The sequence below is a fragment of the Ambystoma mexicanum genome, chromosome 4q (assembly GCF_040938575.1).
Source record: "Ambystoma mexicanum isolate Mex_15411 chromosome 4q, UKY_AmexF1_1, whole genome shotgun sequence".
Taxonomy (NCBI): domain Eukaryota; kingdom Metazoa; phylum Chordata; class Amphibia; order Caudata; family Ambystomatidae; genus Ambystoma; species Ambystoma mexicanum.
Genome location: NC_090928.1, coordinates 1,219,093,540 through 1,219,237,718, shown reverse-complemented (window position 1 = coordinate 1,219,237,718; position 144,179 = coordinate 1,219,093,540). Strand labels below are relative to the sequence as shown.

Below are 144,179 nucleotides of genomic sequence, written 5' to 3'. Positions count from 1 at the left end.
GGGTTATCAAAGATTTGCATTAATTGGCCAGGTTATGTGGAATAAGTTACCCTTGATTATTCGTAAGGTCGATACACTTTTACCTCTTAGCCGAGACATACAATCTTGGTTGTGCTTAGGGTCGCAACCCTCCTTTCCATTTCCTGGATTCTGAGGACTTCATGCTTAGATGCAGTTTAGTCTGCCCAGTGTATGCCTCATAAAAGTCTAAATCAAATGAATTAAATATATCTCAAGTAGATTTTTTTTTGTAATTGTGATTGATTATTTATGACACGCTTAATACCCAGAGGTTTATAAGTGCGGACCAGGGGATCGTAACTGTATTGCTCTGCGTCGTCTTGCTTCCAAAGTTAGCACATTGCCCCTGAGCTATCCTCCCGAGACTTACTGCAATGAACTACAAATCAATTCAAGATAGGCAACGACCAAGAGGATTAATTTGGGAACCGGGTAAGTGTACTTAATGGGTCACATGAAAAATATAATGCAATAAAAAATCTGATCCAGCGAGAAGAACAAGTTACTTACCAACTGTAACGTTCTTTCGACTGGATGTTCCTCCCACGTATTCCTCATCTTGTGATAATTCGTTATCTCCAGCTTCGCTGCTTCGGAATTCTTTTTTTCTCGGCAGAGGACGCTGTGCTCGAGGTCGTGGCGTTGATTGTCCCTCGACGGACTCCGTACTCTGTCGACATCACCAATGGTATAAATAGCTCGAGCCGCGCCCGTTGCTTCAGTTCTGTTTTTTCGATGAAACATATAGGAGGAACACCCAGGCGTGCCCCATGACCGATACATTCTTCGTGAGAGGAAAGTGTAAGAAAATGTAAACTGTACTGTGGGGTAGGATGGGAGGGTCGATGAGGAATACGTGGGAGGAACATCCAGTCGAAAGAACGTTACAGTAGGTAAGTAACTTGTTCTTCAAATGGATTGTGTCCTCCCGCCTATTCCTCATCTTGTGATAGGCTCCCATAGCAGTAGCAATTTTGGAGGCGGGAGTACTAATTTCAGAACTGCCTTGGCAAATAAACCCTCATTAGAGGAGGCAGTATCCAAACAATAATGTTTAACAAAAGTATGCATTGTTTTCCAGTTTGCAGCTGCACAAATATCTGCTGCCGTGACTCCCCTCTTTAGAGCAGCAGAAGTAGCCATTCCCCTTGTAGAATGGGCACGAAGCCCATCTGGTGGTTCTTTTCCCGCTAATCTGTAGCATTCAACTATGGCTAATATGATCCAGCGGGAAATGGTCTGTTTTGTTACAGATAAGCCTAATTTATGACCAGTATAACCCACAAATAGTTGGTCATCTTGTCTCAATTTAGCCATCCTTGACATGTAAAAACTAAGAGCCCTCTTGGGATCTAGTCTGCGTAATCCCTCCTCTTCCTTGCCCAGATGAGGAGGAGGATAAAAAGTTGGTAGTATTATTTTTTGTGACAAATGGAAGTCCGAGACTACTTTTGGTAAGAACGAAGGTTTAACTTTAAGGACTACCTTATCCTTATAAAAAATAGTATATGGTGGTTTGCATGAGAGCCTGAAGTTCACTAACCCTGCGGGCTGATGATAGGCAACAAGAAGGACAGTTTTTTAGAGGTAAAAGCCTCAATGGACATGAATGCAGAGGCTCAAAAGGTATGCAAGTCAAGAATTTTAGTACTAAATTTAAATCCTAAGTTGGTACATGAAAAGGTACTGGAGGGTATACATTAGTAAGCCCTTTTAAGAATTGAATGATTAACGGTATTTTGAAATATGAAACCTCTTCCGAGGAGCGCTTGAAAATGGACAGCGCAGCAAGGTATCCTTTGATTGTTCCTATCTGGAACCCCAGATTAGCTAGATGTAATAGAAAAGAAAGCACCATTGGGGTGCCACACTGAAAAGGGTCCACATCCTTGTCTTTGCACCAGTTACTAAACCTGTTCCAGCGACATCGGTACAAAGATTTTGTTGCTGGTCTTTTAGCCGAAAGCAAGATTTCCATTACGTCATCCGGAAGATCCCAATCCTTGTATCTCAACCTCTCAGAAACCATGCGTGAAGGTTGAGTGTCTTGACCTCTGGATGAAGAACCCGACCTTCCTCTTGCGAGAGAAGATCCTCTCTTTGCGGATAACATATTGGAGGGCAGATGAACATGTCCAGAAGGTCCAGGTACCACATCCTCCTGGCCCAATCCGGGGCAATTAGGATCATGGTTTTCCTGAACTTTCTGAACCTCCTGATTACTTGAGGAATCACGGGGACTGGGGGAAACGCGTACAGCAGTGGAAATCCCACTCCACTACGAATGCGTCTGCCAGAGCTCCTCTTTGAGGAAATTCCCTTGAGCAGTACTGATCGCACTTCCGGTTGATCGCGGTGGCAAACAGATCTACTTGAGGTGTTCCCCAAAGGGCGAAGATCTCCAGAAGGACTTCCTGAGCTATCTCCCACTCGTGAGAGACCGTGCTCTGCCTGCTCAGAGCGTCTGCCGCTGTGTTCTTCTCTCCGGCTAGGTGAATGGCCGATAGAGAGATTCCTTCTCGTATTGCCCAGAACCATAGCTGCATTGCCACTCTGCACAGTGGTAGTGACCCTACTCCTCCTCTTTTGTTGAGGTAGTACATGGCCACCGTGTTGTCCATCATTATCAGGACATTCTTTCCCTGTACAGAGGGCAGAAAGGCCTTCATAGCTAGTCTGATTGCCCTCAGCTCCAAAAGGTTGATGTGTAGTTTGGACTCTGATGGAGACCAACGACCGCTGATTGTCAGATCGTTGGTGTGTGCTCCCCACCCCGTGAGTGAGACGTCCGTCACTACTGTTATCTCCGGCCATGGTTGCCAAAAAGACTCTCCCTTGAGAATGTTGTTGTTGCAAGCCCACCATAGAAGATCCTGAGCAACTGCGCTCGGGACTTGCAGAAGATCCGACATATTCCCTGAGAACTGGGACCACTGAGTTCTGAGTGCCCATTGAAGGGATCTCATTCTCAACCTGGCCTCTGGTACTAGGAAAATGCAGGATGCCATGAGGCCAAGCAACCTGAGAAAATCGAAGGCCGGTAGACGTTGGGCATTCTGGAATTTTGTTACCATCTGCTGGATGTGGAGAGCTCTCACCTCGGGAGGCGAGGCTTTTCCTGAGGAAGTGTCCAAGACTGCTCCGATAAACTGGAGCTTCTGGGATGGTATCATGTGGGACTTCTTGAAATTGAGGGAGAAGCCCAATTTGTGGAGGAAGTGGCAGGTGATTGAAAGATGTTCCTGAGCTTGTTCTGGAGAACTTGCTCTGATCAACCAATCGTCCAGGTAGGGGTAGATGTGAATGCCCCCTTTCCTGAGACTTGCTGCCACAACCGCCAACAGTTTGGTGAAAACCCTTGGGCGGAGGTCAACCCGAGTGGCAGAACTCGAAATTGATACTGAGAATTGCCAATCGCGAACCTCAGGTACTTTCTGTGCTTTGGATGAATTGGCACATGAAAGTAAGCATCCTGAAGGTCCAATGATACCAACCAATCTTGGAGTTGCAGAGCCTGAAGGATCTGAAAAAGAGTCACCATCTTGAACTTGTCCTTCCTGAGGAACTTGTTCACGTTTCTCAAGTCCAGAATGGGTCTCAGTCCTCCGTCCTTTTTTGGGATGAGAAAATATGGGGAGTACCAACCCCTGTTCCTCTCCGCTACAGGTACCAGTTCTATGGCACCTTTCTCTAGCAGAGTTAAAATGTCCTGCAACAGGAGCGGATCCAGAATTTTGGCGGAGTTGGCTCCCGGTGGATGATTCTGAGGCCTTTTTTGGAAGGGGAGGCAGTAACCTTGGGCTACTGTTTCCAGTGCCCAAGCATCTGAGGTAATGCCCCACCATTCCTTCAGATGCTGAGAGATCCTGCCTCCCACTGGTGTTTTGTGCAACAAGGTCTCAGAGGGATTTGGAGGCGGCTGCAGGAGTGGCTGAGGGTACAGATGCCGCTCCTGAAGCTGATTTTGCACCTCTTCCTCGTGTTCCACGAGGGAAGTTTCTTTTGCCCCTTTGAGAAGCCTGTCCTCTTCCTCTACCAAAAGAGGAGTAGTATCGAAAAGAACAACCCCTCCAGGAAGATGAGCCGGAATAGGGTTTTAGAGGCTGGCGCAAAGAGGCGCTAAGTGATTTAGCTGCCGCTTTCGAGGTCTGAAGTTTTTCTAGGCTTTCATCAGCCTTTCTGCCAAAGAGCCTCGAGCCATCAAAGGGCATGTTGAGGAGTCTAGCTTGCACGTCTGATGCAAACCCCGACTTCCTCAACCACGCAAATCTGCGTAGCACAACGCTTGCAGCCATGGATCTGCTGATACTATCAGAAGTATCCAGTCCAGACTGGAGACATTCCCCCATTGCCTCCTTCCCGTCTTTAACTATATGCAGGAAGCCTTCCCTTTCCTCGCCTTCCGGAATATGATCAGCCGTCACCGAAATACAGTCCCACCGGGTATGGGTAAACCTGGCTAGGGTACAGGTGACATTTGCCGACTTAAGTGCCATACTGCCTGACGTGAAAACTTTACGTGCCCAGGCATCAACTTTTTTATCCTCTCTATCTGGAGGGATAGTTGGATAAGCAGTTTGTTTTGAAGTGGATGCTGCCTGAATTACTAAACTCTCTGGAGTCGGATGTTTATTCAAATATTCAGGATCTGTTCCAGCTGGTCTATATTTTTTGGGAAAAGTGCTATCTGCCGCAGCAATACTCTCTGTTTTCTCCCAGTTTTTCTCCACAGTCCTTTGAAGGGCCTTGTGAAAAGGGAGAACAGGATATTTCTGAGGTCCCTTGACGATTATATCTGTCATGTCATCTTGTTCAAAAATGGGTGAAGTATTACCCCAACCCATATACTCAATTACCCTGGTCATAAGACCCCTGTACCCAGCATCTGCATGCTCTGCAGGATCAGGTCTAGCGAACTCTAATTCTTGGGATGTGTCAATTCCACTGGCAGAAAGTAGAGTATCACTCAGGTCTCTCATTCTAGATTCCTGATCAGGAAGTTCCTCAGGAACTTGTCTTGTACCATAAGAAACTCCAAGAGGAGTAACTTCGTCCTCTTCTGAAGCACATTCTTCATAAATTGCTGACATAGACTTGAAAAAGTCTGATCTGGGCAATCGAGTGAATCTCCTTTCTTCCTCTACTATCCGCGTCGAAGGAATTGGTAAATCCTCCGAAATTGTTGAAGGGGTCTTCGAAGACTTCGAAGACTTCGAAGATGACTTCGATACTGGTGTCGAGGATGTTTTTGGTTTTGGAGTCAAAATTATCGACGCTGAGGACGTCGACGAAGTCGTCGAAGTCTTCGATGGATTGTGTTTTTTGCATGGCACTGGAGAAGTGCTCGACTCTCGAAGAGTCTTCGACAGATTTACATTGACTCGAGTTCTTTTAGATTCCTCGACGCTACCGGTCTTTGCCATGGTAGTCTTGGACTTCCCTTTGTCGTCCAATGGAGCGACTTTAGGGATATGGCTTTTTTGAGGGTCTTTCGAGGGGATCGGGGCATGTTCTCAAAAACCTCCATCATCTTTTTGTGTAATTCTTCCCACTTACTGGGAGAATCCGATTTATTCGGACATCGAATTTCTTCGGTCAACTCTGAAGAAGAAGATGATGATGAGGGACATCTATGTCTCCTCTTCATTTTTTTAGATGATGACGAAGAGTGTCTCGATCTAGTTCTAGATCGAGATCTCTTTGAGTGCCTATGGTGATCCGATTCCTTCAAATCAGTCGCTTTCTTATGTCTTTTTGACATAGCCTTCTTAGAGACTTCCCTCCCAACCGACAGTTTACCTCTCCTCTCACGAAGAGTTTTCTCGGTCATTGATTGACAGGACCCGCAGTCGTCGGTTCGGTGACTGGAACCGAGACACCAGAGACAAATCCGGTAGGGATCGGTGATCGACATTTTAGATCCACAATCTACACACTTCTTGAACCCTGTCTTGGGTGTCGAAGGAGTTGAAGATGATGACATTTTCTTCACAGAAAATAGAAGCGTGCCGTTCTCGATAGCGAAGCGATCGGAAAAACGGAACTGAAACAACGGGCACGGCTCGAGCTATTTATACAATTGGTGACGTCGACAGAGTACGGAGTCCGTCGAGGGACATTCGACGCCACGACCCCGAGCACAGCGCCCTCTGCCGAGAATTTGTTTTCCGAAGCAGCTAAACTGGAGATAACGAATTATCACAAGATGAGGAATACGTGGGAGGACACAATCCATTAGAAGAACAAGTTACTTCTTACCTTGTAACGTTCTTTCGACGGGATGTTCCTCCGACGTATTCCTCATCTTAGATATCTCCTTCCAGCTCTGCTGGCCTCGGAAATTTTTTTCTCTCTAGAGGGCGCTGCGCATCGACGTCCTTCGAGTCGATGTCCCTCGACAGCCGCCGTATCGACGCCGACGTCATCCTGGCTATAAAGGCCGCGCGCAGTGCCCGTTGCTCAGTTCCGTTTTGTAGCCCACAATAATGCTTTCTGGACTAAACTAATCACCCTGAAGGAGCGTAAGCTGCAACAACAAGGGAAGTAGAACTGCGGGGATGGATGGGAGGGTCAATGAGGAATACGTCGGAGTAACATCCCGTCGAAAGAACGTTACAAGGTAAGAAGTAACTTGTTCTTCGAAGGGATTGTGTCCTCCGACGTATTCCTCATCTTAGATATGCTCCCATAGCAGTATTCTATTATTGGAGGAGGGAGTACTGACTTCATGCTGTCTTCTATTGATGAATAGAATGCAGTACAGCCCTTCCAAACCTAGTCTCTTGACTGGAGGAGGAATCCAAATTGTAAAATCGTGTAAAGGTATGGACAGACGACCATGTAGCGGCCGCACAGATGTCCTTAACCGGCACACCTCTTTTGAGGGCCGATGAAGCTGCAATACCTCTGGTCGAATGAGCCCTAAGGTTTTGAGGGGGCTCTTTTCCTGCCAATTTATAACATTCCAGAATGGCTAGGATGATCCATCTGGAAATGGTCTGCTTAATTATTGGTAACCCCAGCTTGTGACCTTTGTAACCTACAAACAGCTGGTCTGCCTGTCTTACCCTGGCTAGTCTACTGATGTAAAAACTTAAAGCCCTTCTAGGGTCTAGCCTGTGTAACCTCTCTTCCTCTTTCCCCGGGTGAGGAGGAGAATAGAAAGATGGTAGGGTAATCTTCTGAGTGATATGGAATTCAGAAACCACCTTTGGGAGGAAATTAGGCTTCACTTGCAGGACAACTTTGTCTTTGTGAAAGATAGTGTGAGGGGGTTTACAAGAAAGAGCTTGTAATTCGCTCACCCTTCTAGCAGATGTAAGTGCTATTAATAAAACAGTTTTAAGGGTAAGGAATCTTAACGAACAAGAATGGAGTGGTTCGAAAGGTGTGCCCATCAGGAAAGTTAGGACTAAGTTTAAATCCCATAGGGGAACTTGGAATGGTCTTGGGGGATAAACATTGGTTAACCCCTTAAGAAGGGAGTAGTTTCTTACCTGTAACTCCATTTCTCCAGCATTGGTTTCTTAGATTGTAAAGCAGTAACATCAAGAAGGAGGTGAGAGTGCAATGTAACTTACATTCGTAGAGACACCCCCAAACACTACCGTTTACACCATGTATGTAAGCAACAACTTATTATACTGATACGAAACGGATTTCCGCCATACAGTGCTATGTCATATGACTCAGTATGCACCCCTTGCGCACATATCTACCCAACCACTTATGTTTAGGTCAATAAACTATGCACATTCATGTATACACTCTGAAAAACCAGCTGAGGCCAAATAATAATAGGCAGCATTCTTCTTGAAACTTTGGCTTACCTCATTGAAAAAGGTGGCGAAGCACTGCCCTTCCCATTTGTACCTCATCCGCGTGCTGCTTTTCCAGGCAGTAGTGGCGCGCAAACGTGTGCGGAACAGACCATGCCGCCGCCTGGCAGATGTCCGTCAGCGGAATTCCTGCCCATAGAGCCACGGAGGAAGATGTCGATCTCGTGGAATGGGCTCTGGGACGATGTAGTAGAGGTCTCCCGGCCTTGGAATGACACAGGGTAATCGCCGAGGAGACCCAGCGAGCCAGACCTTGTTTGGAGATAGCCTTACCCCTAGCCGAGGGGCCGTAGGCGACGAATAGCTGTCTGGTTGCTCTGATATCTTGCGTCTTTTGCAGGTAAAATTTTAGCGCCCTTTTGACGTCCAGAGTGTGAAGAGCCTTCTCCGCCGTCGACGAAGGAGATGCAAAGAAAGTAGGGAGTACCAGGGTCGAGTGCTTATGATAGACCGACGGTACTTTTGGGATGAATGAAGGGTTAGTTGATAAAATAACTTTGTCCTTAAAGAACCTCAGATATGGAGGGTCTATGACCAGTGCCTGTAGTTCCGACATTCTTCTAGCCGAAGTGATGGCAACTAGGAACGCGAGTTTCCAAGATAGAAATTGTAGAGATGAAGAGGACATTGGCTCAAAGGGAGGCTTCATTAAGGCAGCTAGAACCGTGTTCAGACTCCACTACGATGGGAACCGTTTTTCCGGAGGGAAGGTTCTAAACAGACCCTTCATGAAATGCTTCACTAGCCTGTCACTGAATAGTGGAGGGGACTGTCTTCTTCTGGTAAATCTCGAAACAGCCGCCAGGTGTACTTTGATTGACGATGATGACAGTCCGCTTTCCGCAAGATGAAGAAGATACGGGAGGATTTGCTCCGGAGTTACTTCCAAAGGTTGTATATTTTGTTGTGTTTGACACCATATACAGAACCTTTTCCATTTGCTTACATATGATTTGTTAGTGGACGGGGCTCTGGCCGCCTGCAGAATCCTTCGGCAATCAGTCGAGACTTTTAGGTTCCCGAACTCCGAGAAGTCAGGAGCCATGCAGTTAAGTTCAGGCTGTCCGGATTGTGGTGCCACACGGTCCCCTCGTCCCTGGACAGGAGGTTCGGTACTTTCCTGAATGGTATCGGCTGATCCAGCGACAGATGAAGGAGGTCTGAGAACCATGGTTGCCTCGGCCAGCGCGGGGCCACTAGGATACCCGGCAATTGTACCTGTGGATCCCCTGGATCGTCCTCCGTATGAGGGGAAATGGAGGGAAGGCGTAGAGGAACTTGCCTGTCCACGGAAACGAGAACGCTTCCCCCAGGGAGCCTGTTTGGGGCCATCTGCTCGCGAACTGAGCACATTTTCGGTTTCTTTCCGTGGCGAAGAGATCAATCGACGGGGTCCCCCATCTTTCGAAGATTTCCCCGAGTTGAGTGGAGTCCAGCTCCCACTCGTGTATTTGTGACATAGTCCTGCTCAGGGAATCCGCCTGTAAGTTCTTCGCTCCCGGTAGGTGGTATGCCACTAGGGAGATGTGGTGTTTTAAAGCCCAATGCCAGATCTTTTGAGCTTCCTTCGAGAGGGTCCTGGATCTGGTGCCACCCTGTTTTATCAGGTAGAACATAGCTGTCGTATTGTCCGTGAGCACTCTTACTTTTGACCCCTTGATGTGTGGGAGGAAAGATTTCAGGGCCCATCTCACCGCCCTTAACTCCAGGACGTTGATATGTAGGCGAGATTCGGTCGACGACCACCTGCCTTGGGTTTGGTGACGTGACATGTGTGCTCCCCAGCCCGACAGAGAGGCGTCTGTAATGATGGTGTTCTGAAATTCCGGCTCCTGCAGGGGGACCCCTCTGTCCAGGTTGCGCGCCACTTTCCACCATCGGATGGCTTTGATAACTCGTTCGTCGTCGACTATTAACTTGTCCGACCAGCGGCCTGTGGCCTGCTTCCATCTGTCTGATAGGAACTCCTGTAGAGGTCTCATGAACAACCGGCAGTTCGCGACTAGGTGGATGCACGATGCCATGGAGCCGAGGAGAGCCGCATATTTTCTTACTGACAACCTTCTCTGTAACCGAAGTTGGCTTGTCAGGTGTTTGATCTTCAACAACCTTTCCAGGGATGGTTTCACTAGTCCCGTGTGGGTGTCGAATTGAGCACCTAGGAACTTCAAGCTCTTCGAGGGCTTTAGTGAAGACTTTTCGTAGTTCACTGCAAATCCCAGACGCTGTAGCAGTCGCAAGGTGGTCAATAGGCTGTCGTTGGTCGACGCTGGGGAGGATCCCCTCACGAGCCAGTCGTCGAGGTACGGGTAAACGTGATGCCCTTCCTTCCGCAGCCAGGCTGCTACGGGTGCTAGGCACTTTGTAAAGGTTCTTGGGGAGGACTCCAGGCCGAAAGGGAGCACAGTAAATTGGTAGTGTGTTTGGCCGACTAGGAACCTCAGGAACCTCCTGTGGTGAGTGCGCACCGGAATGTGAAAATACGCATCTTGGAGGTCCAGAGACGCCAGGAAATCGTTCTTTTGGACCGATCTGATTACCTCCTGTAGAGTAAGCATCTTGAACTTTTGACTCAGCAGGGTTTTGTTGAGGTCCCGTAGGTCGAGGATGGGGCGCCACTTCCCGTTTGGTTTCTTTACTACGAAGCAGCGTGAGTAAACCCCTAAGCCTCTCTGTGAAGCAGGGACTAACTCGATGGCGCCTTTTTTTAGCATGAGCGCAACCTCTCGACGCAAGACGCTTAGGTGTGGTTGAGACAGGCGTATCGGTGGACGTCTTGGAGGTCTGGATTTGAATCTTAGGGAATGTCCCAGTCTCACCGTGTCCAGAACCCACCGATCTGTCGTAATTGACTCCCATTCCTCGACGCAACTTGACACTCTCCCTCCTAGAACGTCATTGTTGATCTTTTTGTTTTCCCGTCGACGACGAGTAAGTGGGACGTCTCTTAGAGGCCTGGAAATTTCTGCGTCGGGTCGAGGACTGTGAGGCGCGTCTATAGCCTTGGGACGGATATGAAGACCTCCCGAATGCTCTATCCCTGGATCCCGCAAATCGTGCGTTTCCCGTAGCTCCTCTAAAGGGGCGAAAGGAACGAAAGGGCTTACCGCTTTGGAGAGAGCCCAGCGAGCGCGCCGTCTCAGAGTCCTCCTTCATTCCTTTCAAGGCCTCATCCACCTTATCGCCAAACAGGTGGTCACCTTCGAAAGGCATGTCGACGACCTTATATTGCACCTCGGGTCTAAAGTTGGTGCACTTGAGCCAGGCCTGGCGTCGTAGAACCACTCCGTTGTTAATTTGTTTGAACCCCGAGTCTGCCAGGTCCACCGCTATATTGATAGCATGGTTCGAGGCTTCTTCTCCTTCACGAACCAGGGACATAGCTGATTTTCTGTGTTCTTCTGGGAGGTGGTCCAAAATGGGTGCCAGTCTGTGCCACATCTCCCTGTCATACCTGGCCATGATTGCCAGGGAGTTCGCTGCTTTCACTGTTGACGCTCCCACTGACAGGATCTTCTTACCGAAAGCGTCTTGGCGTCTAGCTTCGGAGTCCGGCGGGGTAGAGCACTTATGCTGGGCCTTTGCCTTTCTCGTCGCCGCCGCCGATACCACCGAGTCAGGCGTGGGTTGCGCAGAGAGGCATTTTGGCGTCGAATCTGGAACTTTAAATTTTTTCTCTACGCGGCCTTTGACCGCAGGTTCCGAGAATGGATGCCGCATGGTTTGGACGCCCTCTTTCCATACGTGGTCCAGTATCGGTATCGAAAAAACGGAACGCCTATTCTTGCCCATGTGGTCAAAGAGGAAGCAGTCCTTCTTTTCTTCTTGTTGGGTCAAACCGAACTCCTTGCAGGCTTTTTCCATCATGGAATGGAAGGCCCCTATGTCATCCGGTGGAGATGGGTGAATGGGACTTTTCGGAGGATCCACCTCCACATCCGAAACCCATGACGGGTCTCTCGACGGCGAGAGGGAGATATCAGAAGCTGACCCCTGTTCAGAGAGGGAGTCCGAGAGCTCACCTTCTTCCTGGACTGTTGGAGCAGTTGGGCCCACGACCGATCTAGTCGGGCGGTGTGAAGGTCCGGGCTCGTCGACGAGGGGAGTCGTCGGAACAGGCGGGAGCCTTTCGTCCAGGGACTTCAAGAGCGAGTGTAAGGAGGAAAGTACCTCCATGGAGAGAGTAGCCTGGGCGTTTGGAGGCTGGGTGAAAACTTGAGAGCAGGTTGCACCAGAAGGAAATCTGGGCCGTAGCCCCAGGTCTTCCGGGCTCACTATTCTGAAGCCGTCGTCTTCTTTGGAGGCGATCGAAACTGCCTGTTCTTGTAGCAGTGTGTCGGGTAGCCCCATGTCGAACGTTTCTGGCCTCCAGGCCTGGAACTCCGTCGACGAGGGAATCGTCGTCGACGATGAGCCCGTTTGAAAGGCGGGGGACTGTGACGGAGTGGGCACTTGGATCGTCGCCGTCGTCGTCGTCGACGGAGGGCCTGCAGGTGGCTTAGGCGGTCCCGCCTTCGCGGAGCTCTCCCTGCGTTTATCCGCCTCTCTACTCGTAGCTGATCTTTTCTGATCGAAGAAGAAGAGGAAGATGATTTCTTCGTCGATTCTTTCGATGAGGCCTTAGAGGAATGACTTCGAGGCACGTCCTTCTCCGTAGGTCGTGATTTTTTGGCAGGAGGTTCCGACGGATGTGAGCATCGGGAGGCTTCTGATGTTTTCGCTGAGGCGATACTGCGCACCGATCCTACCTTCGACTGAGGGTACGCTCCAGCGCCGTCGTTCAGCCACGAGACCAGTCGCCGATTCCGGTCCTTCAGGGTTTTTTGGGAAAACCCCTTGCAGATATCACATTGGTCCGCCGAGTGGTGGGGGTGAAGGCAGTAAATGCAGTCAAGATGGCCATCCCCTTCATAAACCTTCTTTAGACCGCACGTGGCACACGGGCGGAAAAGAGGCTTACCCGACATTATTGCCAGACCAACTAACAAAACTCGTAGGAGTTGGAAGCGGACCAAACAGACAAACTCGCAGGAGTTAGAAACAATCGATAAGTATTTGAAGAAAATACACGAGGAGATCCCACTATCTTTGGAGACGGTTGAAATCTGAAGGGACCCGCGGGGGCGGGGCTTATATACCATCACGTCCAACGGGGCGTACGTGGGCGGCCCCGTAGAGGACGCAGACGGGGATAGGGCAGAAGTTTTTCCTATTGGAAATGACTATATATATGTGTACCGAGGGTTCCCAGTCTGACGACGGGGAATATTCTAAGCATGTGAATCCATGAAAGATCCAATGCTGGAGAAATTGTATTACCAAGGGTAACTTGAAATAGGATGGTTCTTCCGCAGTGCGCTTAAAGATGGATAGCGCTGCGAGATAGCCCTTAATGGTGCCAACTTGAAGGCCTGAATTTGCCAAATATAGTAGGAAGGACAGAACCATTGGTGTACCACATGAAAAAGGGTCGATATTCTTTTCTCTACACCAGCTGCAAAATCTGTTCCAACGGCAGCGGTATAAAGACTTTGTTGCTGGCCTCCTTGCCGAAAGCAACACCTCCATAACATCATCAGGGAGGTCCCAATCCTTGTACCTCAGCCTTTCAGAAGCCAAGCGTGAAGGTTGAGGGTTTTGATGTCTGGATGGAGAACCTGACCTCCCTTCTGTGAGAGTAGGTTCTCTCTGAGTGGAAGTCGAATTGGAGGGCAGATGGACATGTCTAGAAGGTCCGGGTACCACGTTCTCCTGGCCCAATCCGGGGCAATTAGGATCATGGTTCTCCGGAATCTTCTCAACCTCCTGATCATTTGAGGAATGACAGGGACCGGTGGGAACGCGTACAGAAGCGGAAACTCCCAGTCCACTATGAACGCGTCTCCAGGAGCTCCTCTCGGGGGAAATTCCCTTGAGCAGAACAGGTCGCATTTCCTGTTGAGGCTGGTGGCGAACAGATCTACCTGAAGGGTTCCCCAAAGAGCGAAGATCTCTTGAAGGACTTCCTGAGCTAGCTCCCACTCGTGGGAGACTGTGCTCTGCCTGCTCAGAGCGTCCGCTGTCAAGTTCTTCTCTCCGGCTAGGTGAACTGCCGATAGAGAGATTCCTTCTTGGATTGCCCAAAACCAGAGCTGCATCGCCTCTCTGCACAGGGGTAGTGATCCTACGCCTCCTCTTTTGTTAAGGTAATGCATGGCCACCGTGTTGTCCGTCATTATCAGGACGCTTTTCCCTTGTACAGCTGGCAGGAACGCCTTCAGCGCAAGTCTGATGGCTCTCAGCTCTAACAGGTTGATATGTAGTCTGGACTCCGATGGAGACCAACGACCGCTGATGGTCAAGTCGTTGGCGTGGGCTCCCCACCCCGTGAGTGAGGCATCCGTGACTACTGTTATCTCCGGCCAGGTTTGCCAAAACCGTTCTCCTTTCAGAATGTTCTCCTGACAGGCCCACCACTGAAGGTCTTGAGCTACTCTGTCGGGAACCTGAAGAAGATCTGTCATTCTCCCTGAGAATTGTGACCACTGAGTCCTCAGTGCCCACTGGAGGGATCTCATTCTCAGGCGAGCCTCTGGCACTAGGAAAATGCAGGATGCTATGAGGCCTAGCAACCTCAAAAAGTCGAAGGCTGGGAGACGTTGGGCATGCTGGAACTTGGTAACCATCTGTAGAATATCTTGAGCCCTCACCTCTGGTGGCGAGGCTTTTCCCAGGGAAGTGTCCAGGATCGCTCCTATGGTCTGGAGTCTCTGCAATGGTATCATTTGTGACTTCTTTAAATTGAGGGAGAAGCCCAGTCTGTGAAGGAAGTGGCACACGTGATTTAGCTGGATCTGAGCTTGTTCCGAAGAAACAGCCCTGATCAACCAATCGTCCAGGTAGGGGTAGACGTGAATCCCTTCCCTCCTTAGACTTGCCGCCACTACCGACATTAACTTGGTGAAGACCCTCGGGCGGAGGTCAGCCCAAATGGCAGCACTCGAAATTGATAGTGAGAGTTGCCAATTGCGAACCTCAGGTATTTCCTGTGTTTGAGATGGATAGGCACATGGAAATAAGCGTCCTGAAGGTCCAGAGGTACCAACCAGTCCTGGAACTGAAGGGCCTGGAGGATCTGAGAAAGAGTGACCATCTTGAATTTGTCTTTCCTGAGGAATTTGTTCAATTCTCGCAAGTCCAAGATGGGTCTCAGTCCTCCGTCTTTCTTCGGAATGAGAAACTAAGGGGAGTACCAGCCCTTGTTCCTCTCCGCTACAGGTACCGGTTCTATGGCACCTTTCTCTAGCAGGTCCAAAATTTCCTGCAAGAGGAGCGGATCTGGAGTTTTCTGAGAGCTGATCCCCGGTGGATGACTCTGAGGTATACGTAGGAAAGGCAGGCAGTAACCTTGGGCAACTGTTTCCAATGCCCAAGCATCTGACGTGATAGCCTGCCATACCGCCAGATGTTGAGTCAACCTGCCTCCTACAGGTGTCCTGTGAGGGAAGTCCTCAGAGTGGTTTTGGGGTGGCTGATGCAGATGCCGATGGTAAAGAGGCACCTGCTGTTGCTGCGGCTTTTGAATATCTACCCCGTCCACCTCGGGTAGTTCTTCTTTGTCCCCTTTGAGCCGGTCGTCCTCTACCTCTTCCGAATGTGGAGTAGAAGCGAAAGGACTTGCCCCTCGCAGAGGTTCCTGTGGGACGAAAAGGAGTCTGACGGATTGCAGCTCCTAGGGATTTTGCTGCTGCTTTTGAAGTTTGCAGTTTCTCTAAACTGTCATCCGCCTTTTTCCCGTCAAAGAAGAGCCATCGAATGGCATGTTCAAGAGCCTGGCTTGCACATCTGGGGCAAAACCAGACTTTCTCAACCAAGCGAATCTCCTGGTTGATGTACTTGCCGCCATTGCTCTGCTGATACTGTCAGCCAAATCAATGCCCGTCTGGAGGGATTCGCACATAGCGTCTTTACCGTCCTGTATAATATTCAGGAACGCATCCCTTTCTTCTCCCTCTGGGATGCAGTCAGCCGCTGTAGAAGCACACTCCCAAAGTGTATGGCTGAATCTAGCAAGGGTGCAAGTAGCATTAACAGATTTTAACGCCATGCTACATGCTGAAAAGACTTTCTTTGCCATAGCATCATATTTTTTATCGTCCCTGTCCTGTGCAGGATAAGCCGTCTTGACATCGGTAGAGGAGGCTGCCTGTACCACCAGACTTTCTGGGGATGGGTGTTTAGACAAAAACTCCGGGTCTGTAGAGGATACCCTGTACTTTGTAGACAGTTTTTTATTTACTGCTGGTACGACATCTGGGGTTTCCCAGTGTGTCATGATCTTCCTCTGAAGAGCTTTATGAAAAGGCACCACAGGATCTTCCTGTGGGCCTTTGTCAAGAATATTCGTGAGGTCATCTTGTTGGAAAGATTGTGAAGGTGCAGACCACCCCATAAACTCTGTGATCCTGGCCATTAAGGCTCTATAGGGGGTTTCAGCATGTTCCCCCGAGTCTGGCCTAGCAAACTCCACCTCAGGGGAGGTGTCTAACCCACTTGCCCCATGTAAGGAATCATGAAGATCCTTTAACCTGCGTTCTTCAGAGGAAAATTCCTCTCTAATTGGGGTTACAGGTCCGTGCAGCTCAAATGTGTCTTCCTGTTCAGACAATTCACCCTCTTCCAATATTGAGGACATAGTTCTCAATTGTTCTGAACTCATAAAGGGTGTAAACCCCATTTCCAAGGCTGAGGGTGCCGAACTTGTCATAATCGGCCTCGAAAACGTTGATGTTGTCGACGCCGACGTCGAAGGCTTCGAGCGTGGCATCGAAAACAAAGGCGGAGGCCTCGAAGACCTCGACAGAATTGGGATTCTACTCGACGATCTCGAAGCCATCGTCGTCGAGGACCTGGGGATAGACACTGGGTGTGTCGTAACTGTGACTTTTCTTGGCGTCGACGCTGGCGTCGAGTCGACAGACTCGTGTGTCGAAGGTCCCTTCGACAACGGCGTCGAAGACATCGAGCTCGACGGCGACGGAACTTTCGTCGACGGCGTCGACGGAACCTTCGAGGAAGGTTTGGAGGTCATAGTCCTGCTCGAGGGTTCGTGACGCGCTCGAGAGGTTTCCTTCGCCGGGTACTGCGACTCGCGGCGTTTTTGACCTTCGGGTCTTTCGACCAGAGCATCGCTGTCGGCAGTCTTCGTCAAGGCCGCTTTCTCGAAGACGCTCATCATATTTTTGCGGAATTCCTCCCATTCAGCCCGGGAACTATGTTTCGTGGGGCACGGGATTCTCTTTGGCGAAACAGAGGAAGAGGAAGACGGAGAAGGGGATCTTGGACATCTCCTCTTCGAGTGTTTCGATCTCGAGGAGTGATGAGACCCACTCCGAGATCTGGAGCGCGAATGGTGACGAGGAGACGAATGTCTCGACTTCGTCGACGAAGAAGAAGCTTTAAAAGTCTTACCTTTCTCCAGCTTCCCCCTACGCTCCTTCAGGGCCTTAGCTGTCATGGACATACAGTCCTCGCACTCCGAACAATGGTGTTCAGCTCCCAAACACCACAGACAAACTCTGTGAGGGTCAGTCAGCAACATCTTTTTCCCACAATCTCAGCATTTTTTGAAGCCGGATCGACGAGTTGTCGGTTCCGACGAAGAAGCCATCGAGTACGGTATCGAATAACTCAAGGTAAATAGGTTTAACTGACAAGGCACTGAGTACGCGCGGAAAAACGGAACTGAGCAACGGGCGCTGCGCGCGGCCTTTATAGCCAGGATGACGTCGGCGTCGATACGGAGGCTGTCGAGGGACATAGACTCGAAGGACGTCGACGCGTAGCGCCCTCTAGAGAGAAAACATTTTCCGAGGCCAGCAGAGCTGGAAGGAGATATCTAAGATGAGGAATACGTCGGAGGACACAATCCCTTCGAAATCTAGATTTGGTTATCAAGTGGCGAGGCAGTTTTATCGAAACTCTTTGATTGAAAGGACTTTACTTGCCAAGAAAAGCCCCAATGTTCAGAAGTGCATTACCTGTATGTTTATGTTTACTTCGTGCCACTCAATGTTTCGAGATAGCTTTATAACATTTTAGCACTACAGCTCAGCCAAATCTTGCCTTGAATGTGACTCTATACAAATGCAGATTAACAAAACCCCTACCTAATTGAAGGAATATTTTGAAGATCAAGACCAATTATTTTTATGTAATTCCTTGAACCGGTCTAGTGGTGGTATGGCAATCCAGTGGTACCGGAGTGTAGGCAGGAACCTCTTCATCTTCCAACTTCAGGTTTGATGGGAAAAGAAATATGGTTGGTGCTTCCAAGAAAGTTAGTGCAGTACTCCCTACTCTGTTGCGGGATGCTGTGGGTGAGTGTATCCCACTTGAGAATACATACATTATAGGCAGACACATGATGACTCAAGCATGGGGCATAGCAGAGCAGCTGTAAGGTAGTACTGAAGGTAGTATCCACCTGCAGCAATGGATACATCTACAACACTGCAATGCAACAGTAACTAAAACAATATTTTTGTCTGAACTTGCAAGCGAATGCATGCCTGCACAAACAAACAAATCAACATTAACAACCCAACATGGCAACAGTGGCAAGACGAAAACCTCCAGTCTTCTGTCACTTGGCTGGACTCTTGGGAGTAATAATAATAATTCAGCATTTATATAGCGCTACGAACCCTCAGGTATCTGAGCGCTGAGTAGTCAGGGCTGTGGACTGGCAACACAAAAGGGTTTTGAGGCTAGCTGAGCTGACTTTCAAAGTGGCTTCGGGCAAGTGCAGTCTCTCCGGAGTACCTTGCAGCAGTTACCATTCTCAAGGAACCAGTGCACAGCTGGTGTAGACTCTTCAAACAATGGAAATCTGAAATAGTCTCACAAAATAGATCTACGAGGGGTGGCAAACTAAGCCTGAACGAAAAGCGCCAACTGTCCAATCACTTTGATCAGATGGAGTAGTCCCCTCTCCCAGAATGGATGGCCTGTACACCTGGGTGCACTAGTGTCACACTTATGTGGCACCTGATCCCCCTCTGGGGCCTCCTAAATGGGGAAAAAGAGTTTATGAAAATAATTGCCTTGCTGTTATGATAGAATCTGATCATAATCTAACAATACAGGCAGAAGTCAGTAGCAGACTGGTGAACAAGTTGGATTGAAGATGAAGTGCTTGCCCCCCACAAAGAGATCTTCAATACATTGCTGTTATCTGGAACCAAAGGGAGTTTAAGCTTGGGGGGTGGACCCAAGGCATACGAGACAACTGAGTGAACATAAGCCAACCTCCATGCTCTCCCCTCTCAGAATGGCACTAGATTAGGTCAGGGAACAACCTTGTCACTTCACCTGTTGACTCATATGGTGACTACCTACTTCGTTGAGAGGAAAAATGCCTCCAACCAAGACCAACATACCTCAGAAATTGTCCTTCCACTCAAGGATAAATACCAACATCGCCTGACACTAATAAATGATCAAGGCTCAGCAATAGTCCCATCTTTAAGCCAAGACCAATCACCTGTGATAACAATTGGCCTGGTCACGTATTCCAGCCAAAATGAAGCTGGGGCGAAATTAGTATCCATGACTGCAGGGGCTTATGGGTCCTTCCTGAAAAGATGACCACAGTACATGGGATCTATTCTGATACCAGCGGGGAAGATAGCTCAGGGACAACGCATTGTCTTCGAAGCAAGACAACGCATAGCAACACAGGTTCAAATCCTGGTCTTGCGCTTAGAAACCTGTCCAGGTATTAAGCACGTTATAAAATAACAATTATAATAAAAAATATACCTCCTCCAGCACAGCAGCTGGGGGAATCTGGTGCTGTAATACATACGGTCCTTGTCCAAATCCTTTCTTCAGGACAACAGTGTTACCCTCTTCATGCTTGAGGCACTCCGGTACAAGGCAATTTGTTTCCAATACTCCCTCCCACCTCTCAGTGCGATCAGCAGGGGGCTTGTTTAAGCTGAGCTGGCCTCTTAAACTGTCCAACCTGCCTGGGCGACTACACAATATTCCATCTATAGACTGACCTCTTTCCCGCCTTCAGGTATTTTTAAGAGATTAATTTTCTGTAGGCAACCCCCAATCTAATCCTGGAGTCAGAACTTAACAACACCTCTTCACCACAGTCTCCTCCTCCTTCTAGATGAAAGAGCCCACAAAGGTCCTAGGTAAGCACCTGTGGGATTGGCAAGTTCTGTGCAGATCTTAAAGAGTTCAGCCGTGTTAATGGTGGCCCAGTAATATGGGCTTGGACATGAGGCCTCTTCTTGGAGCAGATGGCAAGACGATATTGCCTTTGGAGCAGACGGCAGGCCAGTTTGCCAGAGGATGTACCCGAGGCCTGCCACATCCGCTCAACAGCTTTGAACTTGCGTTTCAAAGCTGCCAAGTCGGAGTCATACCAAGAGTTGAATTTGGAGGCAGGCTTCATGCGGATCCTCATGACAGTGGCAAGGATGTCCAAGGTGTTTGAGATAGAAAGATGGAGGTTAGTCAGAGCTGTTTCAGAAGGATTGTCGAAAGCAGGGGAGGAAGGATGGAGGAGGGATGAGGGAGGAAGGTAGAGGTAAATGCAGCGACTGAGACACACTTCATCGGTCGAATGATGGAGAAAGAGACTGGCAGTGCGGCAGAGGCATCATCAGGGGGAGAGGAGCTCAAGGTGGGTGGAGAGGAGTGTGGTCAGACCAGGAGAAGGGGGTAGTAGTAAGAGGTCTGGTGAGAGGGATGTCTGTTGAGATGAGAGCATCCAAGGTGTGCCCAGCAGAATGGGTTGGGCCAAAGGGAAGAATAGGGAGGGAAAGAGAGTCACAGAGGTCGCGAAAGAGTACAGTGGCCAAATCCGGAGAGTCGAGATGGATGTTAAAATCCCTATGGAAGGGAAGTATGGGGGTGGAGGCAAGGAAGAGAGGAGAGGTCCGCCCATTCCGAGAGGAAGGGGGGACAGGGAAGCCTGTCAATTGTGGCGAGAGTAAGGGAGATGGTAGGGGAGACAGACAGCCTACAGACGAGACTTAGTTTGGGTGTTGGGAGAATCCCAGACAAAATGCAACACAACTCTATCCTTTCTTCCTTTACAAAGCTACCATAGATATTATATCTGCACAAATTCTAGACTACAATGACACATACGCAATCTGGTATCACTTTCTCTTATGATCTAACCCTCTAATGAGATAATGAGAAATGGCCAACATAGTTAAATATGCAAACAAACTTTCAGTAATCCCCCTCCCCTGTGTCAATTTACTTCATTTGAATGTTTGTTCAGCCACTTGCCATGACAAAGAGGTCCCAGAGCTAAAGAAACTGTCCCGAAAAATGGTCCACAAAATGTTCCCCAACTTGCATCTAGCTATTTCAAAGGACACTATAAGGTAGTGATGCATAGAAAGACAGGGAGGATAGCTCAGCGGCAGCGTGCGTGTCTTGGAAGCAAGACGACACGAAGCAACAACAGGTTCGATCCCCGGGTCCGCGCTTAAACATCTTGGTGTTTAAGCGCGTTATAAATACGTAACTAAGACACAAAAAAACACAATTACGCAACTAAGAAAAACAAACTAATCCTATAACAGCGCCTCGATGCCTGCGGGCTGTGTGAGCGCTTTATAAATGTAAAAAAATAAATAAATAAATAAAAGGCTATTCCAATAGTATTGTAACAGAGAGCATGAACAAATCTGCTTGCAGTACTATACAAGATATCCAAATAAATATTTCAAACAGACCAATTAAAGCATGGAACTATTCTCGAATCCTTGCAGACAGTCTGATATCCTATTCGCCCACACAACAACGACATTAAAGAATTCTATGAAAATGTGCCAGTGTGGCAGTCATGCCACCCCAAGATGACTGTTGTATGCAATGCTCATTTAGAAGAAACCAATCTAAGATGGTGGATCAGCCACAGCACATATGACCTGGTTCCTTGGTTTAGTCTGACAGATATTTGTAGATGGAATCACAAGTAAAGAACACATTCTATTTCTAAACCCTTTCAAAGTGTTAAGTGCTACCCAAAAAGGGTCATGCATTTTTGCATTCTATGAAATACATTAAGTGGCAACTCACCAAATCGAACCATGTCATGCAAAAACGCTTATGGATCAGGCATTTTTGGAACCAGAGATAAATTACGGTCAGGATCTACAGTTCATTTAAGGGAGTGGGTTCACCTTCACCTCACCACAGCATGGCATTCTGTGTGTCAGGCTTCCTGCAGCGGCGCCCCAGATACTTAATTCATCCTGCCTCTTCTCACTCTGCTTTCTGCTCCAATCTCCTAGCTCTGTTCCCTGGGTCCTCTCTTACAAATGTTCCAGCACTCCTCGAATTTTCCTGGTGAAACCATTTCCTCCCAGCAATGGAAGGGTGTGTCTTGTGCATGAGAGTTTACAGACAGTGTAGGGACTGAGCAATAGGATGTTCATTCTCACCACTGCACAGGAGCAACGCTGCGACTCCTTTTTCCATTTTCTTTTTTGAAAATATGGGACACAGCAGGTTTTCCTCTAGTATCTTGACTGTTGACCCCTATCAGAGGAAAGATGTGCTATAGTTATTCAATAGACCAAATAAGTGTCAGGCTAGATGGGCCACCTCGCTGCTGAATTCTTCTTGGTGCAGAGATATCGACTACTCTAGCTCAATGCCTCTGGTACTCACAGAAGTATTCAAAGTGTCCCTGGAACAAACGTAGTGCACCAAATAAGATTTTGAATTTGGAGTATTTTACTCCCTATTTTTAAAGTTGGGACTAATATAATTTTGTTAGCGAGTACAAAAATAAATAGGTGCATTTTTCATAAGCGAGTACAAATGTTTTAACTATAAAAAAGAAATGTATTTATAATAAATATGTATTTGCACCTAGTCATTTACACATTAAATACATTTGTATCGCTTTGGATCAGGCAGAAAGAAAGATGGAGGTTAGTCAGAGCAGATTCTACTGATGTAAACCTGCCCAAGGAGCTGTGTGACTGACTGCAGGGGAGATGGGCTCCTGTGTTAGTTTCCTATTGTTTGTTGATATTTATTTTTACTCTCCTTTTCTTTTTTTGGCAGTATTTGAAATTGTTTAAGGTGTAAAAGTGGCTGAAACACCCCTTTAGTTGTAGGACTGACAAGACCCTAACTTAGGGTAAAAACAATGTGAACAAAAGGCTTTCTGTCCCTCTGGCATTTGCCATGTCCACTCCACTAAACTAGGTAAAAGCTTCTTTCTTTCATGCAAAATATTTTTCAACGGACTCCCCTTCTTCCTGTCAATGTATCCCAATTAACTTGCTTGTGGGGAACCACTTGTTGGATACGTTTTAATAGCCTGGAGACACTGAGTCTGGGGAGGCCATGAGAACAATGGTCACCGTGCAGAAGATCCCTTTTGAAGTGTACATGGTGTTTGGCACCTTAGTCGTTCACACCCCCCCAGCCCCCTTGCTTGTGCATGACCACAGGTGTGAAATGCCATTGATACTGGAGGGGGGGAGGATGGGCATGGGGCGAGCGGGAAAGGCCTGGAACACCGCAGAAGGGAGACACACTTATGTAGATTGCCGGGGCAGGGTCTTGAAGAGTGGAGCTTGGAGACACTGGGTCTGGGGAGGCCATGAGAACAATGATCACTGTTGTTGGCAAGGAGACGATCCTTGCCCCCCCACCTTTGCGTTGCTCTAGAAACAAACCATATGTAATACCCAAGGGGGGAGGCATAGCCACCCCTCCGCAGCATTCTGTTGCACCACAGCCCATAGAAAATAAACAATACTTTATAGCTCCCCAGCTCGGCCATAAGAAATCAGTTGTGAACTAGTCCCACCGCCATCTTTCTACCAGGCCCGAAAAACAATCTCTATGTAGAAATGCAGCTCTCATCCATTATCCGCAGCGCCTCGCACAGCCAGCCCACATCATTGCCTCCCCCTTGCCAGCTCTGCGCGAGCCCTGTTCCCACGGAAGCCAGCTAGGCCTTGTTAAAATCCTGTGGTATGGTTTCCGAAAGAATGTGCTCTGCGAAGAGCTTGTGACAGTGAGTAGTCGTAAGCCAAGTGCCCATTCATCTCCACTAAACTTCCTGTGCCCTCCCAACCACTGTTACCGACAGTCCAGAGCCCCCAATCTCCAACCCCCCCGCCCCAGTCCTTTGATGATGATAACATCCTACCCTCCAGCGCCCGATTACTCACGGACCCCCATCACAGCCCTAATCCTGTAATGCTGTGTGGCAATATATTTTCCCTAAGAAGAACAAATGTCTATTTTACGAGGACCCAAGCGGGCCAGATTGCAAATCAAACCTTTGGGGTCGGCAGCTGGGTGAAGAGTTTGCAGTATCAACAAGAATCCAAAAGGGTAAAGGTTAGAATGCCAATATATTAGCTCATGCGACCAGAATAGACCTATCCATGCTAGATTTTATCTGTGCCATTATTTCTGCATGATCCGCTCCTGTTGTCTGTTTTAGTTAGAAAGATGTGTGCTCCCTTGCCCTGACCTTCACACCACGGAGATGAGCCCAGCAGACCCACGTGTTCCAAGAGCAACGGAGAGAGGGCAAATTATCAGCTTGTTTCCCATATAGTATCAACTTTTCCAAAGGCCCCTCACGGATGCAATGCTAGAATGTGCCCCCAATTCATGTCAGTGATGCTGGTACATTGATACTGGAGGGCTGGATGGGCATGAGGCGAGTGCAAAAGGCCCGGAATACTGCTGAAGGGAGACACACTTATGTGGATTGCAAAGGCAGGGTTTTGCAGAGGAGTGTCTGGAGATACTGGGTCTGGGGAGGCCATGAGAACAATGGTCACCGTGCAGAAGATCGATTTTGAAGTGTACATGGTGTTTAGCACCTTGGCCGTTCCCAATCACCCAGTACTGGAGTGCTGTATAATTGTGGGGGGATGGCTTGTTGCGGGCGATGTGATCACAAAAAGGCACCAACCATTATTTCATGTCCCTCAAATGAGTTCTTGATTCACTGGAAAATTGAAACAACTATTCGTATATGCTCATTTGTATTTTATTTAGTTTGGTGATGTTGATTGCACAAACAAACTACAAATTGTATACTTGAGGTTGCAGCACAGTGTGCGAAAATCCCCTGTACTGTCTGCTGTCGCTGGGGAATTTTGTGCGAATGACTCCAACGACACAGGCAGGTATTACTCGTCGAACGCAGAATTCAAGCTTCCCATAAAGCCACCATGTAAATGAACAGTAGGCCACTAGCCTGTACCACCTGTGGAAGGGAAAAATATTTACTGTAAGTGTTCCAGCCTTACTTGAAAATGCATCCTGAATTCTATGACATAGTTGCCCTTACAAACGTCACTTTATTGATAAATTAACTTGGGCTTTGGAGTCCAGACACATTGCAAGAGTGAACACACATTCAATCCATAACGGGTTGGGCCACAGCAGGAGTGTTACGAGGTCTGGAAAAGGTCAGGGGGTAAGCTAATGTCTAGTCAGGCAGGACTTGGGGCTAGCTTGCATTTTGGTTGTAGCACCTGAGCTTCTATCCGGGGCTACAACCTAAAGACTGGGGGCTATAGCCCCCTAACTCCCCCCATCCCCCACCGGGCCACAGAGAAATATTGTTTCTTAGTTGAAAGTGAAATGCACGTAAGCGATGAACACTGCGCTTTGATAAAAGAGGGAAATATAACCATTGTGAAGACTAAATTCATTTGTCGGTGATCAATGAAAGTGATGACAATGGAGGGTACAAACATGAAATATTATTCGTCTCGGTGGTCAAAATTCACACCTAGAGTACACTTACTCGTTACTTGGATTGTGATGGCGAACTGTTGCATGAGGTTCGTGCATAAGTGGGTGGAACGGGTGAAATGGTAGAACGGATGAAGTAGGTGAATGAACGGGTGATGTGCTTGGAACCAGCGAAGTGGGCGGAACTAGTGAAGTGGATGGAACGAGTGAAATGGGTGCAATTAGTTAAGTGAATGGAACATGTGAAGATGACGTATGTGTATGGATGATGCATGGAGTAAGGATAACATGGGTAGAACGAATGAAAGCAGTAGCGCATAAAATGGTGGAGTGCATAAAATGGTTGAAGTACATTGAACGGATGGGAGTGCATGGAACGGGTGGGAGTGCATGGAACGGATGGGAGTGCATGGTGGGAGTGCATGGAATGGGTGGGAGTGCATGGAACGGGTGGGAGTGCATGGAACGGGTGGGAGTGCATGGAACGGCGTGACGTGCATGGAACGGCGTGACATGCATGGAACGGTTTTGGAGGGCATGGAACGTCTGAAAGAGCATTGAAAGGAACGGTCTGAGTGCTTGAAAGGTCGTAATGCACGAAACAGTCGGAGTACATGAAACGGACGAAGTTCATGGAACTATTGGAGTGAGCACGATCTCAAGCACCTACAGTAAACCACCATAGTCACATCTCCACGCTTATTCTCTTCTTTACACCACCACTCAAATAGAACACAGCGATACTATGACACCATTCGGTATAGCTGTTCTCATACCAACATCTGCCTCATACTCCCCATCACTCTAACTAAACACTGCTGGTTACACACCCCCCAGCCAGGCGTCCTCCTCAGGCCTAACGCTGCCACAATCGGTCTGGATAAATCCTGCCAGAACTAATACATACTCTTTATCTCTCAACCACCACACCTACCGCTAAGAAGCAGCTATTACACGAATGCCACACCAGCTGCACACATATCCGGTGCTCACACGCACCTTTGATTCTCTCTACTCTCTCTACTGACTTGAACTTCGGTTCCCAAGGGCGTTGAACCTACCAGCGGCTTCTGACCATACCAATGGTACATAAGGCGCTATATAAAAGCAAAGTAACATAACATAACATAAGGGTGTGTCCTTTGTGCCGGAAAGGGCATGGACGCTCTTATGGGTGAGGAATGACTAGGGAAATTCTTTTTTAAAAGAAAGGAGCCTGGGAACAGTATAGTAACAAATACTGGGACATCCGAAGAGAATAATGAGCAACAACATAATTATGGCCATCAATATTCAGCTGGGAATCATAATTGTTTAAAAACAATGCTTATTGGTTATACTTACTTAAACATAAGAAGGCATTTAACCATTTACATTAGTTTATTCCTTCCACAATACATTAAAATTAAAGACTAAATAAAAGAAGAAAGAAAGTTTCAAGGCTCCCTCCCCGGAATCTTTCTCCATTTAAAAACATCAACACAAACTTTACCTCAATTCTTTTTACAGATGATAGGCACATTTCTAGGTCATCATAATGTATCTGACATCTCAACATTCGTAAAATCCACCCAAAAGGGCCAAGATGCTGATTCACTCTTGCGGCTTGGCACAGTTTATCACTGCTTCTACAAGTTGTAGCACCTCTCTGCATAAGCTTGTTCGATCTCCCATTAATATCCACTCCTTCCATTGTCTATTCAGTGTTTTCAACGGATAGAACTGGAGTTCTTTCATGAGGTTCAAGCGCAGCTCACCAAGCGCAGTACAAGAGGTAACAAGGTGGCACCTCAGCCTCCCCTAACATCCCACAGTGTCGACACAAACTATTTTCCATTGGAATTTGCCTCCTAGCTAGCTCAAACTCGCCGGTTTGTCAGGATGTTCAATCCACACCTAAGTAGCAAGTCCCTGTAGTGCGGGGAGAGACATTTCAGGATATATTTGGGCGGTTGATTCAGGCCCATTCTTTCTCTTCCAAGGCAGGGTCTTAGGGTGTAAGTTCATTTGCCTTATAGTTTCAACCCAATCCCTTTCCAGAAGTTTTTATTTTTGATGGGTTTGAAATAACCTCCTCCCGTGCCACTCCCTTTTCTTCTAAGACTGCCACAATCTTCTTCCACCACCTCAAGAGACACTTGTCTGGGGATCTTTCAATCATGCTGAATATTTCGAGTCACTGGCTCTGCCAGCCTGCACTTCCTATAGTTTATGATAGATTTCCAAAGAGCTGACGATTCTAGAGACTGTAATCTACGTTCATGTCTGATTACTGCTACTGCCAGAGAGCTGGGTAGTCTCAGGATTTTGTGCCAGAACAGGCCCTCTAGTAGAGCCCAGACTTTCCAGGACATATTTAACATCCCCTCACAACCATAGGTTAAGATGGGCACCACTTTTTGCCAGTAGAATGTTAGCAGGGGTGAAAGGGAATATTTGCACTATTTACAGAGTATTTAGGTGCCCTAAGCCACAAGACCTTTTGTCTTTAAACGAAGGGAGAGGTAGTGGGTGCTGTCATCTAGGTTTTTATTAATGATTACCCCCAGGTAAACCCTTGAGTCCACTACTTCAAGGGTCTCATTTCCTACTTTCCATGAAGGGCAATTTCTTAATTTCCTACGAGCCGACGACATAGTAAGGATCTTTAATGTTTTAACATTCATTTTCATGTTGTTGGCCTCGATGTAAGACTTAAACCTCTCAATTCGCCTCTGCAGACCGACTGGGGTTAGTTCCATAAACACCAGATCGTCTGCATAGAGGATCCATGGGATCGTTCTATTGATCTTAAGTGGAAATTCTCTAACTGATGCCTGTGATCCCCCCAGATTTGAAACATACAAACTAAACAGTAGGGGGGCCAATGCATAGCCCTGCTTCAATCCGCAATGGGTCTTAGTTTTTCCGGACAATGCCCCATAGCTGATAGCCTAATTTGCATAGACGTATCTGTGTAGAGGGCGCGGATAGCCTCCAACAGGTCGGCTGGGCACTGCCAGTTCTTTAATTTAGTCCACAGCTTTTCCCTGTTCACACAATCAAAGGCCTGTTCCAACTCCATGAAGGCCATATGGATACAGGTCACCGATTCAAGCACTCCTTGTTTTAAGATACCAATTAAAAAGAGGTTGAGGGAGGTCCCCACGCCCCTCACAAATCACGTCTGTCGGGGATCCAGCCTCCCTGCCCCAATTGCCCAGCTGGTCAAATCACACAATAGGAATGAGGCAAACAGTTTCCGAAAGAAGTCAAAAAAGGTGATTAGGGAGAACTATCATTTATGGCTAATTTCCCGCACCCAGTGAGTCCATCAGCAGCTTTGCTGGATTTCTGGAGTTTATTTTTTCCACCAGGTAAGAGTGTGAGCCCATTTTCCCACTCTTACATGTGTTTTGCCATGTGTATTTCTACTGTCTGTGTGATCTTGGGCTCTGGAGCCACACCACTCCAGGAGCCCCACTTTTTGTGTGTTACACAGCACCTTCAGTGCAGTGACACAGGGTTGTCTTCGAGACTTCCCACTGACTCCATTTTTCTGGGGCTGACTACTGTCCCCCAGAAACATGTAAAGTTGCCATTAACTTTATGTAGTCTCTTTAAACAGACCCAGTGCACCCCATTTTACATGGAGTATTGGAAAGGGTTATTTCCTACCCCTTTTGTATGTGCCTTGTTTTGCTCTCTTAACATTTAGACTTGGCTGGTGGCAGTGGTAACTACCCTAACCTTCCTACCGTGATTATACTATATAAAAGTGGTACTGTTTTAGGCTATTTTATTAGCCTCGAACCTAAACTCGCTTGACCAAATACTTTTATTTTGGCTCCGGTTGGGTTTAGTCGCCATTTCTTTTTGTTAAAATCCTTCTTGTGTTTTACTTTTTGTGCCAAACCAGGTTTGCCCTCTTTGTTCGCCGACCTTTGGCAGGCTTCTGTCCAGAAGCCCTCCTTTGGCGTCTGGGTGTCTAGGTGGGCTGAATGTGAGGGAGGGGTTTAGTCACCCCCTGCACAGGGTCTTCTTGGAGACCCAAGTCGCACTTTGTGTCGGTTGGTTAAGGTGGTTGTCCGGGCCGGACAACCCCCCCTGCTGAGTGATTGACAGCCAGGCTGTGTGAATGGGGGATTTTGGCATAAAAGGCAGGACTCTTGGGCTGAAAGTCAGAATCGCCACTGGAACTACAAGAACCAAAGAGAAGCGGAGAGGAAGACGGCTGCTGCAACTCCTGAGTTCCGGTGAAGCCCTGCAGCAGTCCTGAGCTATCTACCCTTCAACAACAGAGAAGATCCAGTCTGAAGTCTTCTTCCCTTGAGCCTGGTGGGACCAACCAGCTCACCTTTAACAGCCAGAGAAGCCTCTTCTTGGTCGAAATCGCTGCACACAGCTGTAGTGGTCCGGATAGACATCTGAAGAGCCTCTCCTGTTTTAAAGGAGCACAGCTGTTATTCACTGTTGCTTCGTTGCTGCTGGCTTCATCCCTGGGTAGTGCAGATCACTCCAGACGTCCTCCTTCTTGTCCCCACGACTGAAGCTCCAGGAACCATGAGTCTGCAGGAACAACTGCCGTGGCACCAGCTTTCTTCAACGAATCAGGTACTGTGTCCGACTTTGAGGAATTGGGGAGAACCCTTCTTCCTCACCAAAGACTTGTCCTTTTCTTCCTTCCCTCTAACAACTTTTGCTTCCATTTGTGACAATATCTAAGTACTCCTGGCAATCTCGAATCGTGAACTGTTCTAACCGTGTGATCCTCGGCAACAGGACTTCTGTTACATTTGTCACTGGTGCAGGCCTATTGACTTTTATCTACCTTTTAGAAAGTGTCCTCTGATTCTATCTGCCTTGACAAAAGTATTGCCTATGATTTTTATCCCGTATTCTGTTGTGTTAATTCATGTGCTAAGTGTGTTTGACTTTGGTTACATTTCTTATCTGTACTAACTCAACAACAAAGGGGGAAAACAGAACGTGTGCATATTTTTCTTCCACATTGGGCCCAGTGGGAAAAAAAACACTTCCAATTGTTTAAGCGGTGTAGAGGCTGAAGCCATTTCTATGAAGCAAGCCAATGCTATAATATTGGGACACCCAGTTAGATTGTCTGTGCCACATGTAATTGATAGTTTATTGAATAAAACTAAAATGCAGCAATTGACAAAGGCCAGATTGACTAGATATGAGCTGACATTATTGGCTCCAAATATTGTCATACAACGTTGAAAACCATTATTGAGGCTTGTAGGATATCTCAGAATTCAGCCCAAGCAGCGGAACGTATTTCCCTTACCAGAGCTTGTGAGTTAAGCTCCGGTCTTGCAGTTAATATTTTTGCTGACAGCCAATATGCGTTTGGAGTAGCTCACAACTTTGTCCGCTTATGGGCTGAGGGAGGATTTTTAACTTCACACATGGGATATAAATACAGCATTGAACCGTGATTTTTAAATTATAGTATGCACTAACCCTGTAAAAAAAAAACAACTGTCCGTCATCAAAAACAGTGCATGCAAAACCATTATAAATGAAATAGGGAAAGGTAAACCTTTTGCTCACCAAATTGCAAAAGCAAATGCACAATCCCATGTGTCACCTATGTATATTACACACAAGATGAAACCAGAGAATATCATATTTGATAATACCCTTGAAACAGTGTGAACCATTCAGGCTGAGGCCACTGAGCAACAGCTTCAGGATTGGAAACTGCATGGGACATGTATAGATGGATGTTAGGTGGATTCATAGAATGAACATAGATGGAAGTTCCCAAATAAATGCATACCCCTAATGTGTCTCATGCCCATGGCTAATCTCATGTAGGAGCAGATGCCATGTCTAGTCGGCTAACCACAGAATGGAGCAACACTAAATTAAGGCAAGCAGCAATTGTGTATTGTAGAAACTGTTATGTTTGTGCTGTTCATAATATTAGCGAAGAAGGTGCACCAAAAGGACATTTTAGACCTCCAGAGTGCCCGTCTGAACAAATGGACTACAATGAATTGCCTCCTTGCCATGGAATGAAATATGTATTAGTAATGGTATGTATGTTCATCAAATGGGTAGAAGCATTCCCATTAAAAAATACTGCTTGGAGCAAAGCTAAAGTATTAAAGGATATTTACCCTGATTTGGGTTGCCACACACATGTTGGAGTGATAACGATGTTCATTTTGTTAATACCACAATGGATTTGATATGTAAGGCATCTGGCAGAAATGTCATGCTGTTTATCATCCCCAAGCAGCTGGATTAGTAGAGAGAATAAACTCTACTTTAAAGAAAGAATTGGCAAAAATATGCACTAGTAGCGCCCTAGGATGGGTAGATGCACTCCCACTAGCACTATTTTCAATGAGAAATATTGTGCATTCAGGTGTTGGATTGTCTCCTTATGAAGTAGTCATGGGCCGCCAAGCTAATGTGTGGGGTTTGCCAAATCCAAACCATTTTAAGTATTGTACCTTATTCTTTGTTGATAGTTTTCTGTAAGGATCTGACTAAAACATTATCTGTTCTCAGCAAAAAATTCACTGACAAATTGCCAAAACCACTGGAGTGGCCAGGACACAACATTCAACCAGGTGACTGGATTCTCGTGAAGAACTTCCAGCAAACATCTGGGTTAATGATTCGCGTTTAACAAAGATTAAGTATAATTCATCATTCTAAAATGCCAGCTTGAGCAATCATGGAGTTCATGTTTGTCTAAGCAATGCTATGGTATGATCAGGAGTGGAGTGACATAATAAAACACGCATTCAGTCTCATAAATGCAAAACAGTTCAACCTGCACATTCAAACTCATGATTTCCAGGCCTTTCTGTTCTGTATGCAAAGTGACCACAGGGACCTGCTGCTCGGACCTTCGATGGAAGGCTCTTCCTGTCCATGGCTGCTTATCAGCACAGAAGCATATTTTGACTCTGCTCCGAGCTCATCTAACACAGGAAGCTGCCACTTGTGGTTGGCTTTCTAATGTTTGAAAGGGGAAACTGTTCGCCTTTAGCTGACGCTAACCGCAAGTGTCTGTGAGTTTACAGCTAGTGTCTGATTCTGTCTTTTGAAAGTCACGCTCGCATTGTGTGTGAATGCGTGCTTTCTACCCAAAGAACATACATAGCTTATTACTATGATGGTGTCAAAACCACGTGTATTTTCAAGGCATTATATTTTCCTACTGCAAGTGCCTACATGTGTCTGTTGCCACTAACTTGTGCGTTTCCTGCCTTTGGCCTCTTATCTGATTTGCCAGGTGCGAAACTTAGCCATTGAAGACAAGAAGCTGATATTCTGTGATTAGCAAGAGGAATTAATCATGTTGAGTTCATTGCAAGGATCAAGCTATGCGTTTTGCTCTTTGCTGAACCCACGAGCGTTATTCATCAATGGCAATGTATCATCTACAGTAAATGTCTGTTGACACTAGCCCTCGCCTTATGTGCAATCGTGTACTTTGTATTCACTGCACAGTAGGTCATTTGCTGTTGCCATTACTGATCTGTACTGATCTGTATCTTAACTGTCTTAGCTTGTTCGTAACATTCATAAATCACGACACAACTTTCCACCAGGGGGAGCAGCGCCACTCCGCGTCAACTCTGGCAGACTTCCCTACGCACCCTGTGCCTGACATTACGTCGGGTGCCAGTATATATTTAGGCGTTGCACCCCATGAACTCAGTTCAACCCTCTTTCCCTAGCACTTTGACACTGAGCGACTGAAGAACTGATGATGTACTAGCGATCCCCAAAGAGGGGAAGGTAGGGAGGGCAATGAGGAATCCGTGGGACGAACATCCATCAGAAAGAACATTACTGAAAGGTAAGTAATGTGTTCTAATAGATTGCTTCCACTCATGGATTCCTCGTCTATGATAGATTCCCAAAGCAGTACGTAGATCAGGAGGAAGAAGCAGAGGAAGGACACCACTTGGAACAGGAAACTCTGAAGAGACACCCCTTTTGCTGTTTGACAGCTGTCCAGGACTGGGCCCGGTGATGGCAGCCACTCCTTTGGTAGAATGTGCCACGAGACTCTCTGGAACATCCTTCCCAGCCAGATCATAGCATTCCGAGATGAAAAGAATGATCCACCTTGACATGGTCTGTTTGGTCACAGCCCTGTCAGCATGAGCACCAGCATAGCCACGAAAAGCTGGTAATCTTTTCTGGCCTCTCTCACCAGATACACAAAGTTGATAAGGGCTCGCAACGGGTCCAGCCAATAGAATTGCTCCTCTGCCTTAGAAGGATGAGGCAAAGGATAAAACACAGGAAGATGGATCTTTTGGGGCAGATAGAAATATGAGACCACTTTTGGAAGAAAAGAGGACATCACTCTCAAAGTCACGTTGAGCTTGGAGGAAACCAAGAATGAAGATTTAACAGATAACGTCTGTAGCTCACTCACCCATCTTGCAAAAGTGATGGCAACCATGAAAATCACCTTAAGAGTGAGAAAACTAAAAGAACAGGAATGAAGGGGCTCAAACAGAGCTCCTTATAAGGAATGTCAAAACCAAATTTAAATCCCACGCCGGCACAACAAACTGGCATGATGGAAACTGGTTCAGAAATCTTGCAAGAACTGCAGGACTGTGGTGATTCTGAAGAACGAGCCCTGTTCCCGGGGACTTGAAAACCAAAATAGAGGCAAGGTATCCCTTAACAGTGCCAATCTGCATGCCCATTTAAGCCAAGGACCCGCAACCGACAAATCCCATAGGCTGATAACCTCTGCACTACCCTGTGCCACATACAGGGTAAGTTCAGTGCAGTAGCTTTCACCTTGATGTTTAAATTCCTTAGCATTATCATGTTCCCATCATGTTTTATGAAAATGGAAAATCCAGTTTACAAACTGGGGCCAACAGCATTTAGTGCATGTTCTGGAATGTGTTTAATTACACATCTGCCTTCCCTCCAAACCGCTTTTCTTTTCCTTTTGTTTTTTAGATCCCTTATAGATCTATTCGCCCTGAGGAAGGCTCTTCAATCAAGGCCAAGACTAATGGCTCTAAAGCCGAAACGTGCCGTTAACACAGCTCTAAAGTTCTAAACAGTAATTTACTGATGAACTGTGTTCATAACAATTATTTACAGGTTAAAAACTGGCACGTAGGCAGCTTCACCCAACATGATCAGACCCTGATCATGAATATGCGCAAAGGATAGTTACCTTTGCTTAACAAAAAGTTTGATTCAACAATGCAAGACATCTTAATCTAACTGTGTACTTCGTTTGCTTCAATGTGAAAATATTACCTTTTTTTCTTTTCCCTTTTTTGTATTTATTCCTTGAATCATTCTATTTTATAAATGTTAACCATTTAAGAGAAAGGTTTTTGCTTTTTGTGACTAAATTTCTCTGAACACTTTATGGGCAAATTCTGTTTGGTATTGCTCACAAGTATCATTGTATAAAATTTCTTTACTCAGAACAATGAATAAAATTATTCATTTTAACCATTTTTTTCTTTCTGTTTATATCAATTAATAAAATGTATGACTGAATATATTTTCCGTGTTTGCCCTACTTGTTCTCTTTGGTATTTTCCTATTTTCTTTCTGACTTCTTACGAAGCAGAACATTTACTGGTTGGGAAAAGTGAACCTGAACCGAGACCATAATTGCTTGGTCAACTAATAGTGAGAGTTAAAACCTTGTGTTTTCTTTGTACTTTGCCCCGAACTCCCACTGAACATGCAGGGGGCACCCCCCTTTTTTATTGTAAAACATTTAAGCCAAGGACAGCAACAAATCTAAAACCGGGGATAATTGCAGGATCAAGCATCCAGATCTTTTTCCTGACACCAAGCAGAAACTTTACGCCATCTGCAGGCCTGAATAGACTTTGTGGCTCGTGTCCGAGGTGAAAGGATTACATCAAGGACATAATCTGACAAGTCCCATTCCATGTATCTCAGCCACTCATTAGCCAAGCTTGAAGGTGCAAGGTGCTGAGGTTCGGGTGGAGGACCCTGCTCTCCGATTAGGAGAGTAAGTCGACTCCTTGAAAAGTGCCATCTAGAGGATATGAAAATGCCCAGCAACCCCAAATACCACGTCCTCCGGGCCCAGTCCAAAGCAAACAGGATCAATGTGATTCAGAACAGGCACAATCTCCTGAGAACTAGCGGACTGACGGGGATCGTCGGGAATGCATAAAGGAGGCTGAATGTCCACTCAGCCGCCGTTCATCCCCTAGATCTCCCTGATGAAATTCCCTGGAGCAGAACCACTCGCACTTCTTGTTCACACTGAAAGCGAAGAGGTCCACTTGAGGAGTTCCCCATAAAGAGAACATCTCCTACAGATCCTTCTGGTAGAGCTGCCATTCGTGGGAGGCTAAAGAACTTGTTACTGGGATTGGAGGACATTGATAATCCGAAAGAAGTTCGCCACTCAGTCCTCCGGCAGGAATGCCCTGCCCCAGGGAGTGTCCAAGACTGCTCCGATAAATATGAGAGACCGGGACGGCAAAACCTGAGACTTTTAAATGTTCAGGATAAAGCCAAAGCTGTGAAACAGAGTTCATGTGTGGAGTGCATGCTCCGTCACTAGATCTGAGGAGTGAGCTCAGTCTTTCCCCAGGTAGGGAAAGACATGAATGCCCTTCCTCCCGAGTCAAGGCACCACCAGTGCTAGCACTTTGGTGAAAACCCTGGGAGCCGAAGAAAGACCAAACAGCAGGACTTCAAACTGGTAGTGATGCTGGTCCACCGCAAATCTCAGGTACTTCCTGTGTTTCCGCACGTGGAAGTAGGTATCTAGAAGGTCCAGTGATACCAACCAGTCCCGCAGATTGAAGGCTAGGAAAGCTGTCTTTCCATCATAAAATGTTTAATCGAATTAAAATCCAACGAAAATTATCCATTGAAATGCATTTCCATCGAAATGCATATCCATTGAATATATTTCGATGAATTTCAAATTGATATTTCTTGACATTTCTTAATGATGACTAAAAAGTTAATATTTGTTATGTTTATTCAAAAGTATATTGTGTAAACTGTCATGAACTTGTATTTTAAATAGAATTCTTTTTAAAACTCTGTTATAAATAGCTGTACTTATTAACTTTCAAATATTAATTAAATTACTCCACCTTAACTGTTATATAGTAAATACATAATTGTTCTCGTATGTAAAATAGTAAAATTGTCAAAGAACAGATATATTTTTCGGACACTGGATGTTGCTGTTTTCCTTCGTTTCTTCATTGGATTCAATGTGTTTCCATCTATTTCTATGGTATGTATGACGTACGTATGATGTGATAGCCATTTTGTAAGTTAATTTGCTTGCGTTGGATGTTTCTCCTGGAGTTCATGTTTTCTTTGGATTTTTTTTAAACTGTACTTGTTTTTTTTTCTTCTTCAGATTGCTCTTTTTTATGGATTCTTTGTGGTTCTGGAATATGCTTATTGTGGATTTGTTTTCTTTTTTAAATGTTTTTTTTTGGACTAACGATGCTTACTGAGTTTGCTTCTGTTATATTTTCGATCCTCTCACCAGAAAATCGGTAAACAGAAAGTAACGTTACAATCAACTGTCACTTTCCATCACGTGTTCACAGTGGGTGTTTTACTCTTAGGCTATGTGTTTCCATCGAACCTCTCGACATTGTCGATGCATAGGTTTCGATGGATAAGCTATTTTAACTACTTACATGTTGTTTCGATTAATCATTTTTTCGTTGGTTATATTTCGATATATTTTATTTTCAATGGTAAATCTTCGATGGAAAGACTAGTAACCGGAATGCTAACAGGAATTGGGCCAGTGTAATGATCTTGAATTTGTCCTTGTGCAAATCCGGAATGGGACATAAGCCTTCTTTGGCACCAGAAAATAGGCTTAGTACCAATCCTTGCTACATTCCAAGTGCAGTACCAGTTCTATCGCACTCTTAGAGAAAGCTGATGGAGGTCATCCAAGAGGATGGAATCCAGAGGCATTGGGTGGTGTAAGGGCTATGGTCCGGAGTACGCGGCATGTAAGGAATGACCTGTAAAGCCCACACATCGGATGTGGTCTTGAACCATTCCTTGTTAAACAGGGGAAGTCTCCTCTCCACAGAGGTTTTGCTCCATGCAGTGCTGATGGGATGGGGGCTGCAGCTGCTCCCCAGCTGGGGACAACTCTACCCCTCTGGAAGCACCAGCCCAGCAGTCTTCACAGGGCGGCCTGGCCTCAACACCGCGGGGCATAGGAGTATGGGGAGGGAAAACACTGGCCTCTATCAGAAGCAGCAGAGGGCTGTTGCACAGCTAGGCTCATCAACTTCTCGGTGGTCTTTGATGCCTGAAAATTCAGTAGGTCATCAGCTTTCGTCCCGAAATTGGTTTTGCCCATTAAAGGGCATGTCCAGAGGTTTAGACTGGGCATGAGGCATGAAGCCGGGTGTTCTCATACAAGAGTTATGCCTTAGCACTACCCTTGTGGCCATGGACCTGCCCACATAGTCAGTTGTGTCTAATCCGGGCTGCAGAATCTGGCAACAAGCTACCCTGCCGTCTGTCACCATAGACAGGACGCTGTCTCGCATAGCCCCCTCAGAGATATGTTCAGCTGCATTTGCCATAGCAGACCACAGGCTGAAAGAATTCTGCCAGGGTTCTAGAAGAGTTTCGTGCGCAAAGAGCGAGGATGCCATCCTACAGAAACACCTTCCCTCAAACGGCTTGCTTACCCAGTCAGGTGTAAGAGAAGAAACTGTGGAAGACTTCACATTAACAGTTGCAGCCTGCACCGCCAAACTCTCTGTGGAGGCATGAGTAGAGAGGAAAGCTGAGGCAGATGGGGCAGGGTGATGCCTCTTTGCCAGGTCTGGGTTGGAAACGGTACCTTATCCAGCTCTGAAGAATCTCTGGATCAGTGGCTCTTCATTTTAGAAGAGGAGGAAGAAGGCTTGTGATAGGATCAACTTGGGGACTGGGATCACTTGCAGTGCTTTGTTCCCTTATGCAGAGGGGTCCTTTCCTTGGACCGATGCTCCACACTCTGTAACCTCAACTGAGACTCCAAGACATTACCCATCGTCTTGTGAACTGAGGTTAAAAGGTTTTGTTGCACATTCCCGGAGGGCCTTCCGATGCATGCACTGACACGACCCTGGATATTGAGCTCCTCGCCCAAGCAGTATAAACAAATCTGGTGCAGATCCAAAGCAGACATCTGCCGACTGCAATCCATGCAAGTTTTGAACCCTGAGGCCTTTGCAGGGTTGGACATGGGGTAGACGAATTTGAAGATTCTGAGGGCGTGTTTCTAAAGCGAACAGAGGTCGGGGAAAGCAGTAACTGGGGTGTGGAACCTCAATATATACTGCCCCAACATCATGTCCGGCATGGGGCGCATATCGGCATTGGGCAGAGCCTGGATACTCTGGCGGCGGAAACATTTCTGGAGAACAGCTGCCCTGTGGATAAAATATCATAGTTAAGAAATGTGTGGGAGGAGGGACTCCACTAGAAACCTTAGGAGAGGTACAAACGGCAATAGCCTTAAATAAGAGCACAGGGCCAAGTACTATACCAGTGGACCTCTGGAGCATGCCTGGACCTTTGGACCCTCCTATTAGTAAATATTCTCATTGCTGCCTTGAGGTCTGAAGATTTCTCAGCCACTTGGAGGGATAGGGCACATCTAAACTATTATCACCTGTGGGATTTAATGGCAGCCCCAGGATCAAATGAACTGAAAGGTCATGTTAGGCCCAAATATGCAGAAATACATTCTGGTCATGGGAAGGCACATTGGCAGATGGAAAGGACAGCCTCAAAACCTCAGCACTGCTAAGGTCCCTATTAAACTCAAACGTATGAACTTCTGCAGTTCAGGCAAGGAATATGTAAAAATGTAACTGGGCTGCAGAAGGGAATTATAAAGGCATAGTGGTTGCAAAGTGAAGACAAGCAGTCTGCAGGCAGCTGGAGAATTTAATCTATACTTATTTGAACCGCCACCTACAGTAACTTCCTTTTTTGCCGCGGGTGGCTACTCTGCCACAAACAGTCATCAGCTGCCATTGTGTTTCTACGGTGCAGCTCAACCTCATGTATTGATTTTTACTTTTCTAAATCACAACATCGGGTTCAGACTGGGACCAGACTAGCAGGGTCTGGGCTTGGCTTGGCTCACAATCAATGCTAGCCCCCAGCTGAGGACCCAATGAGATTGGAGTACAAGAGTTTGAGCGTTCAAGGAGGCGCATAAGGAATAAAGCGAGAATTGTAAACCATTGTTCGCTATCTGCTGCTAATACAACTATGTCTGTGTGCTCAAGCGACTAAGCACGTAAAGGTACAAAGAGGAGCGACTTGCTCCCAGACACTGCTCGTGCAGACTGTGGTGCTAGGCCCTTTGATCCACGTAGCCAGATATTGCAGTTTTGCCTTTGACTTATTAGGCATAGCGTCTAGCACTTGAATACAATAAAGATCAAAGGAACGGGAATCTCAGTTTCAAAACATTAGGGACTAGTGTTCTAGCGCAAAATCGGAAACCCATACAAAATCCACACGAAGGATATGGCAGTGCTCTCACACAGTTCCATAGACGTAAGGGTTGAAATTGCTACAAAAACAGATTCACCGCATAATATTTTGGAAATTGTAAACAAGTCCATTCCAAATGACACGCTTCTCGCTGAAGACCGGTTGGGCCATCTTGAAGATACACAGCCCACAAGTACAACTGAATAAACGGCACAAGTGCCAGAGGGGGCATGATTCCCCCAATCAGTCTTGGGGGTCAAAATGGGGGTGCTTAAGGTGGCGACCCTAGAATGAGAGCCTAGTGTAGAAGTCCATCAAATATAGACCTTTGGCGCAAAGGCTCCAGGAAAAAATACTAAGAATAGGTATTCAACAAGGGAACAGACCACTTGGGAGCCTAGGGGTTTGACTCCTCTTACTCTGCTAGCAAAACAATGTTTCTTTCTTATACACGTGCATCTATTCCATCAGAGAACCAACAATGTGGAACAAGGCCATAAGCTAAAAGATAACATGCCAATAGATAAACAGCTACTTGTACCCGGAACGGATATGGAGGAGGAGAGTGGATTACTCCAGTAAGTGAGATAGAGTGTTCCTCACAAGCTCTGGGTGGCTCCCTAGACCGTAATGAAGGGACGACCAAAGGGGGCTCCATGCATACGCAAAAAGGTTGTCAGCTGCTGTCTTTGGAAGTGGCGGGGGAAAGGATTCAACATCTGAAGAAAAATCTATAACAGCAGGGGTTAGGACTCAGAGAGTCTGTGCTGCGGGAACAGAGCGCAAAAGACTAAACCTAGAGGAACACAATTTAATTAAACAGAACATTTCAAACAAAGGAGAAATTGGGGGTACGTTTAGACCCTTAACCCATCCAGACTCTATATGCAAACGGATGAAGATCTACATAATCTGAAGCAAGTAACTATGTCAGATGAAGATCTGCTACTAGATCTTGCAGCCTCACAAACAGAAGAACAGGCAGCATCCCAAAAGGAAGGAATCCTTCCGCCCCAAACTGGAGTGGATTCTAATATGATAGCTATGCTTTTGATTTCTATGGCTCCTTTTATGAAGCTATATGAAAGTATAGCGGAACAGCTAAAAGACCAAACAACAGTAATTGCCATGTTACATTCAAAAATGGTTTTCGTGGAGGGGTTCATCTCAACTTTGCACAGGAACATGGATAAGAACACGAGCAAATTACAAATATTATTAAACCAGCAGAAAGTCCTAACCCCGGAAGGGGAGACGGGGTCATTGTGCAAGAAAGGGGTGAAGATGAGCCTGAAACAAAAGACAGCTCTACTGTGCAGGATGGAGTAGCTGAAAATAATAGTGGAAGTACGGAAGCCAGGGTGAAATCGCCAACTATAGCCATCCAGATAGGCGACAACGTTGATGGGGTTATGCACACACAAAATCAAGATTGTGGGTTTATAACACAGATGAAGAGGAGCGAAAGGAGAGCCATCTCAACTCTATAATATGTTGTGCCAAATCCCACGGCATTATCTCCACCGAAATTTAAGAAGAACTATGAGATTTTTTCAAATGACCTAAAACACCAGAAATATAGGGGAAACGGAAGGTTATCCGCAGAGTAAAAGGGTGGCTCTAAAATCATTAATGCTGGAAAATACCCTGAAGCGAACAAGGCTTAAGTGGATTCCAGCAGAGGGTGAAATTTAAAGATCAGGAACCTCAAAGTGATCAATTCCAGATTAACTGAGATGGCAATTAGCAAGGGTGAGTGGCCGTGAGGAAATAACTAACCAAGACAATTTAAAAAATAAAAATAATTGTCGAAAAGAATAGTCACTTCTGATGAAGATGACAATCCTACAAGAAGTACAATACAACAGACCAAAGCCTTCAAAAGGGACGCAATTCCGGTAAGGTAACGGAGAGAAGAAGAGGAGATAGAGGAATTAATAAATCTTTCCACGTATACCTACAACTTGGAGGAGGATGTAACAAACGTAGTCACGCCAACAAAAAAAAAAATTATATCTATTTCAGAAAGACAGGTCTGTATGGACAATTATGATCAATCAAGTGAAGTGACAACTGAAGATGAAGTGGAGGATGTAGCTTGGCAGACGGAGACCGATTCTAATTATCCTACAAAAAAGCCTGTGGCTAATGATTGGAGCCCTGCGAATAAAGGAAAAGACAGCCACCATGTACAGCAAGGCAAGTCCATCCCAATCAAGCAACGAGGATCCCCTCAAGGGCATGTAAGGTACGCATTTCACACCCTGGAACAAAAGCGGTGAGATTAACCAGGAGGGACGGGACCAGAGCACTTTGTAAAGCATGAAAAAATTGTTGCAAAAATGTGTTGTCCTTCCTCTCTTTCTACGCGGGGTACTGCACGCGGCCGTAACTCCGCCCATCTCAGCTGCGCCCTGCGCATCGCCCATCAGTCCCTTTCTATCGCCAGGTCAGTGACCTTTAAGCAATAACAGAGGAACCTTATTAGAGGGGACGGCGGGTGGGCGTATGGAGGAAAGGGGACTATGGACTAGGAGTAAGGTGGTCACTACGGTGAGTAACCTGGTCATACTCCTACGTCCCGTCCCCTTTCCTCCATACTTATGGGAGATTACCAAGCACTCCTTACAGGAACTATGGGTGGATGGAAAACCCCTTACTGAAAAAGGTTCTACAACACAACCTGATCTCCAGCATCAGATCTGGAGCTCAGGTCGAAACAATAATGTTTACAAAAGGCAGCTGGGGAGGTCCATGGAGCTGCTTTTGCAATGGTCTCACAGGGGACATATTTCTGAAAGGCAACAGCAGCTGCCTTGCTCCGCACCAGGTGTGCATGAATACCTTTGGGAGGCTGCAACCCTTGGACAGTGTAAGACTCTGTAATTCAAGCCGCAATCCATCTGGAGATAGTCGCCTTAGAGGCCTGTCTACTGTGTGGATTACCAAAGGTCACCAACAGTTGAGAAGAGCTACTAAATTCTGATGTTCTGTCTAAATAGAACTTAAGAGCCCTTCTAACATCCAAACAATGCAGAACCCTTTCCGCGTCTGAGGCAGGGTTCGAAAAGAAGACCGGCAAGGAGATTGACTGATTCAGATGGAAATCAGAGACCACCTTCGGCAGGAAGGAAGGATTTGTCCGTAGGACCACCTTATCCTTGTGGAAAACCAAAAAGGGATGTTCCAGTGACAAAGCCTGGAGCTCACTCACGCGCCTCGCTGAACTAACGGCAACCAAAAAAGACACCTTCCACGAAAGGTGCTTAAGGTCCGCCGTGGCCATTGGTTCGAAGGGTTTATGGCACAACGCCGTAAGGACCACGTTCAGATCCCACGTCGGGTGCGGTTTGCGAACCGGGGGTAAAGGCACATCAAACCTGTGAAATGTCTCCTAATCACTGGATTAGACAGAGAATAAGAGCATTGGTGGAAAGGTAGGCGGATATCGCCGAAAGATATGTTCTGCATGACAAAACGTGAATGCCCGACTCTGCTAGGTGGGATATGAAGGACAGCACAGTGTCAATCGTAGCCGCCCTTGGGTCTAGCTGTTTGTCTAAGCACCAATGACAGTACCTAAGCCATTTGCTCCTATACTGAAAGCTGAGTTTCCTGGCTGCCTGAATAATGCGCATGTTATCAGCAGACAGGTTGAGATTTTCTAAGGACCTGAACTCAGGCACCATGCCGCCAAGCTGAACGATTGTGGGGAGGGGCGCCACAGCTGCTGATGAAGCAGATCGGGAGTCACTGGTAGCCTGATCGGTGCACACAGCGACAGGTGTTGAAGTTCTGAGAACCAGAACCTGGCCGGCCACCACGGGCCTTTGAGCAGAAGCAAACAGTTCACCATGTTCTTTAGCTTGCAAATCGTCCGATGAATTAGAGGCGGAGGCGGAAAAGCATAGGCCCTCATGATGTGCCAAGGAATCTCGAGAGCATCGCCCAGAGAGGAGGCTCCCAGGCCATTCCTGGAGGCATACAGAGGAAGTTTCTTGTTTGCCGACGTCGCAAAGAGGTCCACCTCCGGCATGCCCCAACGCAGGAAAATCCATTAGAGGATCTCTGCCTTCAGATCCCATTCGTAGCTGACCATTGTCCACCGACTGAGGGCGTCTGCCGTAACGTTCAGCTGGCCCGGGATGTGTATTGGTGCCAGCCAGACACCATGACAAACCGCCCACTCCCAAATCTGGATGGACAGGTCCACGAGCGGGGGAGACTTAGTGCTCCCTTGCTTGTTGATGTAATACATTGACACCACATTGTCTGTGCGGATACGGACCACTTTGTTGGCAATGACCGGTCTAAACGCTTTGAGCGCTAGGAAAATCGCCAGGAGCTCCAGATGATTTATATGAAAGAACTTGTCCTGGGGCGACCAAAGGTCCGAGACCTGAAGAAGATCCAACGTCGCACCCCACCCCAGTAGGGAGGAGTCCGTCGTGACCGTCACCATCGGGGTTGGGTCCTGAAAGCCCGCACCCACCGACAGGTTGTTGAGAGACGACACCACTCCAGGTCCGCTCACATGGAAGCTGGGATCAACATCAACTTGAAGTCCGGATCCACTGCTTGACGCAAAGAACTCCGAAGAGCCATCTGAGTCCGCCTCATCTTGAGACGAGCAAGAGGTAAGGCCAAGACACAGGAAGCCATGAGTCCCAGAAGCCTCTGGAACCGCCAGGCCGACATGCTCTCCGACTGCGCAAAAATCTGACACGTGGCCAACAGATCCGCCATTCTGTCCCCGGACAGTTAAACTCTGCAATCGATCTTGCTCCAGTGAAAACCCAGGAAAATCAAGTCCTGAGAGACCGTCATGGAAGATTTCCGCCAGTTCACCGACAGCCCGAGATGGAACAGGAGCTGGAGGAGAGACTGCAGATTGCACGCGGCCTTCACCCGGCAAGGGCAACGTAAGAGCCAATCGTACAAATACGGATACACATGGGTACCCTGCAGACGAAGATAAGCTGCAATCACCAACATCATCTTCGTGAAGACACGCAGCGCCGAGCTGAGGCCAAAAGGAAGCACTCGAAACTGGAAATGCTCTTCTCCCACAGAGAAACTGAGGTATCTCCTGTGTGGATTCCAGATGAGTATATGCATGTACGCATCCTGAAGGTCCACCACACTGAGCCAATCGCCCATCTGTAAAGAGGACCGTATCTGGCCGGGCGTGATCATCTTGAATTTCTCTTGGGGTAGGAAAAGATTGAACTGGGAAAGGTCTAGGATGCTGCTCAGGCCAGCCTGGTTGGGTTTGGGCACCGTAAACAGTCGGGAGTAGAAGCCCTCTCCTTCACTCCCCTAGGGGAACGGGTTCCACTGCTCTGAGGTCCAGCAACTTCTGAAACTCGGCTTTGTGGGAGGGCGACCCTGACTGCTGGAAAGGAGGGTTGAAGGGTGGGGTAGGGGGTAGAGGTAAGCGGAAGCCCACACGAGCGGCTGACAAGACCCACCGGTCTTCGGTAATGGTCTGCCACGCCTCCCAATGAGACGCAATGCGTCCTCCTACCGGGGTCTCGTGCAAGCGCAGAGAACCCTGATTTGGCAGGCTTTTCGGTGGTGTTACCACCTGAACCTGAGGGGGAGGCTGAGGAATGGGAGAAAAACAAAGTCCGCTGCTGCCTCTGGCGGGAATTTCCTGAAGGGGTATCCACTCTGCGGGATTTCCGATCTAGAAACCCCCTAAAACCAGAGGTGGGCCGGCTTTGTGACAACCGTCTCTGCGTCCTAAAAGGGGTTTTAACCAGGATGGACAAGGTCTAGGCTGTCTGGGTGGTGTCCTTCGTTTTGGTCAGCTCCAGATCCGTTGAGGAATGAAAAAGCTCCTTACCGTCAAATGGCAGGTCCAACACTTTGTCCTGCACCACCTTTGAGAACTTGGTGGCGTGCAACCAAGCCTGCTGAGAGGTATCAACTCCAAGCATAAGGCCCCGAGCCGAAGTGTCAGCGTGATGAGCCGTGGCCTCCAGCAGATCCTGGGCCAAGACCCTGGCATCCGACAATCCTGCCTTAAAGTCCTCCAGCTTCTCGACCGGAATGAACTCCTCGAACTCCGACAGACCTTTCCACATCTTCATTTTCGCCCCCGCTAACACCAGTCCTGCATTGGCCTGCCGTAGCTGCAGGGCTGAATTAGCGAAAATCTTCCTCCCAAGGGAGTCGAGGAGCTTGTCCTCTTTCCCCAGAGCCTGAGTAGCCATCGTAGAAGAGGATGCTGCAGGCCTGTAGTGTAAATTGGCTGCAGCCACCACCGTGGAGGAGGAGGCGGACAAGATGCTAGGGCCACCTCTTCCGAAGAATGCAGCCTGTAGCACACGTCAATTTTGTAATTGACGAAAAGTCCAGAGTGTGGTTTCTCCCAGACTCTACGGACCTCAGCCAAAACGTCCTTCTGCAAGAACAGGCCGATACGCTCCGAAGGAGACAAGGTGAACACCTCCGTAAGCACACCATCCTGCGGAGCGGATGACTCGGGCACTGGGACATCCAATAGACACATCACGTCCAGCCTGGTTGGGTTTGGGCACCGTAAACAGTCGGGAGTAGAAGCCCTCTCCTTCACTCCCCTAGGGGAACGGGTTCCACTGCTCTGAGGTCCAGCAACTTCTGAAACTCGGCTTTGAGGGAGGGCGACCCTGACTGCTGGAAAGGAGGGTTGAAGGGTGGGGTAGGGGGTAGAGGTAAGCAGAAGCCCACCCGAGCGGCTGACAAGACCCACCGGTCTTCGGTGATGGTCTGCCACGCCTCCCAATGAGACGCAATGCGTCCTCCTACCGGGGTCTCGTGCAAGCGCAGAGAACCCTGATTTGGCAGGCTTTTCGGTGGTGTTACCAACTGAACCTGAGGAGGAGACTGAGGAATGGGAGAAAAACAAAGTCCGCTGCTGCCTCTGGCGGGAATTTCCTGAAGGGGTATCCACTCTGCGGGATTTCCGATCTAGAAACCCCCTAAAACCAGAGGAGGGCCGGCTTTGTGACAACGGTCTCTGTGTCCTAAAAGGGGTTTTAACCAGGACAGACAAGGTCTTGGCTGTCTGGGTGCTGTCCTTCGTTTTGGTCAGCTCCACATCCGTTGAGGAATGAAAAAGCTCCTTACGGTCAAATGGCAGTCCAACACTTTGTCCTGCACCACCTTTGAGAACTTGGTGGCGTGCAACCAAGCCTGCTGAGAGGTATCAACTCCAAGCATAAGGCCCCGAGCCGAAGTGTCAGCGTGATGAGCCGTGGCTTCCAGCAGATCCTGGGCCAAGACCCTGGCATCCGACAATCCTGCCTTAAAGTCCTCCAGCTTCTCGACCGGAATGAACTCCTCGAACTCCTACAGACCTTTCCACATCTTCATTTTCGCCCCCGCTAACACCAGTTCTGCATTGGCCTGCCGTAGCTGCAGGGCTGAATTAGCGAAAATCTTCCTCCCAAGGGAGTCGAGGAGCTTGTCCTCTTTCCCCAGAGCCTGAGTAGCCTGAGTAGAAGAGGATGCTGCAGGCCTGTAGTGTAAATTGGCTGCAGCCACCACCGTGGAGGAGGAGGCGGACAAGATGCTAGGGCCACCTCTTCCGAAGAATGCAGCCTGTAGCACACGTCAATTTTGTAATTGACGAAAAGTCCCGAGTGTGGTTTCTCCCAGACTCTACGGACCTCAGCCAAAACATCCTTCGGCAAGAACAGGCCGGTACACTCCGAAGGAGACAAGGTGAACACCTCCGAAAGCACACCCTCCTGCGGAGCGGATGACTCGGGCACTGGGACATCCAATAGACACATCACGTCCAGCACCCGGCCGTGAAAGGCTCTAATAGAGCGCGGCTGATCTTCGCTATCCTGATCGCCCTGCGCATCATCCGACAGGTCAGGATCCTGCTGAACCACGTCGGGCACCGGACAACCGAGGCAAGGGGGAGGCTTCGCAGGCAAAGGCGGCGCCGGCGGAACCACGTTAGGCGCGGGTGGAACCGGTGGCGCAGGAGGGCATATCTCCCTAAAAAGACCCTTGAAATACTTTCTCATGGGGTCAGTATGCATGAGTACCTGAAATTTGCTGAAAAAAGCGTCCTCCGGAGAAAGCTTTGGAGCTGCCGGAGAAGGCCTCTCATGAGGGAGCTAATTCCAGGGACGCAGAGGGGAGGGTTGCCAAGCAGGCCCATTCCCAGAGGTGTCCACATAAATCAAGGGTGCCGAACCCACAGGCAGCAAAATGTTGTGCGGAAGGGGCATCCGAGCGTTCCAGTCGTAAACCGGACGAAACGGATGCACACAAGGAACCTTATGTTCGCCAACAGAACGATTCCCTACACCTGAGGCCGATAGCGTAGTTGTAGGGGAAGCGCCCAAAATGGCCGCTGTGGTCTTGGCGGGAACAGCCACCATTTTGTTGCCACCGGAGGGGAGCTGTGGCACGTGTGGAAGTGAGGCAGGGGTCCCCATCGGTGGATCAGGGGTCTTCATTTTAGCCTTTACACAAGGAACCTCGGCCAAGCCGGTACTATGCGGCCTGGGATGTTTCTGTGACATACCAATAGCCAAACTAGTCTTCACAGGAAGGACCTCGGCACTGCCGGTAAAGGAGGAACTACGGTTTGAAAACTCACCCTTTGCCCCCTCAACGGTTCTGGCGTTGCCACAAGAGCGGATACGGTGAGAAACACCTTTCACCGATAAGGCCTTCTCGGGCCTCTCAGAACTGTTGATTGCCTTAGCCTCTGTACGAGGGGTCTCGGACCAGGGTCCGGTAGAAGCCTCTTCACGGCGGGCCTTGAACATACGTTTGGTATCACCAAGCCCAGCCGAGGCCTCGGGGCACACCCTGGTACTTTTGAGGGAAGCCAATAAGGAGGCCTCGGAGCGAGCTCCGGTACCTCACGATTCAGTAGAACTAGGTCTACAAGCATGCCCTCACAGGAGGGACCTCGGATTGCACTCCGGTGTCCACAGGCCCCTTACGGAGACCCTTGGAGAAAACTCTGGTACACCTTCTAGGCCCAGAAGGCACCTCACAGCAAGCCTCGGTGATAGAGTGGTTGACGCTCCTCCCAGACCGGCAAGACCCCGGGAAGGATTCCCCCGGCCGGGGTGCCCTAAAAAGTAAAGAACTCACTGGGTGTTTCTTCTTTTCTTTGATGAACGTAAGAAAATGCAATGGGGGAGCGCGTTGGAACACCTCTTCCCACCGCTCCAATCGACGTTGAAGTGCCCGGACCGAAAGGGAATCGCAATAGAAACAGGAGTCCCAACGGTGATCGGAACCCAAACACTCTAAACAAAGAGGATGGGGATCTGCCCTCGCAAAGCGCAGCTAACACGAAGAACAATTAGGGAAGTCTCGCTTAAACGGCATAGACAGACTACTACGCGATCGCTAGTGAGAGCCAGAGAGGAGGAAAAAAGGAAGCAATTCTTCCGCAGATGCAAGTGCGTCCAGTCCCGAACGAGCAGAGAAAAGGACTGATGGGCGATGCACAAGGCGGAGCTGAGATGGGTGGGGTTACGGCCGCGTGCAGTAACCCGCGTAGAAAGAGAGGAAGGACAAAACATTTTTGCAGAGATTTTTTGATGCTTTACAAAGTGCTCCGGTCCCGTCCCACAGGACGGAGGAATGTCCCGTAAGTATGGAGGAAGGGGGACGGGACGTAGGAGTAATAAATTCCTCAACAAATAGGAAACGTATAGTCCTTGAAACAGAGGCAGTCTTGCATAAAAAGGGCGCCAACAAAGAAATTAGGTCAGAGCCAGCCTTTCCCTGGACAAAACAAAACGGTGGAGACAAACAGAATACAACCGGAAATAATTTTACGAGTAAAGGAAGATCTTACTCTTAATAGAGCAAATGTCCTGCGCCTTTTTCACAGTTTGCCATCTTTAAGTGTTATTAGATCTACAGATTTAAAACTAATAGAATTCCTGCAGGAAATAAGGAAAGATGAAGTGACGATTTATCTCTCATCATCCAAGTACACGCAGCTCCTCCTAAAGGAAAGGACCAAATTAACAGCAATGGGTTTTCTACTTAAAGAGCTGGGGGCAGATGATGTGTGTCTTATACCGATGGTAAAAGAAACTAGGCACGCTGCTTTAAGAAAGAAAGTTCTAAAGAAACTGTCATTCACTAGTGCATCTGGCACCACTAGACACCAGAAAGTTTCCTTTTCCACAACTGATGATATTACGGAGGAAAACAGGGCATCTTGTCTCTGGATCGTAGTGGAAAATAAAAGCTCTACGAGGGAAGACCAGAGATACAAAGTAAACTCGTCACATGGCCGAAGAAGAAGACAAATGGGGATGGATAGCGGGGGGGGCTTTGGTGTCTAAATCGTAATACCATAAGCCCAGGAGAGAACAGGAACCTTCCCATCCTGTCCTCGGAAGCTAGAACACCAGGGGGCATAAACACCTGTTCTGCAAAAGTGAAATTACGTTTGGGAACTTTGATGTAATTTGTTTCCAGGTGACCTGGTTAAAAGAGGCGATCCTAGAAGGCTTCATAGTCTACAAAAGCCCAGCGACAAAAGGCCAGACAGGTCATCCCATAGAGGAATTGTTAACGGTAATAAACGATGCAAGTGGATTAAAAGTCATTTCAGCAAAAAACGACACTCCATTAATTCAGTCCATACTACTGCACAAACCAGGTCAAAGGAATCGGATAGAGAGAATTATACTGGTATGCAACCTGTACTGCAATGACAAGTCCAGAGATAGATGAAACCAGAGTGAAATTGTATGTGGTGATCTTAATATTCACTGCTTCGGTCTAAATAAGGCTTCGATAAAAGATCATGAGCCACATGCTTGAGAGCGTGTCTTATGGGGCTTAAAATGGAGGAAAGAACTACGCCAGAGTAATATTCAAATCACTAATGGCTCTGCAATCAGGGATATACCACCTAAAATAACTTGGAAAAGGGGAAAGGACATGCAGATCCTGGATTACGTATTTCTCTCAGATAACATCCACACCCATACCAAAATACAAATCAGATTGAATAACCAGGGTGACCTGACAGATCCAATTTCTACAACTATTGGTCTGAAGCAAGGCTGTCGCCTAACAACGGTAATCTTCAATCTATATATTTCAGACATGGAAAACGCCTTTAAAGATATAAGATGCTTCCCACCCAGATTGTCAGTAACTCCAGTTAATAAACTCTTGCATGCAGACGATCTAGTAATCGTGGTTCAAACAGAGACCGGGCTGCAGCATCAACTGGATGCTTTATCAACTTATGTAAAAACAAATGGGTTGCGGAAAAATGCTCCGAAATCAAAAATTCTGATTTTTGGTAAGACGTCAGGCAGAAGGCTGAAGCACAAATGGTGGATAATGGAAGGAGAGAAGATCTTGGAAGTAAAAGCCTTGACATACATGAGCATGTCGATAAATGACAGCTCAACGGATTCCCATAGAATCCTGAGCTTAAGAAGCAAATAAAGACCATGGCAGCTCAAGCTAAAATAATTAGATTTCGCTACTGCAAGTTCTCCATCATCCCATGGGCAAGATGAAAATCTTGCCCATTTTGACTTATGGGGCAGAAGCTCCCCTTTCCTTGTCCTGGAAGGTGTGGTCAATTCTTGAAGGACAATTTTGGAGATATGTTCTAACTTTGCCAAACTGCATCCCAACTGCCATAATACAAAGAGAGCTTGGTTTGAATTCCATGTATGTGACAACAGTATAGCAAAGTCTTACCATGTTACTCACCGTCAATGTTCCCACTAATTATTTTTCTCTATGTGCGGAACTGGTTTGCTGTTGTGCGCACATTATTTTCCATATGTGCAACTAATGAGGTAATCCACTTTGTGAGCATGCGTATTTAGTGAACTAACTACCGTTGCAGAAGAGAATTTGGAAAGGAATTTCCTCTTCCCAGCCACCCCAGTTCTTGACAAATCTTACAAAACACATAGGCTAAAATAGAATATGTCATATGTGATTAAACAGAAAACTCATTAACCAGTCCAAGACTTCAGAATCTGCCATAGTACCTTGAAAACGTTTTATGCCACTGGAAAATAACTCATGGGTACTACAAACCACAATTATCTCTTGTCATAAACTGATGTGGCTCTCAAGAAATTCATACAGAATACAACATTTGCTGATGGATTAATGGCAATTAAAAGCAATGTGCCAAAAAACATGCTGATAGGAGTTCAAGTGCGACTTGAATGAAGTAATTCAAGGACCAGGAGAACATCATTTGTGTAAGGATGATAATTGCAACAGAATAACTGCACCTCAGAATATGATGATCAAATATTCCTGTGCCTCTGCTTACTATCCACATTACGTTGTCCTTTGAGTAGTGATAACACCAGCCTTACAGCTAAGAGACATATACACCATCCAATGAACATTTTGTTGCTTCAACCCACAAAGCCCCACTGATATTTTTTCGAATAAGTGACCAGTAGAGCAGTGGCATAGGAAGTAACTCTAATAATATTAATGCCTTTTCTCAACAGGAATTTTAAGCGGAAGAACATCTGTTAATAAGCAGAAAGTATCCCTATTAGCAAAGCTAATAACTGTTTTACTCCCATAAAAATCATTTTACTCCAGTAGGGAACAAAATCTGATTAGAGCCTTGCTTGTTACCCTGACATAGCAAGTGAAATAACAGGGAACATAATTAAGCAATATGACCCGAGCGGCGGGGGCATTACCTGAGTCGGTAATGCCCCTGCCGCGAGGTTCATATTGCTATTAGTATCCCGGCCTGCATTATGTGCGTGACCGGGGCACTAAAAGCATTTTTTTCTGTCCCCAAACGCTGCGGCGTTTCGGGACAGAAAAAATTAAATAAACTGATGGAAGCTTCCAGCCGTGTGGAGGCACGGAGCGGGGATGGCCCCACTCTGAGCCTCCACACTGCTGGAGGCCACTATCATCCCCCATTGGGGACGCAGGAGCAAGCAGGTAATTGGGGTGGGGAGGGCAGGGAGGAGGGAGGGAAGTGAAGAAAAAAAAAATAATCTTACCTGAGTCCCCTGCGGGGGACGAAGGCAGCCTCTGAACCGTGTGGAGGCTCAGAGCAGGGATGGCCCCGCTTCGAGCCTCCTCATTGGCTGAGGGGCTGCCACGCCCCCCGCCGAGGACAAGGCAGCTGGAATTCCGGCCGAGAATCAAAGGATTCTCGGCCGGGTAAGGACCCGGCGAGAGCCAATCGGAATGCGTGTTGCATTCTGCTTCGCTCTCGCCGGGTACTCATTTAGTTTATAGTTTTGTCCACCCTTCTCCACTAGAGCCTAGACAAATTAAAGTAGAGCTTTATTGAGGTTTATTATGGATCCATGTGTAAGAAGATCACATACATATGCATTTTAAGTTAATGGCATAAAATCTGAAGAGATACAACAGATTGAGTCCCTTCTTCTGTAACTATTGATCCCTCTTCTGTAATTCTTTGTTATAAGTTAAATAAGATGCAGGGAGATGCTAGAGACGATACAGAGCACATGGTTATATTGAAAAGCCCTCAGCAGCTGAGCACAGAAATAAAAAGAAGATGCTGTTATTTAGACGGATACTAGAATTTCATATCCTTTAGCAAACAAGCAACACATTTCCTTCAGTATACTGTCGCAAAAAATATCTGACTTGGTTTTTTAAATTTGCTGCTTTGTTCATCACCCGTAAGGAGTGAAGACCTGTGCTCTTCCACCCATACACTTCCCTGGCCCCTGTGCTAGCCTCCAATACTAGTTGATAGAGACTGTAAAAAATGAGGGATTGCAGCAGTAAACACTGTCTGGGATATTTGCAGACCCACAATACTTTGCAAGCAAGGCATATTTAATACCATTATGTGCATTTTAAGAATGTCATGACTCTGCATGTACGCAATTCTTTTGTAGTGCATACAAGATTGTTTGCAACATAACCAACCCTTATATCATTGTGTAGGATTACACAGGGCTCAGTGAAAGTTTTTGCATAGCAGCAAGTTACCATATAATATGTGAGGGTCTATGCCCAAAGGAACTTTGACACTTGGAAACGAGGCAGATTATGTGAAAAGCATTCTCTTGTCTGAATATCCAGTGCCCTGATACTATGGACGAGTAATCCCAGGCATAGTCCATATCCATTATCCCTTGTAGTTAAAGTAAATGATATTGCAATGTTGCTCTCCACTTATGGGGTAATGTTAGTAATGCTAATTAAATTTGTCTTCTCAAAATCCTTACAGGGCAAATTAATATTTAGTTTTATAATGTGTTAACTTGCAAGGGGGCTGCTTCAAAGCACTTGCATAACATATGTACAAAGAAGAGGAAGTATGGGATAAGGTTACACATCCAGGTAGCCTACTTACTTACAGTCATTATCCGATATTTGGATTGTATCGCGTGGGAGACGTTTTTGGTGAGGCACAATGAGCAACAGAAATTCTGGCATGTGAACGTTATTCATATTATTTATATTACAACAAACATAAAACAGGTGGATGTAGTTATACGTCTGCTAACCTTTCGCAAAGCCAAGAGTGTTGGAGTCAAGGTTGTCCGTTACTATCTTAATGTGCTCTGGGGCAGAAGTTAGAGTCATAAGGTCAAAGTGTGGTAGACTCAAGCTTAAGAATCATGGGTGGGGAGGGGACATTATTTGGTTAATGTGTGCAGGCACGTCTTGGTTAGAGTCTTCTGTTCATGGAGCCAGTTTTTTATATTAGTTTTTAACCTCTTATGTGCTGTTAGGGTTTTTAGGTGTTTACGGTGACCTGTGCATATTAGCAGAATATCAAGACTAGCTTATTTTAAGAGAAATCAAATTTCAATTAATTGCTAAGGCTTGTGCCTTATTAAATATTTTTGAATAGGTGAGAATTGTCTGTGTGCGCTGCTAAAAATCTTCTGAGCGGCACCCAGAAGGAAGCTGGGCAAGCGCACATGAGCACAGCTTAGAGGGAACATTGATGGGGAGGCCCAAGTAGCCGCTTTAGCAATGGACTCCCAGGGAACATACTTCTGAAAAGCACCCGCGGCTGCCTTGCCTCGCACCTGGTGTGCATGGATACCTTTAGGAGGTTTCAGCTTTTGGACGGTGAAAGATTCTGTGATACAGGCGGCAATCCATCTGGAAATGGATGCCTTAGACGCCGGCCTGCCCTGAGGTTTACCGAAGGTCACAAACAGTTGGGAAGAGCTCCGAAGCTTGGAAGCCTTGTCCAGGTAGAATTTAAGAGCTCTTCGGACATCCAGGCAGTGTAGAACCCTTTCTGCCTCCGAGGCAGGGTTCGGAAAAAAGACCGGAAGGGAAATTGACTGATTCAGATGGAATTCGGTCACTACCTTTGGTAGGAAAGCTGGATTCGTCCGAAGGACTACCTTGTCCTTGTGAAGGACCAAGAAAGGATGCTCCACCGACAATGCCTGGAGCTCACTCACTCTCCTCGCTGACGTAATGGCTACCAGAAAGGACACTTTCCAGGACACGTACTTGAGGTCAACCGTAGCCATTGGCTCAAAAGGTTTATGGCACAGCGCCGTCAGGACTACATTTAGGTCCCATGGCGGATGCAGACTACGAACCGGAGGGTAGAGACGTGTCAAGCCATCAAAATGCCTCTTCACCACAGGGTTAGTTAGAGAATAAGAACACAGGTCTGTAGAAAGGTAAGCAGAAACCGCTGAGAAATAAGTCCTGCATGACAGGACATGAACCCCTGACTCTGCTAGGGTGGACACGGAGGACAGCACCGTGTCAATCTTGGCCACCCTCGGATCCAACTTCTTCTCCAAACACCAATGACAGAACCTGAGCCATTTACTCTTGTATTGGGATCTGGTCGAGGGTTTCCTGGCTGCCTGGATAATGCGCATGTTATCCGCAGACAAACTGAGATGCTCTAAACACTTGAACTCAGGCACCATGCCGTCAAGTTGAGCGATTGTGGGGAGGGGTGCCATATCTGCTGTTCCCCTTGGTGAAGAAGATCGGGAGTTACTGGTAACCTGATCGGCAGACACACCGACAGGTGTTGAAGTTCTGAGAACCAAAACCTGGCCGGCCACCACAGAGCTATCAGTAGAAGAGAACAGTTGACAGAGCTCTTCAGCTTCCAAATTGCTCGATGAACTAGGGGAAGAGGCGGGAAGGCGTAAGCTCTCATGTTGTGCCATGGGATCTCGAGTGCGTCCCCCAGAGAGGAGGCTCCCAGCCCCCATTGGAGGCGTACTGAGGAAGCTTCTTGTTTACCGCTGTGCGAAGAGGTCCACCTCCGGTGTGCCCCAACGCGAGAAAATCCATGAGAGGATCTCCGCCTTCAACTCCCACTCGTAGCTGACCACTGTCCGCCGGCTGAGGGCATCCGCGGTGACCTTCAGCTGGCCCGGGATGTGCACTGCAAGCAGCCAGATCCCATGAAGCACGGCCCACTCCCAAATCTGGATGGACAGGTTCACGAGAGGGGGAGATTTCGTTCACCCTTGCTTGTTTATGTAATACATTGACACCGCATTGTCAGTTCTTATGCGGACCACCTTGTTGACAATGAGAGGTCTGAACGCCTTGAGCGCCAGAAAAATCGCCAGAAGCTCCAAATGATTTATGTGCAGGAGCTTGTCCTGAGGTGACCAGAGGTCCGAGATCTGAAGAAGATCTAACGTCGCACCCCACCCGAAAAGGGAGGAGTCTGTCGTGATTGTCACCATAGGGGCTGGGTCCTGGAACCCCGCGCCCACTCATAGATTGCTGAGAGATGACCACCAGTCCAGGTCCACTCTCATGGAATCCGGAATCATTATCCGCTTGGAATCCGAGTCCACAGCTTGACGCCAGGAACTCCGAAGGGCCATCTGGGTCCGTCTCATTTTGAGACGAGCAAGAGGAAGAGCCAGTACACACGAAGCCATGAGGCACAGAAGCCTCTGGACCCACCAGGCCGACATGCTCTCCGACAGCGCAAACATTTGACACGTGGCCAACAGATCTGCCATTCTGTCCCCGGTCAGATACACTCGGCAGTCTATTGTGTTCCAACGAAAACCCAGGAAAGTCAGGTCCTGTGAGACCGTCATGGAGGATTTCCGCCAGTTCACTGACAGCCCAAGATGGAACAGGAGCTGAAGGAGAGACTGGAGGTTGCCCGCTGCTGCCAACGGACAAGGGCTGCGTAGAAGCCAGTCGTCCAAATAGGGATACACATGGATACCCTGGAGACGAAGATAGGCCGCAATCACCGACATCATCTTCGTGAAGACACGCGGCGCCAAACTGAGGCCAAAAAGAAGCACCAGAAACTGGAAGTGCTCCTCTCCCAAAGAGAAATTGAGGTATCTCCTGTGTGGATTCCAAATCAGGATATGCATGTACGCATCCTGAAGATCCACCACGCTGAGCCAATCGCTCGTCTGCAAAGAGGAGCGAATCTGGCCAGGCGTGATCATCTTGAATTTCTCTTGGGGTAGGAAAAGATTGAACTGGGAATGGTCTAGGATTGTGCGCAGGCCAGCCTGGTTGGGTTTGGGCACCGTAAACAGCCGGGAGTAGAAGCCCTCCCCTCGCTCCCCAAGGGGAATGGGTTCCACAGCTCTGAGGAGCTGACGTTTCTGAACCTCGGCCTTGAGGGAGCTGAAAAGGAGGGTTGAGGGGTGGGGTAGGGGGTAAAGGTAAGCGGAAGCCTGCTCGAGCGACTGACAAGACCCATCTGTCTTCTGTGATGGTCTGCCACGCCTCCCAATGAGACGCAATGCGTCCTCCCACCAGGGTCTCGTGCGAGCGCGGAAAACCCTCATTTGGCAGGATATTCGGTGGCGGTGCCACCTGAACCTGATGAGGCTGAGGAGCGTGAGAAATACTGCGTACGCTGTTGTCTACAGCGGTTATTTCCCGCAGGAGTATCCACTCTGCGAGATTTGCGGTCGAGGAAGCCCCTAAAACAAGAGGAAGGTCACCCTTGCGACAACGGCCTTTGAGCCTTGAAGAGAGCTTTAACCAGAACAGACAATAATTTAGCCGTCTGGGTGCTGTCTTTGGTTTTGGTGAGCTCTACATCAGTAGAAGAGTGAAAAAGCTCCTTACCATCAAATGGAAGGTCCAGAACCTTGTCTTGCACCTCCATGGAGAACTTAGTGGCATGCAGCCACGCTTGCCGCGAGGTATCAACCCCAAGCATCAGACCCCGAGCCAAGGTGTCTACGTGATGAGCCGCAGCCTCCAGGAGATCCTGGGCCAAGACCCTGGCATCGGAAAGGCCTCCTCTGAAATCCTCCCAACTTCTCGACCGGAATGTGCTCCTCAAACTCCGACAGAACTCTCCACATCCGCATGTTAGCTCCCGCCAAAATCAATTCTGCATTGGCCTGTCTGAGCTGTAAGGCCGAATTGGCAAAGATTTTCCTCCCTAGGGAGTCCAGGAGCTTGTCCTCCTTTCCCAAGACCTGAGTAGCCGTCGTGGAGGAGGATGCTGCAGGCCTGGATTGCAACGTAGCCGCAGCCACCACTGTGGAGGAGGGAGGCGTACAAGACGACAAGGCCACTTCTTCCGAAGAATGCAGCCTGTACCTCGTGTCAATCTTTTTATTGACAAAAAGTCCAGAGTGTGGCTTTTCCCAAACTCTACGGACCTCGGCCAAAACGTCCTTCTGCAAGAACAGGCTTGTACGCTCCAAAGGAGACAAGGTGTACGCCCCAGAAAGCACACCCTCCTGCGTAGCAGGTGCCTTGGGCACCAGAACATCTAAGGGACTCATCATGTCCAGCACCCGGTCATGGAATGCTCTGATAGAGCGGGGAAGGTCCTCGTTGTCCTGATCGCCTTGAGGGTCATCTGACAGGTCAGGATCCTGCTGAGCCATGTCAGGCACTGCCTTGTCCACTGGGGACAACGGTGGCACAGGCGAAAGCGCAGGGGGAGGCAATACGGGCAAGGGAGGCGCCGGCGGAACCACCGTCGGAACAGGTGGAGCCGGAGGGGCGGGTGGACATATGTCCTCGAAAAGCCCTTTCAAATATGCCCTCATGGGGTCGGTGCGCATACGCGCTTGAAATTTAGTGAAAACGGTGTCCTCAGGAGATTGTTTCGGAACCTGAGGAGGCCTCTCATGAGGTGGACAAATCCAGGGACGTAACGGAGAAGGGTGCCACACCGGCCCCTCCACCGACGAATCCACATAAATCAAGGGAGCCGCCCGCATGGGCAACGAAACATTGTGCGTAAGAGGCATCCGGGCGTTCCAATCATAAACCGGCCGGTAAGGATGCGCACAAGGGACCTTAGGTTCACCCGAAGGACCGAACCCTACACCAGGGGCCGATGGCGTAGTTGTAGGGGTAGTACCTAAAATGGCCACGGTGGTCGTGGCGGGAACGGCCGCCATTTTGTCCTCATCTGAGGGGAACTGCGGCACGTGAGGAAGTGAGGCAGGGGTCCCCGTCGATGGGTCAGGGGTCTTAATTTTAGCCTTAACGTAAGGAACCTCAGCAGAGCCGGTACTATGAGGCCTGGAATGTTTCTGCGACATACCATCCGCCAACTGAGCCTTCGAAGGTAGGGCCTCAGCACTGCCGGTAAAAGAAGAAACTTTCTTCTTTGCCCCCTCAACAGGTCTGGTGTCACCACAAGAGCGGGAACAGTACGCTGTCACCGACAGGGCTTTGCCCCGCCCCTCAGAACTGTTGGTATCCTTAGCCTCTGTACGAGGGACCTCGGACCTAGGCCCGGTAGAAGCCTTATCGGCACGGGTCTCGAACATCCGTTCGGTAACCTCAAGCCCAGCCAAGACCTCAGGGCGCACCCCGGTTTTGTTTTTGAGGGAAGCCGAAAGAGCGGCCTCAGAGCAAGCTCTGGTACCCCACCACTCAGTAGAACTGGGTCTACAAACAGCCCCCACAGGAGGGGCCTCGGAGCATACTCCGGTGTTCACAGGCCCCATACGGAGACCCTCAGAGAAAACTCTGGTAGAATTATTAGGCCCGACAGGCACGTCAGGGCGAATCCCGGTAATAGAGCGATCAACGCCCCTCCCGGCTCGAGAGGAACTCGGAAAGGTATCCCCCGGTGGGGTGCTCTGAAAAGTAAAGAACTTACCGGGCGTTTTTTCTTCTCGTCGATAAACGCCTGAAAATGCAAAGGAGGAGTCCGTCCGAACACCTCCTCCCACCGCTCTAACCGACGTTGAAGTGCCTGGACCGAAAGGGAGTAACAGTAAAAACAGGAGTCCCAACGGTGTTCCGGACCCAAACACTCTAAACAAAGAGGATGGGGATCCGCCCTCGCGAAGCGACGGTGACACAATGAACAGTCTGGAAAATCTAGTTTAAAAGACATAGACAGACTAGTAAACGAACGCTAGCGAGAGCCAGAGAGGGAAAAACGGAGGAAAAACTTTTGAGGATGCAAGTGCGTCCGGCCCCGATCGTGCGGAGAAAAGGACTGATGGGCGATGCGTGGGGCGGAGCCAAGGTGGGCGGGGTTACAGCCGCGTGCCGGGTGCCACACAGGAAAGAGAGGAGGGACAAATTTTAGAAAAAAAATTGGATGCTTTTTACAAAGTGCTCTGGTCCCGTCCCACAGGACGGAGAGATGTCCCATAAGTATGGAGGAAAGGGGACGGGACGTAGGAGCATCTTCTTTTACCGCAAGTGCCTTTTCACCTCCGGTTAAAGGTGGATTCTCTACCCTTAAATTCTCATTGGAAAAGACAAAGCAAATAATACTCAAAGAATGGAGTGAAATGGGCAAAGGAATACTGGAACAGTTATGCCCCACAGAAAAAACACTCCTTGAGAATCCGGATTGGGTAAAGCGTAAACTTTACAACCAAGATTGGATAGATACACTTGAATTGACTTCTCAAAATAAGATCTATGGAAAAGGCCAAATTGAATTTAGGAGAGGCACACTGCCCCCCTACCTGGAAAAATTCCCTTTGGACAAAAGTCGCCAACAATTCCTAAGACTACGCCTTAATTTGTTTGCTACAAAGGAAGTTCTTGAGATTAGGAAAAAATCAGTAATTAGAGGCTACAGTTGCAGACTATGCAAGTGTAAAAAAGAGACTATTCTATATCGCCTTATAATTAATTGTTCAGGAGAAAAACATGTAAGGATTAATTTGATGGGAACATTTTTCTGCAATTATCAAACTGTGAGCAGAAGGACAAATGGGCCTTTATGATGCGGGGCACAAGTGTTTCGCTTACTTTTGCCCTGTTGGAACTAGTGTCCGAAATTTTAAAGAAAATTGATGGAACAAATTCACATTAATGGCTTTTGTGGATTTATAATAAGTGACTAAAAGAAACTGAAAATGTAAATTGTTTTATGATGATAAAGTTATGTTGTTGCTTGTTGGTATGAAAGATTTAGCTTTCAAGCCATATGCTAACAATAAAAGAAAAAAAGAAAGGCACGTAGTTGACAAACAAAAAGGCGTACTCATCATTTCCTGATGAAGACAAATGAAAGTAAGTATTTCAATTTCAGCTGCCACATTAATAAGGCTGTTTCAAATAAAGGGAAATCCACATAATAATTGAACTTTGATAAAGCCAGAACAAATCATAGGCTTATTCGACATGGAAAGCAACACATTTGCAAACACAGAAATTGCAATGTCTAAAAGTGTGTGCAGCTTCAAATGAATACAGGGAAATGTTCCCTTGCCACACCTCGTGAGCATATCACGAGGAGTGATAGTGAGATGTGATTTATTCAAAATAAATAACAAGGCCTCATGTGTGGTATGAATGTAACATTCAAAGTGTGAGTGTTGTGCATGGAGGACACCTCTGTGTGTAGCACAGAATGACACTTCTCAATAGATTCAAAGGCCAAGGAACCCCATTATATGTATGCTTTGCTATCTATTGAAAGACAATTTCTTTGACATTTTGGGCAATTCATGCATGACACAGCCAATTATTGGTGTGCTGGGTCAACAGAAAGTCCACTGTTAATTGGCTGAACTTCCCCTGGGCTGACAGGGGATGGCCTGCAATCAAGATTGTTACATGATGCCAGTGGCCCATCAGGCTAGAGAGATAAGATTTCTTCAGCATCCTTTGACTTAACAAGAATGATTAAGTACTTTACTCCATGCTAAATTCAACAATGGGACAGATGACTGGAACACATGCCTTAAACAAGAACAGAAACTTAAGTTGGGAAATGAAAGTCATTATCATATGTATGTAATTATATGTCCATAGGTTTATATCAGGAAACACGAGTTCACCCATTCATCTTGGAACCATGATACTTACAGAAATGGGACATCCTTATCCACATTTTTGGAAACCCAGCTACAACCTAAAATGTGTTTCTCGTTACCCAGAAAATATGTCACAAGACAGAAAGTTGGGGAGGTGGTCGCATGTAACTGTCTGTTTGGTGATAATACATTTTATTATTTGTGAGAAAACAAACGACAAGTTGGTCCTGGAATGTCTCGCAGAAACAGGGGTAATTTTAATAAGCCTGCCATGATTAGAGGAACCCAAAAATAGAGATGTTGTTATGTTTCTTTGTAAAATGCCAGTTTTTGTCATGTAGTGACTTTTTAGGTGAACAATTTAAAAGTGTACAATGAAAACTCGAGGGGGGAGGGGTTCATCCTTCCCATCAATTCCACTTCACCACTCCGAAGGCCTATCCACAGAGAGGGTCTGGGCCTTGGGGAGAAGTGAACCGTAGGGGTTGAATGAAAATTCAAGGCTAATAAGTTAACACCTCCTGATTCTACTATTTCGGAGGTGTGGCTTAGAGGATAAAAAGGCCTCACACAGTGGGAAAGGAGAGAATTAGCTCAAAATCATCTGGGTGAATACTGAAAAAAGGAGGCAGAATTTAACCTTACCAGGACAGCTGCCTGAACATCATCTGGGTGCAACTATTGAAAGCTGGATACAGATGTAACACTGCCGGGCTAACCGCAACTGGTAAAGGTTTAAGAGGCTTGGATGTTTGCAAAAGAGAGCAGAACAAAAGGATGAATGCTGGTGGCTATCCTTACTGTGCTTCCCCAAGAGAAGGTCCTGAAACGCTGTATTTTCCTGAGCGGCAAACCCAGATATTTCCAATGTAAGTACCTTGTCCAACAGAGCCAAGTGTGGAAATTTGTTTTATTTAATACATTCCCCTTAGTTAATGGGTGGGGGTACGGAAGTAGATCCATAGTATATTTGATAAATAATAATTCAATTAATTCCCCGATAGCCAAATGCCACAGGGTGACTTTGTTAACATTCGAAATTAACAATATTAATTCCCAGTGCACTTTAAAAACTATAGTCTTTTAATGTAATTGGGTACACCTATCTGTCTTGTTAACCACAGACTTCCCTAAAGGAAAGGTGTGTCCTTGTCTAAAAATGAAATTCCTAACCATCACCATTCCTCAGACCTGGCCTATAAGCAGAGGGGTGCTGAAGGTAACTGAAGTCTGGGTTTTGTTGCTAAGTAGAGAAGTGCCTTGCTAAATTAAACCAAGTGTAATTACTAATTGAAAGATGCCCACTCTCTCGCGAGAGTGGGAAAGGGACTCTAGAAGAGAGGTTTTGCATTGCTTCAAGGTGACGAAGGAAGAAGGGTTCTATCAGTCCAAAGTATTATCAAAAGTCTGCTGTGATTTCAAAACTGCTAGCATCAAGTGCGCAGGGACATTTTATATACAAAGCGCAGCATGTGTGAAATTGCTTTTTAAGACAGAGAAATGTTGCATTTGATTTAAATCTAAACCGTACACAGAAAGAATTGGTGTTCTTATGTTAGGACTCCCCTGTACCCTGGACACCTTTTTGCTGTATAAACAGCCGACAGTTAGATAACAATATCCAGATGACAGTTAAATAAATTCAAGTTTGAATAATTCACACTAGAGTCTTCAGAATTTGTGTAAGCTTCTTGTGTAGACATGAGCTCAACGCGTTTCGGGGGAATCCCACTTCTTCAGGAGCAAAACTGTAAACATAATAATTAGTAATTCCATTAATAAAGATCAAGTAAATATATTGCAAAGGAATAGTGCGCTCAAAATATTATTGCTCCGAGCATTCGGGCATGTGGTTTTAAGCAAACTGTAATCAATCGTAAAAACATTTCCTATACACTGTACCTTAGTTTTCCTCACTTTAACACATGCGAAATCAGGCAGAGGGGAGCAGCCATATTGTGCTAATCTTATCCGTTGCTGCAACGCCCTAAGTTGAACTGCCCTTGTAGAACTAAATCATATCCCCACCCCTTAAGCTGACATCACTAGACGCGTACGGCCCATTTCACAATGCGAATGCATGTCTCGTGTCAACGTTCTATGTGCGCCAGCTATTGATGTGTCTCCATGGAAATGGCAGGACGCCTCTCCTGAATAAGTATAAACAGATTGCTTCTCATCAGACAACATAAGAGTGTCTTTTTCAATCGTTTCACTGTCTTTTTTTGTATATCCTGTGACTCGTTACTGCTCTGTTCAGCTATCTTCATTGCTCGTAGCCTGTGCGAACAGATACTAGTACTAGCATTACTATCAATTTTAATTTTGTCGTATAATGGCAACAATACAGCCCTACCAGTACGAGCCAGAGTATTCCGAGGCTGAATTAGTTGAAAGATAAAGATGCGGAAACGAAGGGGCATCGGATGACAGTTGGGAGGAGGAATCACCGGATCCTGAGCCAGAGCCTAGTCGCATGGAAGACGTCTCCACCTGGTGTATCTGAAATCGGTGCGAGGTCATGCTAACCGAGGAGGGGAACTGCTGCTGCAAAGAAAACTCTGGATGCTTGGCCTACATATCGGAAGACGAGACACGGCCGTTATGCGTTCACGAACTGCATGACTTCAGGGCAGCCTGCCTCACAAGGTCCGTGTTGAGGATTATGATGGTGCTTATGAACGCAACAGTTTGCCCTTGCAATCCAAGTAACGGGTAAGTGTACTCTAGATGTGATGTTACTTAGGCCACTAACATTTCATGTTTGTCTCTATATTGTTGTAACTTTGATCTATCACTGCCAAATGAATGTAGTCTGGCAATTCAAAATATCTCTCATGATTTGGGGAAATCATAGTGGTCATCTTATGTGTCTTTCTGTCATGCCTGCGCCATGGGCGCATACATTGGCGATCAATATGGACAAATTGTTATTCATTTATCTACAGAAAACTCCTGGATAAACCGTTATTCACTATTTGGACTTTATTTCCCATTTGCAAGACTTTGGTGCTTTTTTATTTTTCCCAGAAAACTACACTTACCATAATGCACTTGGCTATAACCATCCATTCCTGGCTATTCCTATTTTTCTTCATCAGAACTACAATCCCCAGAAGCCCTAGGGATTTGCTCTGCTTCCACCAGCTCAGGAACAGAGAGGGAGGTGGCCGATTGTCTGCAGGTGTGCTGAGCCAGGTGCAACCAATTAGCCTGCCTCTGTCCTGGGCTGGGCAGTATAAAGGCTGCGAGAGCTCAGTCTCTTGCATTGAGAGTCCTTCCGGCACCTTTTTGCTTCTAGCTACAATCTTTGTATGCTGTTTCCTGATTTCACCTGCTCTTTGTTCCAGTGCCCTGGTGGGCTCCTGCCTTGCAGCCTGCTACACCCTGCTGCCTACAGCCCTAGCCTTTTGGGCTCCCTGCCTCAGCCCTGCTCTTCCAGGCTCCTGCCTTGCAGCTGATCACGCTCTGCTGCCTTCCAGCCTCCGCCCTTGCCCTGCCGGGCTCTCCACATTGCAACCGATCACGCTCTGCTGCCTTCCAGCCTCCGCCCTTGCCCTGCCGGGCTCCCTACATTGCAGCCGATCACGCTCTGCTGCCTTCCAGCCTCCGCCCTTTCCCTGCCGGGCTCTCCACATTGCAGCCGATCACGCTCTGCTGCCTTCCAGCCTCCGCCCTTGCCCTGCCGGGCTCTCCACATTGCAGCCGATCACGCTCTGCTGCCTTCCAGCCTCCGCCCTTTCCCTGCCGGGCTCTCCACATTGCAGCCGATCACGCTCTGCTGCCTTCCAGCCTCCGCCCTTGCCCTGCCGGGCTCTCCACATTGCAGCCGATCACGCTCTGCTGCTTTCCAGCCTCAGCCCTTGTCCTCTGGGCTCCCTGCTCTGCAGCCTGCCTCACTCCGGCTGCCTACAGCCCTTGTCCTCTGGGCTTCCTACTTTGCAGCTTATCACGCTCCGCTGCCTACTACCTACCTTTTTCCGCTGGGTTCTCGGCCTAGCAGCCCTCTACAGTCCTCTGCAAACCTTCTACGGTCAGCGGCCCTGCCCCTCAGGGCTCACTCCTTGCTGCCCGGCCCTTCTGGGTTTCTTGCCGTGCAGCTTGCTTTACTCTGCTGCCCTAAGCCCTTTCCCTCTGGGCTCTCTACCTTACAGAACCTGCTCCTGTGGGCGAGCTCATTGCTTTCCTGCTCCTCTGAGCTCTCAACCTTGTTCCTTACTGTCCTCTGCTATCCAATCCTGTTACACGACTTTCCCTTCATTTCCTTCTGCTAGTTTGCTATCAACCTCCTTTTCCTGGATTTGTCTGTAAGTATCTTCTCTTGTACTGTTTGTAGACCCTTTTGTACAGAGCTTGTCTGTTGGTTCCCATCAGTCAACCCTTGCCCTTTCCTTGTCTCGTTTCTACATTACAGACACCCATAGCTGCTGTTCCAAGCCATGAGCAAACAGCGTGGGCCTCTGTTATAGCAAACTGTGCAGAAGGCTACAGTATTTCCTAAGGTTCGTGGAATACTCTTTTCCTATATCTGCATACACCCCAAGAGGGAATTAATTCTGTACCTTTTTCCTTGCTACTCTTGCCTACTCTTCGTTCTCTTTCCTTTCTGCTGTGTGTGTACTTATCTGTCCACTTTATTTTGGCACAACCACCCAAACCCTTTCTGGGTGTCCTGTGCCACTCTTAGTAGAGTGCCATCCCTGACAGAATGCAAGAGCCAAAAATGTCTTGTTCCATAGGCAGGAAAAGCACACACAGACCAAGGATGCTTTCCTTTCGGGTTAAGAAACCTTTGCAAAAATCTATACTTTCCTTACAGACAGCAAACAAGAACCTTAGTCTAAAGAACAGTCTTGCCTTAGTAAACAAAGATTTACAAGCACTGTACTACACCCACTGGCTAGCTGACCCTTCTTCCATGTATAATTATTATGACATTTGCGCCTATGATCCGCAGTCCTTATCTGTTGAAGAGCTACAGCAAGACAATGAATTCTAACAGATCTTGTTAGCCCAAACAGGGAATAACACTCCTGTATCTTCTGACAATTCTTCTAACACAGCTACAGCCAAGGATATAGCACTCATTGCGGGAAACTCTAAACCAGAGTACACTGTTGCTAGTGTGTTATGCTCAAGATCAGCTTGGCAAGCTCCCCAGACTGCTGGAAACCCTCATTTGACAGTACAAGGTACTAGGTATCCTGAGGATAGTCCACCTGGTCCTGGGTACAAAAGACCAATACTGACTATCGGTTGTCTTAATACTTCCCCAGTATCTACCAACCATAATAACCTTAAGGTCAGTCTTCCTATTGTTACAACCGAATTTTCTGCCACACCAGATTCTGAAGCTTTAGATCAGGATAATGATACATACCTGCTACAAGAAAGACTCCTACGCCTTAAAAGAAAGACCGAAGATCTCTATGATGACTTTGTTTATTTACATAGTAAAAATTCTATGAAGGGACACAATATTCCAGACTTTTTGACACAATGTCCTACACCCGAAATACTGTCTTTAGAGATCGACATGGTAAGGCCTGGAATTGCCACGCAGAAAAGGATACAGATTTATACCAAGCAGATGGAAGACCTAAATTTAGCATATGCATCCCTTCTAAAGTCTGACACAGCTCTTTCACTTTCCAACCACAGTAACTCAGGTTCCGGTACTCTAGACCATGATTCCAATCCTGAACAATACCTGGTACCTGCCTGGATTCCAGCCTTTCCATCAGTCTATACCCCAGACCCACCAAGTAATTTGAACACACCAGACTTTGAAGATCAGCCTTCAGAACGCCTACCCAATCATGACCCCACATCTGTCTTATTACCTGTTACTGTATCTGCTAGCCCAATCTCTGCTGCTCCTCCTGCTAATACTTATAAATCTGCTACTGTTGCAGCATCTCACATCACTCTTTTCGCAGCAGAAACACCCCCTTCCTCTCTGCCTGCAAGGACTGAACCTGTTGCTAAGTCAGATAACAACTTTTCCTTTGGGACTACAGCTCCGGTTGTTCTTGCTGGCGCCTCTGCAGCACTAAGACTACCAGACTCTACTCTATCAGTCTCAGGTGCGTCACTGTCCGCTGGTTCTTCTATGGCACCCACTCTCCCAGTTGCTACAGCATCGGAACTATCCACAGCCATTCATGATCTCTCTGCTGCGGTGGCTTCTGAAACTCCTACAAATCATGGAGAACCCGCCACTGTGACTCTTGACGTTTCTGCGGCTAATCTTGACTCTGCCATTGCTGTGTCTGATGCCTTGGAAAACCTTCCTAAAGCAACCAACTCTGCTGTGCCTCTGGCTCCACCTTTCACCACCTTACTGTTGCCTTACAAAGCAAGCTTTGCCATGGAACCTGCAACAGACATTCACAGTTCCTCTATTCATGAACACTCTGTTGGGTTTTGTGCTGTGGTTCAGTCAATAAGCAGACTCGAGATGCTTATGTCCAATGGCCAGAGAATGAATTGAATGTGACCAGCGAAGCCAGCAAAGTGTTGTTGGACCATTGCTACAATGTGAGAACTCGACAAGATGAAACTGAATATAATGAAGATGCTTTTGAATTCCTCGCTGACCACCTGACACAATATACACCTGCAAAAAAAGGTTCACCCAATAAACAATCGACGTTGATGGTTTCTCCAATTCGTGTGCAAATAACACAAGCTGAACTAACAGAGACTGAAGCTTCTACGCAATTGACAGAGGAACTTGCCAAAGATCTTGACTACAGTTTGTCTAGTTTGGCCGATTTGACTACCACAGTTGAGTCACAAACCACAACCATGCAGGATGACTGGCTAATAAAGGAGCAGAAATACATTGTATTCGACAGAGGCCTTGTAGAGATTATACTGATGCTGAAATGTGTGCATACGGTGAGGGGGAAAATATGCGGGGAGCCATTGGCGATTGTGACTTGTGTATTACAAGGCACTAACCCAAAAATCCAAGACACCTGTGGGCTTTCATTGTCGGCTCAACCGATGCTGGGCAAAGTGCCAGCTGGAAATTTACTGTGTTCAGCAGCTCTACTTTTCAGTGGAGCAATTTTTAGTAAGTTGTCCAGTTTCTGTCAATTTGTGGGACTTCAGTTGCTTGCTAAAACGCAGTACTACAAATATCAAAGAGAATTTTAATTTCCCACTATTAGTCAACCCTGGAAAATTTAACAAATGTCAATTGAAAGGACATTCTCTGGCAAACGGTTCAGGCTAGCTGGCGATAGACAGTGCGACAGCCCCGGATATTCAGCAAAGTACTGCACATACCACTTTCAGGACATGGAAACCAAAAATATTGTGAGTTTGGAGGTCGTGCAAGTGTCCGAATGTAAATCCTCAGTGGCCATGGAGAAACAGGGTTTCATAAAATCCATTGAACATCTTCAATCGAGGGGAATGCAAATAGACCTCATAGCCACTGAAAGACATGTCTCAATAGTCAATGCCATGCGAGAGCAGTTTCCAAACATTCACCATCAATTTGATGTATGGAACGTTGCCAAATCAATCAAAAAAATAGCTGTAGGTAAAAAAAAGAGTTCCGAAAATATTTTACAGTGGTCTCAGTCTTTCAGCAACCATCTTTGGTTGAGCTCCAAACTTGTGATGGGTCTGTGAAAATTCTACTTCAAAAATGGCACTCATTGATGCACCACTGTTCCAACGTTCACTCATGGACAGAAAACCAACATTTTCACCAATGTGCATATGGACCTTTATCCGAGGAACAGGAGCGTAAGAAGAAGTGGTTGGTTCAATCTTCACCTCCACACAATGCTCTTGAGAAGAACGTGTTTGATAAAAACTCTTTCAAGAGACCTGAAAGGACTCACAGAATTCAGTCACACCGGAGATTTGGAGGTGTTCCACAATATGTGCCTAAAGTACAGGTCCAAGAGGTTGCATTTTGGCATAGACGGTATTCAATATCGAACATTACTAGCCGTGTTAGCACATAACAAGAATCTAGACAGAGAACAATCGAGAAGTGCAGGAATCTTTGGAATGCTTCGTTACACAATGCCTTTGCAAAACGAAGCAAAGAATGGGTTGCCAAGCCGGTATACCAGGAAATTGAATTGATTTTGGTAAAGATCTCATTTTGACTGTGTTGGCCATGCATACTCATGGAATCGTTCCTGATTTTGTTCCTAGGACACATACATTGCTGTTAAGACGGATTTCTGAACTCTGTCCTGGTGGCGCAGAAGTTCAGAAGGCCAACCTAATTACTTGGAACAGGGTAACCTCTGGACAAGCCAGACCAATCAAGGTAGCGATCGCGGCGGTCAAGACTAGGTCTCAAGAGGGGTGAGGGTGACTGAAAGCCCGCAATGAGCACACAAAGCAAGAGCGCTTACAAACTACTCCAAACAGTTGTTATATCAAAAATAGATACACATTTATTTTAAGGCCTTTAAAATAATGACCGTAGCGAGAAAATCACAATATCACAATATTAAACCAACACATACCATATCAACACAATATATATACAAATACACAGTCGCAAGCGTTTAAAGCACGAAATATGTAGTCCACCTGAAAGGAAAGGAAAACAGGCAGTGCGATAATGCTTTCGGATCAGTTCGCCTTCAGAGGCACCTAACTAGATGGAAGTCCGAGCCCTGCGAAGAGTGGAGCCTTGTGCTCAAAGTACCTGCCACGCCGGTGCCAACGGGCAAAAGGGGAAGCTCTTCGGAGGAAGTCAGGCAGTTCGGGTTAGTGCACAGCAGAAGGAGAACAGGTTCCGCAACTCAAGCGTAGCCTCCACAGCGGGCAGAAGCAGAGCGCGAGCGCGGCAAAAGGGTGCTGTTTTTACACAGCAGGGAAAAGCAATGGGATACTGCAGGAGGGCGACCAGATCCTAGATATACTACTCACCGGTCCCCGAAGCAAGCAGACCCAGGCTTCTCCACGATAGTTTCAGCAGCTGGCAGGTTCAGAAGAGCAGGAGACGCTTTGTAGTCGTGTAGAGCAAAAAGACGTCCCAATCGACGAAACCAGCACAGTTTTGTTGCCGCACAGGACAACGGAGCGGCCGTGTGTATTCGAGCCAAATGAACCCTCCTCCCTTCAGACCTGGGAACGCCAAGCGTACGAAGCGTGGGAGAGGGTCAAGGACTCGCAATACAACACAACCTGGCGGCGGTTGCAGAGCCAAACTCCTTGGTAAGCTGGTCAGTCAACTGGATGGCCCAGAGACGCTTCCGAAGGCTTACTTGGCAGGAGATGGTTGAAGATGCCGGGAATAGCTGTTCCTGCTATTCCAAAGGTCGAAGCACCAGTACAGGCCTTCTGGTTCGATCAAAGGAGGACAGGGGCTCTCCGGACGACAGCAGTGCAAAGGAGGATTCCTTCAGCGGGTCACCAGCGATTCCTCGGTCCAGCCTCGTAGTTGCAGGATACTTGGCTCCTGTATTCCTTCGTTCGTGAGAACTCAGGAGATCGACATGGTAGTGGTGTTTCCAGCCCCCTCTTATCCACGGTTCCCTTCGCGCCAAAACGGAGGGGAGCCAATGGGAGATCTGCTCATCAAAACACATACCATACGTGGACCAATCACGGACCACGGTGGTCCCAGGCATTCACACCACCCTAGACTCTCTGGCACCCAGGATGTGTATTGGGACCAGACATCCCAGCCCACACCCTGGAGGCACACAAACGACATGTAGAAGCCCGCGAAAGCAACCACGTTTCGCGGGAAAGTACATGCCCAAATAAGGAAGGCCCCGGGTCGCCGGACCTGGGGAAGGTGAAGGGAGCAAGACGGTCAGTGGACAAGACAAAGGAGCCTCGCGGCCTGGCCATTTTGGGAGCCAGGCCACCATTTTGGGTTCAGTGCAAAATCGTGCTCAGAACGCCAAAAGGAGCTCAAAATAAACAATACGATCGCTGCCACCATTCGAGTCCCTGAATGACTTGCACCGATCAAATACATTCCTAAAAGAGTATCTAGGGCCTGTAGAAGGCTAGAGACCCAAGAGAGCTGTAACTTAGCTTACAGTGCCCTCTTGTGTCGTGTTGCACTAAAGCTGCGACACGATAGAAGAAACTACGGGAAACCACGTTCCCCGGTACTGACTGTCTTAAGGGCATGTCAGTTTCCCCGTAAGAAAGGAGCGAAAGCCCAGAGAAGTGCGGCAGAAGGCTGTACTTCTCTGGCAAAGTCAAGAACAAGGTTAAAAACAATAGCAAAAAGTTTAGGGGTTGCCACATGGAAGGAAAATTCCCTACAATAACGAAATCTTTCCTAACAATTGCCACAAAACATTGCAAACAAGCCCTGTCCACCAAAAGAGAACCTTGTTGAGCAGTTGACTTCCCGGTATAAATGATTAGGAGCGGTGTGTATGTTCCAGAATGTTTGTACATGACCAATGGAAATCTTCTTAACTTGAATTTCAAAGCTATTAAAAGTATTAAGAAGTATTATGCGTCCAAATTGTCTTTTCCAATGTATCCTCTTTGTCAATTTTGCTTTTGCACGAAATGCCTGTTGGAGGATGCCATACAGTGTAACTATGTGTTTTCCCCCTTCCCGCTTTCGGCCAGCTCTTGTTGGTCCTTCACTAATCAGGGCACGGGAGGGTCAGATGGATATCAGCATGAAAGCAACTGCAGGGTCTGCAGTTGCCTTAGCATGAACGTGTCCAAATAGACAGAATAAATACACTAAGGAATGAGACCTAAGCTAAAAAACAAACTTGGCATGCAAGAACTAATCATTGTAAGCAAAACAACGCATGAAAGGGGGCTGTTGGTGTGAAATAGGTGCATTTGGACCTATTTTTATGGGGCATGTGCTAGGGGTCGTTGTTTTCGCATGCCTTATCAGAAGGGCTGATCTTTGATTTGCGGCCTTTGGAGTCTTACGATTTCAAACACAGTGGAAATAGGTATTAGTGGTACCAAAATATATGACTACTCTAGATTATGTATATGGTAGGTGAATTGGAGATGGTGCAGGGGTAGGGTCTGGTGACCAGATGCATTCAAAAGGAATAGGGGGCATGGGTTCAGGGGACCGCGGCCTGGCAGTGAGGCGTTGGAGATGGCATGAGTCAGTCAGCAGCGATCGATGGGGCTCTAAGGTTGGAGCAGGGCTTGGTCTCACATTCTTGGATGAGCACATTTTGTCAGGGCTCGATACTCGCTACTTGCAATAATGAATAGCTGCATTTCCGTGAGAACAGCAAATGTGCTGAACTAACAGAGGACAGAGGTGGTGGGGGCTGGCTGTGCGCGACACTGGGAGAGTGAACATTTCGCCAGAGGGCCTCGAAAAAGAAGGCGTTTGGATGGACACAAAATGGAGTTCAAAGTATACATATTAGCACAGCGTTAATACACTTATATGAAACATGTGTGATGCAAATAGGTACAGGAGGGGTGGAGATGTCTCCCACCTTAGCTTATACATCATTTGCCCGAAACGAGAATGGTGCAGGGGGGCGGGATATACCGCCTCTCCTCCAACATTTGTTAGTGCACGGGACGTTCAGTGGAGATGGAAGGGCACTTGGATTTATGACTTGTCAGTGTCTCACGTTATCCGCAGAGCACATTAATCTGCGAAAACAGGGTGCACACAGACATGACAATGGTGCAGACTCTAACTGGAACTGTTGCCCTAAAATAACTAAATCACTATCCATATAGATGAGTAAAAAAGTATTAACGATAGCACGACATTGGTGGATGCGTGCAAATGATTTGTTTATTTTTCAAACATATTTTGAATGCAACGTTGAACGGCCAGGCTAATCGCTCCCATGGAGTGAAGGTCACTGTGTTTGATGGTGCTTGTGGGCTGTTCACACCGCCGCATCCTGTACAGTATGTTTTTGATTTGTGGCTTTCCTTCACTAAAAGGAAACTTAGTATACACGCTCCTAAGAGGGTTTGATTGTTGATCGTCCTTGGAAGAAAGGGAGGATTTTGATAGATAGACGAGTAAAAAAGTATTAACGATACCGCGACATTGGTGGATGCCTGCAAATTATTTGTTCATTTTTCAAACATATTTTGAATGCTATGTTGAACGGCTGGGCTAATCGCTCCCATGGAGTGAAGGTCACTGCGTTTCATGTTGCTTGTGGGCTGTTCACACCGACGGATCCCATAAAGTACATTTTTGATTTGTGGCTTTCCTTCACCAAAAGGAAACTTAGCATATGCGCTCCTAAGAAGGTTTAATTGTTGTTCGTTCTTGGAAAAAGGGAGGATTCGCTATGGATTGAATGACAGGAGGTGTGTAATAGCCGCAAAAATGATAAGGTTAACCATTTCAAAACTGGACAAAGGAACATGTAATTTCATTTGATGAAAACCGTTGCTCTGAGCGGACACTCTGCGTTACTGTAACGCTTACCTGAACTCCACAGAAGAGTAATGACTTCAGACCCCCTTTTGGTCGGCTAACAGGAGCTTTGGAAATTCCTTTTCTGTCAGGAAAGAAATAATACAAGAAAGGAGCTGCTATAAAATGAATGCATACTATGACTGTAAGGATTTTGTCTATCTTCTCCCTAAAACTGAGGCCCAAAATATCCTCACCTGTGGTTTATGTTTTGATAACTCTCCATCCTGCTATCATACAGGGGTGCGTAGATATAAATGGCTCTGAAGTCTGGAAGGCATAGACGCAAGAAGACTCTGAGGTAAACGTTCTTTAAAAGTTCTTAAGTAGTCCACAATGTTCAATGTCTAGATTACTGCTTCTGTTTTGTCTCTGACCACTCGGGCGGCCATCTTCTGGGTATTGGGAAATTATAGCATTCCTATGGGGGTCCATGATTATTCATTGCTGTGTATTGTGTGTCAAGCTGACACCCACCTCAGACCTATTGATCTCTGTAATGAACCCCTCCTGGCCTGGATTTGTGACTCAGGACTATGAATCTGGGATGTAATCATGACAGTTACGCCAAGAGAATGGAAATACCAAATGTAATGTAAATTTTACTGTAGACAAGTTTATAGACGAACGAGTCAAGGTTTCATTTTCTGACCGGTATTGCTGGCTTACATTGTAATGTGTTGTTGGTTGGGGCATATTGTGACAACACGCAAACGCAAACTGTATGTATTTCTCTTTGTCCCAGGCACATGGGCAGTCCAGCACCGAAATGCATGGAGTCCACGTCTGGGTTCCCCCAGGTTGCACCAACGCCAAGTTCGTTGCTAATATTCTGTTATAATGCCGTCTATGTGTTGTTCGAATTCTTCCGTCAGCTTCCGCATCCGCATCCCATTGCGAGCTAAACATACTCCACAGCACTAACCTCTCAAGTACATCGTAGACTCCAACTTTCTACAATGTTTTCTCAGTGTTTGCATTGTTTCTGGTTTGTGTTCATTATTAGGTTTCATCCGGTGCAGAATTAAAGGATAAATGGATAAATTAGAATAAAGAACGGCTACTGAGATATATTTTTGTTATGTTTTCTACACAGCTACATCCTTCCGTTATGCAAATGTCATCGTTTCCAGATACCCAGAGACGGGTTCTTCAGCAGGTAGTGGCAGATACACCTAAATGGCTGGCTAACAATTACGCTGATGTGGGACGATCGCCCCGGACCGGTATGCCCTTTGGTGGTATCAGCGACAAGGAGCAACCTGACATAGTTTACGGTGGTCTTGCAAGAAGCTGATGCCGAAGTCTTGCCAATTCAAGGTGCGTCCAATGCGCTTCTTCTACCAAGAGGAACACTGTGTGCCTCATGATAAAGATTTGATGTTCGAAAACAACGAAATAAAAAATTTGGTTGGATATGGAAATTGACGGATGTTCTTTGAGCGTTTATTGTGAAATAAAAGCACATTATAAATTGCAGAGTATTGGTGTTTCCTTTAAAAATAGTGTTTTCTATTCCGATTTGGGACGTGCTGTGAGAGGAGGTGTGTGTTGATATTCCGTGTTCTGCATCAACTAAAGTTAAGACGTAGGTGATGACTGGGCGCATTTGGCTACGCTGCACACTAACGTCATGAAAATAGGTGGAGAATATCGCTAGGAATAGTGATGTCAGTTTCAGGGGCGGGGTATATGCTTTAGTGCCGCAAGGGCAGTTTAACTTAGGGCGATGCGGCAACGGATAAGATTAGCACAAGATGGCCACGCCTGCTGCCTGATTTCGCAAGTGTAAAAGTGAGGAAAACTAAGGTACGGTGTATAGGAAATGTTTTTACGATCAATCACAGTTTCCTTAAAACCACATGACCGAACACTTGGGCCAATAATATTTTTGAGCACACTATTCCTATAAGAACAAGATTAAATATGTAAAAAGACTTACTTGGTAATTCATAGAATTTCGCACAAAAGTGGCGCACGCGGCTGGCGCACAGTGTGCGCGTGCGAATGTCTGCGCCAGCCGCGTGCGCTAAAATCGATTTCCGCGCACAGTGTATTCATGGATTTTAGCCTCCAAAACCAGCCGTGGCGCAGAGTGGTGGAGCGACCCTGCAACAGTGCCAGTTACGCCCCCAAGAACGCCCTTGCGCAAGGAAAAGCCATCAAAATCCCCAATCCAGCGCAAAGGGCTGCGCTAACCCTGGACCAGTTTTACAGGGCTGCCAAACAGCAAAGCCAAGCGGGGAACGTGTGTTACTGGGGTTCGCGTGAAGTTTCACATGCGAAAGGGCCTGTGCGAGTGAGGTACGTGTATAACTGGGGTTCGCGGGAAGTTTCACACGCGATTGGAGCAGGGTATGTGTATTACGGGGTTCGCGGGAAGTTTCACACGCGAAAGGGCCTGTGCGAGTGGGGTACGTGTATAACTGAGGTTTGTGGGAAGTTTCACACGTGATTTCAGCAGGGTACGTGTATTACGGGGGTGCGCGGGAAGTCTCACACGCGAAAGGGCCTGTGCGAGTGGGGTACGTGTATAACTGGGGTTCGCGGGAAGTTTCACACGCGATTTCAGCAGGGTACGTGTATTACGGGGGTTTGCGGGAAGTCACACACGCGATTGGATCCGGGTACGTGTATTTCGGGGGTGCGCGGGAAGTTTCACACGCGAAAGGGCCTGTGCGAGTGGGGTACGTGTATTCCTGGGGTTCGCGTGAAGTTTTACACGCAAAAGGGCCCTGTGCGAGTGGGGTACGTGTATTCCTGGGGTTCGCGTGAAGGTTTACACGCGAAAGGGCAACGCCGTGCGCGATACGTCACAGATGCGCTTACGCGCTAAGGGCCTTTGGTCCAATGAATGCGCTGACGTGCAATTTTTTCACATGCCAAATCACTCCGTATCAAGCTGGCCACGCATACACACACATGCCCTGAAGGCCATTTTCCTGCCCCCCCAGAACCCCGAGCACGCTCCCACCTGCCATCTGCTGCTGCCTGACTGTCTGCTGCCCACGTGCCCTGCTATTTGGTGCCTGCACATCAGCCATCTGCAGGGGTCCAGTTGCTGTGTCCACCCCTGCTGGAACAGAAGACTCCCGACTGGGATACCATCGCTCCACAGCCCAGCCCCAGGACCCAGTTGCCCACCCACTCCTGCCTCTGGGTTTGCCATGTTGGGCACATCTCCATCTGGCACCACTGGCAACCCCCAGCCAGAGAGGCAGAGGGCCACCAGCTTCACTACCACCGAAGTTGGTGTCCTGGTGGAGCATGTCATGGGGCATTTTGATTTGATTTGATTTGATTTGATTTATAAAGCGCAAAAAACCAGGCCCAGGGGCAACCGGGCGCATACTCTTAAACATGTTACAAAAAGCAGTAGTTACAGAAGTTACAAAAATATACAGCATATATACATGTACATACTATTAAACATGTTACAAAAAGCAGTAGTTACAGTGAGTTACAAAAATATACAGCATATATACATGTACCGAAGGGTACCATTAACAGTGTATAATACAGGGACAGAGCAGAGAGAGAATGTAAATTCAGTTCTGTACCCCACATGGAGTCTGGACTGTGTCAAGGTCTCATGAGTCTTGGGAGAGCAGCCATGTTTTAGCATTGTTCTTGAAGGAGTGGAATGATGGTTCAATTTTGATAGGTGTGGGCAAGGTGTTCCAGAGTTTGGAGGCCAGGACGGGGAAGCTCACCCCACCAGCTTTTTGGAGTTTGCATCTAGGCACGATGAGGCTGTGAGTTTGGGCTGCTCTGGTAGGTCGAGTGGAGGTGTGGCGTGAGAAGCGAGTGGACAGGTAAGGTGGGGCGTTGTTGTTCAGACATTTGTGAGTCAAAGCTAGGGTTTTCAGGGCAATTCTCTGTTTTACCGGGAGCCAGCGTAAATCCAATCTGACGGAGGAGATATGAGAGAGTCTCGGGATGTTTAAGGCTGCCCTTAAGGCATTATTTTGTAAAGTTTGCAATTTATTAAGGTTAGACTGACTGGTCCCTAGGTAGAGAGCACTACAGTAGTCGATTTTGGCCATAACAAGAGTTATGATACAGTGTGATACTGGCGAGTGTGATACAGTTGGTGGAGTTTAGGAAGGGTCTACAGGCAGTGATAAGTTTGCAGGTATAGGCCGAAGCTGACCTAACTGCATTTATTTGTCTGTTCAGAGAAAGCGAGGAGTCAAGATGGACCCCTAGTGTCTTAGTATCTTTGGAGACTTTAATGTCATTGCCGTCAATAATGAAGGACTTGTAGGTTTGGTCTAGTTTGTTGAGCCGATGATTTGATCCTAAAAGTAAGAGCTCAGTCTTATCATCGTTAAGGCAAAGTTCTTGCTGTGCCATCCAGGCCTGGATGACCGAGTAAACATCGTTAAGGGCTTTGAGTATCTGGGTGTCGTCCGCGTAGTTAGTGTAGGAGACACCCAGATAGTCAAGCACATCGAAGAGGGGCTTGGTGAATACGTTATACAACGTAGGGGATACACACGAGCCTTGAGGAACGCCACAGTGAATGGGGGAGGGATCCACTGATGCCAGCGGTGAGAAGACCCTCATGGATCTATTGCTCAGGAATGAGTGGATCCAGGCATTGGCAGAGTCCGAGAAGTGGGCTGCGGATTTGAGATGCTGGCAGAGTATTTGGTGGTTGACCAGATCAAAAGTCGCGGAGAGATCGAGGAGAAGGAGAAGAGCTAGCTTCCCATTGTCCTTCAGTGACTCCATCTGAGTTTTCAAGTCGATCAGAGCTGACTCCGTGCCATGTTTAGGGCGGAACCCTGATTGTCTTAAGCCCAGGAGATTGTTTAGTTCGAGGTAATCCTGAATCTGCAGGTAGGCTGCGCGGTCCAGTATCTTGAGCAGGAATGGGACCGTAGTGATAGGTCTGAAGTTAGTTGGGATATTAGGGTCAAGGGAGGGTTTTTTGAGGAGTGGCATAACCCATGCATCCTTTAGGTTGTCGGGGACAATACCTGTCTTGAAAGAAGCATTTATGAATGCTGTAATGAACGGGGCTAGCTCATGAGATGCTTCCTTGATAATAGGTGCTGGGCAGGGGTCGCCTTGGCAATTGGAAGGTTTTGAATTGTTTATGATGTTTTCTACTTCGAGAGTAGTGAGTGGGGAGAAGGAGAAAGGCATTATGATGCCCTCTTCGGAACACCACGCGCCAACAAGGAAGGACAGGAGAGGATTTGGGACGACGTAGTGGTTGCCATCAACGCGGAGGGGGTGGCAACCCGCAACATCAAGCACGTCAAGAAGCGCTGGGAGGACTTCAGGTCCAGGACCCTCCACAAGGCCCGGCGCCTTGCGGAGGGGTGCCGGGCACGCAGGAGTAACATCCAGATGAGGGTCCTGGAATGCGTAGGCCCAGCGCTCCACGGCCAGATCCTTCGGAGGCAGACCCGTCTGGAGTTGAGCGGTAAGTGGCCAAGCATTGCTGTGTGAGACAGGGCATGTTGCAGTGTGCTGGTAGTCTGATGCTTGCCTATATGTGTGACATAGGCCATGTATGGATGTGTGTGTGCAGGGACAGCATGGTCATGCATGTGAAACCAGTTATGTGTGAACCACATGGTTGGTGCATGTGTTTTAGTGCAAAATGGGGAGCTCTATGCGGAATGCACACATGAAAGCATAACTGTCTCTGTTCCTGGACATGAAGGGGGGGTGAGGAATGGGTGCTGATGTCATGTACATGTATGGTGCCCATTTGTGTGTGTGTGCCTGAGAAGTGTGTGTGTGACTTTGAAACGCCATGGATGCATGTGACTTTGAAGGCAACATCTTGGTTTACAGGGGCCCTTCTACATGGATGTTGATGTTGATTGCAGGCACCAGGACTGTTTCTGCATGTGTGTTGTGTGCATTCACCCATGTGTTGTGGAATGACAGGATGGAAGTGACATTTGACAGTGCCACTCATGTGTTATTGCATCCTGTCTAGGGTATTTTGTACTGTACCCTGCTGCTTGTGTTCTATGTCTCCCTCTACGCAGTGTCAAGTGAAGAAGAGGGTGGAGACGGCGCTGTGGAGCCAAGCGGCGGGGATGCCTCCACTGGGCGGCGACGCAAGACCCAGCCTCCCTCCCAGGAATTACCATCATCCGGGAGCGAGGGGGCTGGTTCTGCGCCTGCCACAACGGCTGTGGCAGAAGGGCCGGGTGAGCCCCCACATGGGCTTCCAATGGCGGAAGACGATGTGGAGACATCCAGGTTGGTGGTCTCCACAGAGGAGGAGGAGCCCGCTACTGAGCCGCACATGGAGCCTGGTGGGGGTAGTACCACTGGTGCAAGTGGTGCAGTCCAGGGCCAGGAGGCAGCACAGGTCACCGCGGAGGGGCCTGTGCATGTCGCTGTCCCTGACCCTGTGACTGCACCACCATGCACCAGCAGGGAGGCCCCGTCCCAGGCCCGTCGGCAGGTTGGGGAGAGTGCCATGTCATCTGCCTCTCCACTACCTGCGGACGAGGGCTCCCACGAACGTATGGGCTCCGTCCTGGTAGGTATCGCGATACGCACACGTGTCATTCGTGATGACGTGCGTTCTTCCTGGGTGGAGAACGCACGCCATCACAGAGAGCAGCGTCGTGACGTGGCACTGCTGGGAGGGACCCTGGTTGGTGGGTTCCTACATGTGTCACGCACTCTGGCGGACCTCTCCTCCTCTGTGGAGACTATGCGCCAGTCGTTCTCCACACCGTCTTCCGGCCCAGATTCCACCAGGGCCCCCTGTGGACCAGGGCCGACCAACACAGCCAGCTTGGTAGAGCTCACATCCCTGCCACAGTCGGGAGTCGGCGGCCCAGCAGGGGTGGACACCACAATTGGAGACCACTTGATGGAGGATGTGTAGGCACCATCAGACACGACAGCAGCAGCAGGAGCAGGCTCTAGGTGGGAGCAATGATGGCTCGGGGACATCAACATCGGAGGGGCAGGCATCGGCCAGAGGGCAGGAGGACCCAGGAATGGGAGTGTCTTCCGTGTGGCACCGGTTGGGCCAGCAGATAGGTGCGGAGCGGCGGCGGGAGGAAGAGTTGCGGCTCGCCATGGTCAGGGCGGAGTTCTCCATGCGTCGGGCTTTGAGGCGGGCAGAGTGCCTCGAGGCAACTCGCAGGGAGTTGGAACAGGCCATGAGTGTCTCCCTGCGATACCTCGGGGCCAGGACAGAGGCCCGCCTCCGGCAAATAGATATGGAGTTCGATGATGCCCTGGCCTGGGACACCACAGAGTGAGCTGCTGGACTTGCCCACCGCCATTGTATATAATTAGATAGTGTTAGGTTTCCTTTCGTTTTTTCTTTATTTTGGTTGCGCTTGGACAATGCACCACGTTTTTTTATATAGTTCTATATTAGGTAGTATTTTTGATAGGTTTCATTTCATCAGTTGGGCTCATGGACCCTGGATTGTTCATCTGTACATAGTTCACCATTGGATTGTTCTCTTCTTTTTTTATGTTCATCATGGAGCAATGGTTTTCACTTTCTTTTTTCCCTTGGATTTGCTTTGTTGGACTGTGACTTTGGACACCATTTCTTTTGGATTTCTTTGGATTATGATTTTTTTTTTATTCTTTTACGGACATGCAGCTTTTCTTTTATCATTCCCATTGTTGTGTGTTGGATTTTAATTACATTCATGTTGTGTTTAATACATTTTTTTCTTCATACTTCGATGTGTGTTATTATCTCATTGGTTTCATCCATGTCATGATATGGGTTTTCACATTCACTTGCACCCATTGTGTGTGTGTGTGACGGACATGTGTTCATTTACATACTTGCCATTGGGGTTGTATCATGTAATTGCCTTTTCTATGTGGGTGGATGCAATACTTGGTTGGGTCTTTGGGCTGGGGAGGCTGACCATAAGGGCCACGATTGAGGATCATCATGACCTGGGGGCAGGGGGACATGAGTGGGACAAGAGTGGGGGCATGCTGCCAGGTTCCCTGCACTGCTGGGGGGTGGGCGTGCAAGGGGACATGAGTGGGGGCCTGCTGCCAGGTGCCCTGCACTGCTGGAGGGTGGGGGTGCAGGGGACATGAGTGGGCCATGAGTGGGGGCCTGCTGCCAGGTGCCCTGCACTGCTGGGGGGTGGGGGTGCAGAGGGACATGAGTGGGGGCCTGCTACCAGGTGCCCTGCACTGCTGGGGGAGAGGGTGCAGGGGGACATGAGTGGGACATGAGTGGGGGCCTGCTGGCAGGTGCCCTGCACTGCTGGGGGGTGGGGGTACAGGGGGACACGAGTGGGGGCCTGCTGGTAGGTGCCCTGCACTGCTGGGGGGTGGGGGTGCAGGGGGACATGGGTGGGACATGAGTGGGGGCCTGCTGCCAGGTGCCCTGCACTGCTGGGGGGTGGGGGTGCAGGGGACATGAGTGGGGGCCTGCTGCCAGGTGCCCTGCACTGCTGGGGGTGGGGGTGCAGGGGGACATGAGTGGGGGCCTGCTGGCAGGTGCCCTGCACTGCTGGGGGTAGGGGTGCAGGGGGACATGAGTGGGGGCCTGCTGGCAGGTGCCCTGCACTGCTGGGGGGTGGGGGTGCAAGAGGACATGAGTTGGTGATCAGTAGTGCAAGGTGACATGTGGCTTGGCTGTGGGGCATGCCCTTGGTGGATGGGCTGCCTGCGGGACATGACCAGGGGTGCATGGTAGTCCCCTATGGTGTGGGTTGCCTGCAGGGGCCGTGGAGGGTGTAGAGGGAACACCTGGGAGGACCCACACTGCCAATTCACGTGTAGGACTCCCCTGCACCCCCGAAATACACGTACCCTGCTGTAATCGCGTGTGAGACTTCCCGCAAACCCCAGCAATACACGTACCCCGCTCGCACAGGGCCCTTTCGCGTGTGAGACTTCCCGCGAACCCCGTATTTTTCACGTTCTTTTTCCAGGCAGACGGTGAGTTCCGCACGTACTTAGCAACTGTGCTTGCCCCGTGTGTCGCGTTCCCCTTCAGAGGTCATTGTAGGCTGCGTGTATTACGCGTATGCTTAGTTTTGTGTTTCTGGGTGCCACAGCGTAGTGCGGGTTCATTTTTTCACGCACCTGGTCTACGAGGGGTTGCGTGCACGTTAATTTTTGATTTTGGGCTGCCTGTGCGTTGCGTGACCCGTCATCTTCCCCCAGGGGTCACAGACAGCCTTGTTAGAGCACTAGGGTACGAATTCCATCTGGTATCCTACCCCTTTGACCCCCAATTGCCCAGGACAATAGTTTACTGCAACTCCCATATGCACAACAACATCAGTGCCATGGTTGGGAGGCGACCAAGCGGTAAGGGAGGCAAAGGTGGCCGACCTTCAAAAGGTGGGTGTGGTGGGCGCGGTAGGGGACGTGGCCGGGATTTGCAGGGTGCCCCTATTCCCTCATGTGTGGAGGAACAATCAGGGACACCCATGCCCCACCGTGGTTGAGGGAAACGTGGCTGACACCATCCCAGCTCAGCCCCTGTTGGACCAGCCCATTGTGGCACCTGACCTGGCACAGGATGACTCCCTGGCTGACTTCCAGGTCAGCAAGTCTAAGCCACATGTGGCGGTGCAAGTTGTCACCAAGCCACGTGGATCTGGGGCAGCTATGTCATCTGCTGCCCCAAGTATGCAGGGTGGGGAGGCTGCAGGGGCAGCTGCAGCTCCATCCGCCCCAGCTCTGACTCTCCCAGCCAGGACAGTGTCAGTCCCGGTCCATCAAACTGACGTTCCCCCTGCCAACATTACCCTGCAAACAATGCCTGCATCAAGACCTATGGTCATTGTGCATTCCCACACTCCTACTACCCAGTCCACTGGTGATTCTGCCCCTACTGACCAGAGCGGCGTAAGCCACTCTGGCTCTGCTCCACCTTTAAAGAAGAGGAAGAAGGGTGCTCTGGCACGACAGGCTGAGACCCCATACACGGCTACACACTCCGGTACCTCAAGGAAGCCTTGCTTTAATGATCCGGAACTTGATGCACTTGTGGCCTATGTGTCGGCACATAGCCACGAAATGCTGGTGACTGCAGGGTGCAAGACCACACCTGGTCAACGTAAGGCACACTGGCAGACCATCGCCGACCGCATAAGTGCCCTTGGATTTGTGAGGCGCACAGCTGATGATTGCTACAAGCGGTGGAATGACCTGAAACGCAGAGCAAAGAACAAGCTGGCCTCAAATCATGACGCTACTCTGGTGACTGGCGGTGGGTCTCCACAAGAGGACAACAAACTCACTGAACATGAGTCTGTTGCTGGGGCCTTTGTCACAGAGGAACAGATCCAAGGTGTGGGAGGACTACCTGATTATGATGCATTGTCCGGTGAGTGCCCATGCATGTGTGTGTAATGCATGTGTATGTTGTTTGGGTGACGGGTTCTGATTGAGTGCCAGGTGAGGGTGCGTGTGCCTAAACGGTATGGGTCACCCATGTGCTTCATCCAAAACATTCAGCGGCCTTGGATTTGGGTGTGTCAGTATCCCTTCTGCCCACAGTATTAATTTAGCGCAACATTACGACAGTTGCCCTTGAAGTGGCATCTTGCAACAACATTGTTTGTATTTTTCAGTGTTCGTTCAGGCTGATTGTTTCAATTCTCCCACTTTTGCTACGCATTCCTCAGCCTTATTGTCACATTTGTGACATGCTTCTGTCATTGATGAACCCCACATTGGCCCACATGTGTTACCTTGTTAGGTGAATGATTTGACCATTCAGGTTGATTGAGTATTGGCCTGATCACATACATTTTTTGGGGCCTGTTTGAATGTGGAACATGATAGTTGTTTCCTGTCATGTTGAAGTGCACAACCATTGATGTGTACATCGGCCTGCAATCACTGTATTTTTGTACACTGGATGTGTTGCAGTGTGTGGCACATGCCTATTTTGTCACACTATGTAGCATTTTTCATCTCATCATGTCCATCTCACATGGATGGCTGACAGTATTCATTCACTGACATATGGATGTACTTGTGGAATGTACCATGGCTATGGTACATGCCATCTGTGTGATGGCATGTGTCATGTATGTGTATTGGACATGCCACTCACAGGCCAATGTGTGATGGCAGTGCTACCCAGCATGCAGCAAATGTGTTGCTCTTTCATCTTGGTGTCATCAGTGTCTGCCTTTTGCCTCCCCTTCCAACTCAGTGACAGTGCATGCGTGGGAGGGTTATAGTCATGTGGGACATGTGTAAATCATGTACTGGTTCTGTAGCTTATCAGCCCTATTTGTGTGCTATGGTGCTAATGCCTGTTTCCATTTTTTGTCTTTCATGTTTTTGCAGGGGATGACGCACTTGATGCTGTTGAGGTTGAGGAGATGGTGCAGACCCAGGAGGGATCTCAGGCACGACCGGGCACCAGTGGGGGACGTGGTGTGGTGGTGGGTGAGAACCCAATCTTGCTGCAGACCATTCTGTCCAGGGGTGCCTCTGGGTGCACCTCCCCAGACCTCTATTCAGGTGCTGATTCGGATGATGAGACCAATGTGCCGTCGCAGTTAAGGGTTTCTGGCAGGGATTCTGTTCTGTCCAACCCACCTGCACCAGGGGTAGAACTCTCTCTGGGGATGTCAGTGTTGGTTAGTCAGCCTTTGGCGGTTACGGGTGCAGGGTCACACTCCACAACATCTGATCCTGTTCCTGGGCCAGCAGATCAGAGGAGGAATGCAGTCCTGCAGCCTCAGGCAGTGCCGGCACAGCAAGGCGCAGATCGCCTTGCCCCAAACAGGTGTGGTGCCCGCCGACGCGGTGGCCGTACGCCACCAGGCAATACCGCATGGGAACAATCCATGTACGGCATGGCAACCCAACAGGCAGCATCAGTTCGAGATGATGGCTCAAGCAATGGAGAGGGTGGCCACTTCCATTGTCCCCCCTGAAAGGCAGATGGAGCAACTACAGCAGGCAACAGACTCCATTTGCCAATCACACAGGGAGGGCATGTTGGCGTACAACAGGGACAGACGGGCGGCACTGGAGACTCTACGCCAATCGATATCAATAGAGTCCCAGGGCCACAGGGAAGCCCTGAGGGTAGAACTCCATCACCTCAGGGAGACTCTTGGTGCCCTTGAGGCTTCCACTAACTTGAGGACAGAACAGCAGCTGGAGCGGCTCACACGTTCGCTCTCAGCTGAGATGCAGGCAACTCGGGAGGAGATCCGGGCATCATGTCAGGTGCAGCATGGGGATCTCCGCACTATAATCCTCCAGAACGAGACCTTCCACACCCGCATGCTTGCTGCTATGGAGGACCATACCAGGGCTTTGCGTGGGCTGCCTCCCATAGCACTACCACCTCCTGTGGCAGCAGCAGAGGGTGATGAGAGCGACAGCAGCAGTTCTCCCACATTAGCATAGCCGTGCAGGCCATGAGCCCATGGAGGTGGTTTTTTTTTCCCCAACATCCACACAGGTGGCTGTTGGTGCGCACCTCCTGCGTGGCCTCCCCCCGCAACCCCCACATGGCCATCTTTTATTTTTTTTTACAATGTGTTGCCTTGTGTGGCTCCCGTGGGCATCCACTGTATTCCGGCTGGGCACATGCAGGCTTGTCCTGAGTTTGGGTTAGATGCTTGGGTTCGTGAGACACACACCCCTCCTCCTTCCCGTTTCCATGGGCTTGCAAGTGACAGTGACTTACACAGTGACGTTGGACTCCCATGAGCTGTGTGGGCAGTCTGTAGTCAATACTGTGTATACATTCCAGGTGGATATTGTTGTTGTATTGTACACTGCATGGTGTATTGATATGGGCTTGTGCATCCATGTCTTCCTCCTAATTTGCAGGTTCATTCCTCATGTCTTCACAAGGCCGTCTACTTTGGAGATGGAGTTCATGTTGTAAGCAGTGCACTTACACATTTGCGTGGTAGCAGCACTGTACAGTTGGAAGTGGTCGATGTGCTGGCATAATCAGGCTGTAAGACTACCACTACTTTAACTTAGTACTGTCATGTTTATGCTATGTTTGAGGTTGTGTAGCTACATTGTATTGTTGGTAAGTATTTGGTCATGTGTGTTGTTAGTTCTACATTACTGGGAGCATTTTGTGTGTGGGCAGTTTCCATTAGGGACACTGTACTTTGACACTTGTGTCATGTTTTGGGGATTGCTTTGTTTGCTCTCACATAGCATGACATGCCATGGTGTGTTGGGTGGCGGTGCTGGGGAGGGGTTGGGTGACATGGCACTGTTGTCATGTTGTATTTTGCAAGGGGGTAATGAATTTAGCATTATAGAAGTGTGTCTTTTGATGACACAGCATTGGTGGTGTTTGTGTAGGTAGGGATGCACACAATGTAACACTTCCAGGTGACCAATCTCAGGCTGGTATGGTTGTGACAGTTGACTGTCCCTTATGTCATCATCATTGATTGTCAGCTGGTATGTGCCAGGGCTGTGTGCACTCGACAGGGGTGTGATTTTAGGTGAAGTAATTAGCCACCAGCTGCGTACGGGCTGCCTCACCCTGTGCCCTTTCCCCTCCCATGCGCAGCGGCCGTGCATGTGGTTGGGGATGTGGGGGCACCACCATGTCCACGGGCAGGCCCCGGCGTGTTGCAACATTGTGCAGGACACATGCTGCCACTATGATCCTGCACACTACTGGGGGAGCGTATAACAGCTGCCCGCCAGAACGGTCAAGGGAGCGAAAGCGTGACTTGAGCACTCCGAATGTGCGCTCCACTATGCCCCGGGTTGCAATGTGGCTATAACAAGGGGGTTGTCCTCCCCTCTATGAATCTAGGAGGTGTACAGGGAAAATTCAGTGTACACTGGTTATTTGGACCCTAGTGGGAACATATATTATTCTGAGCAACCACTAAGAAAAACAACATGCTTGCTGATGCTGAACACATGACTCAAAAAATAAATGTAAAATGAATTTTAATTTATCATTTGACTTTCTATTATGAGCTTTTTAAATAAACTTTATATTTGCAAGAAATTTCAGTTGTTTCATTTCATAACAGCCCACGATATCCATTCATGGAAAAACATACATAGATAAAAATTCACTGTATAAAGGAAGCTGTACACGGTGACATAAGAAGTAGGTTCATAATTTTTGTGTCTAACCAACAACTTGAAAATCAAAATGTCCTATGTCGTTGAGAATGGAGAACACACTGTGAGAATGTAAAATGGGGAGACGATTGAATATATGTCTCCTATGCCCGGCTAAAGTCTGACCTACGTCTGGATATGATGTTAGGAATTTTAAAGTGCAGCACAATCTAAAAAAAGGCCCAATAGAGTTTTGGGTGGGGGTGCTGCTGACGTTTCGGCAGGATAGATTGATAGCCTTCTTCTTGGGCCAAGAATAGTCAGGAGACTCTGTGTGAGAAAAAAGAGAAAGCAAGGAAAAGGTCATGAGGGAAAGGAATCAATGTAAGAATGCAGCAGCAGAGTGTTAAAATGGGTCGATACATAGTATTTAATACTAGAACACAGGTCCTGGGACAGATTCCAAAAGAGGGAGTCCACTCACCACTGGTCGTGCTTCCAGTGAGTGTAGATGGACGCCATGTCTTTCCACAAATGGGGCAGGTGAAGATGCAGATTGAGGCTGCGTGAGTATAAGGGCTGGCCTGGTTGGTGGGAGGCGATCCTTATGCGTGGCTGATGCGGGATCCCTGATGTGATAGGCAGGGACTGAGGAGGGTCCACAGGGTGTGGCACCTCATTGAAACTGCGAAAAAATGGAACAAAAATAAAACAAACCGCAGTTAGAGGCACTGCTGTGCAGTGGGTGATGTGGTACTGTCACAAAAGTGGATAAAGTGGGGGGCACTCGTACAGGGGAGGAAATTTACCTGTCTCAGGTTGTGAGAGCGCGTGGTTCGTAAGCGTGGGGAGCCCGACTGGGGGAAACCAAGAGAAAAATCTTCGAGGCTGGCAAGCTCATGGGTAGAAATCGTTTCGTGAGCCCTGTGAGCAAACAATGAAAAGTAGAGATGAATATAAAGAAAAAGCAGTATGAGGGAGTAAACAGTCTGAATTGGGGCACACAGACTAAAGGTAGTACAAAATGGCAGGAAACCTATTGTCAAGGTCTGCCTGGCTGGGCGAAGGAAGCAGGGGACAAGTACCTGAAGCAGTTGCCGACGAACAGCAACGAGGTGCAGGCGTCTCGAAATGGTGCCTGTACTGGCTCTGGAATCGAGAGCTCAGTATATGCGCTGTGAGGCGGAGCGCCACTGCGCATGCGCTGGAGACTAGTGTCTCATAGCGTTGGGAACGACAAGGCGGGGAGACACGCAGGGATAGGCTGGCTTGTCAGGAGGCTCAGCCCTACTGAAAAAAAGCGATCTAATGAGGAGCGAGCCAAAATGCAAAAGACCTCTGGAGAGGCGCCCGTGCTAGGGCTGGGACCCCCATGAGCCCAATTCTCCGCGGCCGAATAAGGGGGCGGAGTCGTGTGAGTAGAACACACGGGGAATGTGGTGGTGATAGCAGTGGGGGCGGGGGGTGGGTGGAGGGGAGAAGGAGAGGTAGAGGGGAGTGGGTTAAGGCGGGACGTCTGGAGGACGAAGTGTTGACTCTAAAATGAATGAGTCTACTGATTGGGTGCTGGGGACATGGACTGCTGCACAAAGTATATGCGTGATGCAGCCTAGTCTTATGTGATTGCCCGAGACAATCCATTGGGCAAGGAGCATCATGATGGAGAAAAAACGCTTGAATATATAGGGGTTACAGACTGGATCCCTGCATAGTTGGAGTGGGCATTAGTGTTGGTCTGTCAGTGGAAGAGAAAGTGTGAAGCAATTGTAACCTGACATCTATCTAGTGTTCTAATGTGAACAGATCTTGTATAATAATAAATGCATCAACACATGATGATGGATAGCAAATGCAGACACATATGATGATGGATGGCAAGTACATCTGTTTTCGACATTTGCTTTCCGAGACAGTGCATTTAGGAACGGAAGATGTGTGTCTACTGAAGAAAATACATTAGGCATGGGACATTGTGGTGAAAAAATGATGGAAAAATGGTACAAATGCACATATTATTACAGATTACAAACAAATGCCCTGCACAGTTTGAGTGGGCATTAATATTAGTCTGCCCGTGGTACAAAGTGTAAAACAACATCTGTCTAACACTCTGATTAAAACAAGTTTTGTACAATAATAAGTGCAGTAACGTATGATAATGGATGACAAAAAATATATATATATAGTCCTGCCACCAAGCTAACAACACCACTTGTTATAGCAGGATAAGGGAAATGGCGAAGCTACAGAAAAACTGCTCAGAGCAGAAAACTGTTCCATAATCGACTGAACAATTTGTTTGATTGTTGAGAGAGGACTGACCACGTAATCCGGCTGTTTCTTGTAGTTTAATATAGTGAGAGGCCTGTATTAAAAGAGAAGCCTGTATTAAAAGAGAAAACTGCAGGGCTGGGCGGAGAAAATCAGGGGCTCCGCCTTTGGTAGGGTGTAATGATTAAGGGTGATGTTAGTAGTAGAAGGGTCCTGGCAAAGCTTCATTGAGGCCAGAAGTGGTGGATTTAAGTTTGTGCATCCACCATGCTTCTTTAAAGTTCAAGGAATTGGCAGTGTTGTTTCTGTTGTGAACTTTGTCTACTACCCACCAGGTAAATGAATCTGGGCTGTGGTGGAATTCCATAAAAATGCTGAACCAGAGGGGCAGAAAGGGTTTTACAGCGTATCCTCGATCTGTGTTCACTGATCCGTTTGTGCACAGGTCTAGATGTTTGACCTACGTATCTGAGGCCGCAAGGGCACTGGATCACGTAGATCACGTTGGTGGATTTGCAATTAGAAACATGCCTAAATTTCCACTCTTTTCCATCAATCATGAAAGAGTTGAGTTTCTTGGTTTGCTTGCATCCTGTGCATTGGCCACATGGATGGTGTCCAGTGATTTCTCTCATGGCCAACATCGTTGATCGGCCCGTGTTTTTCTTGGGTTTGGCACTAGTGAGAAATTCTTTAAGGTTTTTGGACCTTTTGAGTGCCATCCGTGGTTTCGGTTCATCTGGAAGATTGAGTTGCACCAGAGGCCAGAATTTCTTGATAAGGGTCTTAAGTTTGGAGGTGGTGGGACTGAACGTTGTGACGCAGGTAAGGATGTTCTCAGACGAAGTGGTTTTGTCTTTCGGTGTGAGAAGGGCTTCTCTTGGTGTGAATCTTGCTCTTTTCTGGGTATTCCTTACAAGTCTTTTGGGGTATCCTCTTGCTGTCAATTTCAGCTGTAGGTCGCTGGAGTGTTTCTGGAAGTCCCCCATTTGAGTACAGTTGCGCCGAATCCTCAGAAATTGGCCGTATGGGAGATTATCTCGTAAGCTCTTGGGGTGGTGGCTGCTGTAATGAAGGGCCGTGTTGCGGTCAGTGCTTTTTTTAAAAATAGAGCATTCAAGTTTGTTGTTTCTGGGTATGATAGTGAGATCCAGGAAATTCATTTTCTGGTTGCTCTTATTTATGGTGAATTGAATTTCTGTGGAGCACAAGTTAAGCCACAGAAAAAAATCCATTAAAGTGTTTTCTTCTCCTTTCCAGAGGAAGATGATATCATCAATGTACCGATACCATGAGGTAACAGAGTTGAGGAATGGGTTGGATGTGTTGAGGACGTGTGTCAGTTCGAATTCGGACATGAAGATGATCGCCATACTTGGGGCAAAAACGGCACCCATGGCAGTGCCACAGGTCTGTAGGTAAAAGGTATTATTGTACTCAAAGAAATTATTGGTGAGTGCTATTTCCAAAAGTTCAATAATGAAGTTGATGGGAACCCGTCTCTGTGTCATGTGGTGGGTCAAATGATGTCTAATACATTCCAATGCTTGTTGTTGTGGAATGGAGGTGTAGAGGCTTTTGATGTCCAGTGATACCAAGAGGTCTTCAGAGGGGTGGAATGGTTGATTTTCAAATTTGTAATGGTGTCCATAGTGTCCCTTAGGTAAGTGGGGGTCTTCTGGCTCAAGGGTTTTAGGAAGTAATCAATAAAGGTGCCAACGGGCTCCAAAATGGAGCCACATCCTGATACAATGGGTCTACCAGGTGGTGTCTGGCTGTCTTTGTGGATTTTGGGGAGAGCATAGAGGACAGGGGTCCTTCCTTCTGATGTATTGAGAAAGGTCTCCTCGTTGTCTGTGATCCAGTTGTGTTCCAGAGCATATGTTGTAGCTTCTTGGATCTTCATTTTTATTTCTGTTGTGGGGTCCTTTTTCAATTTCTTGTAGTTGCCCTTCTCTTCAAGCAAAGACATAACCATGCTGTTGTTTTGTATCACGATTCCTCCTCCCTTGTCGGCCGGTTTGATCACGAGTGATGAATTGGAGCCGAGTATGGTCAGGGCTTTCCTTTCTCCGGAGGTTAGGTTCTGTCTGTGGTGATCTGGGGTGGAGTGTAATTTGCCAATTTCTTGCCGAAGACATTTTTCGAAAGACAGGATCGAGGCGGGTGTCTCAGAATCTTTTGGTTGAAACTCTGATCTAGGTCTCAGACCTGTGTCCTCAGGTCCTGTAGGGATGTCTTTGTCAAGGAAATAAACTTTCCTTCTGATACTTTGAAAAAAGTTCGATAGTTCAAGATCAAGTTTGAACCAGTCGGTGTGATTAGTAGGCACAAAAGATAGTCCCTTGGCTAATAATGAGTTTTCTTCTTTGGATAGTGGAGTGCCGGAAAGGTTGAAGATTGGAGTGATCATTGGCGGCTCCGGTTGCTCCTGTGGGCTGTGTTGTATCTTACCTCGGGTGGCGTGGTGGGGTTCCGAATTGGTGTCATCATGTGGGTGCTCAGAGGGAAGGCACTGTCCCCTGGAGAGGTGGTGATGGGTATCATTAGTGGGGCTGTGACATCTGACATGCATGCATGTGCTGTGGCATTTATACTCACCGAGCAGCCATGTATCGCCATGCCGACCAGCTTCTAGGTCCCAGTTTAGGGTTGACATTCTGTAAATGAAACTGTCGTGGGTGGACCCTGGATAGTTGGCATATAATGAAGTGATGATTCCCTTGGCATCATATACGACCTGCACGTTGATGGAATGCCAGTGCTTGCGGTTTCTGTAGATGTGCTCAGATGCACGGGGGGGACGTAGAGCCACATGGGTGCAATCAATGGCACATAGCATTTTGGGGAATTGTGCCACCCCGTAAAAATCCTGGATGGCAGCCTGCCTTTCTGCAGGTGTTCTGGGCAGGTATATGTGCCTGCGGACTGATGGGCGTGCAGTCATGATGGCTAAGACCTGGTGTAGGCAGCGTGACTGCGTGGCCTGTGACACCCCACCCACTATAGCAGTTGTCCGCTGAAATGATCCAGTGGCCAAGAAGTGCAGTACATTGAGGACCTTATGCAGGGGGCTGAGTGCTTGGGAGCACAGGGTGGGTGATGTGAGGTCATCCTCCCACTCACTGACCAGGTCGAGTATTATGTGAGGTGGAAACCTGTACCTCCCATACACCTGGTCATCAGGCATCCCAAAAAGACTGGTTCTGGGTGTAAAAATTCTGGGCCTGACTATCCTCCTCCTCCTCCTGCGGTATCCCACGACCACTGCTGCTAGGAACGGTATATTCATCCTGGCGTCTGAGCTTGTTTGTTGTTTGCATGCAATTTTATGCTGCGCGGGTCCACGTACGCCTGCTTTCTGCTGGCGTACGTGTTTCCGGATTAGAAATGTCTTTTTTGGCGCACGCGTTAGCCCCGTTCGATTCCATTAATACGTGTTTTGAACGTGCGTGTGGGCGTTCCGTGCATTTGCCTCCTGTACTTCCCCCGCGACGCCCACTTTTTCACGAGTTGTTCCCCATTCCGCGTGTCACGCCCCCTGTTCCTCCTACTTTTGTTGTGTGCGCCGCGCTATGCGCGATTTCGCTGTGCACGTAGCGCACGCTGTTTGTAGACGTGTGCGCCAGCGCGCGCCACGCAGAATTTTGGCGCACATCCTGGGATTTCCACGCGCACAGACTTCCATGAATCGCTGTGCGCGGGTTTCGCTGTGATTTTCGCACTTGCACTGCGATTCGCACGCTTGCGCCGAAAATTTCAGCGCACATTAATTCCATGAATCGGCCTCATAGATGCCTACCAACAACTCTATCCTCATGTTACCAGGTTAGCCAATGTAAAAATTGTGAAAGAGTAGATCACCCATCACTTTTAGTGAGAAAATATCTCACCATTGGATTTCTCACGCACACAACCTCAGAAAGCCGGGCCAACTCCAGAACCCTTTCATAGAAAGAAGTATCACTAGTGTGTTAATTCAGGGCCTAAACCCTTATGGTAAGTAACAGTAAACCATAGTCAAGAATCAAAGAGTGAAGAGAGAAATGTCCAGAGACCACATTGATTCCCAAAAAGGGTCACATATCAAATGGATAAAAAGGGAATGAATCCGTGACGATACGCCCACATGCAGAAATTAATGGCAAGGCTCCAGCTGGCCCAACAACTATGGAAAACAAGGATAAAAATATACTGTATTAAAGAGATATTTACCTAGTGAATGTCAACTATGGAAATAGTAAGTTTAGCAATGCTTACCCTTTACAAAAGTATCACAAGCTAACCAGTCCCGTCTACCTGAATGGTCAATCGGATGTTCAAATGTATGCACAAGAATAATCGACACCATTTCCACAAACAGGTCAGTGTAGGTAGATCAATCAAAACTCTAGATAATAGAAATAAAGGAGGTGTCTTACACTGCGTTCTCAGTGAAACATAAAGACTTAGAGGTGGGCGAACGAGGCGCCCTGCAGTGAGAAATATCTACAACTACTCACCCACTTTAAACCGATTCCAGAACACCTACAATCTAAACTAGTGGTGAAACCTGTGTGCTCTGGATGTGCCTCTTAAAAGTTAAACTGAGGCCAGCCCCGAGCCCCGATCACGCATAGAGTCCATCCTATTGCATGTCCTTTGTGGGTGAACATAAACAAAGGACTATGTATTTATATAAGCCTCAACTGGAAAAACATATTCCTATGGAAAGGGAACATTGAGACATATTATGTATGCAAGAAACATAATTATACTCAACTATAGTGACCGAGTGGATAGAGTGTATCTCTAACCCTTGTCGCCACGGGTGGAATAAAGTAACTCACTAATGCATTACCCAGGAGGCTAGAGGATAATCTCATCTATTGTCTCAACCTAGACAGTACCAAAGACAAACATAGGGACAGAGAGAGAGAGAATAAAGGAGAGAAAAGTTCAAGACTAGGGAAATAGACCGGAATCGCAAGGCAATAATGTGCCACTTGTACTAAAGAATCACTGCTATTTATAGAGCATAGAGGTCAGCAGAGTTCGAGTGAGGAAACAAGAAAAACAATTAAAGGCATTCCAAATCCCTAAAAAAGGGACTCTAAATAATATTGATTGCGACATTGGAAAAAATATCAAGTAATAGAGAGGTAAGATAAGAGAAAGGAACTCTCTGGTCTTATAATCTTAACGGTATGTGTTTGATAACCAGATATTACACAATCATAATATTTTTTAACTAAAATACTCAATCTATGTCTTCAAAGGTTTGTGACCCTCAGACTCAATTGGAGTCATTCATTGCTGTCTATATGGAATGTTCTGATGTACATGGACAGTACAATGGTATCACATAAACCACCAGTTTACCCATGGTTTACATGGGATTAAACAGTACTCTGACCCAAAAGGGTCGTCCATCCATTGCCTATAAACCTTAACCTATATATGTCCTCTGAAGGTTATGGTAATCCAACATTGCTTGAAGTCTTTCATTGCATGACTGCACAGATTGTTAAGATGTACATGAGTAATGTACATTGCACAATGTCCGATTCGTAAAGTTCTTCTTACAATTGGTTATACATTGTAACCTACACAGATTGCTAACAGTCTATATAGGTCATATTTACTAAATTGTCAAATATGACCATTTTATCACAGATAAATATATTGTGAAACATAGAGCACATATTACCTGAAGGGTATATCTAATCTGAATGTAGCAATGACCTCTACATTCATACATCAAAAACATAGAATAATATTCTGGGATATGAGAATGGATTTCAAACACCTTATTCAGAAGATACTGCCCATAAACTGATCTCAAGTCATGATCAAAGTCCATCATCCAATTGTTAGCTATCTATAAGACAGTATGGATATCTAAACGATAGGCCAAGGATATTTTAAGAAAACAGCAAAGATGAGACCCTTATGTTCCTCCTTATGCGCCTCTCAATTACAAGAAAAAGGGCAGGCTAAAGTTTTCATTCATACCTTTGGGATGTAATGTATCTAGAAGATGTATGCAATACATTTCTCATTGAAGTAGACAGGTGGACTTGTTTCCCCCCATTTGAAATTCTGACTTCTTGAACGTTCATGAATCTGATTTGGGAAATGTGGTGATGTTTCTCCTGAAAATGTCTTGCCACTGGTGACCTAAAGTTCGTGTCCATTAGTGGTTTCTCTAAACCATATCAAGGAATGCTTATTCTCATTATCTGGTAATTTTCCAAGGTAGTACTTAATTTTGACCAAAAGAGGTGTGTGAGACAGAATGCTTAAACTATTTATTTTGCCTGTGTTCTATGGACATGTAAAACGCTACACAAATGACCAGGATAGATTAACATGAGTATTTAAGTAGTACTATTCAGCAGGGTTCTCGCATTTCAACCAAGTATGTGAAGTGAAGGAAATACACAAACTGTTTGTCTTCTATGGACTGCCCATCTGTACCATACTATGTTAACTGACCAAGAGGGTCGCTCGAGATGAGATGGGTCTAAAGAATCCATCCTGACCATATTGTAAGAAATTCATGATCAAATGGCAGCGGTTGTTAAATATGGTCTATTTATGAGACATCATTTCCGTGTAAAAAGGGGTGTATGGTTGTAGGTCACAGATTTGTAATGGCTAACCGTCTGATTAACATCTACAGTAATTCCTTAAACCATATACAACCATAAACGCGAAGATGCTAAAAATATGTCTGCATGGGATTCCAAGATGGTGAAGAGTAGAGAGCAGATGTGACATGCTCAGCTCTGCTCAATGGGCTATATCGAAGCTTGGAGGTCCAGCAACCTCTCTGGCATGAAGAATTAAAAAGCTGCAACAGGCTGGCTCCTGCCCCACCCAAACCCCCCCACCACGTTAGAAAGGATCTGTCCTCTGCCTAGGTGAGAACCGGTGGTGGTGCCCCAAACCAAATGTTAGCCGGCGAATGTGTGCGGACCCTTACTTTGACACCATCTGAGGATGCTGCCTTGCATGGCCGACTTCGGCAGGCTTGGCAGTTCTGAGGCGGAGAGGCAGCTGGAACGCCTACCCTCTGAGTGTTTCCAGGTGAGCGAGGAGTGGGACGGCAAAGAAGATACACTTCCGCTACATAGCTGCAAACACATAGGAGTGCACCAACAGTGCAGCTGTGCGGATGGCAGTCCTCTTGAAAAGGGATGCATAAAAGCGTGTAGATCCTGCAACCTCTCTGGCATGAGGAATTAAACCATTGCAGCAGGCTGACTTCTACTTCCACATACCGACTGTCGTAAGCAGCCCCTGACATCGGCTCCAGGTGAGAACGCTGCCTAGTGTTCTTTACCATGGTGGGCTGAGCAGCACAGAGGCGGAGAAGCTGCCACAACAACTACCTTGTGAGGGCCTTCAGGTACATGAAGAGGAGGGCGGCAAGGAAGACACCCGCGATGCATAGCTGCGGATACAGAGAAGTGTAATACCAGCACGGCAGAGTGGGTGGTGGCCTGTTTGATAAAGGCAAGATCCCCTAAGCACACTGGGGTGCCAAATATGGGATGCTAACAGCCACAGGGAGAAGCACCCGGCAGTAAAGCAGACACCTCCCTGTGAGGATCCCTCTACAGGGAGCGACCGCTGCACCAAGTCAGACAGATCCCTCATACATCGAAGTGAAAATACAGCTCAAGAAGAGGTAGTCCGGCACATTTGAGGGCATCAATTCAATTGCACACATCAGAGAATATCAGTTGAACAGGAGAACTTACCAGATGACAAGCCCAAACATATAGATGCAACACTGCACCCAGAGTCACAAAACACATCAGGCAAAGGAAGTCTACAGTGCTGCTGGGGCCACAAAGAAGACACAGTGAGCCCCTCTCAAGAAGCAGTCACGGTAGCAAGTGACTACTCTGGCACCAACTCTGGGGATAACACCTTCTCAAATGGTGAGCCCCAGAAGTGTCTGTCAACCGTTCAAGAGACGCGTATGGCCTCTTTTGAAGAGTAATTTCAATCATTGAAGCCGGATCGTATGCAGTCGATATCTGACATTAGGGGGGACCGGACACAACACGGTGAGGGAACTGATACAAATGAATGGGCCATACAAGATCTGGCAAAGGATGTCTGCGACAACAGCAAGCTCCGAGAGCACCTGAACATGCTATCTCGCAACTTTTGGAGAACAGGTTGAGACAGTCAACCATTTGCATAAGCAACTCACCGGTGGAAATTGAGGATAAAGAGCAAAAATAATGTGTTCAGCGTTTGTTTGGCAAGCTCCTCCACATCATACTCGCACACACTTTCTTGATTGACAGGTTGCATCGCACTGCCCTGTAAAGAAATGGGACAATTTTATTTCCGAGGGATGTCCTGGCTGCTATGTCCTCATATTCCCGGAAGGAAACTATCCTTGCAGCGGCTAGATCAAAGGGGCATTTATAATTGGGGAAACAAAGATCTTGCTTTTTCAAGACTTGGCACTCACCATTATTTTTCAAGTCTTGCCACTTATTATTATTAGTATTATTATTATTTATTATTACTACCACCCTCCAAAAACGTAAAGAGATGGACCCAATAGCAAACAAGCTTTCCAGGAAGCTTTCCCAGGTAAATAGGAACCATTTGGTCTCCCATATTTACCTTTCAAGGGATGCAATAACGCATCACCATCCTACAAGAGGGCTTGTAACGTCCTTCAGCTAGAGTAGGAAGGCACTGGCAGACACACTAGGAAGGAAGTCCAAAAGAGAAAACCCTGAGAATGGTCTTCAGTGACCTCCCTCTCTCGGATGCGAGACCCAAAAGGCACATCTGGTATGGCTGTATGGCTGAACACATACACACCACAACCTTGGGCATCCCCAAACATCCAAATTAGAATAAATATGGCATAGGTGAAAAACGATTATATATACATCATTTTTATACATGAGTGCCGAGGAAACCACTAAGGCCTGGATCAATACAGGCAAATCAAGAGGTAGAAATTGAGATTCGAGGAGCAGGAGTTAAAAGCTGCTCCTGGGTATTGTGCATCATCCAGTAGGCAGGAGCTAATTCGCTAGAACCAGGTAATAGTACACAGCGCACCGCAAATCTAACTTGTCCATGGGATGTAAACACTGCATTTCTGTCCATGATGTATGTTCCAGTCTGCTTTAAATGTCCCTTGGATGTGTCCTGTGGTCCCCTTTATTCATATTAACAAACATACAGAGTTATTATCACATATGTATGTTTGTATGCCGCTGGTTATCCTGGGGAAGATCAAAAGTAGCTGCTGGTAACTTATGGTTTCAAGCTGAGGCGCTCCTCAGCTAGAAGCATGAGCTAAATAGCTCCCAGCAATTTTCGAACCCTGCACAACTATTCTGCTGTCCAGAGACTGATACCGACACATGATGAGGACAAAACGATTACACTAGTACTTAATGGAGGCCCATGCAGGGCTGAGAACAAGCGCTAAACCAAGGAATCTAAGTTACGGTGCCTTTGGGTGCCCTCATAATTGCTGTTCTTCAGGGTCACAACCGTCTATATTGTTCTGCGGAAGGGGTTGTGTGCGGGAATGTGACGTTTCTATAGATCAGGTGTAGAGACGGGAACATATTGGACAGCATGTCAAGGCGCATGGAATGTGTTAAAGGCATCGCCTAATCGAGAATACATTCTTGCTCTTCACACAAAACTCCAGGGGCCTTAACTCCTCTGTGAAAAGGAAGAAAGTTGAACATTACCTCTGGAGCAGCTGGGCAGATGTTATAGCCCTCCAAGAAATACATCTTCAAAAGCAGGATAAAAGCTCTGATTCAAAGACTACCCCTGAATGTTTCACGCATCCTCTTCAAGCAAAACCTGAGGGGTACTGATAGCTTCCAAGGATAGGGTAGACTTTAGGATATGAGATATTCGAGCGGACAAAACTGCCTGCTTCCTATTTGGCCACCACAGAGAGGTTCTTCTAACTATCGCCACACTTTATGCACCAAAATCAAGCCAAGATGGCTTTCTCTCGATCAATCCTGGGAGAGTGGGGGGAGTTCGCAGAAGGTGAGATAATCCTAATGGGGGACTTTAAGTCAAGGAAACTCCAGAGACAGTGGGTAGGCATCCAAACTACTAAAGAAAGGAATGGAAAAATTCCAACTAAGGGACGCTTGGAGAGAACTAAAGACACAGGACAGAGCTTCTTTTCTAGCGTCCATATGACCTATTTAGAGTGGAGAGCGCTGACATATGCAGTATTTATATCTCGGATTATGTGCCGGAACAGGCGAAACGCAACCTTTCTCACACTCGTTGAAGATTATAGAAATGGTAATTTCCGCATGATTTATTTTAAAACGTTTTGATGGAGAAAACATTTGAGACGAAATAAACATATTTTTGATGGGAAAATCCAATCTCCGTCACATCGGTGGGGTATGACCTGGGTCTCATTTAATGTAGTTAAACAGGGTGAAATTATATCCTTAAAATCCCAAAGAGAGAAACAGCTAAAAAGCTAAAGGCCTTTGAAATGAACCTCGAAAAGGAGCTACTAGAGCAGAAAATTATAATGGGGAAGAAATCTTCTAGATCAAATCTCAGAATGTGTAGAGGATTGGTGGTTCAACTGGAGATGATCAGAACTACGAAGGCTGAGGTTCATGCAAGGCAACTCTACTATCAGTGGGCAAACCAAGCAGATATGCTCCTGGCCAAAATCTGCCGAGAGGAGATAAAATAATTCAGGAAGTGTCCAAGCATAATGAAACTAGAACCATAAAAAACCAAGGAAATAAGAGCCAAACACTATAAAATGTTCTACGCCACCGAATCACCTGTTGAAGCCCTCCAAAGCGTCTACTTACGAGATCTGCCCATTTTCACAAATCACCCACCTAGAATGAGATAGCCTGAAAGCGGAAATAACGGAAGAGGAAGTGCTATTGTTAATTAAGAACTGCCCCTCAAATTAATCCCAGGACTCAACTAGTTCTCAGTGAGGTTCTATAAAATGTTCAGTAATGTACTGGTCTCTAAGCTCTTCAATTCTTTCTGTACTGAGGGACAAATCACTCTCCATCAATGGAATCACTCCATCAATAGAAGAAGCCAAAACCAAACAAGGACCCAAACAAACATAGTTCATACTGCCCAATACCCTTAATAAACATTGATGTGAAAATCTATCCAAAGATCTTGACCAAAAGACTAGACCACATTCTCCCCACTCTTATTGCAGAAGACCAAACTGAGTTTGTAAGGAACTGGCAAACATTTGAAAACACCAGAAGAGTAGACCATCTTATTGAAAAGGTGACGACTAATACCCCTGCTTTCCTTGCTGTAGACACGGAAAAGATGTTTGATCGAGTAGAATGGTCCTTTTTTCCAATACTCTACATGGTATAGGATTTAGTAAAACATTTGTGCAAATGGTGCGCGCCAGCTGCATAAACCCCTCACCAAGACTAGTTATTAATGAGGCACTCTCAGACACCATTGCTCCACAGGGAGGTACTAAGCATGGTTGTCCTCTCTCCTAGCAAGCTCCTTTTTGCGATCTTTCCAGAACATCCCTGATATGAATAAGAGAATCCAAAGACCTCAAGTGCATCCAATTCAGGAAAGACATAAAAAATCATGTTATTTGCTAATGTCATTCTAGCCTTAACGATGCATCCAGAGAGAACACCCCTTGGCAGTACAAAGAGAGCTAACATAATTTAGGAAGATAGCTAATGTAAAAGTTAACCTAGACAAACCAGAGATTCTCAACCTAACCTTGCAGGGGTAGCACCTACAAAGAGCCAAAATAAGTTCACCCTTTACATGGGCTACCAAGGGCATAAAATAGTTGGGGGTAACATTCACAAACACAGTCACAAATCTATACAAAGCTAACTTCCCTGCCCAGTTGCGGAATATCAAAGAGGATAATGACAATGATGTGTTATTTATATAGCGCTTTCACCAAAAAATGCTTTACAGAGAACATATTTACATACAATATCACCCAACAGAAGTTGGTACTCATTCATCGACCTCGGAAGTATGAAATGCTGAGTTGGCCTTGCTGGGATTCGAACCTGCAGATCACACACAGATTGCAGTATCAAGTGCTTAACCCACTGAGCTAGCTTACCTGCGTGGAATAGTAGGCCCTTTGTTCATTTAATGGCAGGGGAGAACAGTGACTGTTAAAATGATGGTCCATCCCAAGGTCCTCTACTTTTTTCAGGCTTTAGCGATCACCATCCCCAACTCCATCCTTAAAACTCTGACCAGTACAGCCCTTGCATTTGTATGGAAAGGTAAAAGACTCCGGGTATCTCGTAAACTTCTATCGGCCCCTATTCGCTCCCAGAAAAAAGGGTTGTCTATCCTTTCCTGATTTCCATATGTACTACGAGGTGACCCAAATACAGATTATTATACAGTCGTTCTCTAACGATCCGTGGGAAATACGGACCAGAATGGATAGAGTAGTGGGGCACCCTCTGGATGAGGTCCTCTGGTTCCCCAAAGTAGATAGACCCAGAAACATGTACCTAAGTAAGATCATGCTCTTGGCGAGAGACACTTGGGATTCACTGGTACAGAAATGCTAAATATCCACTTTTCTCTCCTCATTTACGCCCCTATTTGGGAACTGATAATTCACTGCAGGGAGGGAATACCCAGCATTCGAGAAGTGATGGGAAGCAGGTTGCAGTCAGCTTAGAGACCTATATGATAACCTAATGATCAGATCCCTCCAAGATTGTAAAGGAGCCTTTCAACTCACAGAGAAGGACCGCGGGCAGTATTTCCAGCTGCAACACTGGGTTGCACACCAAGACTTTAGGAAAGCAGCCACCAGAGCGCTCACGTGCCTAGAAAGGTTTCTGATAACCCAAACCGGAGGTAAAAAAGATGATCTCGCCCCTATATAAAAAACATGAAAAGATGGGCAATAACCCTGAATCAGGAAATCACATAGGAAACCAATGGGAGTGGATTTGGAGAAATATTCCTAAGCAACAGTGAGCAATTCAAATAAAAGAGATATGATATAAAATAATGATCCAATGGCATTACACACCAGAAAGACTGCGCAGAATGTTCCCACACTCTTGGCCCAAGTGCTGGAGGGGTTGCGATGAATCAAGGGCCTGGAATCACATATGGTGGTTACGCTTGAAGATTCAAAACCTCTGTGGGGAAATAAGGTACACATTAGCTAACATCTTTCACTTACCGCCCACCAAATGCCATCAGTCTACCCTTTAGGGCTTGGAGGCACCGAAGAAACTCGTTGGAGCAAAAGGGACTGGAAAGCTCTAACTATGGTTGCTCATTGCCCAAAGGTGGAAGAGTGGCGAAGTCCAACGGCTGGATCAGCAAGGTTTGGGAATTCATGGCGGTAGAATCTGTCACATATACACTCCAACAAGAGTATGGCAAGTTTCGCTCAGACTTGGATTGAATAGTTACCTTTTTAAAATCTGACTTTAATCTCCCACTTTGCCTACAAAGACTAAAGTTGCTGAACATTGGTTAAGTACGTATTTTTTTCCTCATCTTTTTTGCACATCCCCACTATTATTCCGATGACCGCATCCTGATCTCTATGGGAAGAGAGGTGGGAGGGAATTGGCATTTCTAATGCTTTTCTTAATATTAATCTGTATTAAAACCACAAATAAAAATAATTTGAGCAAAAAAAAAGGTTGGCATACAATCCCTTGTTAACATATACAGAAGACGCAATACTGATTTCAAGAACCCTTAGTCCTTACTGATACTGCCAAGTGCATACTTTGTTCATATGAGAAAGATTTACAAGTAATTGCAAGGCATTTAAATAGTATGTGGACGGATAACCAGACGTTAGAATGGATTAATGTGATTAAGGGTCACATAAACGATTTATTCAGAGGTTATATAACTGGAAACTGTTCATCATGGACCTATTTAGGCATGAGATTCTTCAAAAAATGAAGCTGGATTGAACAAATTGTTAAATATACTTTTGCTTTTGAGGGCAATAATATTTTAAGCACGAAACTGCTTTAGACTATTATTATTATTGGAGTTTTTTATACTGCGCCACCATAGTAGTTTCAAAGCATGTCAACTCTGTCCGAGTTGAATTTCATTGCGACCCGCCCAGGGACAGCAGGCCGTAGTCTGTTTAGGATGAAATGTCCGGAAAATAGCATGATGTAAAAAGAATAAAAGGAACAGTTTTTGAGTAAAACATGTTGCAGCACATGAGAAAGTGGCAAGCAGGCAATAGTGGAGAGTAACCAGATTACTCACCGTAGTGACCACCTTACTCCTAGTCCATAGTCCCCTTTCCTCCATACTTATGGGACATATCTCCGTCCTGTGGGACGGGACCGGAGCACTTTGTAAAAAGCATTCAACATTTTTTCCAAAAATGTGTCCTTCCTCTCTTCCTTGCGTGGGGCCCGGCACGCGGCCGTAATCCCCCCACCATGGCTCCGCCCTGCGCATCGCCCATTAGTCCTTTTCTATCGCCAGGTTAGAGACCTATTAGCAATAACAGAGGAACCTTATTAGAGGGGACGGCGGGCGGGCATATGGAGGAAATGGGACTATGGACTAGGAGTAAGGTGGTCACTACGGTGAGTAACCTGGTTATACTCCTACGTCCTGTCCCCTTTCCTCCATACTTATGGGAGATTCCAAAGCACTCCTAAGAGGAACTATGGGTGGATGGAAATACCCCTTACTGAAAAAGGTTCTTCAGCACAACCTGACCAAACTGAGCATCAGCTCTTGAGCTCATGTCAAGACAATAATACTTACAAAAAGCAGATGGGGAGGCCCAAGTAGCTGCCCTAGCGATGGACTCCCAGGGGACATATTTCTGAAAAGCAACCGCGGCTGCTTTGCCCCGCACCAGGTGTGCATGAATACCCTTAGGAGGTTTCAGCCCTTGGACGGTGAAACACTCCGTGATGCAGGCGGCGATCCACCGAGAAATAGTCGCCTTAGACTAGACGGCTGCTTTACCCTGAGGGTTACCGAAGGTCACAAAAAGTTGAGAAGAACTCCTACGCTCGGAAGTCCTGTCATGGTAGAACTTAAGAGCCCTTCTGACATCAAGACAGTGCAGAACCCTTTCAGCCTCTGAGGCAGGGTTCGTAAAAAAGACCGGTAGGGAGATCGACTGATTCAGATGGAATTCAGTTACCACCTTCGGTAGAAAGGCCGGGTTTGTCCGTAGGACTACCTTGTCCTTGTGAAAGACAAAGAAAGGATGCTCCACTGACAAGGCCTGGAGCTCACTCACTCTCCTCGCTGACGTAACGGCAACCAGAAAGGACACTTTCCAGGATAGGTACTTGAGGTCCACCGTGGCCATTGGTTCAAAAGGTTTATGGCACAGCGCCGTCGGGACTACATTTAGGTCCCACGGCGGGTGCGGACTACGAACCGGAGGGTAGAGGCGTGTCAAGCCTGCAAAATGCCTCTTAACCACTGGGTTACTCAGAGAATAAGAGCATTGGTCTGTAGAAAGATAAGCGGAAACCGCTGAAAGATAAGTTCTGCATGACAGAACGTGAACACCTGACTCTGCTAGGGAGGACACGAAGGACAGCACCGTGTCAATTGTAGCCACCCTTGGATCCAACTGCTTTTCCAACCACCTGAGCCATTTACTCCTGTATTGAGATCTGGTCGAGGGTTTCCTGGCTGCCTGGATAATACGCATGTTATCCGTAGACAAGTTAAGATGCTCTAAAGACTTGAACTCAGGCACCATGCCGCCAAGCTGAGCGATTGTGGTGACGGGTGCCACATCTGCTGTTCCCCTTGGTGAAGGAGATCAGGGGTCACTGGTAACCTGATCGGCGGATACACCGACAGGTGTTGAAGTTCTGAGAACTGTGGGATGTTTTTACCCATGCATCCAAGCCCTACAATAAAACTGTGCAGTACTGGCATGGAAAACATCATGATGGCCAGAACTCCCCAGAGAGTGCACAGGGAAAACATGAAGAATAGGCTGCCACCCATTTTTGCCTATGTTGTGAGCACAGGAGGGTACTGCCTAAAACCACCAGTGGGCTACACACACAGTAGCCTGAAAACATTGGGAATGGCAATGCTGATTGCCAAAAAAAGCAACTCAGAACTGTGGGGAATTCATTTTCTTAATCCCAAAAATGGTTGCATTACCAGTACTCACCACTATCAGAAAGCCGGCGTTTTAAAACCACCAGACTTTTGTGTAAAACTGAACAAATGGAACAAAACCAGACCAAGGAAAGACTTGCTAAGAGGTGGATACAATGTAAAACTATATTCTGAAATGACTTAAAGGAAGTAATTATTTAATGTATATGTAAAAATTGTCAGCTTGATTTGAATGTAGAAAACTGGGAACAAAAAGTGACATTTAGCTGAAACCTGGCTTAATGAAACTGGATTCTGCCTGACAACTACCCCCGACAGGAGTTGAAACCTGCTCAGCCACTCCCCTTGCCAAAAGGAGTTGTCACCTCTCTGATTAGATTAGGGGTGGAGCAGCTGGGGACTACAGGGAGATGAACAAAGGCCTGTCCTGGACTCAGGCAAATGTTATATTGGGGGGCCGTAAAGTGGCTTCCTCTTAGGGGAAACTGGGAGGGGCAGTGCCTCTGCTAGCAGCTGAGCTTGGGGGAAGTGGATAAACCAGTTATTCCACCCTGTGATGTGGGAAGCCACACCCCTTTTTGACCAGGGCATAATATCATTATTTTTGTGATTTTTCTGTGAACATTTTGAGAGGCGTTAGGACCCTGTGGTGTATTCTGGGGGGTTGCTAGCGGAAAATAGGGTCTCACTCCAAATGTCTGCATGTTAAAAATCTGACACTTCATCAATTAATGTCCATACTCCTTGCGCACATGTGTGTAATTTTGGGTGAATGTCCGATATTGCAAAACCAGTTAAAAAGCGCAAAATGTTGTCATTTTTGAATGCAAGCCCCCAGGAAGATCAGAGGCGGACAAGCATGGACCATAAGGAATATATAATGTGCACATGTAATTTCAACAAATTGTATATCTGGGAAGGATGTATTTGAATCAAATATAGATTTGTGGGCAAACTGACTAGGGGAGGATCCTCTGACCCATAAACAGACTTCATCATGCTGACAATCCATTTCCTTCCCCCAATCATGGGAGAAGGGAGAATTGGGCCAATGACAAGTAGAGAGGGGCTGGCTTAGCTAGGCCCATGCACACACCCATTTTCAAAACACATAAAAAGAGACTGCTGGGACAGGTAGAGATATTCAATTCCATTTGCTGCGGAGCATGCTGACTGACGACTTCACATCCAGAGATCCAGACTTCAAATCCATCAATCTCCAAAGACCAGAACTTTACTTCAGAACTTAAAGCAAGGGCCTAAACCCACAAACTGAGAACTCTTCTCAGCAGGCCTCAGCATCCTTAAAATCATTTGCGAACTATTCCACAGCCGGGCAAGCTGTTTGAGTTCTTTGCCAAGAACAATTGCCAGAGACCAGACCAGAGATCCAGAGTGACCCAGACCGCTGTGAGCAGAACCAGAGAGCTGACCCAGATCACTGTGAAGTGCCGAGACCAGAACCGGAGTCCAGTCCAAAACCTGACCAGATCCGTGGCAAGGCCTATTTCAAATTTATATTGTGAGTACATAGCAGAACTGTGCAGAACCAATCTCTTAGTTAAAATAATCTAATCCAAACTATTTTAACCTAAGTAGAACTGCCTCCTAGAAATCATATCATCTGTCATTTTTAAAGCTGCACAACTGTCGCCTGTCAATTCTGCAGCTGCAAGCTGTCACCTGTCATTTTGAGTTTATTTTAAATCCGAAAAACTACCTTTATTTAATTGTCCGTATCTCTGGAACCGTAATCGCAATTCCCGCACTCGCAAATTCTGCCGCGATTTGCGATTTGGCCCGATTTATTTACCTGTAAAAAGATAGCAGCTTTTTGCTTTCCTTTGCTAAAAATTTGCTTGCCTCTCAATAACCATCCCTGAATCATTGCTAAAGTGAGCCTGAGCTCATCCCAAGTATCTCTCACTCACCCTGAATCTCTAGAGGGAATTAAAATCAGTTGACACATTTTCCCATCCATTGCCATCACATTTAAAAGCATTTTGGGCCTGTGTTTCAAACTCCTACCTGTTTCCTCTAAGCTTGCTGGGGGGGGGAACTGAATTTCGTATTGTCTTTGATTGCATTCCTGAGAACTGTGTGCTCCTCTTTCCATCTGCTTCCATTTCTTACATTACATAGGGGAGGGGGTGAATTGCCAGAGAAAAAGTGATTATCTTATCTTTTGCTAAAATCATATCAAGTATTTCTGTACTGCATTTTATTCCTCATTGCTTTTCCCTTGAAATCATAAAAGTATTTTTGCTACTTTATCCATCCTATACTAACTCCTCATTGATTGTAAAGAAGTGTGCTTGTGCCAGATTACCCATTGTTGATCAACATCATATGTCTAAGTGTACTATCAGATATTAATTTATTATAAAGTGTGATATATATATATTGTTTAAATTCTCAAATAAACCTTTTAATTTGCAAAACAAACCTACTTCTTGGCTCAGTGGGGTCAGGGGGATTCTAAGAGGGGGGTGTTATACAAGGGTGGTCATCCAGAGTACTGAACTGGACATAAAGATATATCAATAAGGGTTTCCATTCAGTATCCCAGACTAGGCATTGACTTAGCTGTAGTGTTGAATTGAATCCTCTTACAAAGTGGGGGCTCGTAGCCGGAGATTCTGGGTTAGATCTATCACTTTTGCAGATTAATACAGTGTGCTAACTGACAGGAGACATACATCCGGTCGGATCACCACGCTGTGTTACGCTGTAAAGCACTCCTCAAAGGAACGCTCTAAGGAAACGGTCTGTTTTGCAAAAATAAAATACAAACTTTTGTCAGTCAGGAAGGAACTCAAATTCCAGAATGACGACACTGGTAGACATCAAAATAGCCAGAGAGCACTTCTTACATAAGCTATTTGTGAGAGGTGAGTGGACTCATCAGGACCAAACGGTCTGGTTGCAGGCAATCGCGCAACAGGTCACTGAAACAGGGTCAGATATATGGAGAGATCAGGGTCCCCTACATGTGGCCCTGAGTGAGCGGGTGGCCCTGCGGAGCGGGTGCCTCAGGCACTGGAATATCTAAGAAGTTCATCATGTCCAGTACCCGGTCATGAAAAGCTCTGATAGAACAGGGAAGGTCCTCGCTGTCCAGATCGCCTTGTGCGTCATCCGACAGATCAGGATCCTGCTGAACCGTGTCAGGCGCTGCCTTGTCCACAGGCGACAATGGGGGCAAAGGCGGAAGAGTCGGGGAGGCACCGTAGGCAAGGGAGGTGCCAGCGGAACCACCGGAGGAACAGTTGGAGCCGGAGGCGCGGGAGGACATATCTCCCTAAAAAGCCCTTTGAAATACTCCCTCATGGGGTCGGTACGCATAAGCGTTTGAAATGTACCGAAAAAAGCTTCCTCCGGAGACTGCTTCGGAACTTGAGGAGGCCTCTCATGAGGTGGACAAATCCAGGGAGGTAACGGGGACAGGTGTCACACTGGCCCCTCCACCGACGTATCCACATAATTCAACAGTGCCGACCCTACAGGCAGCAAAACATTGTGCGGAAGAGGCATCCGAGCGTTCCAGTCATAGACTGGCCGATAAGGATGCACACAAGGGACTCTATGTTCACCCAAGGGGCCGCGCCCTACACCTGAGGCCGATGGCGTAGTTGTAGGGGTAGCACCCAAAATGGACGCCGCGGTCATGGCGGGAACGGGCGCCATTTTGTCCTCACCAGAGGGGAACTGTGGCACGTGAGGAAGTGAGGCAAGGGTCCCCGTCGATGGATCAGGGGTCTTAACTTTAGCCTTAACATAAGGGACCTCGGCAGAGCCGGTACTGTGAGGCCTGGAATGTTTTTGTGACATACCAACCGCCAAATTAGCCTTCAAAGGAAAGAACTCGGCACTGCCGATAAAAGAAGAACTTTGCTTCTTTGCCCCCTCAACAGGTCTGGTGTCACCGCAAGAGCGGGAACGATGAGAAACAGCTTTCACAGACCAAGCCTTGTCAGGCCTCTCAGAACTGTTCGTAGCTTTAGCCTCTGGACGAGGGACCTCGGACCCAGGTCCGGTAACAGCCTTATCTGCGCGGGCTCGAACATCCGTTCGGTAACAGCAAGCCAGCCCAAGGCCTCAGGGCGCACCCCGGTCTTATTTTTTAGGGAAGCCGACAGAGGCTTGGGTCCACAAACAGCCCGCACAGGAGGGGCCTCGGAGCGTACTCCGGTATCCACAGGCCCCTTACGGAGACCCTCGGAGAAACCTACAGTACAATTATTAGGCCCAACGGGCACCTCAGGGTGAACCCGGTGGCAGAGCGATCAACGCCCCTCTCGGCCGAGAGGAACCCGGAAAGGTATCCCCCGGCCGGGGTGCTCTGAAAAGTAAAGAACTTACCGGGCGTTTCTTCTTCTAGTCGATGAATGCCTGAAAATGCGAAGGAGGAGTTCGTCGGAACACCTCCTCCCACCGATCCAACCGACTTTGAAGTGCCCGGACCGAAAGGGAGTCGCAGTAAAAACAGGAGTCCCAAGGGTGATCCAGACCCAAGCACTCTAAACAAAGAGGATGGGGATCCGCCCTCGCGAAACGACAGTGACACGATGAACAATCTGGAAAGTCTAGTTTGAACGACATAGACAGACTAGTACACGATCGCTAGCGAGAGCCAGAGAGGAAAAAAGGGAAGAAAATCTTCCGAGGAGGCAAGTGCGTCCAGTCCCGAACGAGCAGAGAAAAGGACTGATGGGCGATGCGCCAGGCGGAGCCAAGGTGGGTGGGGTTACGGCCGCGTGCCGGGCCCCGCGCAAGAAAGAGAGAAAGGACACATTTTTGGAAACATTTTTGGATGCTTTTCACAAAGTGCTCCGGTCCCGTCCCACAGGACGGAGAGATGTCCGGTCCCGTCCCACAGGACAGAGAGATGTCCCATAAGTATGGAGGAAAGGGGACGGGACGTAGGAGTATGCTGTATTGCAAAGTAGTTATTTAAAGTCTGGCCATTTGTGGGGCTCGAGATGTGCTCCTAAGTATAATGTTGGCATGGTTGACCAAACTCATCTCACTGAATGGATGCTCCATGGTCTATGAGTTTTAAAAGGTCTAGATAGGAGGCTGCTCAAAGGTAATGATTTTGGACCTCCCTCTCCATGTGTTGTATCCCCCAGGGCTCTAACCTCTCCTTTTTAATTTTATTTATTTATTTACTGTGGTATAGTTTAATACAAACTTTTCACACACCACAGCAGCACTCATCCAATTCAAGCTCAAAAGAGGAAAGAAAGGGAAGAGTTCATACAGTCATAAAATGATTATATAGCAGTACAAGTTGGTATTTCATGTCCCAAAGGTAGCAGTCAGTTCATCTGTGAATGTCTAGTGTGATTGAGATCTTCCTCCACAGGAGTGTGAAGTGAACAATGCACTCTTCACTCGTCCCACTTAAGTACAGATCCCATCCTCCATGTACCATTTCCGCGACCGCCATACCTATGGCAAAAGTAGTTATTTGTCGCAGTGTCCCCAAGGCATCGCACTCAAACAAAAGATGTTTTACTGTTTCAAGATCTCCTGCCCCACACAGTCGACACAACGTGGCGAAGGGAATCCAACTACTCAATCGTCTTGACATATTATATCTTGAAAACTTGTCTTTCTGTATACACCATTGTCCCACACCCTTTTTAAATTTAGAAGTAAGGACTGGCAATTGGTTTATTAGTATAGGCCCTTTCATTTGACAGAGACTTGACTAGGACTCCGTTATTATTTGATGGTCCTAGCTTGCTCCAAACCTTAGATAGGTGTTCATCCAAACCTTTGAAGTTCAATAAACACCCTTGAACTAACTGTGATCACTTGTGTCTGTCTTCACTGTTTGATACCATGCCTTCCCTTACACTTACACTACTAGTATAATGCAGAATATAGCCATCTTAAACAACTAGGCTAAATGCAGAATATGGCTACTTTACACTATTAGGCTAAATGCGAAATACGGCTACTATACTATATTAGGCAAAATGCAGAATATAGCTACCTTACAATATAGAGCTAAATGCAGAATATGGCTGCCTAACACAATTAGGAGGCTAAATGCATGCACGCATATATTTTGTAGTAAGAGTGGAGGAGGTTTACTGGATTAAAGTAATGGCTGTACTCTTCACCCATGCCACACTTACCTTATCAGTTTCTGTAGGTAGTCTGCGTCCGGCGTCCCAGGTGAACACGGGCAAACACGGAGTGGAGCTGCTCAGTAAGCCCATAGCCGAGGGCTGGCTGTGCAAGGCTGTCCTTGTTCCTTCTTTTAAAAGGGCAGCAGCAAATTCGGCCAGGTGGAGGAGGGGGGAAGGGCTGAGGGCTGGAAAGCATACAAGAGAAGTGGGTTGGGGGAAGCAGGGGACAACAAAGGCAGGAAAAGTGGAGAAAAAGCTGTAAGAAGCAAAGAAGGGAAAGAAGAAGGAAAAAGCAAAAGTATGAAAAAAGGAGGGGGGTCTGGGGCAGTACTTACCTGAATCTGGGCCAGTAACAGTGGCAGCAGGATCTGTTCACACAGGCCTGCTGTAGATCTAAACACCAGCCTGGATCCCGCAAACAGGTAAGGTGGGCCGCCAAAGAGGCAAGCCAATCACGGGGGGGCAGACAGAGGGTGGGAAAACACACAACAGAAATGCTGTGCTGTATGTCTGTGTAAAATTGTGGTGTCACTTCTATGGCTGGCTAGTAGCTTGCAACTTTGTACCCCTGTCAACAGCCACAAGGAGCTACGTTTGGCTCCCCAGGCCAAATTACATCATACAAATATACCCATGTGACAATACCTTTGCATGTTTGGGAATGTGTACACAGTAACATAGAACATGTGAGTAATATTGAGCCTACTTCATGGAAGTTCCGTCCATGCGGAAGTGTTAGGAGTTATGGTTGCCTGCCGGCGAGGAATGAGTGTGCGACTGCGGCACCCGTCGGCTTCATCTTAGAAAGTGGTGACAACCAGCTTTTTGACGTCCAGTGGGCGTCCTCCGGCTCACAATAGAACACAGTGATCGTTTTCCTTGTGACATCGAGGTCAATGTTAAGGACATGTATTTTTGAGAATTGAACAACCTTAGATACCTTTCAGCTTACCTGATGACATCCGTTGGCGGATGTTTCTAGGACCCCTACTGCACAACATTGGAAGAATTTTAATTGAAATAAGATGTGTTTTTTCCCATGAAGAAAGTTCAGCCACATAAAGGCATCAAGAACTGAAACATGTTACATGTCGGGAATATATGTATTGTCTGTGACACATTTGTTTTATGATGGTGTGATATGCTGCTATTTCTGTGACGATGTATTTGTTGAAATTTGGATTTTTTATTAAAACTGAATAACACAATTGTATTTTATACGATTATTTGTTGTGCTAAGTTAAGTCCGTCTGATTTTTTCATTTTTTCATTTTTTATGTACAATAAATGATATATATTTTTTGAATCTTTTTGTACACCATCTATTTTTTCAAGATAGGAGTACGGAGACACCACTTAGAGAGGTGTTTTGTTTCCCAGTGTGACACTTTCAATTGTTTATTTTGTTGTCCCATCTCTTTGTTTATGAATATATAGTAATATTGAGCCTTACATAATTCGCACACGGTTCTAGTTTGCATAGGTTGTGGAAGTTAATAATCTGCATTGCTTTATTTAACCTTTCATTATTAAGCCAATTATTAACGTATTCCACATCCACCACATTGGACAATAATTGAGATTGTATGTTTAACATCAAAGTCAAACAAACCATGATATTTTTTTTAAGTTTACAAATTATACAATTGCACATTAAAATGTTATGTTGTTAACTGTTTCAACTGATAGTTTTAAAGTGCACTCTTGAGCATATTCCTCCGGAGCCAATGCTCTATGTACGAACTTTACTCTATGTATGAACTTTACTATAGCCACAATTACCATTTAATGACTAACACTACATCAATGCCTCAGTTGACGTTCGTAATCCATATTCTGTAAACATTGGCTTCAAATATGCTAATCAATATGCAGACTAGACAGAGCAAAATAGACGGAAATTGAGTTTCCTTCATGTAATTAAAATAAAGGAGCATAGATAAAAATCCAAGTGTTCATCAGGGAAGACAGTGGAGGCATGTCCAACCTAAACCTAAGGTAACGTGCATGGCGTACAGGGGATTGATAAATCAAGCTAGAGCTCAAAACCAAATACGAATTTACTAGCCCAGTATGCATGAGTCAAAACAGAGGTCACTTTACTATTAGACACTCCTGTTCCATTTGAGTATGCAACCCTTATACCACAACTTTTTGTCCTACTATTTATAGTAGTCTGTATAAACCATAAAATCAAAAAGCCTTTCAGAATTACGAACTTTACGTTTACACGATGGAAGGTCTCACCATCATGTGCAAGCACATCGTTAGCTCTGCTCTGTACTGGAAGCCCACAATCAAATCCTGTAAAATAATGCTTTCAATTCCAATTTTACAAAGTTGAGATTGAAGCAAACCCACCCCAACACTGCATGCCCACAGCAACGGTGCAACCAAGGCACTGACACACCGTGCACCAAAACCAGAAGAAAAAGCTCCAGAGGCACCCACATGCATAAATGATATCAATAACCTGCAATGCCCACATAGTAATCAGCAATTCTTATCAACCGCTTCCTTAAACTGCATTTCAATCGAATGTCTATATTTGTGAAACTTTTCCATTGATACACACATGACTGATCCCTAAGTCTTAGGTACCCTTTTTGCAAGTCTGTATTTCTGTAATTCATCTGTTTTTGTACTATCCTGTAGTTTTGAACTTCCTTATGATGCTGTTTCTATACACAGACCGACTGGCTTTCTTACTGTTCCACACAGTCCTTTGATTATTATTACCTGTGTTCGCCTTTTTGTCCAAATTCGTGTTCACCCCCCCACCATTTTAAACCTCTACCTTTTTAGTCACTACATTAGTGACCTTATGTTTGGACACATTCTTAGGACTTATTTTTCATTTTCCCATCGGATACGTTTCCCACCCACTTTATTTACAATATACTCCATAACGTCATCACATGCCTAATTAGTGCATAACAAAAACCACATACTCAAAAATGGAGCACAAACCGGGCAAGAAGCAATTCTGTTTATTACAGAAGAGTGAGCACAAATCACACAGAACAGTGGAGTAGCGCTCATCGCAAGGCTGACATCTGAATGGAATATGAACAGTAGTTTTATAACAAGAAATACAATAGTCGGAGGTCAGGAGAAACACTTGTAAGTTGGAGGATTTGTTTTTTCTGTGTTTCTCAGGTATTTGATTGGTTTGCAATCTGCTCCTCCTAGATAGTTAATTAACTAGTGAAAGCATCATTGGTGCAAACAGTTCAATAGTTTCCCATCACCTCACCTACCCACGTGGTGCTGCATTGTATTCACAACCCACACTGGAACATCTTGTTATTAATGAGGCAATATTTGTGCTGACCGCCACAGCTCTAATACACTGCCATTGCTCAGCACCATTGAGAATGGGACACAAGACACCCTGCAGCTGGTGGGAAAGGGACATTCACACGTTAGCGGTTAGATGATGACTGCTGCGGACTCTGTGGTAGATACTTTGAGGGCCGGCCACCTCGTCAGAGTTTAGGAACGTACTGTCTGATTGGTCCTGCTAGGAACGCCACTCCGTCCAGTGTACCCTTCCGACTGCCGCCTGCTGATGGGCATCGGCGATCAAGGGATCGGCATACTGGTACAGAGCCACCCTCCTCGCTACCGTGCAGGGTGGCTTTGTTGGCTAACCACCCTCAGTTACTTCACCCAGTTCCAGTTGTCTTAATTTCCATATGACGAGTAAATTGAGCCTCTCCACCCCCTTTGCACATCCCTGTCGTTGTGGTCACGTGTTTTAAATTGAAAAGTTCCCAGATTCAGCCCACTAAGCGTATTCGTGATTGTGCTATTTTTGTCCCTCCCCTTCTTTATCTAATCGTAGAGCAATGTTCTGGACCAAGATTACATCCAATGTATCGGTACCCCTTACCATTCCAAGTGAAGTCATTTATACAGTGTGCCTGTGGCTCAGAGTATTTGTGTTATTCCCCATGTGGCCACCCCGACCGTGCATCTTCTTTATTCCCGCAGTTGGTAGGTGAGTCCCCTTATCTAGCGCTGAATTAGTACCTTTAACACAACATAATCAAATGCTTTTGTAATGCTTCATGAGCATTTGCTACCATTCTTTTCAGATATGACCACAGACCTCCTGTCTATCGGTCTACCCAGTTCCTTTCTTGGAAACAACTTTGGTGAGTCTTCTGGTTATTGTTTTGCCTACACTTTCATTTTTTTAACAATCTTGTGATCTCACTTTTTTGGTCTTCTTTCCACACAGACTTTTACTGACCTACCAGGTGCCTTTACTAATGTATTTCCTATTAACTGATGTGCTGGCTGTGTCCATTTAGTATTTTGTTTGAAGATCCTTCCTTTTCTATATTCATTTTTTCTTACAATGACTGACATTCTGTAGCCTAAGAGACGGGTACATAGTCATCTTTTCTGTTTTCACGCTTGAGACCCGTGTTTCTCTAGGTTACGTTCTCACATGATTTTGATTAATCATTCTACGTTGTCTATTCTCTCACAGAAGTTGATGTTGCACCGTATGAGAGACAGGTATTAATTACTCTGTCGTGTACTATACATTGGAACTTTGTATTTCTATTAGTGGCATACGCCAAACCTTATTGATAATTTATTTCCTTGTTTTTCTTTTGTTTATTTCGATACATTTCTCTTCTAGATGCGCCCTCATAAAGGATATCTTGTTAGCCAAAATGCATTGGTCATGACATCAGCTCTCCTGTTTTCTATTGCACTATTGCATTTGTGATTATAAATCCGTTCCATACATGAATGTCTAACAAGCCCCTCCCTCCGACATCCAGCACAACAGAGCTCCTGCCACACCACCGCTGCAAGCATGAAACACCGAAGTTAAGCGTCTCCAATTTCAACTTAATGTTTATGTATACCCAGTTGTGCCCATTCTGGTACTGCAGTGCTCATTATACATTTAGTATTAATTTGAATTGTCAGATTATATGTTCTCACCATTAAGGTGGTTCCCACTCCCACCTCCTTTTTTCAATTCCCATTTTGTCTTAGTAAAATTAATTTCCATACCTTTCTTCTTACAAAAGTCATGGGATACAAAGTTGTTTTCTTCGACCAACTGGAGTCTGAGATGAGTATAGCATCATACAGAAAAAGGAGAAGTCACTCCTTAGAGCTCATCCGTCAGTAACTGAATACATTCTATGTCAAGGGATTAATAAATAAAGAGTAGGAGAAAGGTCACAGCACTGACAAACACCTTCTGCACATAAACAAATGTGGATGTAATATCACTTGCAAGATTCCAATTCACAGCCGCTTCATTGTTGGTATATCGAGTGAAGACCTTTATAAAATGGCAAGGTGATAACTAAGTCTCTCCTGGCTTCCCATCATTTCAGACGTGGTACTCCCATCGAATGCGGTCTTTCAATCAGCAAAAATTCCATACATTCCATACACCCATGTCACATTTTTGCAACATTAAGAAAAGTCTAAACTACCTTTGCTCAATTGTGCTCACGCCACATTGGAACCCCGCCTAAAGAAGACTTGTGGCATTTTCCCCCAATCCAAATCCAAATATTCATGCAAATGAGCAAAGCCGTAGCACACATTTTCCCTGCAGCATGAAGAAACCAAATTGATCAGTAATTTGAGAAGTCCCCTAGTCCTCTTTTTTGAATATGGGTACAATGTTTGCTTTTGCCCAAGATTCCGGCACAACAGATGAGGCTGTCATAGTTACATAAATGAAAGGAAAATAAACGAAAGAAAATGGCACCCAAACACCTAATTCAGCCTTAAATATATCAACCAGAATCTTGTCTGGTCCTGTAACCACAGCATGTTCCTCCTCCAATGGGAATTGTAAGTATTGGGGGGAATCATGATCGGCATCAACTAATCGGTACCATTAATGTACATATGCGACCATGTTTCCATATACAATGTTGTAAAATATTCAAACCATGACTATTAATACTACAATGTCAGACCCCATTGTGATTAGCTTCCAAAATCTGGAGCCATTTTTCTTTGTGTAGAACCTCCATAAGGGAACCCCATTTGTGAACGGCGGATAGCACAGGGGAAACACGCTGGTCTCGGAAGCAAGACCACGCAGAGCAACAGAGGTTCGATTCCCAGATCCACGCATAGAAACCAAACTCAGGTATGGTATTAGGCGCTTTATTAAAACAACAATTAAATATATAAAATGTACCATACACAAATTACTTTCTTACTTACAATAAGGTTTTTATAGAAACATCTTATCATGGAAAGGTTACTCCTAACAACATCCATATTCTTTAAACACTTTAATTCTTGATATGCTCTAAGGCTCTCGGTGTTAAACCATTGCGTGTTCTTAATAGTAAATTTTCACTATGCCGATAGGCTTGGTTACCAAAGGAAAAATGGACGCTACAACATATGTTCTCAGAATTTCTAGATTAAAGAAGAATCTAAGACTTTTTTTCAAGCAAGGGATGGATGCTCCAGTTTATCACAGGTGCAACTGTACTGAGATCGAATGTTACCACCTGATTGCAGGCTTCTAGTGGCCTTGGATACTCAATATTTTTCTTCCGTAATCCACATTTTTCAGGGTACCACCGATTTTAACAGTTCCAAACTAAGGGGACAGTGATCGTTCAAATACATAAAATATATTAACTAATCACCAGTCCCTTGCGAATACGGCTTTTGGCTAATCATATGGTCCTTATGCCTTTGGCATTATTGGGCATGTTGTACACATTTCAAGGCATATAATAAGCAGTGTTGCATAGCCACTTGATATAAAATTATGTAGGTTTGCCAATTAAACTGACACTTTTGTAGCAGAGGTGGCGATTTAAATTACCTCATTCAATGAAAACCCAGTGTACCTTGCATTCTTCTTGCCCTCAAGGCTCTTCCTACCATCTTTCTTCTATCTAATGAGGTTCAGAACGGCGAAGGGAGATGAAGAAGGAATAATGATCTCTGCCACTCTTAAAAGTGCTAAAGACCTTTGTGGGAGTGCTAGTCAAGAAATGTTGTTTTAAATAGCTTCATACCAGAAGTCAATCGGGATGATACTTTTAATGAGCCAACTACATTAGGTTTGGCAAAAACCGGTACGTATTATTGTTTTTTGTTTTTTTAAGAATCCTGCAATTCCATTCATAAACATTTCAGTTGTTAAATAATGCATAATTACTGTATTTCTTCTGTAAAAGACTGCATTGTCTCCATGTTTATCAGTAAAGGTGAATGTATCTAAATCTTATAGTGTCAACTAGATTTCATTTTGATGGGGAAAGTGCATCCTTTTGACGTGTGAACACTTGAAAATAGATCAGAGGTGATCAGACAACTAAATGCTAGATGGGAAACCTAGTTCGGGATCTGCTGGTTAGATATATTTGTGCAACTGATGCTCAACTCATGAGCTAATCCCAAACTCTTTGGTATTCTATCTCCCACCCCCTTGCTTTATACCAGCTACCTTTAAAGTGAGATACCTGCAAACTACAATACTCAACCTAGTGTGCTCAGAAACCTAACTAGGTGTTTACGCAAAGTAGCAATCAATATTTCCACACAATGTGTACATCTAGAGACTTACTACAATACCATACTTTGTAGTTAGTCTCCAGAGCTTGCTTTGATCTCCGATTATGATTGCATTATATATTACCACCTGGGGGAGAGAGCTGGCAAATCAAGAGGCCGGGAACGCAAGCAGAATCTGAAAGTAGCTGCCTGAATTTCATGCCGGTAATATGTCTCTGCCCCAGCCTTTACATGATCATTGGAGACTGTGCCACAGTCAGTCTTCCAAATGATTGCCTCATGCAAACCCCTCCTGCCCCACCAGTCAACCCACAGCTCACTTACCTGCGCACCTCCAGGTCCTGGAAATAGATATTTGCAATTGTGGACACGTGTAATTTCTTTTTAAGGGAAGCATGAATTGTGCAACGCCTGGTTCCCTTAAAAACAAAACAGTATCAGCACCCCAGATGGTAGTTCTGAATACTAAAAGCGATGAATACTGATTCTTGTGGGAGCGCAAGGCTGGGATACTGAACTTGGGAAGACCAGGCTTGGGCTAGAGTGCCATTACCGGTCCAGTCCTCCACCAAAAGTTGTATTTCAATCTATACTGAAAACAGTTGATATCAATGGCAGACAGGGGCCATCTTGTACACCTGACGTCTGTCATTACCCTGAATGCAGCAACACCATACTATGAACTTAGTCTCCAGCTAGATCTTTCCTTTAACATTGTGAACATTTCTTGATGGATGAAACTTCTGAACTTATTCTTACACAGCAAATGATGGGGCAAGCATTCAGTATACCGGATGCTGCCCTGTGCAACACTAACTTTAGGCAGCTGCACAGAGCCTTGCACTGAAAATGGTTTTCAGAGACTTTTTATCACATCTATGTGTCTACATTCATGTAGTTAACCTTTACATTTTACACTCTCCTCACTAGTGTCTTCATTCATTGGTACACAAAATGTTGCATTGTTGCTTATGTTATGTCTGGTGTATAAATAACTTCTGATGACATTAAACATATCAATACAAAAGTTCTAATCAAATAAGTTTGTTAATAAAGAATAAATTGTCAATCAATTTTTAAAAACTAAATTTAGATCCTGTATTGAAAAGGGGTATGTTGGGCCTCAATGTTCAAATTGAGGGATGAATCAACCCAAACCAGCAGACCTCCAACAGGCCTAGGCCTCCCTCTGGTTCCTTCCATAGCTTGAATATCAAAATTGCTGAATATATCCAGGGTTCAGTACAAGTCATCTAAGTGTCTTGAAAGCAAAGTATGTGATAATCCTATTACAGTTATACCAGTAAGACATCTCATGTTCTTTGCAAGGCCAGCAATATTCCACAATACTGTACGCAATTCCCTCTTCACATTGTACAGGGGGTGCTCAGATATGTATATACACTGGGGCTACAAACAAATGAATTACTTGTCAATATACACCCTCCAATCCCCGAACTCAGCCATTCACCAGATAAACCCATAAGCCATGATTCCACAACCCCTCCAACCCACCCGGATTTTGTACCCTAGAGATACAGGCCCTATTAACCAATATGTAAACCTATCTGCTGGCATGAGATGAGAAGATGTTTCTATAGTTCCCTTTGACATTTCCTTACTCCCTATGGGTAATGCTCTTATTCCATTCTTGACCCCATACACTAAGGAGGCTATGTTTTAAATTTGCTAGAAAACAATCCCTGTGTAAGGGTTTCATTTCTCAGTTCAACACAGATGTAATCACCAGAATGATCACGTGGCATTGAAAATAGAGTGCAGGCCTAGCAAATTCTTGAAAATTCCACTAGACCTTAGTTTCCACACTCTACCCAAGACAAATGCACTCACCCAAAAAAGATAGGTGACAACATATTTACCACTGCCTTCTGTAAAATGCCTGTCACCATAAGCACACTTCATATCTGGTGCAATGCTGGCACCCAAAGGCCAGCACAGTGAAACTTGTATTTCCTAGTACTGCAAACTGTTTGCTGTAATTTCAAATAAAAGTATCAAACATCCCTATTCTCGCCAGCTAGGTAGAGTCCAATGCAAATGGAACTCCCTTCATAAAATGTCCTCGCCAATGTGAGTGCCTAGCAGATTTTTAGACCATGTTTCTTTCTGCAAATCCTTTGCTAAGACCCTCGAAATTCCCTATGGTATTGAATAATAGTAATGGAAAGAACCATAGTGATGACACTATAATTCAGCCTACAGCCTTTGTTTAATGTTGTGGGAGGGGTGTCTAAAGACAGGATTTTGAATTGCTTGCATAACTGTCACAAACGACAGATCGATTTGGAGTCTGCTACAAATCGGAGAAGACAGACATCATGGGCTCTACCACTACAAAATCACCACTACTTGGCAGGTTTAGAGCGACCATATCAGCAGTGTTGCCAAGAAAACGATTACCAGCAATGCTCAAACAACACATTTAAGTTATTGCACCTATTGTCAGTATAATTAAAACACAAACCTCTTTCTTTAATTCGTCACTTCCCCACAGATCATAAGTTCAATGCTCTAAACACTGCAATACTGGTTCTACCAAACTGTAGCCAAAATAATAACTTACATGGAAATTCTATCCAATTTAAATGTAATTGTAAAAACATATCTCATTAAAAACAAGACCTGTATTCAACATTCTTGTTTGTATACCATTAACTTGTTCCTCTACAATCATATATAGCCTGCCACCAACATAATGTGTTTTGAAGTCAAAGAGTTCTACAAGAAAAAGATAACACAAAACCAGACCCTTTCACACCACACCTGACTACAATTTAATCTGTCTAACTGCCTGTGAGGCAACTTGAGTCATAGATTCATTTGAGCTGCTGGTGTTGGTAGGATACCATAGCAACCAGTTGGGCATGCATTCATTCAAAAGGCTAGGCCGTCCTGCCAGCGCAGAAAGCAGAGCCCCTCTCCATTCCTCATGCATGATGCACTGAAGAAAAACTATACCAGCTTCTTCATGTAATCCATATCAAGCTGGGATTGTCTGCAAGAAACACAGGTACAACAACAGGGAGAGAAGGAGGGCAGAGGCAAGACAAAGTCAGTCTACCTACTAGACAGTTTCATTTTAGGCAGTACTGAAAGTCCGACCCAAAATGGGCAAGTGATAGGGTTTTCCCGGCAGCCTGTCACCTGTGCTGTGGTGGATTCACAGACAAAATGTTGCTTGGACTCTATGTCAGGGCTCAAGATACCATTGGCCTCAACAGGGGCAGATAACAGCACTGTACCCATACCAAGAGACTGGGAAGCCAAGCAGAACCTGCAAGAGGCCTTGACAGTTGCAAACCTGAGATTGGGGAATTGTCAGACCCCATACACATAATAGCAACAACATACATGGGACAAAGAGTGACCGCAATCCTATTATCCCCTACTCACTGTGACCCCAAGACTCTGTGGAGGAGGGGCGTCTGCAATCCATATATCTCCATTTAGCGCTCCTTCCTTTCATTTGTTGAGAGCAGGAGGAGATAGGGTTTCCCAGCAGCCTGTCCACTGTGTTGTGGGAGGATTCAGAGCCCAAAACATCATGGTCAGTACTCAAGTTGCCACGGTCGCAATAAATGGCAGCACCCAGCCCTTTAGCCAAGAGACTGGGAAGCCCAGCCAACCCTGTAAGAGGCCTTATTGGATGCTGATCTGAGAGTGGAGAACCACAAGACTCCATAATAGGGACAACATACTGCAATACTATTCTCTACTTCCTCACTGTGACCTCCCGCCAGGCACCTTAGAGGAGCATCAGCAATCCACAAATCACCATGCAGAGCGATTAAGTGATGGCGAAAGCGAGGGCCACAGTGATCGCCGGTGCTAGTGACTTCTGTTGCTCAATCCCAGTGCCTTGACCTTTGCAGCACCCATGGCACTCTCCTCAAAAACTCAAGTGGTGCCCCATAATCGCCAAGCATTGGGTCGCCCTCCCCTCCTGAAATCCAAGCTGAGCAGGGATTGACTATGGGGAATAACAAACAGTTTTCTTAGACGCACCAACAGCGCAGTCAAAATCAACCCCCCCACTTCCCCCTCCCAAACCCCCAGAGGAAGTCCCACTGCACAGGGAGGCCTCCAGCAAAGAAATAGAACGCCTTTCAGCTGTGATAATCCAACCAGTGGAATCTTGGAGAGGCCTAGTGAGGAAAGGAAATCCAACTGAGCATGCAGAGTAGCACCAACCTTAAGGTGGATTTTCAGGTTACCAAAAAAAAGAGAGCTAACGCCAGTAGGGAGTTGTGTGGGCGAGGATATAGTTGTTTGATTAGATAGCCTGATGTAAGCTGGGTAAGAGAGCTGGTTTACCAGCTGAGTGGTTGACTCCCAATGCAAACTGAGTGGCTATCTAAGGCTGTAGGAGTGATAGTGGAGCGAATGAGCACAAATGTCGCAGTGGCCACCATGTTAACAAGTGATTTGGCCTGGTGTGTGGTGTTAGTGCAATATCAATGGGAGGCGGCAGAGCTCTTTCCCTGTCCACAGCAGAGTGTAAAACGATGACTTAAAGAGCAGAAACGAGCATGCGCGTAAGTGATGTGCAACCTCGCAGAACAGATGCCATTGGAACTATAGCAGATGCAGAGTGGTTGACCGCCTAGAAATCCTTAAGGGACAGAAGATATGCAGGGGTTTCAGCCTGGCCCTGCATACCAACAAGGGGCATCTTGATGAGCGCAAACCGAGGAACTGATGCCAAGTGTACAGAGGATGAAATAACAAGAGGAGAGTATGGTAGGGGGCAACTGAATCAGAAAGTACATCAGCAACATATTTCCAGGATCGACACAAGTGAAACTGGAAAATTGAGTGACCGTTACACCCTGTACAGAGGCCTGGATGAATTTTCACCCGACCTGTTAAAGCTCTTGGCCCAATGAAATTCGAGTGTCCAAATTAAATGTCAATTGTGTGTGCCGCTCTATTCCTATAAGCGCACTAAATTAGCCATAGTTTTAAGAGTCTTAATGACTGATTTTTCTTGTGATAATAGTTGATGAGTGAGCATCCCTTATAAAGCGAGATACGGTTTTGATGTTGGGATGTTTGAATTCGTGCTCAGACGGCTTAAGGCTGATAGCCCCTGCACAACCACATGGCAGGCATGTTTATAAATTGTGGTGTGCTTAATTGCATCTATACAATATAACTGTGGTTTTAGATGGCTGAATTAAGACATCTAATGAATATGTTGTTCCTGTTGTCTCCAAGTTTCTGTCTAATGTGGATGTTACTGGGCATTTCAAGCAGCATTACAAAATAATTGAACACATTCTCTCAGTGTCTGTGAATGTTGTGCAAAAAAAGGGAAAAAGCAACTGCAGCATTATACTAGTTGCAATTGGCATAGTTAGGCTACTAGGTTAATACATTTTCCAACTCTGAGAATGCTTGAACCCGTATACCAACGAGGCGTTGTATAATGTGTTCAGTCCAACTAGGTATTGCAGATGAGATAATGGTAGTAAGTGTGTTGCTATTATAGTGAGCAATTTAGTAATTGATATCCCTCAATTTAATGGGCTTCCCAGGCTGGTGTATCGTATGTCAGCGGCTACCTCAGACTCAGTTGAAAAAAGTGAACGTGTGTAAACTGAGTCCCTGTAATACTATGAATAATTTGGTGAAGTCTAAATCCACTTTAAAGGGTCCAGTGTTAGAAGTTGAACGGCTAACTCAGATATAGTTGTAAACTGTGAATGTATGATATGATATGGCATTTGTAATGCGCCTATACACAAATGTTTCAAGGCGCGATGAGGTGGGGGGGACAAGGGGAGACAGACAACGATCCTATTAGGCCAGGTGTCATTCAGATCGCGCAAGTACAAGGGTAGAGGGGAAAGGGAAAAGTGCAAGGGGGAAGGGAGAAAGGGAAAGTACAGGGTTAATACAGGATAAATAAAAGGGCCAGCTTGTGGCAAGTGCGCGGTAAGTGCAGACAAGTGCTGGGAAGGAGGGCTGTAGGGATACAGATACAGTCCCGCAGTGCAAGGGATGCCAGGGAGGCAGTGCAGGGGAGAGTGGCTGGGCCAAGGACCGAGAACGGTGAGTGGCCTAGTTGCATATTCGGTGTAGTTTCAGTAAATTTTAGCAGGGGAGAGGGGGAGAGAAGGCGGAGGCAAAGAGGAAGGTTTTGAGGTGCTTCCGGAACCGGAGATGGTTCTCCTCAAGTTTCAGGGAGGCAGGAAGGCTGTTCCAGAGGGAGGCCCCTGCAGCGGAGAGAGATCTTCCCCCAACTCGTTGTTTGGAGAAGCGGCTGCGTACACGAAGTCCACACAAGTCTGTGAAAAATTGGGTGATTGCTATCACCATTTAATGGAGCAGTGTGGTGTACTTATAATTGAACCCCTACAATACTGTGAAGGATTGACTGTTGGGTAATCTCAATTTTAATGTGGCGACTGTAGTGGAGTAGATTTTCAAGCTAAACATGTCTTTTGTAACAGTGCATGTGGCTGTGCTTAGTTGGCACGTGAACATGCTTTGGACTGTGCTTAGTTGGCACGTGGCGTGCCTTATAGGTGGAAGCAAAGCAGGCCAGGTGGAGGATGCCTTTTACTTTGGTGTGCCCCTGCAGTTTGCAGTAGTTGTCTAGAATTCTTGCATTTCCGTGTGTGAGCGTGTGTGGCATGTGGCCTCCCCTTTTCAATCTCTGTATGCCTGTCTGTACGACGTCAGTGTGAGTGATGTCATATATGGACTGTGTGTGGCAGTAGGTCCCTACCCCTGTGTTCCACCAGTGTCTCCTACTTCATGTACTTCAATACTAAATAATATAGCTGAATAAAGGGACAACTGAACATACCTGAGTCTCCAGCATCTTCGTCATAACTTCACCAGGCATAAAATCTTAACACTAAAATACAAACAAAACTTCATTATATACACATTCCACATTTAAACTATAAAACATCGCACCATATCAGCTTTTTAGATGTGTGTTCAAAATGGCGCACTTGCGCGTATGACAGTTTTCAGAATTTGTTTAATTGCCTATGTAATAAAGGTCCAAACAAAACATCGGTGCATTTTGTCATATGCCACCATTATGTAGAAATGAGTGGGTCACTGCCACCTATCTTAAGAGCAGTAGTAAATAGAGAGTCATTTCGCTGCTCCTATTCCTTAACTTGAAATGTGCATACATCGATACACATGTGGTTCTGTGACGTTGCATTTTATTCCTAAGTACATCCCTCTTCCTTCTACCCTTCTCTTTGTTCTTTAGCTTCCCCTTCTAGTCTAAATCGCCCTTCTTCCTACTATTCACTACTCTCTCTCCCCCTTCTTTCTCCACCCCGCCCTCCTCTCCTCTTCTTTCTCATATGTAAATTGTTCTACATGCTAATTTTCTGATTTGATTCACGTTTACCATTATAGTTTCTACTGTTCCATGTTTAATGTATATTTTGTTGTTCATTGTAAAGCGCCTTGAATTAAGGCGCTATATAAAACAATAAATACAAATTCCATAACTCACACATTGCAGACTTTTAAAATGATTTCATATATATTTCACGGAGAACAGAACACGAAACAAGTGAATGGAAGAATGTCTGCTGTGTGTTTCTACACTTATTGGGTGGTAGTGTGCTGAAAAAAATCAATGCTTGTCAAGATGCAGGCTGCAGTTCCTACGCCCTTCCCTTGTGGGAGCCATGGACATCCTGGCCCTGTGGGATCTCTGCCGACAAGGATGTGGAGAAGAGGTCCAGGACCCTGGAGAGAGATGAAGACGTGGGCAAATAATAAAAACGCCTCCCGGTAGCAGAGAAAGAAGGGAATCCGTTTACTGTTGAACTTAAGCAACTCGCAGGCCCAAGTCCTCCACCTTAACAAGGGCCCTAGTCAAAATACTTCTACGTGAAACAAGAGGTGTTCCCACGAGCACCTTAGTCGCTGCCTCGTGTTTAATGTGCTCGCGCTAATCACTATTTCCCCAAAATCATCACCTTGCCAGTGCTGCGCCAGGTGTGACGACGACGACGTTCCCGCGCCGCCAGTGATTCAAAGCCAACGGCCGCCCACGTGCGCCAACGGCAGCGGTTTAACTGCCGGTGGCGGGGGTGCCTCAGGAAACAAGATGGCCGCGAAATCTCGCGGGATCTTCAGATCTCGCGAGAGTTCCTCTACACCCCAGCAAGTGTTTTTATTCTGAACCGGTGGTTCATTTGGGTAACAAAAATGATTGCCTCGCCAAAGGACAAATCAGTGAATCCTTTTACTCCCCGTTTTACTCGCAGTGTGTCAAAAGGACAACACATCTGTTCACCCGACACCTCCCCGAACCCTACAGCCATACAAGGTGCCTCAAGAAGCTGACAGGCAGGTGAGCATATGAGTTGTTCAATGCCTGAACACGTGTGACATTTCTGTCAGAGTAGATTATCATTTTTTTCCAGTTTAATACATTGTGCATATGTTTTTAAAAGTAAACCTTACAGAAAGTCAATACGAACAAACAGTATTAAAATAACATTCGAACAATCAAATATTATAATACAGATTTGTAGAATTATGCTAGTGCAATCATTAATAAAATCTGATTGCACGATAACAAATGTGTCCAAAAAGTATCACTTTCAATGGCTGCTGAGCCGTGCACAAATTTACCAAAATAGCGGATTCTCTAAGAGGTGATAACGTTACAATAATGTTTTAAAGTTTCTATTTGCCCAAGCCTTTTGCAAAAGCGACATGTTCGCTCGTCCTCGGCGAGTGCCACAACGGGCCCCACGGTGTCAAGAGTAAATTTAAGCAGAAGTACATGTAAGCTTCTGTAACTGGGCGAGACGGAAAACTTTCATTGTAAGGTTCCGACTAGAGCATAGCTCTCAACTCACATGCTTTTGGCGGGTGTCACCAATGGCGGCTGGTGAGTTTGAAAGCTGGTGGGGCGTACATTTCCCAGGGCGAATTTAGTAGCGAGCGCGCGCAGCGCGCGAGCCCATCCCCCCTATGGAGCTGCGGGGGGGTTCTCCCCCCGCGAAATTTTTGGAAAAATGGCCTCCAAAATGTGCAATTTACTGTCCAACAAACCCACCGAAATATGAAACATATTAATGGTGGTACACTATTCTTAGTGTGCAAGTGTGATGGTGTATTTTACAGCAGCTTGTATTGAGAATAGCTGGTACTATCGTGTATGCATAAAGAAATTCATTATATAGTCAGTAATGATGGAAACATGTTTGTCATGCTGTTACTGGCATTCACATGCGTTCATCCTCTGGATTTTAGGCATTTTCTGAAAGGGGGAAACTAAGCTAAGATATTACTTTAGTTTTTAACCACTTAATTAATGCAACATATTTGTCCTATCTCTAATGGCTGTCTGCCTCGCTGAGTTGCCATTGCTTCAGTTGCTCAAAGTTGCAACACGTGGAATACACAGGTCTCAGAAATAGCACATACATATTGCATGGAGAAAAATGCAACAGAAATAGTTTACTAAGTTTATTATGTTGAGTGCTTTATTATCAACCAACAACCATAACATCAAAACATACTTCACATTTCTCACTGTTCTGTCAAATAGATCACTGCAACCTTACACAAAATCCTAACATATATAAGGCCATTGAAACAAAGAATTCAAGGTAACCCACAAAATAACTGCAAATAGCTTGTTTGTAACAGAACATTCACTGGTCAATCATTTTGAAAGTTTGTACACAAATTGTGCACGTCTATTTTTCAGAGAGGCAAATTTATCAATAGTCCGTGTATTGAAGTCAGGGATCTCTTGAATTAGTTGTTTTTCCATGGACAGCATGGCCAAAGCATTCAGACGATCCATTGACAGGCCACATTTCGAGCCTCACCCTAGGATCCCAATGTCACTGCTGCAGTGCTGCATACATACTACAAGGGACGGGCGTGTCCACGCACAGCACACACACAGACAGACATACAGGACTGAATCTGGTGCAAAGGAGGTCAGGCATTCGAAGGGAATGAGGGGATATATGGTGACTTTTTTGTAGGCCCTAAATCAAGAGTTCGTCTGATTAACTCCTTTGGGTAGTTGCTCAACATTGAGGTTTGGATCAGTGGAAGGTGAGACGGGACAGACATTGCGCACGATGAGTAGCGGGAGGTGGCTTCATTGTTGGCATTAGTCATGATTGTGGAGAGGCACATCTCGCTGTCCAGCTGGACCCCAAGGATGGAGGATTGCGGCGGCAGGTGAAATGATGCCCAACGGGAATGAGATGTGAGAAGAGGTGGCATGTGGCACTATGGATGTGAGCACTTTAAACAGCTTTGATTTGGACGGATTGAGCATCAGTCAGCGATGCCCTTCCCGCAGTGCCAGAGGGAGTACTTTTATCATGAGGAAAGGGGGAGCAGATGTGCACTGCCACGCTCTCCTGGATGATAATGGGATTTTGCTTGTAGAATGAAGTCTGCAGAGCCAACTCAGCTATGCAGAGGGGTATCTGACCACACCTCGAGTCATTATTGACGATAAACCCGAATGAAACACATGCCTACAGAGTCTCTGGCAGTGTGCCCCTTCCCCGTGTGTTATCCTGCTTGTTCTCTTGCTTACATTCTTTTGCTTCCAATCGCTTAACACCGTTTTGAAAAGGTGAACTTGTGCTCAAGTTGTGGTTTATTTCTACCAAAATCAGTTGACACCAGTTGTGCACAACATGGCACTTTCTCGAAGTTGTTATGAGGGTTGACCATTTGTCGGTAAGATAGCTCAGTGGGTTGAGCGCTTGCTGCTGCAATCTATGTGTGATCGGCAGGTCGCAGGTACGAATCCCGGCAAGGCCAACTCAGCCTTTCATCCTTCCGAGGTCGATAAATGAGCACCAACTTCGGTTGGGATGATAAATGTATGTACATATGTTCTCTGTAAAGCCCTTTGGCTTAAGGCGCTATATAAATAACAAATCATTATTATTATCTAGCTTAAGGTTGGATGGCAGGTGCCATTGTGTGCCCATTAGGGGAGAGGTAATTGGCAATGGACAGGCATCGCCACTCCACTACTAAATCGCTCCCCTTAAATCTCCCTTTCATGGGAGCTGACAGTAAAAGCACAGTGGCTTGCACCGCGTCAGGCATCTGGCTGTCCATCGCCTGGTAATGTGAGGCACACTGTATACATTGGCCCTCGGAGCCTGTAGAGCCCACACCGTTTCCGTTAGTGGGGCCATAGAGGTGGCGGTGGGCCAGTGTTTCTCCCACCCACCCATGCTGCTTCAGGGGTGCCAGGCAGGCTGGGCAGCAGTACACACTTGGAAATGGGGTGCTTTGGTTCAGATGGAGAGTCCCGCTATTGAAAGAGATAGAGCAGAATGCCTTGTTCAGATGTAAAAAGAGGACACATATGGCACCACGTGATTACAGGCCCGTGGCATCCAGCTTTTGCGAGGGCTTCTAGATACCCAGCTGCCTGACATGGCACGCAGCATCATACCTCACGGAAGATCTTCTGTCATCTGCATTTACTGGGGAGAACTAGCAACTTGTTTCCAACACAGCCAGAGGTTCCCTGGAGGAAGAGACGAGGTGGCAGTGTCGTCCCATCGGGCAGCTGCCGGCATGGAGAGATCAAATCCCCAGTCTTTCGTTTGCCATTCTAATTTTAGATAACGTAAAGCTCCGGCTGAGGATGGTACCACGTGCCAATAACACGTCAACAGCCCGGGAAAATGAACACTGCGCGTTATTTTATTTTATATGCGATACTTACGTTGTAACAACTAACATCTTCATGCTTCTAGTAGTTAAACGTTTCACAAAGAAAATAGTTTGCATTCCGTTGCTTATGGCTGGCATAAGTTAAATAGTATTTTACTGTGTCTAAAATACATGCACTTCAATGTATTGTGTTTTCAATACATCACAGACGCATTTGTGGTTGTATGCAGCCGCGGCCCACGACCACTCCCGGCGCATCGGCTAAATGTGCCGTTTTATATTTTCGGCATTTTTCGACAAAAAATGCCGAAAATATAAAACGGCAAAAGTCACCAGGGAGAGCCTGGCTGGCAGGGAGAGGCCCTCTCCCTGCCAGGGCTCTCCCTGGTGACTTGTGCCGTTTCCTGGCCGTTTTACACAAAAAATGCCGAAAATATAAAACGGCACTATTAGCAGATGCGGGAGTGGTCGCGGCTGCCCGCGGCTGCAGTATGGGCAGCAGCAGTGCACGCCTGCCTGCGGCCTTGCGTACCGGTCCGGCGTGGTCCAAGGCAAGGCCCTTGGGCCACGCACGGACCGGGGGTAAACAAAACAAGGCTAGGCCCAGGCAGCCCCCGCCGAGCTGACTGCCGTCAACTTGGGGTGAGCCTTGGTGGTACCACCACCCCAAGTTGACGGCAGTCAGCACGGCAGCAACACTGGCCTACACGTCGTTCAGTGTTGACTCGGCCCTGTCCCTGGGCCGTGTGGCGGACCACATAGTTTGGGCTCGGGGAGGGGAGTGTAAGTAACACTCCCAGTCCCCGGGCCCAGAGAAGAAATGGGGGTACTTACCGCGGCACCTGGTCACTGGGCAGCAGCACAACTTGTTGATGTTGACTCGTCGTACCGCGGCTGGAAAGAGAAACAGTCAACAGGGTGTGAAGGCGGCGCAGGCGCACGCACACACCCTGCGCCGCCAGTAGTCTGACTCATAGATACAGTAATATCATTGGCTGTTTGCCAGCCAATGATGTTACTGTATCCATGGCAGGGGAGGGAATAAGTGCGCTGTTTGCGCAAATTTCAGACTGGCGGGGCCACCCCAGAAGCGCCACGGCCACCCCAGAAGCGCCCCGCCAGGCTTCTAATGAAAGGGGCTACGTAGGGTGCGTGGAGCTACGAGCTTCACGCACCCTACTATAGAAAAAATATATACTAAATTGGGACGCGCCCCAGCGCTGGGCCGACCTAACACACTATTGTTTCCTTGCCACAGTGCCCCCGCGCTGTTGGCAAAGGAAATGCAGCAGTACTAAAGCTAAAAAAGATTCAATCAGAGTTCTCTGACTGAATCTCTTTTAGCTTCTCTCTTTTTTTGGGGGGGCGGCGCCCGGCCGCCCTATCATAGCAGCCGCCACTGGGTGTCACCCACATTGTAAAGAGCTGACTCACTCGCCAGGCCTTCTGCACGCCCATTCATTTCAATGGGTTCTCACCCACCAAAAACAAAATCGGCGGTTTTCACCCGCCTTGCTACAGAAATGGTTGAGAGCTATGCTAGAGAAAACAGGAAAAGTGATTGACAAACGGAACATAAATATTCTTAGTTTCAAGATAAGCAAAATTAGAAGCCTAATCCCAAGAAACAAGTTTCTAATTAATTAATGTAAAAGAAAAGTTATAAAGATCAATTACAGAGTGATCAATATTGATACTGGGGAACAGCTTTCCCAAAATTCCAAAAGCTAATGATTTTAAGTTGCGCCTCGAAGCAGATTGTTTATAGATAGATGCATTATAAATACTCAATAAATAAGTTAGATTAAATGAAAAATTAAATAGAGACATAATAGAATTAGATGCCGCAGAACGGATGCTTGCCAAAAAGTGTGTCCTTCGTAACATTTACATAGAAACAAATAAACTCACCCTAACTCAGCCCATACCGCCTTAGGGCCTGATTCATGGATGTGTTTTATAATGGCGCAATCCCATAGGAAAATGTCCCATTAATCAGGCCCTCAATCGGCACAGATACTGGATTTAAGATTTAATAGAGATTTCCACATTTTACCCTCTAATAGATTAAGATGCATTTTAGTGATATTTAACGACAATTCAGAGCCATAGAAAATAGTAGGCACTATTTTTTGCCTTTAAAACTTTTATCAGTGGTAGGCAGGAAAGCACTTCATGTTGAGAATAGACTCTTATTATACATAACACACGTGATAAAGCTTTAAATCTATCAGAAATGTGTGATGTCCTAATATAAACACTATCTGATAACCTAAAAACTTTTATTGTTTCACTTAGAATCGTTCACCATGTAAAAACCAAGCACGTGGCTTTGATATGCAATTATACTTTGGAAATTCCATAGTAAAAGTTGTAGTTATATTGATTTTGGAAATTGCATAACAAGAGTTGTAGCTACATTGATTTTTAAGTCAGTGGGCCTCATTACGAGTCCGGCGTTAACCGAGGCGGTAAAACCGCCTGGTTAACGCCGGACTCGTATTACCATTCCGCCTCCGTGATTCCTGGAATTACTGGGGCATTACAACCCCGGTTTTCCGGGAATCACGGAGGCGGAATGGTGTAAATACCCATTCCCATTGAGTCCTATGGGACTCGATGGAAATGGGGATCATGGAAACACTGGCAGCATCTCGTAATGCTGCCGGTGTCTCCTCCTCCGCCTGCATGCGGGAGGTGTTAAACCCGCCAGGTCAGACCTGGCGGGAACATCACCTCCCGCCTGCAGGGGTCGGACTCAGGTGGTCCGGAAACAACGGTGGCGGCGGGTTTACCGCCACCGTTATTTCCGGACCGCCTGGGTCGTAATGAGGCCCATTGTCTGAAAAAAAGGCAATACTGAAGTCAAGCAGATGTTGAAGACTTATCTTGGTTTGATCCATAGATTCAGGTCATTCTAGACAATTCCTTGAAACAGATACAGCCGAATTTCACCAGATCATTTTTGCGAATTTAGAAAATAAGGTTCAACATCGGCCAAGTATAGATTGAAAAAACACAGGCCAAAACACAACCTTGCTTCAAACCCAGTGTTGTCGATATTGTGCCTACTAATGTTCACTAAGGGCCCGATTCATGGAATAATCTAGGCTGAAAATAGGGCACTTGTGCACGATTTCGCACGCAAGTCCCTGTTCGTCGATTCATGGAACACAATGCGCAGGGCTTACCTGGGGCTTGAGAGGAATCTGCGCCAGCCCACTACGTCAATGCGAGCCGACGAACACCTTGCGCGAGATTCCAAGAGAAGGGGTGTGCTACTTAGAAAGGGGCGGAATACGTGGTATGAGGGAGAACAAGCGAAAAATGGGGGCATTACGAGGGACGTACCACCGTCAAACAATCGCACCAGCCATGCACGCGCAAAACAAATGTATTCATGGAATTGAACAGAGAAAACAGGCGCGCAAAATACCACGCGCAAATCCAGAAACACCTACGCCACACATCAACAAACACGCGGATACAGCCAGGATGAATGCACCATTTGTTTCAGCAGTCATCCTGGGACACTGCAGGAGGAGGAGGATGGCCAGGGCCCGGACCTTCCACCAAAGGACCAGCCTTTTTAGGGATGCCTAATGACCAGGTCTATGGCAGGTATAGGTTCCCTCCCATATCATCCTCGACCTGGTCACGGAGTGGGAAGATGACCTCACATCACCCACCATGTGCTCCCAAGCACTGAGCCCCTTGCAAAAGGTGCTCACCGCTCTGCTTTTTTGGCCACAGGCTCATTCCAGCATACCACCGCCATAGTAGGTGGCATCTCCCAGGCCATGCAGTCACGCTGCTTACACCAGGTGTTGGCAATCATAACTGCACATCCTTCTGTCTGCCGGAATATCTATATGCCCAGAACACCGGCAGAAAGGCATACAGTGATCCAGGATTTTTATGGGGTGGCGCACTTCCCAAAAGTGCTAGGTGCTATTGATTCCACACAGGTTCCTCTACGCCCAACTCGAGCAACAGAGCACATCTACCGCAACCGGAAACATTGGCACTCCATCAATGTTCCGGTTTTGTGTGATGCCAAGGGCATCATTACTGAAGTGTATGCCAAATATGCTGGCAGCACACATCATAGTTACATCTTCAGGATGTCTCCGCTACACCGGGCTCTGGAAGCTGGGAAGCATGGGAACACATGGCTTATTGGTGAGTATGAATGGACATGAACATGCATGCATGTTGCAAACAGACCAATAGAGACTGTCAACAAATACAATGACAAACATTCTCACCTCTACAGGGGACAGTGCCTACCCTCCAAGCATATACATGATGATACCCATACGCAACCCCAACACACCTGCGGAGGTAAGGTACAACACTGCCCATATTTCAACTCAGGGCAGGGTGGAGCACACATTCGGAGGGCTCACGTCACATTTCCGTTCCCTTGACCACTCTGGTGGTGTGTTGCTATATGCACCACCAGTAGTCTGCAGGATCACTGTGGCATTATGGGTCCTGCACAATGTTGCAACACTTTGTGGCGTCCCGGTGGACATGGTGGTGGCACCCGATGCACACCCATAGGCACACTGCTTGCGTATGGCTGGGCAAAGGGCACTTGGAGAGGATGCACGTACCCAGCTTGTGCATTCATATTTCACCTTAAATCCCTCCCCTGTGGAGTTCACACGGACCTGTAAAATCCCAGTTGCCATTCAATGATGACAATGGGCCAATCCACCGTGCCCACAAAACCACTCTCAGAAAGTGCCCTTGGAAGTATAAATTTGTGTGCTTCCTTTAGAACTAAAAGACATTTCATCTTGTGTTTCCAAAACAAGCACTTTGAAAGGGGACACACCACTACCACCATACCAACCATTTAATTAAATCACCTCTTTGACACCAAAACCATCCCATAGGTAATGTTAAAGGATATTTATACTGTACACTATCCCCACCATAGTGGTCCCCTGGCGCTCTGGCCGATCTGACTAACTAAGATACCAGTCAAATGTGTAAACAGCGATAAATCCTGAAACATCATGTCTGAGCTGCAAGCCATACATGGCCTCATCAATTTACATGGGCTCAAAATACCAGGGACGTCATTTGGGGTTCGTCAGGGGTTGCAAATGTGACCCCTGTGGTCTCCCTTGCTACCCCTAAAAAATGCAAAAACACATTTGTTTTCTTTTTTTTTAAATCGAAGCCCCTTGGCTATGGCCAGCGCCATATGGCTCTTTGTTGCTGGAGTGGCTGGCTTTCTTGTTCAGGCCTCTTAAAAAAATTTAAAAAAACACGGGGTTCCACAAGTGTAACACTTTGAGCGGTGACCCTAAATAGAAAGGACAGAAATAATAAATAATTTTTCTGGAATTCTATACAATAATTGCTAGGCTCATTAAAGGTGTATTTCATGCACAATTCAGGGGGCGAGTCACTGATTTAGTCTGTTCTTAAACACCTCAAATTCACAATGCAGACAAAAACGATATGTATTTTACTTTTCTCTAGTTGTAGTTATAGCATGTTTTTTTCTGCCGTTATCTCTGTTACTGTCATCACAAGACATTCCATCCCTGTGTCCTCGGTCACTTGACAAAATCCTTGGGCCTAAAAGCTTGTGTAGTGTAGAAATGTTTGACCATAGCACATCAAGTGGCCCTTGATTTAATTGTGCCACAATTTAATGCCTTGTTGTAATGTGTCTATCTTTCCTATCTCCCTGGCATGCTGTTCATGATGTTTGTTTGCATGTATGAGGTAACGGGTGCCCAGAATATGGGATGCTGTGTGGGTGCGCTGCTTTACCTGCGCTACTGTAAATTCTTCAATACTCTGTTATGAACCCTCCCAATGGTATGTATTTTGCCAACCTCTGAATCCTGAAAAGTAGATCCATTCAGGCATGCCATGTGGCAGACTTTGCACCAGACCTGCAGATGAACTGGCCTGCTGTTCACAGTTCCCAGTTTAATGGTATACACTACATTTGCTTTCTGACTATGTGAACATACAGACATGTAATTGCTCATTTTACTATAGCCGGTAAGATAGCTATAGCTGGTAAAATAGCTGAGTGGGTTGAGCACTTACTGCTGTAATGTGTGTGTGATCTGCAGGTTGCAGGTTCGAAACCCAGCAGGGCCAACTGAGCCTTTCATCCTTTAGAGGTCTATAAATGAGAACCAACACAGGTTGGGTGATATTGTATGAATATTTGTTCTATTAAAATTGCTTAAGAATTAGTCCTATATAATAACACATCGTTATCATTTGGCCTTGGATGTCTGCTTGCATTCACAGTCATTTGGTAATATGGGCCAATACACACTGATATTAACATACATATGGTGATTCATTCTTGTATGAAATGTATATCACATTACAGTGGTATCGTAACCATATTTATCGTAGTGTACTTAGGAACTATGTGATGCCCTGTTTTGTCAAGCCTTGAAAGGTTGTGTTCCATTGCTTCCCATGATGTCACTTCGGGTTGGAGTCACATGACATCACTTCCTATGATGTCATCAGAGGTTGAGGGTCGTGTGATGTCACTTCCGCTAACCCTGGCATTTTGGAAAATGATGTCCCTGCAAAATACAACAAACACAATTGCATATGCCTGCACAAATGTCCTAGAATGTGCATGATGTGCACAAACATGTCCCTATTGTGGGGTGTAGAAAAGCAGTGCAGTATCGACCCACGTGTTACACAACATGGCAACATGACCACAATAAACCCCATCCCTAACACAACTATTAACAAGAGGTAATAGACAATTGTGACAAAGTGTACGATTCACCAGAATTACCACATCCAGACATGCAGCAACTAAAGTAGTCATTCCATTACAATCAAGAAAAATGCTCATCTTACCTGTCCCCTTGGCAAGCAGTTGACAGTCAAATTCCATCCCATGAAATAGCCATCATTCCCTGGTGGAAGGATCTGCAGACAATGAGCAAAATGAAACAGAGTGCAGCAAACACATCCATGAACCAAAAACTGAAGACCCACCGACACGCCCCTCATTGCCATACAACACATGCAAACAACAACTCACAAGACAACCGTCAACATGGGTCCCAGCACACACACAGCAACACCTCCACACAGCATGCAAATCAAACACACACACAGTGACAAACAACACCATCGCCCATACTGCCTGTCCCCCTCAAAGACATGCAGCAATTGTGCATGTCACATATCCCCATTCACTAGGTGATGGCACATACACAACGCACCCATCATTCAACATGCTGCATGAAAAGGAGAAGACATCACATATACAGAGAATTGAGCCCACAAAAAAGCAGCAATACCCCTGGAAGACTACCAATGACATGACAAGGCATGCCATCACCTGCATAGTATTGGGGCAGTGCACTGAACACAGTCATGGGAGCACATTTATTTATTTATTTATTTGTTTGTTTATTTATTTATTTATTGGTCACTTGTTAGGCACTTATACAATTAGAAAAACTGTTTCAAAGCGCCCATAGGGCAACAGGGTGGGGTCAGGGGAAGGTAGACAATGAATAACAACAGAGAGAAATAATTGAAGAATACTACAAACAAATCATGAGAATAACTGGCAGGGGAGATGAACATACTATGCCTTGTGAGAGCTCAGAATGTGCAAGTGTAGAGTGTCGGGGGTAAGGGAAAAGGTGCTGAGGTGCACATGGAGAAGTGCTTGTGGTGAAGTACTAAGAAAAGAAAAGAAAAACTTAAGGGCAACCTCCTGTGGTGATGCTGAGCCTGAGCAAGTGTAGTATATAGACAGCGGCTTGGATGAGAGAGGTGGGGGTTCAGTGCCCCGAAGATACATAAGGGCCCTGGACATCAATCAAGCTACTGTATGACTAGCAGGGAAGAGGGAAGGAGAAGGAAGAAGAGAAGAGAAAGGTCTTGAGGCTTTTCTGGAACTTAAGGAGGTCCTGCTCAAGACGCAGAGGGAAAGGGAGGATATTACACAGAAGGCAGCACGCCGAGGAAACTGATAGACCACCAGCTTCAGCAAACCGCTTCACACGCAGGAAGTTGGTGCCAGAGGAACACAGGAATCTAGAAGGGGAGTATTTGGTCAGGAAGCATTGTTGATAGAGTAGTCCGTGGCTCCAGATAGCCTTGTGGATGATACAGTGGGATTTGAATTTTATTAGTGCTGAGACCGTGAGCCAGTGAAGGCTTTGTAGGGCAGCGGAGATGTGATCCCTGGGTTTGATGCCAAGGATAATTCTTGCTGCCCTATTCTTGGTAAGCTGGAGGTGTTGCAGGGTGAGCGAAGGAAGATTAAGGAGGAGGCTGTTGCAGTAGTCTAGCCTGGAGAGAACCAGAGCACGGGTAACATTGAGTCTCTGGGAGAAGGTGAGGAAGGGTAGAGTTCCTTGGAGAAGGAAGAGCTGAAAGTGAAACTTCTTGACAATGTCCTGAATATGAGGGATGAAGGAAAGTGAGGAGTCGAAGATGACTCCAAGATTCCTGGCTTCAGAGGAGGGGGCCAGGGGAGAGCCCATGGAGGAAGGCCAGAGTGAAGGGAAGAAGTAGGGAGCAGGGGATCCAATAGGGAGAATCTCAGTTTTGCTGGCGTTGAGGCAGAGGTCATTAGCAGTGCATTGGGCCTGAATGGCAGAGAAGGAGGCAATGAGGCGTTCCAGCAGGGAAAGTTATTTGTTAAAGAGGCAGGGGAAAATAATGGAGCCCTGGGGGATGCCACAGGTGGAGGAAGTAGTAGTGGTGGAGAAAGGGCCTAGAATCGTTTTGGAGGAAAGGTCGGTTAGGAACGAGATAAGCCAATACAGTGCCCGCTCCGAGATACAAAGGGTATAATGGAGCCTTTTTATGAGGATGGAATGGTTCATTGTGTCAAATGTAGAAGAAAGACCAATGAGGATGAGGACAGCATGGGATCTGGAATTGAGGGATGCAAGCAGTTTTTCATGGGTGCGTGAGCAGTGTGCGTGGCTCTGGAAGCTTTGACTCCAGACAGGTGGTCATGTAGACTGCCAATAAGTTCGGTATGGGTTTTGAGTTGGGGGACGGCCAACTTCTCAAGCAGTTTTCCCAGGAAGAGGTGATGGAAATGGTGCGCTAGTTGGCTGGGCAGGAAGGGTCTGCAGATGGTATTTTAAGGATGGGGTGCACAAAGGAGTGCTTGAGGGAGATTGGAAAAGAACCAGTAGAAAAGGCGTGGTTGCAGAGATCAGCAAGAGCAGGTGTGAGAGAGGAGATGTTGTCATTGATGGTTCTGGGGGTGCATGGCCCAACCTGTTTTGAAGAAACCTTCATGGGTTTGACAACTCTGGTGATTTCTTCAGGGGAGACAGGAGCGAAGGAGGAGAATGAGGAAGGTGAGTGGTGGGTGGGAGAGTTGTGTTGGAAGAGTGCGTGACAAGGATGTTCAGTATTTCAAGGTTTTAGAAAAGAAGTGAGAGGCGAGTGCATTACAAAGGGCCTGGGAAGGAGTAGGAGCAGATGATACTGCAGACAGGTTGTCAATTTCCCTGCAGATTTTGTAGAGTTCAGCAGTGATGCAAAGCACAAGAATGGAAGTACTTTCATACTCACCTCTTGCACTCCAGGCAGAATCATGTTTAACTTTTCAATTCACACAGGCCGATGTCAGACTGTAAGGCTAGCCATAGAGGCAACTGCCATGGAAGACATAAGCAGACAACACAGAACAATGTGATAATGCAAGCAAGGATAAATGCAGGCCAAATGTAGGATGCAAACAAAAAATGCATGGTCAATGCAGACTTCATTGTGACAGCGTACAATTGAATGCAGCAATACCATGCACTCAGCTGCGGTCAACTTGAAGCTGCAAACACCATGGTGCAGCATGCATGGGACATGCATGTGAAAACATCAAGCCAGCTAAATGCAGTGTGCTGGTTCACAACATAGAATCCCCAAAATGTCCATCAATGTCGCCATGATTGTGGCTTGTAACTGGTGCTGCACACCATAATTGGGGAATCCTAAGCAAGAGAGGCCAAATGTGCTGTCGAACCATTACCCCACAAACATTGCAAGGGAGGTGAAGTGTCACTCGGTACACATGGTCAAAGTGTAATGAGATAAACACCAGCACAACCATCGAAACCTGTCACAAGCCACAAATAGCCGGCCCTGCCACCCACTATCAAACACCCAAGACAGGCCCACACAGTTGAATATGAACCCAGTGGCCCCACCAATGCATACAAACAACACCATGCCCAGACCTATCACCAGAACCACACCCTTTGAAACTTGCATCCATGAAGAAGTACTGGTGCCTCACAAGACAAGTCAATCCCAAGTGATCACACACAGTGCAATACTCCCAGTCAAACAACACACAGGCGCCTGCAAATGCCTCTCACTTACCTGCACAGGGTACCCACCTGCCTTGCATACAATGCACCCCATCGGGAGACGCATACCCTAAATACTAATACATGCATAGTAACAACAGAAAGCACATGCACATCCATTACAACACATGAATAGATCCTGAATAGATCCTGAAAATATTCAGAGAGCATCCACTGCAGAAGCACCACAGGGTGCAAGAGTGTGACAAGACATAGATTGTGATCTGCCCATGAGTGCAGCGTACCACAACAGAGAGAGGGAGAGGGAAGGCCAAGTAAAACACACATCAAGGAGTACAGTGCCTGGATTGGAGATGAGTACACTGCCTGGATTGGAGATGGCCAATCACATGCATTACACCACAGTAGATGTGGCCATAAATGATTTGACCGAGGGAGGTAACACAGTGACCTGAGTACCACTTAAATAACCATCCCGGCATGGTAGCATGCAAAGCACATATAAGTCAAGTTACACATGCAGCAAACAAGGTGACCAATGATGCATGCTCAATATGCAAGACAGTGCTCATACTTACCCGCTGACTGTGACAGCATGGTGTAAATCCTGCATCACCTTCACCAGGAAGTGTGTCTCCAAATTAGGGACAGGAGGGGCAGTACTTGGTGGAGGGCATGGGGAGCATGTCTCTACCAGGACAGCAGTCACCGCCAGATCACGAATTACTGAAACAACATGGGAGAAGACATTACAACAGGCATAGTGAAGTACCATTCACACAGCGCACATGTGCGAGGAAACACTGAACCCATAGTAACCTGCACATGCCATACTGTGCACCACCATGCAAACATGCAAGTTGACCTCACTATGCATGCCTGCATGTCCACCACTGCAAACGTCATGACCTTGAGAGGTTAATTGCACAACTCAAGGAAAAATAAGTAAATAATAAAAACCCTGAAAGGGCAACTCAAAAATAAAATGCCAACATCCTGGCCTGGGGTCAACTAAAGTATAAAACAAATCTTCAAAAAATAGAAAAATGTCCATCATGGACCGGGAGGAATGGTGGGGGGTCCACCCAGGAGGGGGGGCGAGACAGGGCGATGGGTGGACGTAATAAATAAAATACAAAAAATAATTCACCTCCATGGGCTCACGGACCGCACAGCTATGGTGGACCGGGAGGCATGTCTCTGCTGGCACCACAATCCGGCGTTGAATCAGAAGGTGGAAGTGGTGCTTGAGGATCACCATGCAGTGCCCTGGCCTGGTCCTCAGTGGCAGCGGCCATGCATGACACTGATGAATGCACCAGTAGACTGAGGGCTTGGAGATCACTATGCACAATCTCACGGGT

General features: G+C 46.7%; 1 long non-coding RNA gene across 1 annotated transcript; it reads right to left on the bottom strand.

Annotated features, from left to right (window-relative positions):
* Window positions 1–24,936: 24,936 nt before the first annotated feature.
* On the bottom strand, window positions 24,937–128,929 carry LOC138468285 (uncharacterized). The gene is made up of 3 exons (XR_011268236.1): window positions 128,785–128,929; window positions 127,638–127,688; window positions 24,937–25,128 (listed from the first exon to the last, which is right to left on the bottom strand). It is a non-coding gene; the product is annotated as an uncharacterized lncRNA (long non-coding RNA).
* Between the last annotated feature and the right edge of the window lie 15,250 nt (window positions 128,930–144,179).